This window comes from Humulus lupulus, chromosome 6 (genome assembly GCF_963169125.1).
Source record: "Humulus lupulus chromosome 6, drHumLupu1.1, whole genome shotgun sequence".
NCBI lineage: Eukaryota > Viridiplantae > Streptophyta > Magnoliopsida > Rosales > Cannabaceae > Humulus > Humulus lupulus.
In genome coordinates this window covers 123779500-123923678 of record NC_084798.1, presented here as the reverse complement: position 1 = coordinate 123923678, position 144179 = coordinate 123779500, and the positions used below count along the sequence as shown (strand labels likewise).

At 40.4% G+C, this 144179-nt stretch overlaps 3 protein-coding genes across 9 annotated transcripts; 2 read left to right on the top strand and 1 right to left on the bottom strand.

Moving 5' to 3' along the window:
- Nucleotides 1-27099: 27099 nt before the first annotated feature.
- LOC133782506 (pentatricopeptide repeat-containing protein At4g04790, mitochondrial-like) lies at nucleotides 27100-77479 on the bottom strand. 3 transcript variants are annotated; one of them, XR_009870559.1, is made up of 17 exons: nucleotides 77024-77479; nucleotides 76709-76795; nucleotides 75558-76193; nucleotides 73991-74170; nucleotides 68796-68860; nucleotides 67735-67842; nucleotides 67430-67543; nucleotides 66755-66850; nucleotides 66576-66674; nucleotides 57449-57568; nucleotides 56703-56807; nucleotides 56111-56275; nucleotides 55832-55959; nucleotides 55646-55727; nucleotides 54137-54239; nucleotides 27626-27843; nucleotides 27174-27479 (listed from the first exon to the last, which is right to left on the bottom strand). XR_009870559.1 is itself a non-coding variant. In XM_062221828.1 (16 exons), the coding sequence occupies exons 1-16, from the start codon at nucleotides 77334-77336 to the stop codon at nucleotides 27329-27331; spliced, it is 2667 nt and encodes an 888-aa protein (XP_062077812.1). In that variant the 5' UTR covers nucleotides 77337-77476; the 3' UTR covers nucleotides 27100-27328. The 3 variants fall into 3 exon arrangements, 2 of the variants coding, with proteins under 2 accessions (XP_062077812.1, XP_062077813.1); XM_062221828.1 differs by lacking the exon at nucleotides 54137-54239 and having other exon boundaries at nucleotides 27100-27479; nucleotides 77024-77476; XM_062221829.1 differs by lacking the exons at nucleotides 27174-27479; nucleotides 27626-27843; nucleotides 54137-54239 and adding an exon at nucleotides 50318-50518.
- Nucleotides 77480-80751: 3272 nt separating this feature from the next.
- On the top strand, nucleotides 80752-86128 carry LOC133782504 (putative F-box/kelch-repeat protein At1g12870). 5 transcript variants are annotated; one of them, XM_062221827.1, is made up of 4 exons: nucleotides 80752-81466; nucleotides 82911-83023; nucleotides 84246-85413; nucleotides 85790-86128. In XM_062221827.1, exons 3-4 carry the CDS (start codon nucleotides 84306-84308, stop codon nucleotides 85816-85818), a joined length of 1137 nt encoding a protein of 378 aa, XP_062077811.1. In that variant the 5' UTR covers nucleotides 80752-81466; nucleotides 82911-83023; nucleotides 84246-84305; the 3' UTR covers nucleotides 85819-86128. The 5 variants fall into 5 exon arrangements, with proteins under 5 accessions (XP_062077811.1, XP_062077808.1, XP_062077810.1 ...); XM_062221824.1 differs by having other exon boundaries at nucleotides 80752-81000; nucleotides 81268-85413; XM_062221826.1 differs by lacking the exon at nucleotides 82911-83023.
- Nucleotides 86129-90828: 4700 nt separating this feature from the next.
- Nucleotides 90829-91996, top strand: LOC133784187 (uncharacterized). The gene is made up of 2 exons (XM_062223647.1): nucleotides 90829-91298; nucleotides 91399-91996. The coding sequence occupies exons 1-2, from the start codon at nucleotides 90834-90836 to the stop codon at nucleotides 91468-91470; spliced, it is 537 nt and encodes a 178-aa protein (XP_062079631.1). The 5' UTR covers nucleotides 90829-90833; the 3' UTR covers nucleotides 91471-91996.
- Nucleotides 91997-144179: the final 52183 nt, after the last annotated feature.

Here is a 144179-nt window from a genome sequence, read left to right as displayed (position 1 = left end):
TAAAAAAATAATATATGTATATAAAAAGATTTCAAAATGGGGTAGAAATGATATTTTGAAATCAGTAATATGGGGAAATGTTGAACTGGGACTCTAATTACCCCGCCGCGGCGCACAGGAACTAAGGAAATTAGAGTTGCGGCACGCAGGCGGCGAGAAAAATAAGGCCAATTTGATGTAACTGCGCGCCGCGGCTCGCAAATATATGGGCTGCGGTGCCCATATTTAAATTTTAAACGTTGTTGTTTAAATTTTCAAGGCTTGCGGTTTAAATTTTAAGGTAAGTGGTTTAAATTTTAAGCCTTGTGGTTTAAATTTAAAGCTTAGTGGTTTAAATTTCAAACCTAGGGATTTAAAGATACTTGATTTATAATTTAAGCCTAAATGGATAAAAATTTATAAATTGTGGTTTGAATTTGATGTCATTTAAGCCTTGTGGTTCAAATTTATAAAGGGAATATACTCATTTGGTACCCTGTGTTTTTGCAAAGTATCATTTTGGTACCCTCTGTTTTCAATAATGCTCATATGGTACCCTGAATTTTAAAATCGTACATATTTGGTACCATAAACTCAGATTTGATAGATAAAATTTTGTCAATATGATCAAACTGTCATCAGTTATATGTAATTATGTAATTAAATTTAAATTTGTAACTTACATAATTGACAACAGTTTGATTAAATTGACAAAATTTTATCTATCAAATCTGAATTTAGGGTACCAAATATGTACGATTTTAAAATACAGGGTACCATATGAGCATTATTGAAAACAGAGGGTATCAAAATGATACTTTGCAAAAACACAGGGTACCAAATGAGTATATTCCCATTTATAAATAGTGGTTTAAATTTTAAGACATTTGGTTTAAAATTATAAAGATTTTGTATTAGATTCACACATTACATTATAAAGATTGAAAGAGAGTATGTTTATGATTTAAGCCTAAAGAATTAAAACTTAAACCTTGTGGATTAAATTTTGATGGTATTTAAGTTTAGTGGTTCATATTTTAAGTCATTTACGGCTTGCAGTTTAAATTTTAAGGCAAGTGGTTTTAAATTTTAAGCCTCGTGGTTTAAATTTAAAGCTTAGTGGTTTAAATTTCAAACCTAGGGGTTTAAAGATACTTGATTTATTATTTAAGCTTAAATGGATAAAAATTTATAAATTGTGGTTTAAATTTGATGCCATTTAAGTCTTGTGGTTCAAATTTATAAATTGTGGTTTAAATTTTAAGCCATTTGGTTTAAAATTATAAATATTTTGTATTAGATTCACACATTACATTATATAGATTAAAAGAGAGTATGTTTATGATTTAAGCCTAAATGATTAAAACTTAAACCTTGTGGATTAAATTTTGATGCCATTTAAGTTTAGTAGTTCATATTTTAAGCCATTTAAGGCTTGCAGTTTAAATTTTAAGGCAAGTGATTTAAATTTTATGCCTTGTGATTTAAATTTAAAACTTAGTAGTTAAAATTTCAAACCTAGGGGTTTAAAGATACTTGATTTATAATTTAAGCTTAAATGGATAAAAATTTATAAATTATGGTTTAAATTTGATGTCATTTAAGCCTTGTGGTTTAAATTTGTAAATAGTGGTTTAAATTTTAAGCCAGTTGGTTTAAAATTATAAAGATTTTGTATTAGATTAACACATTACATTATATAGATTAAAAGAGAGAATGTTTATGATTTAAGCCTAAATGATTAAAATTTAAACCTTGTGGATTAAATTTTGATGTCATTTAAGTTTAGTGGTTCATATTTTAAGCCATTTAAGGTTTGTGGTTTAAATTTTAAGGCAAGTGGTTTAAATTTTAAGCCTTGTGGTTTAAATTTCAAACGTAGGGGTTTAAAGATATTTGATTTGTAATTTAAGCTTAAATGGATACAAATTTATAATTGTGGTTTAAATTTGATACCATTTAAGCATTGTGGTTCAAATTTATTATAATTTAAGCTTAAATGGATAAAAATTTATAAATTGTGGTTTAAATTTGATGGCATTTAAGCCTTGTGGTTCAAATTTATAAATTGTGGTTTAAATTTTAAGTCATTTGGTTTAAAATTATAAAGATTTTGGATTAGATTCACACATTACTTTTTATAGATTAAAAGAGAGTATGTTTATTATTAAAGCCTAAAGGAATAAAACTTAAACCTTATGGATTAAATTTTGATGTCATTTAAGTTTAATGGTTCATATTTTAAGCCTTATGGATTAAATTTAAAACATTGTGGTTTAAAGAGACTTAGATTATAATTAAAGCTTTTTGGATAAAAATTTAAAGCTTAATGGTTTAAATATTAAACCTTGGGGTCTAAAGAGTCTTGGATTAAACTTTAAGCTTAAGAGATAAAAATTTATTATATTATATAGATTAAAATTATTGTGGTTTAAATAGACTTGGTTTAAATTTAAAGCTTAATGATTTATATTTCAAACCTTGTTGTTTAAAGACACTTGATTCAAAAAATAGATTTAAAATTTTTAATTGACAAGATTTCTTTAATAAATAGAATTTGTCTTTGAAAAAAAAAACCAAAAGCCTCGCCCTACACTTAACATTTCACTTGTGCTTGTTCTCCTGTTAATTAATATAAACAAAGCATGAGAAAAAAAAAACACAAAAAAAAAAAAACACAAAAAAAAAACCTATGCTCCTGTAAAATAAAGCATACGATGGTGGAGAGTTAACTAGTTCATCAATGAACTAGTATGGGGGCTGCGGTGGATGTTGAGGAATTGGTGGCTGGGAAGCAAACGGTGGGAAAAATGGTGGCTTAAATTATAAATTTAAACTATAAAGCATAACGTTTAAAATCTAAACCAAAACTCTTTAAAATTTAAATCACGGCCATTTAAATTATAAATTTAAACTATAAAACATAACATTTAAAATCGAAACCAAAACTCTTTAAAATTAAACCACAAGGCTTAAAATCTAAAACTTGTCTCTTTAAACTATAAAACATAACATTTAAAATTTAAATCACAACTCTTCAAAAAATAAACCACAAGACTTAAAATTTAAACCACTAGGTTTAAAATTTAAACTATGTCTCCTTAAACTATAAATCATAATGATTAAAATATAAACCATAACTCTTTAAAATTTTAACCACAAGACTTAAAATTTAAATCACTAGGTTAAAAATCTAAACCACGTCTATTTAAACTATAAAGCATAATGTTTTAAATATAAACCAAAACTCTTCAAAATTTAAACCACAAAGTTTAAAAATTTAAACTATTAGACTTAAAATCTAAACCACGTCTCTTTAAACTATAAAACATAACATTTTATATCTAAATCAAAACTCTTTAAAATTTAAATCACAAAGCTTAAAATCTAAACCATGTCTCTTTAAACTATAAAGCATTACATTTGAAATCACTATCAAAATTGTGAAATTAAATAAATCTTTTTATAAATCTTTTAAAAGACATGAACTAGAAATCAATCAATATATAAACCACAACTTCTATTCACATAAAATTCATCTTCTTTTATATTCTTATTCCTCTGTTTTCTCATCTTTGATCAAAAAACAAGATTAGAGTCATCATCCACCTTGGCTAAGAGATGTTATTGTGCACAAACTAAACCAAAATTATTTCTCAACAGAGTGAGCAAACAGCTAGAAATTAGGATAAGAGAGAGACTGAGAAATAGAGATTAAACAAGATAATTCTTAAAATCTATCAGCCTTAATAATCACAATGTTGATTAAGGTCTAGAAAATGAGGAATGGATGAAGAGGACTAAACTAAAGACCTTGTCTTGGAAAGCTTCGGCTGTGGTTTCCATTGCTGCATCTGGTCAGAATCCCCAAGCTCATGGCCATGGCAGCAAGGATGAGGTAACAATCCTCCATTTCGCGAATGTGATAGGCTTAGGTTCGACTCGATCAAATCCTAGATGCTCTGTCGACCATAGAGCAATGAAGAGAATTGGGAGAAATTAGATCATGAGAGAGAGGAAGAAATAATGATGGGCTGAATGTGTGTTTTATAAAGGAAGAAGAGAAAAAATGTTACAACTAGAGGTGATTAGTGCCAAAAAAAAAACATATTTATTTTAATAGTCAAAATAAATTAAGTTTTAATTAATATTTTCATGAAATTAATATGATTTAATTTATAAATAAAAATATCTAATTTTAATTTAGTTTATTTTATTTTGTAGGAATTAATTGGTATTTTTGGCACTTAGAAACAAAGAAAAAGAAAGAAAGAAGAAAAAAGCAAATAAAATTGAAGAAACAAAAAAAATGTGGTATTTTTGGAGTCAAAAGGCCCAATTCGGAGGCCCAAGCCCAGCAGCAATAGCCCTTCCCTCCTTGCCAGCCGCCAGGTGTCATCGTCACAGCCCACCACACGTCGCCTAGATGCCCAACTGTTGCCTCCAGCGTGCGCCACTTGTCCGCATGCGCCACCTGTCAGTTGCCCAGCAGCTTGCCTCCTTCAGCCTTTCACGCCAATGCATCTTCCATGGCCCAAGCAACTCCAACGTGACCACCAGCCTAATAAACGCCGAGCTTCCCTAAATGCAACAACTCCCCAACTGGCCCAATACAAAGGCCCAACCGTCCACACCTTATCCCTTCGGCCCAAAGAGCCCTGCTTCCCAACAGCTCAGCAACCTGCCTACGTGTCATGTTTTTATTGGTTGGGAGTGGGTCAAAACCCATATCTGCCACCAGTCACCTTCAACCCATATTTTGTGGGTATTGGGCCTTGCAAAATTGTCATTTTGAGCTTTAAAGCTCATCTTTTTTTGGTGCTTTAGGAAAATGGCATTTTGACCATACACCAAAATAGCTAGGTTAATATTAATAATAAGATTTGATTTTTCAAAATCATATTTTATTATTAATATTTCAAATTTATTTTGTAAATCCCATTTTGTTGTTTAATTTCTTTTTAGTCATTTTCTCCCCCCATATATAGGGACTCCTTCTTCACACTTAGTATGTAATTTTTAGAAAAAAAGAAACTATAACAAAATTTCTACTCACTTTCTTCTCATATTTTCTTCTTAGAATTTTGTGAGAATCATGAGCATAATGGCCTAATCTTCCTAGGAAGGTTAGGGATGATTCCATATGCTAGTGATGTTATTTTGCTAATTTGATTTACTATGTTCTTAATGTAAAATTTTTGAGTTATTTATGTTCTTTCATCTCCATCTTTATTTTGTTATATTTATTTACTTATGCTAATAGTATATAGGATTAGTCATGCTCTTTTGATGTACTTCTAATTAGTAAAAGTAATATTGATACCTAATTTTATGTCTAATCTTCTATTGCATTATTGTCTTTGGGTATTTTGTCACTTTTAGATTTTTCATAAGATTAACATTGTGCTTTTAAAAGTAAAGAACTTTATAACTCAAATGGACTTTTGTTAGAAAAGAATATGGACTTTAATGTTAGATTTTCTAGGTAAATATTGGGATGTGAACTATTTACTTGTGTATTTTTGTAAATCAAGTAATCAAGTAACTAAGCAAGCATATGGATGATTCTTGAAACCTTTCCATTTCTCAAACTCTTGATTACATCTTACCTTTATTTTACCTATCTCATTTTATCATTTCATCAAAAAGACAACATCAAAATCTCAAACATCTTTTCATTTCCATCTTTTGATTTATTTATTGTTACTAATTTTTGTGTTATTTTCTACTAATATTTTGAGTTTAGGTTACCTCCTTGTAGATCGACCGCCCGATTATACTACAACCACCGCTTAGTGGTTGTCACGATTTAGGCGTTAAACAAATTTTGGCGTCGTTGCCGGAGAGGTAGTTTCCAAAGGTTTAGTGAAATTTCTACCAAAAATGTTAGTAACCTTATTTGTATTTTTGTTGGTGTAAATATTGTGGTAGTATAGTTTTTATTTTTATTTTTTTATTTACTAATTTTTAGTTAAATTGATTATTACTATTAAAAAAAATCATAAAAAAAACAAAAAAAAAATAGTTATTTATATATATATATTTTCTTTTTCTTTCTTCCTTTCCTTTTTTTGGTAAGACAAAAATAAAAATAAAGCTTCACATATAGAAGTATACATATAAAAAAAAAACGTCAAAAAAAAAACATATATATTTATTTATTATATATATTTATTTCTCAATTTTTTTCTCTACTATTCGGATACCAAAACAAAAAAAAACATTATATATATAAACTTATATAATTTTTTTTCTCTCTTTTTAACTATAGTTTTATTAATCTTTCTTTTTTTTTTTCTTTTTTTAGTTAAATAAATATTTGTAGAAAAAAAAAGATTAAGCTTGTTATTTTATCTTCACTTTAATTTTCTTTTCTTTGTTTTATTTTTGTGTTTTTTTTTTAATTTTGTTGCTTAGTTTAGGTTTTTCTTTTCCTTTGCCTTAGTTTTCCTTCGAATTTAGGTTTTTCAAAACAAAAAACAAAACAAAATTGCATAAAATTGTTCATAAAATTTCAATCATAAAACGCTTAGTATTGGGAACAATTGTGTAATATTACAAATGGTAGAAACCGATATTGTTCTATCTAGAAAGATTGGTTGTTAAATAAGGTTTGTGATAGCATTACCCTCCACACTTACCTGGGAACCTCGGGGAGTTCTGTCTAGGCAATTGTGGGTCTAAAGCGGTACCTTGGCAACCTTCCCAATCGGCCTGGGAACATTTCGAGCATCTACCTTTGCACTATTACATTGTTGAACTTATTACTATAAGAAAACCAAGCTTGTTCTGTCAAAATAAGCAACTTCACTCTGCTTAAAGGTTGTTTGGTCGAAAAGGTTGACTTGTGATCACCATACTTATTCAGTAACCTCGGGGAGTTCTAGTAAGGCGTTGGAGATCACCCGAAAACCTCCAAATCTACCTGGGAACAAGTTTAACAAAAAAAAAAAAAAAAGACATAAAATAAATCTAATTCTGATTCCCGAGAGTGGATGAATCCTCACGAAACTTCTAGTGACACTTCTTCCAATTCATCTGTCACTCTGACCGGAACTCCTTCCACCAATCCTGCTTCTCCACAAACTTTCACTGATAATAACCCATTCGCAATGGCTCGCAATGATGAAATCCAACCAAGAACTCTCAATGACTACCTCCATCCTACTCGCACTTCCACGCCTTCATGCATTATCTTCCCTCCTAATATGCCTGCATTAGACTTTAAACCTGTCATGATTAAACTCTTGCCCACATTTCATGGAATGGAAAACGAAAGCCCATACGTGCATATCAGATAATTCGAGGAGGTGGTAGCCACGTTCTATAATCGAGCCGAAAATGCCGATGTTGTGCGACTGAAGTTCTTCCCCTTCTCCTTGAAGGAAAAAGCCAAAAGCTGGTTATACTCTTTGAGACCTAGGTCTATTGGAACATGGGAGGAGATGACCAAATCCTTCTTTTTGAAACACTTCCCTAGCCATAAGACCAACAGTCTAAAACGACACATTTCCACATTCTTCCAAAAGGACAATGAAACGTTCTATCAAGTCTAGGAAAGATTCAAAGATCTGTTAAATCAGTGCCTGCACCATGGCTATGAGAACTGGCGTTTGGTCAGTTACTTCTATGAAGGCCTCACGAGTCATGAGCGCCAGTTTGTAGAAATGCTATGCAATGGTGAATTCCTCGAAAAAGAGCCAGACGATGCTCTTGAATATCTCGAAGAAATTGCGAAAAAGTCTCACACTTGGACTGGTCCAAGTGCTACTGACAGCACCAACCGACACAAACCATCTGGGATCTATCAACTTCGAGAAGAGGATAGTGTTAAGGCCCAACTCGAAGCTTTGAAAAAGCAGTTTGAGGTCTTTATGATGAAAAATGGCCAAAAGTCGCACATGATCGCTCAAGTGGAACCGCAAGAACCTTGCTTTGTTTGTGGAGGGATGGAGCACTTAGCTAAGGACTGCTTAGCTTTGAATGAAATGAGGGGGGGGGGGGTTTATGAGGAGCAATGTAATGCCTTAGGGGCATATAACAAGCCATTCTTCCATACGTACAACCCTGGTTGGAGAAACCACCCAAATTTCACTTGGAGAGATTCCAACCAAGCTCAATCGTCTGGAGGCCAATGGAGAAATGAGCAACAAGTTCAACCATCAAAGGCGTATTCTTCACCTCAATACAATGCTCATCCACAACGAAATTCTCTCGAGAATACTCTTCATGCATTCATGGAGGAACAATCCAAACTGAATCACCAAATGATGGAAGAAATCAAGGAAATGAAATGTCAATTCTCAAAATTGACTGAATCCTTGGCCATTCCGGAAAAAGGCAAACTTTCTTCCCAACCGAAATTCAATGTGCAAGGCCAACACATGGCCTAATCTTCAAATTATAATGATCAAAATGTCAAGGAAGTGAATGCCATCACGATGAAAAGCGATAAAACTTTGCAAGACCCACCCATAAAATCCAATACTCCCAGCACTCCAAAAGTCATTTCCGAAAATCCACCACTCAATGCCACTCCAGAAGTACCATTTCCCTAGGCTTTGAAACCTGTTGGGAAACTTCCTGATAACCGAGCTGAACTCCTTGAGCACTTGACACAAGTGAAGATTAATCTTCCTTTGCTTCACGTCATTAAACAAGTGCCCGCTTATGCCAAAATCATCAAGGATCTATGCACTGCAAAAAGGAAGCATCATGTCAAGAAGACTGCTTTCTTGACTGAGCAAGTGAGTGCGGTGATTGAACAAAAGGCACCGCCAAAATACAAAGATCCCGGTTATCCCACCATTTCTTGCCAAATTGGGATCCATGAAGTCAGTCAAGCCTTACTTGATCTTGGCGCGAGTGTCAATCTCATGCCCTACTCTGTATACTCACAACTCGGTCTTGGAGAAATGAAGCCAACATATGTTGTACTACAGCTTGCTGATCGTTCCACCAAAAAACCTAGGGGTATTGTTGAGGATGTATTGGTTCAAATTGAAAAATTCTATTACCCCGTGGATTTTCTTATTCTTGATACCCAATCTGTGGTGAACATGGAGTCTAAAATTCCTATTATCCTCGGAAGACCATTCCTTGCTACTGCAAATGCTTTGATCAATTGTCGGAATGGTCTAATGAAGATATCGTTTGGAAACATGACTCTTGAAGTCAATATCTTTCACATCGGGAAACAACCCCGAGAAGATGATGAATGCTATCAAACATTCATGATTGACACTATAATTCCCGAGGAGGTTCAATTGCGCAACAACTTTGATAATCTTGATGAACTCCTCTTTCTGTCTGACAATGAAAGTCCAAGTTCTATTGAGTATACTCCTGCAAAATCGGATCGCATAGACTCACGCCATAGAAGGACTCAGTTTTGGCAACCTCGCTTTGAAGAGCTACCTCGTGAGAGGGCATAGCCGAAAACTTCAGCCGAAGAGGTTCCAATTGTTTAATTGACCCAACTTCCCGAGGGTCTGAAATATGCCTTCTTGGGAGACGGTGAAACCTTTCCAGTTATCATCTTGTCCAACCTTCAAAATTCTCAAGAATTGCAGTTACTCGACCTACTGCGAATGCATAAATCTGCGATAGGTTGGACCATTGCTGATATCAAAGGTATTAGCCATTTAATTTGCTCCCATTGAATCAATCTGGAGGATGAAGCCATCCCTCGAAGAGACCCTCAGCGACGACTGAACCCCACGATGAAAGAAGTTGTAAAAAATGAAGATTTGAAATTGCTAGATGCTGGTATTATTTACCCGTTAGCAGATAGCAAATGGGTCAGTCCTACTTAAGTTGTGCCCAAGAAATCTGGTGTCACCGTTATCCAAAACAAAAAAGGGATCCTTGTCCCCACAAAAACGGTGACGGGGTGGCGCATGTGTATTGATTATAGAAAATTAAATGCCGCCTCCTGCAAAGATCATTTTCCACTCCCATTCATCGATCAAATTCTTGAACGTGTAGCTGGTCATCCTTTCTATTGCTTTCTTGATGGCTATTCTGGCTTTTATCAAATTGAGATTGCATTAGAGGATCAAGATAAGAGCACTTTCACTTGCCCCTTTGGCACCTTTCCTTTCCGGCGTATGCCATTTTGGCTTGTGTAATGCACCAGCTACTTTCCAAAGACGCATGATGAGCATCTTTAGAGACATGATCGAAAAATCAATGGAAGTATTCATGGATGACCTAACCATTTTTGGAAACTCCTTTGAGACATGTCTTCTTTATCTTGAAGCTGTTTTAAAATGATGCATCGAGAAAGGACTTGTCCTCAATTGGGAGAAATGCCACTTCATGGTATCTTTTGGCATAGTCTTAGGCCACATTGTTTCTGAAAAAGGAATTGAGGTTGATCAATCCAAAGTCGACCTTATCTCCAACCTACCGACTCCTAAGACTGTCAAAGACGTTAGGTCATTTCTTGGTCATGCTGGTTTCTATAGGAGGTTCATACAAAAAAATTCAATGATTGCCCGTCCGCTAAGCAACCTCCTAGCCAAAGATGCCACTTTTGAATGGACACCTAAGTGTGAGGAATCATTCTGAATGCTTGTCAATTCACTTACTTTCGCTCCCATCATTCAGTCACCCGATTGGAGTCTTCCTTTTGAGATCATGTGTGACGCCAGCAACTTTGTTGTGGGAGTTGTGCTAGGGAAACGAAGGGAGGGGAAACCCTTTGTTGTCTATTATGCATGCTGAACTCTCAATAGTGCTCAAATGAACTATTCCACTACTGAAAAAGAGTTGCTTGCCATTGTCTTTGCTCTTAACAAATTCCGCTCTTATTTGATTGGATCACCTATTACGATCTTCACAGATCACTCCGCCCTTAAGTATCCCCTTTCCAAAAAGGATGCTAAGGCACGATTAATACGGTGGATCCTTCTCCTGCAAGAATTTGATATAACGATCAAAGACAAGAAAGGTGTTGAAAATGTCATCGCGGACCACTTGTCCCGACTTGAATTCAGTGATCCCACTGATGGTCCACCTATTCACGATGATTTCCCCGATGAACAATTGCTTTCTGTTGCTAAGTTACCGTGGTATGCTCACATTGTAAACTACTTAGTAACAGGTGAACTCCCATCTGAATGGAGTTCACAGGACAAACGCAAATTTCTGGTCGAGGTGCGCAATTTCTTTTGGGATGACCCATACTTATTCAAGTATTTCCCCGACCAAATCATGCGAAGATGCATCCATGACGATGAGGTGTCTAGTGTGCTTAATTTTTTCCACAATGATGCTTATGGTGGTCATTTCTCTGTGAAGAAAACCGCTGCAAAAATCTTACAATGCAGTCTTTACTGGCCCACTCTGTTCAAAGACACCAATGATTTCTGTCATTCTTGTGTAAGGTGCCAAAAGTTAGGATCCTTATCCCGTTGACACATGATGCCCTTGAACCCAATTCTTGTTATTGAAATATTTGATTGTTGGGGGATAGACTTTATGGGACCATTTCCACCTTCTTTTGGCTACCTTTACATTCTTCTCGCTGTGGATTATGTTTCCAAATGGGTCAAGGCTGTACCATGTCGAACCAATGATAACGCTACAGTTGTCAAATTCTTGAAAGAAAATGTGTTATCAAGGTTTGGTACCCCTCACACTATCATCAGTGATCAATGCACTCATTTTTGTAACCGATCCTTTGAGGCTCTTATGCGCAAGTATGGTGTACTTCATAAAGTTGCAAATGCCTATCATCCACAGAACAATGGTCAAGCTGAGTTAGCCAATAGGGAGATAAAACACATTCTGGAAAAGACAGTAAATCCCGACCGCAAAGATTGGTCTACACGCCTTCTAGACGCTCTTTGGGCATACTGCACTGCTTTCAAGTCCCCTCTTGGGATGTCTCCTTATCGACTTGTCTTTGGAAAAGCCTGCCATTTACCTGTCGAGCTCGAGCATAAAGTGTAACGCCCTGGTTACTCCAGAACAGTTACGGTGAATGGTGGATCAAAAATTTGACTCGCTACCCGAGTCCTTTGGTCAAAAACGTGCTCTAAGTGTAATTAACAGGTTAAGGTATAAAACCAATAAAAAGGAAATGGAGATTTTCATTACAAACTGCTCTGCAGAGCTAAACAAAACGTTTACAAGTTGTTCTCAATACAAAATGGTCACTACTGTTTCAAATTTACTATCCCGCCGACCTAAGCGGCAAAAATAGGGTAAACCCCCTAGTTCCTCTGAGAACTCCTTGGCCGTGGTGGTCAAGCGGCCGCATATGTACACATCACCACCTAAGCTCTCCACTCAAGGCTAGGTGAGCTTTTCTTTTCCTTTACCTGCACCACATAGCACCCATGAGCCAAAGCCCAGCAAGAAAACATAATACTATTCAATAACATTATCAAATGATTATCATTATAATCACACTGAGCATAAAGCTTTCAAACAATTGAGTGAACATCACATGAGGTCCTGATAAACCATACTGAGTGACTGACAAGCAAGTCACTGAAACAAATGGAAGAGTGGCTGCTAGATAAGCCACTAGCCTTCAACAGGTTCTAGTAAACCATACTGAGTGACTGACAAGCATGTCACTGTTTCAAGTGGGAGAGTGGCTGCTAGGTAAGCCACTAGCCTCCAAGCGCTTATTTCATTCATCGACCCTCGGGGTCGGCCTGGCATTAATGCTCTTTGAGTCATTCAATGCTGATAGTCGATTAGATCTAATCTTGTTGGCTTGGGTTAACACGCTAAGGCCGTCCTGATTAATGAGTCAGCTCAATGTGACCAGTTCCCAGTACCACTGCCGAACCTGACTAATAAGTCACAGCTTCACAATTGATACTAACACCTTTGCCAAATCTGACTAATGAGTCAGTACCATGCACAAGTGAGCAGCATATGATAAACATTCTATATTCAGTCCATGTCCATATTTACACAACCAGCATGCCTCATGAAAACCCATGCATGTCACACTTGGGGTGCAGTTTTCTTACCTCTGGTTCGAGCTAGAATGAATAAAAGAACAACCCTGAGAACGATCAATCTTTTGGTCCTTTAGCGGTTACCTGGTCATAACCAATTATGGGATTCCATCAATAAAATGAATAATAAAATGTTCCCAAACCATAACCTAACCTCCGGGACATCAAACACTACTCAACCGGGTAGTAGGTTCAACCCCGAGGCCTTAGGTTTGAATCCCCATGCAAGAAACTCCATTTTGGCAAAAAATTTCCTAAGGGCCGCGACCCTCCTCAGCTGCGCCGCAGCGCGCCCTCAAACAGAGAGGGTCTCCCATGCCAGACGCCAAGGGCCGCGGCGCTCAGCCCAGACCAGCAACATGACAGCACGCGAGCTAAATTTTCCCCTGTATTTTTCCTCTCAAACCAGCCCTTCAAACTAACCCAAAACCTCCTCCAAACACACAATTAAACCCCTAGACATCACCCATAACTTCCCCTCATCAAAACCCAACCTAAACATCAATTAAAACCTCCTCAAATCCACACTTCCATCAAGAAACCAAAAGCTGAAAACTTAAAACGAAAACAGGGTATAACCAGAAACTCAATGGATAAAACTCACCTAAAACCTGGAATTAAATCCTCTCCAATAGTTGAACCAAGCCTAAAACCTCAGCCCCTTGATCTCCTAGCTTGATTCCACCCTTTGAGCTCAAAAACACCAAAGAAGAAAGTGGAGGAAATGAACGTATGGGAAGGAAGAAGAATGCCCTGTTTGTGTTCTATTTCTACAGCTATCTAAAACCATATATATCCAAACCCAAATGACTAAAATACCCCTAAGTCTTTTAAAGCTTCTAAAACCATTCTAAGGGTAAAATTGACACTTTCCACTTATCCCGTTAATTATAATTAACGCTTCCCAATTCCCGCTAATCTCAATATTCTCAAACACCAATAATTCACATCCCGTTACCCTTTAATGCCCGGTAACACTCTAATCATTAAATACACCCCGAGACTCACCCCGAGCCCCGAACTTAAGCCTGTTATGACCAAACCGATAATTAACATACCATGATCGTCTCATGCCGAATGGCTCGAACAAACCCACATCATAATGTGGTCTCAAAATATATCACCAACATTCATCCAAATAAACAACTTACCCTCAACGGGCCAAATTACCATCACACCCCTGTAATTAAAAATATGGACTCGCATGCATGCATTTCACATCATATTATAATATATTCAACATATACATGCATTTTATCAATTAATAACACAATTAAGCAAGTATGGCCCTCCCGGCCTACTATTCACGCCGTTAAACACATCGGAGAATTCAGGGCATTACAACTATCCCCTCCTTACCGAAATTTCGTCCTCGAAATTACCTGAACAGCTCGGGATACTGACTCTGCATATTTGACTCCAGCTCCCAGGTCGCCTCCTCGACCTTGCTGTTCCTCCACAATACCTTAATCAAAGGTATTGTCTTATTCCTGAGGACCTTGTCCTTTCTGTCAAGTATCTGAACTAGCTGCTCTTCAAAGGAGAGATCCGGCTCACGCTCCAGATCTTCATAACTCAGAATATGGCCCACATCAGATACATGCCTCCCAAGAGCTGATACATGGAATACATTATGCATGGCAGACAACGCCGGAAGCAAAGCCAATCTGTAAGCCACCTGACCAATCCTCTCCAGGATCTCAAATGGACCGACAAACCTAGGACTCAGATTGCCTTTCTTCCCAAACCTTCTCACCCCTTTCCATGGTGAGACTCTGAGGAAAACATAGTCTCCTACCTGGAACTCCACGTTCCTGCGCTTGGGATCTGCATAGCTCTTCTGTCTACTCTGAGAAGCAAGCATTCTAGCTCTAATATTCTCAATAGCCTCACTGGTCCTCTGAACTGCATCAGGACCTAAGTATCTCCTTTCTCCTATCTCATCCCAATGGATGGGAGATCTGCACTTCCTAACATACAACATCTCATAAGGTGCTACTCCAATGGTAGATTGGTAACTGTTATTGTAGGAGAATTCTATCAAAGGCAGATACTTACTCCAAGTCCCACCGAAATCCAGCACACATGCTCTCAGCATGTCTTTCAATATCTGGATCGTCCTCTCAGATTGCCCATCTGTCTGAGGATGATAGGTTGTACTGAACTTCAACTTTGTCCCCATGGCTTTCTGCAAACTCCCCCAGAACTTGGAAGTAAAAGTGGGGTCCCGATCTGACACGATCGACCTAGGTGCACCATGGAGCCGCACGATCTCTCTAACATAGAGATCTGCGTACTGATCAACTGTATATGTAGTCCTCACTGGCAGAAAGTGAGCTGACTTGGTGTAGCGATCCACTATCACCCAAATAGAATCATGCTGACCAGTAGTCCTGGGTAAGCCCACCACAAAATCCATCGTGATGTCTTCCCACTTCCACTCTGGAATATCCAGAGGCTGCAATGACCCTGCCGGCCTCTGATGCTCAGCCTTGACCTGTTGACATGTCAAGCACTTAGCCACATACTCTACTACATCTCTCTTCATCCCCAGCCACCAATATAACGATCTCACATCCTGGTACATCTTCGTAGTGCCTGGATGCAAAGAGTAAGGTGTAGTATGAGATTCATCCAGAATCTCTCGCCTCAATGCAGTGTCTAACGGAACACATATCCGCCCCTTGTATCTCAACAAGCCTACCTCAGACACTATATAATCTCTGGATGCTCCAGCCAGAACATCCTCTCTAATCTTGATCAGCTGTGGATCACTCAATTGACCCTCTTTGATTCTCTCCAACAATGTAGACTGTAGCGTAATGTTATCCAACTGGCCCACCAGCAACTCTATACCAGCTCTGGTCATATCATCTGCTAACTCTCTGGCTATCAGTCTCATACCATGAATCTACCCCGAACCCTTCCGACTCAAAGCATCAGCTACCACGTTGGCTTTCCCCGGATGATACAGAATCTCACAATCATAGTCTTTTACTAACTCCAGCCAACGCCTTTGCCTCATGTTCAGGTCTTTCTGGGTGAAGAAGTACTTCAGGCTCTTGTGGTCTGTATAGATCTCACACTTCTCTCCATAGAGATAATGCCTCCATATCTTCAGAGCAAAAACCACCGCTGCCAACTCTAAGTCATGAGTAGGATACATCTTCTCGTACTCCTTCAGTTGCCGAGAAGCATAGGCAATAACCTTCTCTGATTAAAACACAGCCCAAACCCTAATGAGAAGCATCACAGTAAATCACAAAATTCTCCTGATCTGTCGGAAGACTCAGAATCGGAGCTGTAATCAATCTCTGCTTTAGTTCCTGGAAGCTGTTCTCACACTTATCTGACCACACAAATTTCTAGCTCTTGCGTGTTAGCTCAGTCAAAGCACTAGCAATCTTCGAGAACCCTTCCACGAACCGCCTGTAATAACCTGCCAATCCAAGGAAACTTCTAACGTTAGAAGCATTCTTTGGCTTGGCCAATCTCTGACCGCTTCGATCTTTGCTGGATCTACCTTAATCCCCTCCTTACTGACAATGTGTCCAAGAAAGGATACCTGAGACAACCAGAATTCACACTTCTTAAACTTTGCAAACAATATATGTTCTCTCAATCTTTGCAGAACCAATCTCAGATGCTGCTCATGCTCTGACTCAGTCTGAGAGTATACCAGAATATCATCGATGAAGACGATCACAAACTGGTCTAAGTAATCCTTGAACACTCTGTTCATCATATCCATGAAAGCAGCAGGGGCATTAGTCAATCCAAATGACATAACTAGAAACTCATAATGCCCATACCTGGTACGAAAGGCAGTCTTCGGTATGTCTCCCTCCTTGACCCTCAACTAATGATAACCAGAACGAAGGTCGATCTTAGAGAATACCTTCATACCTTGCAGCTGATCGAACAGATCATCTATCCTTGGAAAAGGATATCGGTTCTTAATTGTCAACTTATTCAGTTCCCTGTAATCTATACACATTCTCAGAGAACCATCTTTTTTCTTCACAAACAGAACTGGCGCACCCCAAGGTGAGAAACTAGGTCTAATGAAACCCATATCCAGCAGCTCTTGCAACTGCACTTTTAATTCCTTCAATTCAGCTGGGGCCATTATGTATGGTCCTCTAGACACTGGCTCCGTCCCTGGTGCCAGTTCTATAACGAACTCAATCTCTCTATGTGGTGGCAATCCTGGAAAATCTTCTGGAAACACATCCAGAAACTCACATACAAGTCTAGTATCCTCTGGTCTCACTGGCATGACCTGAGTGGTGTCAACCACACTGGCTAAGAATCTAATGCAACCTCTCTGCAATAGATCCCTGGCCCTCAACATAGAAATCATAGGAACGTGAGGTCCATGCACAGTACCAACAAACACAAAAGGATCCTCACCTTTAGGCTCAAAGGTGACCATCTTCCTTCTGCAGTCAATAGTTGCCCCATACTTTGCCAACCAATCCATACCCAGTATCATATCAAAGTCAGTCATAACTAACTCTATCAAGTCCACTGACAACTCTCTGCCCTGTACTGTCACTGGCAAAGATCTGACCCATCTTCTGGATACCACTAACTCCCCAGTGGGTAACAAAGTACCAAACCCCACAGCATAGAAATCACAAGGTCTACACAACCTATCAATAATGCTACTGGAAACAAAGGAATGTGTAGCACCAGAATCAATTAACACATGATAAGGGGTTCCTGCACTAAGAAGCTGACCTGTAACAACTGAGGGGGAAGCCTCAGCTTCTGCTTGAGTCAACGTGAACACTCGAGCTGGGGCCGAGCCGTCCACCTTTCTGGGTTCCTCTTTCCCTATCTGAAGGCAATCTTTCTTAAGGTGACCCACTACTCCACACAAATAGAAGGCCTTTGCCCTACACTCTCCCAAATGGCGCCTCTTGCACCTAGGGCATTCAGGACGAGTCTTCCAGGCTTCACTACCCCCAGGACGACCCATTGTAATACCGCGGGGCCTCCTGTCAGGACCTGGAACTGGGAAGGTATTAGGAACCTTCCTCTTCTGATCACTGGGGCCAACACCCCTACCAGAAACAACAAATGGAGAAACTATCCTCTTGAAATCCTTTCTGGCTGCATTGTCACGCCAGATCTTGGTCTCTGCACTCTCAGCTGTGAGTGCCTTCTCCACCACCTATGCATAAGTAGTGACTCCTGCCACAGTGGTGATGCGAACGTCACGGGCTAACCTGGGCTGTAGCTCCTAGAGGAATCTCTCTCTCCTAGTCCCATCAGTGGGCACCAATTCCTTGGCAAACTTTGCCAAATGGTCAAACTTTAAGGCATACTCAGTAACTGATAAGCTTCCCTGAAATAGCCTCATAAATTCATCGGCCTTCGCCGCTCTAATAGCATCATTATAGTACTTCTCATTAAACAAGGTCTGAAACTCCTCCCAGCTTAGGAGATTAACATTCTTGGTCTGGCCAACCACCTCCCACCAAATCCGGGCATCATCCCGAAACATATAGGCAGCACAGGCCACCCTCTCACTACCAACTACCCTCATAAAGTCAAGAATAGTGGTAATCATGCTCATCCATTGTTCAGCTTTGATAGGATCTGCACTGCCTTCAAACACAGGAGGTTGTTGCTTCCTGAACCGCTCATAAAGAGGTTCCAATCTGTTTCCAGCCTCAAGCAGCTGCCCAGTAACTGGCACTGACACAGAAGGTGCCTCTGCAACACTGGCCACCACAGGCACTTGTTGCTGTCTCAGGAGACGAAGCTCCTCTCCCTGTTTCAACACTATTGCCTGCAAATCATTAAACAACTGCTGCCAGTTTGCAGGTGCTGGCTGTGGAATCTGGGATTGGTCATTCTCTTGACCCTGGCTGTTGTCATTATTCTGACCCTGACCACTCTGGCCAGCTGTAGTGTCTGTCTGTTCTGGGTTCATTCTGTCACTGATACCTTACTGAAACAATAATAACCAATACGGCCAGTCAGGTAGTAATAACTAAACCTCTTGCCGCCTCACGGTCCAAGAACAAGCAGACAATTATCATATTCCATAGTCATTCGATATTCACAAACAGATACATGTTTATGGCACTCAGCACTCAGCATGTATCACATAACAGTTCATAATATTTCAGAGGCACAAGGCCAACACAGTGACTCATGCATACACGTAAAGCATTTGCACCACATTTAGGCAGTTATGCACATAATTACATAAAGAGTTACCAAACCATGAGTCGAGCTTGACTTCAGTGATGTGCGTACATGCCCAGCCAGTCTACAGGAACCTTAACCTTGGCATGGCTCTGATACCAAGTTGTAACGCCCTGGTTACTCCAAAACAGTTACGGTGAACGGTGGACCAGAAATTTGACTCGCTACCCGAGTCCTTTGGTCAAAAACATGCTCTAAGTGTAATTAACAGGTTAAGGTATAAAACCAATAAAAAGGAAATGGAGATTTTCATTACAAATTGCTCTACAGAGCTAAACAAAACGTTTACAAGTTGTTCTCAGTACAAAATGGTCACTACTGTTTCAAATTTACTATCCCGCCGACCTAAGCGGCAAAAATAGGGTAAACCCCCTAGTTCCTCTGAGAACTCCTTAGCCGTGGTGGTCAAGCGGCCGCATATGTACACATCACCACCTAAGCTCTCCACTCAAGGCTAGGTGATCTTTTCTTTTCCTTTACCTGCACCACATAGCACCCATGAGCCAAAGCCCAGCAAGAAAACATAATACTATTCAATAACATTATCAAATGATTATCATTATAATCACACTGAGTATAAAGCTTTCAAACAATTGAGTGAACATCACATGAGGTCCTGATAAACCATACTGAGTGACTGACAAGCAAGTCACTGAAACAAATGGAAGAGTGGCTGCAAGATAAGCCACTAGCCTTCAACAGGTTCTGGTAAACCATACTGAGTGACTGACAAGCATGTCACTGTTTCAAGTGGGAGAGTGGCTGCTAGGTAAGCCACTAGCCTCCAAGTGCTTATTTCATTCATCGACCCTCGGGGTCGGCCTGGCATTAATGCTCTTTGAGTCATTCATTGCTAATAGTCGATTAGATCTAATCTTGTTGGCTTGCGTTAACATGCTAAGGCCGTCCTAACTAACGAGTCAGCTCAATGTGACCAGTGCCCAGTACCACTGCCGAACCTGACTAAGAAGTCACAACTTCACAGTTGATACTAGCACCTTTGCCAAATCTGACTAATGAGTCAGTACCATGCACAAGTGAGCAGCATATGCTAAACATTCTATATTCAGTCCATGTCCATATTTACACAACCAGCATGCCTCATGAAAACCCATGCATGTCACACTTGGGGTGCAGTTTTCTTACCTCTGGTTCGAGCTAGAATGAATAAAAGAACAACCCTGAGAACGATCAATCTTTTGGTCCTTTAGCGGTTACCTGGTCATAACCAATTATGGGATTCCATCAATAAAATGAATAATAAAATGTTCCCAAACCAAAACCTAACCTCCGGGACATCAAACACTACTCAACCGGGTAGTAGGTTCAACCCCGAGGCCTTAGGTTTGAATCCCCATGCTAGAAACTCCATTTTGGCAAAAAAATGCCCTAAGGGCCGCGACCCTCCTCAGCTGCGTCGTGGCGCGCCCTCAAACAGAGAGGGTCTCCCCTGCCAGATGCCAAGGGTCGCGGCGCTCCACAGCCGCGGCGCGGCGCTCAGCCCAGACCAGCAATATGACAGCACGCGAGCTAAATTTTCCCCTGTATTTTTCCTCTCAAACCAGCCCTTCAAACCAACCCAAAACCTCCTCCAAACACACAATTAAACCCCTAGACATCACCCATAACTTCCCCTCATCAAAACCCAACCTAAACATCAACTAAAACCTCCTCAAATCCACACTTCCATCAAGAAACAAAAAGCTGAAAACTTAAAACAAAAACAGGGTATAACCAGAAACTCAATGGATAAAACTCACCTCAAACCTGGAATTAAATCCTCTCCAATAGCTGAACCAAGCCTAAAACCTCAGCCCCTTGATCTCCTAGCTTGATTCCACCCTTTGAGCTCAAAAACACCAAAGAAGAAAGTGGAGGAAATGAACGTACGGGAAGGAAGAAGAATGCCCTGTTTGTATTCTGTTTCTACAGCTATCTAAAACCATATATATCCAAACCCAAATGACTAAAATACCCCTAAGTCTTTTAAAGCTTCTAAAACCATTCTAAGGGTAAAATTAGTACTTTCCACTTATCCCGTTAATTATAATTAACTCTTCCCAATTCCCGCTAATCTCAATATTCTCAAACACCAATAATTCACATCCTGTTACCCTTTAATGCCCAGTAACACTCTAATCATTAAATACACCCCGAGACTCACCCCGAGCCCCGAACTTAAGCCTGTTATGACCAAACCGATAATTAACATACCATGATCGTCTCATGCCGAATGGCTCGAACAAACCCACATCATAATGTGGTCTCAAAATATATCACCAACATGCATCCAAATAAACAACTTACCCTCAACGGGCCAAATTACCATCACACCCCTGTAATTAAAAATATGGACTCGCATGCATGCATTTCACATCATATTATAATATAATCAACATATACATGCATTTTATCAATTAATAACATAATTAAGCAAGTATGGCCCTCCCGGCCTACTATTCACGCCGTTAAACACATCGGAGAATTTGGGGCATTACATAAAGCTTATTGGGATATCAAAGCCCTAAACTTTGATCTGAATGTCGCAGGTATCAATCGCAAACTCCAGTTATCCGAAATTGAGGAGTTGAGAAACGATGCATATGACAATTCCAGGATTTATAAAGAAAAATTGAAAATCGCTCACGACAAACAAATCCTGCGAAAACACTTTGAGCCAAATCAAAAAGTGCATTTGTACGATTCTCGCTTTCACTTGCATCCCGGTAAACTGCGATCACGATGGACTGGTCAATTTGTAGTAAAGCAAGCATTTCCCAATGGTTCTGTTGAGGTCGAGGACCCAATCGATGGGAGAATTTTTCAAGTCAATGGCCAAAGACTGAAGCATTACATTGAGAGTGTGAATCGTGTTGAAGAGGTCCTTCTTAAGGACCCAATATATACACTCTGAAGTTCTAAATGGTTTGTTGTTGTTCTTTTTATTTTTATTTTTCATTATCTTTATTTTTTTCTGTCTTTCTTTTATTTTTGTATGCTTTCGTTTTTGTATTTTGTTTGTTTTGGGGTATTGTTACCAGGCTATTTTCGCTCTCACCTCATGGACATGGTCATCATCCAGGTGTTCTCTTTCCTTACCTTTTTCATTGGTTATTCATTTTGACATTGAGGACACTGTCTGATTTTTGGTTGGGGTGGTGAGCATGCATTGGCTTTCATTTGGAAATCTTATTGTTGTGTCATTAGCATTCATTTGGAAAACATTATTGTCTTGTTGAATTTTTAAGTCAAATTTTCTCAAAATTATCCAAGCATGAGTATAACTTGTTGGTTTGAGTCAGTTCTTACTATGTTTAGCTATTAAGAAGTGATTTTCAGAGTTCTTTTGTGCACTCTCCAAACATGTGATAAATTGGTTGTTAACACAAATAGTTGAGCGAAATTTCAAGTTTAAAGTTTTTCATTTCTTGGTGAGTTGTGAGAGTTGAGAAAACAACTTTTTGAACTTTTATTGATCATTTGAGTTGGTAAAGTCACATCTTTGGAATTTAAAACATGACATTTACTAGAGGGATGTTTTTCATTTAAGATAAGTCTTTGTAATAAATTTGTGTTCTATTTATTGTATTGTATTTGTAATTTCCTTTTTATTTTTGTGTTGTCTCTTGTAAAAAAAAATTAATGAAAAAAAGGAATTTAAAAAAAAAAGAAGAAGAAAACAAAAGAAAAAGGAAAAAAATAATAGATAAATGAAAAAAAAAAAAAAAAGAGAACAAGAGCAACACTTCCTTCTATCATTTTGTAGTTGTTGAAAATATATATATATATTTCTATTACTATTATTTTGTGTAATTGTATTGAAAAAAAAACAATTTTATTATTATTATAGTTCATTTTCTTATTTATGATTTCTAGTTAGTTGTCATTCTGTACTTTGAGTTTTCTCATGTAAATCCCAAAGATTGTTTGTCATTTGGATTCCAATAAGTTGATTTTCCTATCTTGTGATCAATACTTGTTCAAATTGCTTGTCCTAAAAAGTTTATCTTTTCTACTGTTACATTTCCAACTTCAAGAGTGCAATCCTTCCCATACAAATACTTTCAATGCCCGTGAGGAACTTGGAGTTGAGTCCTTTATACTTTTGAGATTTTTCAATACTATTTGTGTTATGACTTGTGATAAAAAGAATATGGTTTGGTGTACACACACACAACTCTGAAATCGCAACTATAGTAGCTTAGATAGTAATTTCTGACTTCTTGCTGATACTTTGAAAATGCTTAGATGATTTTGCTTGGGTTGACTTCATTATTCAACTTGACAATTTTCTTTTTCGCTTGAATTGCTAGGGGACTAGCAATAAGCTAGTTGGAGGTTGTGATTAGTGCCAAAAAATACACATTTATTGATTTTAATAGTCAAAATAAATTAAGTTTTAATTAATATTTTTATAGAATTAATATGATTTAATTTATAAATGAAAATATATAATTTTAATTTAGTTTATTTTATTTTGTAGGATTTAATTGGTATTTTTGGCACTTAGAAACAAAGAAAAAGAAATAAAGAAGAAAGAAGCAAATAAAATTGAAGAAACAAAGAAAATGTGGTATTTTTGGAGTTAAAAGGCCCAATTCGGAGGCCCAAGCCCAGCAGCAACAACCCTTCCCTCCTTGCCAGCCGCTAGGTGTCATCGTCTCTGCCCGCCACGCATCGCCTAGATGCCCAGCTGTTGCCTCCAGCGTGTGCCACCTGTCAGTTGCCCAACAACTTGCCTCCTTCAGCCCTTCACGCCAATGCATCTCCCATGGTCCAAGCAACTCCAACGTGACCACCAGCCTAATAAACGCTGAGCTTCCCCAAACGCAGCAACTCCCCAGCTAGCCCAATACAAAGGCCCAACCGTCCACTCCTTATCCCTTCGGCTCAAAGAGCCCAGCTGCCCAACTGCTCAGATGCCTGCCTACATGTCACGTTTTTATTAGTTGGGAGTGGGTCAAAACCCATATCTGCCACCAGCCACCTTCAACCCATATTTTGTGGGTATTGGGCCTTGCAAAATTGTCATTTTGAGCTTTAAAACTCATCTTTTTTTGGTGCTTTAGGAAAATGGCATTTTGACCATACACCAAAATAGCCAGTTTAATATTAATAATAAGATTTGATTTTTCAAAATCATATTTTATTATTAATATTTCAGATTTATTTTGTAAACCCCATTTTGTTGTTTAATTTCTTTTTAGTCCTTGTCTCCCCCTATAAATAGGGACTCATTCTTCACACTTAGTATGTAATTTTTAGAAAAAAAGAAACTATAGCAAAATTTCTACTCACTTTCTTCTCATATTTTCTTCTTAGAATTTTGTGAGAATCATAAGCATAATGGCCTAATCTTCCTAGGAAGATTAGGGATGATTCCATATGCTAGTGATGTTATTTTGTTACTTTGATTTACTATGTTCTTAATGTAAATTTTTTGAGTTATTTATGTTCTTTCATCTCCATCTTTATTTTGTTATCTTTATTTACTTATGCTAATAGTATATAGGATTAGTCATGCTCTTTTGATGTACTTCTAATTAGTAAAAGTAATATTGATACATAATTTTATGTCTAATCTTCTATTGCATTATTGCCTTTGGGTATTTTGTCATTTTTAGATTTTTCATAAGATTAACATTGTGCTTTTAAAAGTAAAGAACTTTGTAACTCAAATAGACTTTTGTTAGAAAAGAATGTGGACTTTAATGTTAGATTTTCCAGGTAAATGTTGGGATGTGAACTATTTACTTGTGTCTATTTGTAAATCAAGTAACCAAGTAACTAAGCAAGCATATGGATGATTCTTGAAACCTTTCTGTTATCCCCATTTCCTGCGTGGACCCGGGACATTCGTCCAAGCCCATGGTCAGGGGTTGTTCAACATGTGGGCCCGGCTCAGGGCCTCTTGGTACAGGAATGTCTAGGAGGGGTACGGGCCCGGGTGCACTTCTGGGCCCATTAGTGGGTCCGGTATGGTCATCCGGGAGACGTGCAGACAGTTCGAACCCCCCACGACATACGCGTCCTGGTCCCGGACCCTGGTACGGTCCGGGCCCGTGGTAAATGAAGATGGACAAAGGTAAACGTCCCCGGACATTGGTAACGGTCTGGGCCTGTGGTAAATGAAGAGGGACAAAGGTAAACGAACCCGGATCACATCATCCCTGGTTGGAGGGACCAAGCATCCAGGACCCTAAAGCCGCCCCACTCCGCGTGGGCGTTGTCCCCACTTTTCACCTACGGAAAAGGCCACCTCGGGATTGCATGGCGTTGTTTCAGATCTGCGTTGCCAAGAACTCTGAATGGTCTTGTCCCCTGAATCTGCCTCGTAACTCGAAGTGTCTAGACCAAAAGTACCGTTTTGTCGGGCGAAATATAGCTCTTGGGCCAACTTATTGGGCCTTAACTGGTATGGAATTCATGTATGTTTTATCTTTTATATTGGGCTTCCACTAGAAAGGCCAAGAGGATCCATATCTCTGATGGGCCCGGGTCATACCCGGCCCAGACCCAGTGTTCCCATAAGCCTATAAATACAGGCTATAGAACATTGGAGAAGGGATCTCTCTTCGACTAGTATACAGTTACTCTGTCAAAATATAGAGAGAAACTCCATTGTAAAAGGCTTTCCAAGCTCTAATACTATTGACTCGTGGACTAAGGCTCATTAACGCCCAAACCACGTAAAAATCCCGTGTTAACCTTCTACTTTTCTTATCGTTACTCTTAAATAATATTCATTAATATAGTTACCGAAAATCTCGGTAAACACTTTCCATTTCTCAAACTTTTGATTACATCTTACATTTATTTCACCTATCTCATTTTATCATTTCATAAAAAAGACAACATCAAAATCTCAAACATCTTTTCATTTCCATCTTTTTATTTATTTATTGTTACTAATTTTTGTGTTATTTTCTACTAATCTTTTGAGTTTAGGTTACCTCCTTGTGGATCAACCGCCCGATTATACTACAACCACCGCTTAGTGGTTGTCACGATTTGGGCGTTAAACAAGAGGGTTACAATAGGTATGTCAATTGAAATTTTGGGTATTAAAGTAAGAGTTTAAAATAGTGGATAAAAATGAGAGGGGTTGTCTAAAAATGGGTAATACATGTAATTTTTACATTATAAAGTCCTAGTGACTAATGAAAATCATGTGAATTTTTTTTTACTTATGTGACAAATTTTCAAAACAAGATGTAGGTCATGTTTGGATAATTTTTAAAATGTAATTTTGTTGTGAAACTAAAGAGGATATTGAAAAAATTAACCTAACAATTTAAAATTGTCCCCAGTTTGGGATAAAATACTCCCTAACTCTATGTATTTTTATGGTAAAAAAGAAATTTGTTACTTTGCATTTCACTTATTTTTTTTCTAATTTGTTGTTGACAAATGATCAACTAATTAATTTTTCTATATTTTTTAATCCAATCTAAGAACATCTTCAATGAATGTTGTATATTTTGTGCAAGATTTACATGCAAATTAACTCAAAAAGTTAATAAGTCATTTAATTTTTTATTGAAAATATATATAAAAATTATTAAAAGTTACAAAGTTTTTAATTAATATAAAAAGCATTAATAAGTGACAGGTCAACTTAAAAAAAAGCAACATATATGCTTATATTATATTCCGTGTTAAATTTGACACTTTTCACAACACTTAGAATTATATTATTTTTAAGATGTGCTAAAATATAAAATTAAAACACTGTTTTAATCCCACAGTAAATGCGGCCAATAATGACGCAAAATACCATTATGAGTAAGGAAAAGTTCTAATAATGAATATTATATTAATGAATATTGTTGTTTGCACTATCAAAAACTAGAAAAAGTATAAGGCGATAGACATGGCATGGAATGTTTGGTTGTGAAGACTGCCATTTAGTAGATTCAACTTGCTAATTTGCTATTTGGTAATAAAAATCTTCTAATTTTTTACTTTTGGCTTAAGCTCCGAGTCAACTTAAGGTGATTTACCTAGTTATTATTTGAACAATACAAGCTACTGATCACATTTACTACATTTAAACGTACTACAACACCACTGAAAGTTAAATCGAAGGATTGATGAGTTAGGACAAAAAAAATACCAACAAAAAAAGTTTGCTATTGTTCCCTCTATTTCCTAGATGTTTTTAATGACGATTTTGAGAAAGTTGTTTGACATGCTTTGATAATTTGTCGAACATGGGGATCGTCCTTGGGAATTTGAGTAAGCAAGATCTTTGCAGCCTTATGGTCCCTGGCAATCAACAAAACTTGATACATCCTGCAAGTATTTCAATATCGAAATCCATCAACATAGAGGTAAAGAAATAATTCCTCATGTACGGAAATAAGTCTGAAGACATGAAATTCGTTAAAAGAAAAATCAATACAAAACTATAAAATGCGAGAATTTAATTTATTATTTACCTAACAAAAGTTAAAATGTTACGAGGAAGACCAGCAGCATCGTATTCTCTCCAAATCAATCGGGCATTATCCAAATCTTTGGCATTAGCACAAGCTTGGAGAAGAAAATCGAGACATTTTCGTGGAGGGACATGCCCAAGATCTTCTTTGACAGCGCGGAGCAAATCCATGCCCATCTGTAAGTGTGTAGACTCCAAATCTCCAATTAGGCAAAACACCTGCATATTTGTAATATACTGTAGTTTTTAGGATTAATTCTTCTAATATGATTTTATTGAATAATAGAAAGGCCAATATATAGGTAGAATACAATGTACAAAATAGCTAAAAATAGAAGAAATAAATTTTACAACCTAAGCTTAGCTTAGCTGTACAACACACTATAGGTATTTACACATTCTATCACTATTTCTACGCTCCCCTTAAACTGAGTTGTATATGTTATACAAACCCAGCTTGAAATTAAATTCTTCAAAACTTGTTCTTGGTAGGGCCTTTGTTAGGATGTCGACAATCTGTTTCTTTGTAGGAATGTAGTTGAGCTCAATGACCTTTGAATTTACCTTCTTAAAAATGAAGTGTCGGTCTATTTCAACATGTTTAGTTCTGTCATGGTGAACCGAATTCTTAGCAATGTTGATTGCAGCTTGACTATCACTATACATTCATCAGCCTTTTGATTCACATTCCTTCACATATACCTAATGCCAAAGCATGATATTCTGACTCTGCACTACTCCTTGAGACCACAAATTGCTTTTTGCTACGCCAAGTGACTAAATTACCCCATACATAAGTGCAATAACCATTGGTTGATCGTCTGTCGTTCAGCTCTCCAGTCCAACTAGAATCTGTGTAGACTTCTAAGTCTCCATTGTTGTGTTTTCTGAAGTGCAAACCGAGACCTGGTGTCATTTTCAAATATCTTAGAATACGACGAACTGCTTCCAAGTGCTCCTCGAAAGGATTGTGCATATGTTGGCTTACCACGCTAACAGAGAAAGCGATATCAGGTCTAGTATGAGAGAAATAGATTAGTTTTCCCACTAATCTTTGATAACTCCCCCTCTCTATTGAAGTTGAATCCTCACTTCGAATTGCTTTCAAGTTAGGATCTATTGGAGTGTCAACAAGCTTACTCCTAATCATTCCAATTTCTTTTAGAAGATCTAGGATATACTTTCATTGAGATATAACAATTCCATCTTTGGATCGGGCTACTTCTATTCCAATAAAGTATTTGAGGGGTCCTAAATCTTTGATTTCAAACTCTGAGGCAAGAAGTCTTTTGACATCTTAAATGTCGCATGAATCGTCTCTAGTTAGGATTATGTCTTCCACATAGACAATGAGAATTTCTAGCTTCCCTGTTGAAGAGAACTTAACAAACAAGGTATGATCAACCTGACTTTGAGTATATCCATGTTTAATAACTGACTTTACAAATCTATCAAACCATGCTCGAGGTGACTGCTTCAAGCCATAAAAGATTTGAGAAGTTTGCACACTACTCGACCACTGAAGTATTTTTTCATTCTTGGTGGAATTTCCATATAGACTTCTTCTTCGAGTTCCCCATTCAAGAAATAATTTTTTTACATCCAACTGATATAAGGACCAATCACAATTTACAACAAGTGATAACAAAACTCTTACTGTATTAAGCTTGGCAACAGGAGCAAAGGTCTTCTGATAGTCAATACCATATGATTGAGTGAACCCTTTCACAACCAACCGAGCCTTGAATCTGTTGATACTCCCATCTGAATTATACTTGGCGGTAAAAAACCACTTACAACCAACTGTCTGCTTTCCTTGAGGTAACTTAGTGAGAACCCAAGTACCATTTTTCTCAAGAGCAATGATTTCTTCAAAGACTGCAATCTTCCATTTAGGATGTTTCAAGGCCTCATAAATGTTTGTAGGAATCAGAATAAGATCAAGGGAAGCGACAAAGGCTCGGTACATAGGTGTTAGTTTCCCATAAACAACATATTTCTCTATTGTGTGTTAGTACAAGTTCTAACACTCTTCCGAAGAGCAATAGGCAGGTCAATGTCATCAATACTAGGAGATACTAACTCATGAGTCATAGAATCCTTATCTTCATGATTTTCAAGGTCGGGAGAGCTTGGATGAGTGTTTGAACAGTCATTGTCTTGCATGTTGACCTCTATATTCCTAACTTTTCTCCTGCTATAAACACAAAGTTCTTTGTTACCTATAATAATTAGATATAGGAATATGCTCTGTTCTCTCTCTTCTCTTGAGTGATTACTGGGCATCTGTAGGATGGATTCCCATGGCCCTTGCGGTCATGGGAGAGCAAGTATGAGAGTTCCTCATAACCCCACTGGTTATGGGAAGGAAAAACTCCTTTTCCCTTATGGAATTGGACGTAATAGGGCTTCTATTTTTGGCAATTCTCGTAACGATTCCAAATGTTATTGGAGTTTCAAAACAGAACATAAGGTTTTCATGGTAACTCTGACCAAAGATGGAGGGGCGGTTCGATTGTGTGAAAGAACGAGGTTGTCAGGTTTCGAGATCAGGCTGACTTTAGAAGGTGCAAGGTGGTTGAATGGAGAGATTAGGCACTAGTTGTCTATGAAGGACGATAATAGGAATGGCTTCAAGAGATAGTTTAGGAACAACAATCAGATTATGATCATTGAATGTTTTAAGAACATCAGAGGTGTATTCCTCAAGGTTTCCACGATTAAGAACAATAGTGTCAGATGTGTCATTATACCTGACGAGGGATGGGAATCAAGTTGGATGGAGCTGAACAAATGCCTAATTAGAAGCACTAGAGGACAGAAAGGGGCTTTGCAGAAGAGAACATATCTAGATGACAAGGTTTCCAAGAAGTCCTAGGCCTCTGTGGTAACCAGAAAGGAAGGTTAGTGGGGACGTTGGTAATGGTAAAATTCATAAAGTTATTCATGTAAGAAGGGCCATGCTGTGTGTTTTGTTTCGAAATGATAGCCAGTCCTCTTGGAGGTTTATTCTGGGAGGCATACAGAGGAAATTAGGTATAAGGATCGAACTATCCCATTTGTCTGATGATAGAGGTAGTCTCTAGTGCCCCAATGAAGCCATACAACAAGATTTAATATCCAGAGGGGAGATGATTATTTCAGGTGATTTAAAGATTTCTGTCATTTCTTGGAGTTGGAGCAAACAATCGAAAGAAAAGAAAGTAAGTTGTAATCACAATTGGATCGGGGTTGATGGCATTCCCTTGAACATTTGGAACATTCACGTATTTAAGGTTATATGGGCTCTTTGCGGTGGGTTGATGGCTGAGGACAAAGAGACGCTAGAGATGACAGATGTGTCTTCTGCTCGGATGAGATTGGTTGGGGATTCCAAAGGCTTTATCTTGGCATCAACCATTCTGCCTTATGATGGAAGTTCCTTAAGATTATACAAACTGGCAGAATCGATTAACCAGGTAAGCAATGGTGGTGGAGGTGTTTGGGTAAGGAAGGAGGTTAAAACCTGCTCCATTCCAGTAGAGAAGGAATGAGGTGTGTCGCAGAAAATAGTTAAAGAAGATGAAGGTGGCGAAAAATCGACTGCACGTACAGTTCGGATATTAACGCTTGTTGTGCCGGCGATGACTAGGGGAGTCAATTCGGAAGGAGGAGAAACGAAATCAATGTTAAAGACTTTCCCTAATTTTCAGGAAACGATTTGCAATTCCCTGATATCTAGGAAGTAGGAGTCGAATGATAAGAAGAAGATTTTGTTAAAAAAGAATGCATTAAATTCAGTTGAGTTGCCAAGAATTTATAGAAGAATAAAAAGTGATTTGGCAGGGAGCAATACAAATTTATGCAATACAAAATCTTTGCATGGAGTGGAGAATAATGTGAAGGACACGTGTGGGCTTTCTTTTAATTATAGAGGTGGAGTCACATGGGATAGGCATGTGTGCCTTGTAAGATGGGCTGGACTGGTGGGCTTTGGAGGATGGCCTGATAGGTTTTTTAATTTGACAAAACAAGAGGCTTTACTAAATAAGCCTGTCTTGTTGAAGTTTGTGGACCCAATAGAAAAAGTGAACCATTTTTTGTCAGTTAAGCCATCGAGGATTAGTCCTAAATGCCAAAATTCTTTTTCCAAGGCAGTTGTATATTATTGGGTCGATTTCCCCATTCTTGAGAAGAAGAATTCTTCTTCCGTCCTTATCAAGGAAATTGTGGAAGAGCAGTCTGTCACAAAGTTCTCTGAACAACATTTATTAGTCTATGAACGAAAGAAAAATATCCCAGTGATAAGTTTTCAAGGCAAGGATTCTGACAAGGGGGAAAAAGAGTTAAAACTTGATTTTGAAGATATGGAGAGAAATCAAGGGATGGAATATGATGATGGTCAGGAGGTTGGAGGGCCCTTTTTTGATGAGGCTAGTTTAGATGGTAGTGTTTCTGATATTGACGGAGAAGACTTGAATGAGGATGGCCTTCATCATTATGAGGAAACAAGTGTACACATAAGGAATTTGTGGGAGGACAAAGAAGTTGTGTCTTCGGAAAATGTTATCTCTTCGGAAAATTTGGGAACTCTGTGGTAAGGAGGGTACAGTAGGAGAGGAAGTAGTTGAATATTTTAAGGCAGTCGGGGAGAGTTTTCAGCATGAGAAAGAGGGAAGTACGCAAGATGAGGCTAGGGATACATTAGGCGAGACTTTAGTAGCGATGGGAGTGGAGTTGGTCACGCACAAACGAGATAACTTTGAAACTTCCAAGCAGGTTTTGGCTTCTGATAGAAAGAGGAGAGAGTTGAAGAAATTGGCTTTCAACATAAGCCATGATAAAGGGTTTTAGAAAAAATGAGGTGACGGTTCCTATAAATGAAGATTCTTCCCTGGAATGTTCGAGGTAGCGGTGCAGTAGAGAAGAGGAAAGCAATAAAAGGGACCGTATGCAAAATTAATCCAGATATTATTGTCCTTCAAGAGGTGAAAAGAAGTAAAGTGGATAGGCGTTTTGTTGGAAGTATTTGGAAGTCTAGGATCAAAGCGTGGATTTTATTGCCCTCTATTGGAAGATCAGGTGGAATTTTAGTAGTGTGGGATACTAGAAGCATCAAGGTTATTGATACTTTAGTGGGTGCTTTTTCAGTGTCTATACTTATTCATGCAGAAGGTAATCAACCTTGGTGGTTCTCAGGGATTTATGGTCCGGCTAGTTATGGTAGTTGAGATAGTTCAGGGACGAGATTGCAAGATTAAGTTCTATTTGTGGGGATACTTGGTGTGTGGAGGGAGATTTCAATGTAGTTCGTCGGGTGGATGAGAAAGCTAACAATACTTCTAATACGACGAGTATGAAGATCTTCGATGAGTTAATTAGGGAGCTCAAGTTGCTTGATCCTAGAATTAATAATGGAAGATTCACATGGTCTGACTTGAGAAATCGTCCCATTTGTTGCTGTTTGGATAGATTCCTCTTTGCTAATAACTGGGCGGTGTTATATCCTTTTGTTAGACAGGAAGTGTGAGTACGGGTGGTTTCAGATCATAGTTTGGCGGTTCTGGATTCCAATCCTCCTATTTGGGGTCCGAGCCCTTTCAGATTCAACAAACTTTGGCTGGAGCATAGGGAGTTTCGTTCGAACTTAGACAATGGTGGCATAGTGCTTCGGTGAGAGGTGGATATGGAAACAAGTTTATGTCAAAACTAAGAGATGTTCGGAGGAGGATTCAAGTGTGGAGTAAAGGGGTTTATGGCCCTAGAAAGTTGGAGAAGCAGGCTCTTGAAAGACGTTTGTCAGAATTAGATAGGATGGAGGAAAATGGTACTTGGGATGCTAATCTCATCGCTGAAAGAGGAAGAGATAAGAGGGAGTAGTATAATTTGGTTTTAGAGGAGGAGAAAGGGAGCTGGTTGAAGCTTAAGTGTCAGTGGGCCAAAGACGGGGCTCCAATTCTAGACTTTTTCATAATGTTCTAAGTGCTCGAAAGGCTAAGAATTTTATTTTCCCGGATTGAGAAAGCGGATGGGGTCGTGCTAAATGGGGAGGGTGAGATTGTCGATGAGATTGTTAGATTTTATTCAACCTTGTATTCTTCGGTTGACTGACGTTAGACAGGAATCCAGGGTATTGAGTGGATAAGGGTACCTCTTTTCCTAGGATCTTTCATTGAAAGGCCCTTTGAGGAGAAGGAGATTAAACAGGCTGTCTTTGATTGTTCTGATGACAAAGCACCGGGGCCTGATGGGTTTTCGATGGCTGTGTTTCATTCTAATTGGGAGGTTATAAAGGATGATTTGATGGAGGTTTTTGAGGGGTTTCATGCGGATGGAATCATCCCGAGATTATCCAACCAGACTTTCATCTGCCTTATTCCTAAGAAGCTCAATAGTTGTTGGGTAAATGATTTTAGGCCAATAAGTCTTATCACAAGTGTGTATAATGTCATTTCGAAAGCCTTGGCTAACAGATCGAGAGGGGTGCTTTCAGAGACTATTTCTGAAACTCAAGGAGCTTTTGTAGAAGGTAGACAGATATTAGATACTGTTCTTGTTGCCAATGAAACGTTGGAAGAGTACCGTAGCAAAGGGAAGAGTGGTTGGGTGTTTAAAATAGATTTTGAGAATGCCTATGATTGTGTGGAATGGGACTTTCTTGATTTTGTTATGGAATTCAAAGGTTTTGACTCTCTTTGGAGGAGGTGGTTGAAGGGATGCCTCACTTCTGTGTCGTTTTCGGTATTCGTGAATGGTAGGCCGAGGGGTAATTTTGGAGCCTCTCGTGGGCTTCGGCAAGGTGATCCTTTATCCCCTTTCTTGTTTACTCTTGTGGTGGATGTACTTGGTAGTTTGGTGGACAAAGCCAAGGCTTCATCTTTATTTCGAGGTTTTTCAGTGGGGAACGATAAGGTAGTAGTGAGCCATCTTCAATTTGCTGATGACACTGTTTTTTTTGTTAATGATGAGGAATCTCTCCAAGTCCTCCTTGACATTCTTAAGGCTTTTTCAATCATCTTTCGGTTGAAGGTTGTTAGCTGTATACATTAGTTGTTTATATTAGCTGTAAATTAGCTATAAATTAGGACTAATTAGTTTCCTACTCTCTTATGGTTTCCTAAAATAGCTTCCCTAGTTTGTATATAAATATATGTTTATTTCTCATTGAAATACAAGTGAATACAATTCTTTTCACCTCTTGTCATGTTAAACCATAATTATATATATTTCATTTACTTTATTTTAATATTTCCTTTTTATTGTTTTGGACAGCTGTCATTCCCTTTCTTTTAGGGTTCTCTCTGTACTGGGTATAAATACCCTGTTTTGTTATCTGCTCTAATTAAGGAAATATACAAGAACATTCCCAATTTCTGCGCTCATCGTATCAGAGCTGATCAGCTCCAATGGCATTTGAATTAAGTTCGGGGTCCACACCGTCGGAAACACCAAAGAACCCCCACGATCAAATGGATCAAAATCGTAGCAACCCAAATATCCTAACACCAACCCGTTCGACCTCAATCTCACCATCACCACTTCAAAATCCAACCAACTCCGGTTTCCCCTCCGATCACCAAACGATTGCTGTCAAACTCGATGATACAAATTATCTGGTTTGGCGGATGCAGCTGCAAAATATCGTCATGGCCAATGGACTCGAAGGAAATCTCAATGGTACCATTGTATGTCCACCTCAATTCACAGATGCATCTGCTTCTCAAATAAATCCTGATTTCACAGCTTGGCATCGTTATAATCGTCTGATAATGAGCTGGTTATATGCTTCTATCTCAGATAATATGCTGGGTAAAATTGTGAGTTTTCATACTGCCTTTGAAATTTGGTATTCTTTGGAACAAACGTACATCGCAGCTTCCTTTGCCCTCAGACCTGAATATCGTACTTCTCTGCAAAGCTTAAAAAAGGATGGTTTGCCTGCCTTTGCTTATTTACAAAAGTTCAAATCCCTTTGTAATGTTTTAGCTTCTGTTGGGGACCCTGTATCACACCAAGACCATCTTACCTATCTATTAAATGGGTTGGGACCTGAATATAATGCCTTTGTTACACCCATTTTAGCCAGACCTGAAAAGCCCTCAATAGAGGAAGTTCACTCTCTTCTCTTAAGCTATGATGCACGTTTAGAACGTCAAAATGCAGCAGCCACTATTAGCTCCCTTCAAGCCAATTTCACAAATCTACCAACCAACAAACACAGACCACCAAACACTAGCCCAACGCCTGGTTTCACTTCATCCCGTCCAAACTCAAATCGACCTACCTTTCCTCCTCGTGCTCCTGTACCAGGGGCTAATTTCTATACTCCTCCATCTCGACCTCCTTATCGCCCAAAATGCCAAATCTGTTTCAAACTTGGGCACACTGCTTCAGCTTGTTATCACCGTACTAACCTTCAGTTTCAACCAACTCCACCTCCTCAAAAATCCTATACTGCCTATTTCTCTCAACAATCTCCTTCACCTTTTCCCCGACCCTCTCCACCACCACCAGCTCCAACTCATGCTCCTGATTCACATTGGTATCTCGATTCTGGGGCTTCTCATTATTTTCCTCCTGACATGAATCTCCTAGAGTCAGCTCAACCATTCACTGGCACTGATCAAATCATTGTTGGCAATGGTAAACAAGCCTCCATCTCTCATGTTGGTAATGCCCTCTTACCTAGTTCTAATACTTCTCTTAAACTTTGTCAAATTTTCCATTCGCCTTCCCTTTCCAAGAATCTTCTCAGTGTCTCTAAATTGTGTCTTGATAATAATGCTTTTGTTGAGTTTCATCCTTCTCATTTTCTTGTTAAATGACAGGACAATCATCAAATCCTCCTCACAGGTCTTCTTGATGATGGAATCTATCGGGTCTCCTCATCTCCTTCCATGTCTCGTCCCCATTTCTCTTCTGCTCAGCTTTTGTTCGCTTCCAAAAATGATCTTACCTTATGGCATTCTCGCCTCGGTCACCCGGCACCAGATGTTAATCGAGTTCTTTCTAGTTGTAATATTTCCATTTCCAAGAATGATAGTGTGCAATTTTGTACTTCATGTCAACTTGCTAAGTCTCATAGACTAGCTTTTCCCAACTATTGCCCCTTTTGAATTAATACACACTGATCTTTGGGGTCCTTCCCCCTTTACTTCTCTTACTGGTGTTCGTTATTTCATTTTATTCATTGATGATTATAGTCACTTTACATGGTTTTACTTGCTCAAAACTAAAGATGAGGCCTTCAAAGCTTTCTTGACTTTTCAATCCATTATTAAAACACAGTTTTCAAGTAATATTAAATGAGTCAGATCTGATAATATTAAACAAGTCAGGTAATATCAAGGAGGTCGACTTCAATTCGTGCGATTGTAACTGGAGGATGTCGGACACCTGCAACCGTGAAGAGATCTACAACAGTGACTTGTGACTGCAATTGAAGGAAGCCGGCGTCGGGAAGAGATCGACAACTGAGATTTGCCGAGGAGGCTGCTTGGAACGGATTCTGGGACTGAAAAACTGCCTAGGATATCGCCTGGAACGCCAGAAAAAATGGAGGGTTTACGGTGAACTACTAGATCCGAGCAAAGAAGAAATTAATAATTCAAAGCCAAGGCTTTGATACCATAAAGAATTTTGGTATGGAAAAAATAATTTTAATTATTTTTGTGTATGTTTTCATACAAAAGGTATATTTATAAGGTTTATACAACTCATACCCTTAATTACATAATAAAATACAATACACATTAAGTACAAATCCTATACATAAGGAAACTAAGAAATTACAGCTATAATCAAATCATAGGATTTAATTTCTTATTATATGTCAACAATTTGTATCCCTTTCGAGTATTGGAATATTTGTTGAAGAGACATTTGTGAGACTTTGGATCAAGCTTTGTTCTTTTGTGATCATAAATATAGACAAAAGTTGTACAAGCGAAGACTTTGAGTGGAAGATTTGAGGAAAATGTTGAGTATGAGGGAATGCTGCTAGTACTCGGCTAGACATACGATTTATGAGATAGGTGGTTCTGAGTACGGTTTCCCCCCAAAACTGTTTAAGAATATGATTTTGATACACACCAGCAGTGTATCGAATCAAACCAGAAAAAATACACAGAGAAATATTGAGTGAAATAGAGAGATTTTATTGAAATTAGGAAATTGCCCAGGATATTCGAGAGACCTGGTTTCTCTCAAAGAGCTACTGCTCAATTACAATTCAAAGCTGGTAGAGTTTCCTGCACAGAAAATTAGAAACAGAACCCAGAAAGAATGCAAATGGCCAGAAAAATGAATAACTGTCTGTATTGAATAGCTAGGATGTTCGAGAGCCTAGTTCTCTCCCTTTGATTACACACTCAATCAGTCCATAACTAAGTACCCTGTACCCTCCCATATACACATATACCTTCCCTAGCCAAGTACCCTGTACCCTCCCATACACTAGCATCTCTCATATAACAAACTATGCCAGCTCAGTACCCTCACTGTTACTGCCCTTGCCTCTACGCGCGTACACAAAGGTTAACGGTGGCCTATCAATACCGCCCCCTCGAAGTCGCACCTTGTCCTCAAGGTGAAAGCTAGGAAACTGGTCTTGGATTACTCGAAAATCCTCCCAAGTGGCCTCAAATGCAGGAATGTTTGCCCACTTAATGAGCGCCTGGGGTGGTGCTTTGTGGGTGCCTGGCCGAAAATCCAGCACCTCCTCGGGTTCCAGAATCCATTCTAAATCAGCGGTCAGACCTGGTGGAAGCTTGGTGGCTTGTTGATTAGGTCCCAAAGCAGCTTTCAGCAGCGAAACATGGAAGACTGGGTGAATTGATGCATCTGGTGGAAGCTGTAAACGATAAGCGGCACTCCCGATCTTTTCTGTAACAGGAAAAGGGCCAAAAAATCTTGGGGCCAGCTTCTCATTAAGTCGTTTGGCAACAGTTCTTTGCCCATAGGGCCGCAATTAAATGTAAACGAGGTCTCCTACCTCAAATTGGACATCCCTTCTCTTTCTATTTGCCTATGCCTTCATTTTTTGTTGAGCCCGCAATAAATTCTGTTTCAACAACCCCAGAATTTCGTCTCTCAATTGCAGATTTTGATCCACCGCCGATACCCGCGTGCTGGCTGGTTCATATCGGACTAGAGGTGGCGGGTCGCGACCATAAACAGCCTTGAAAGGGGTCATTCCAGCAGCTGAATGATAGGCTGTGTTATACCAATATTCTGACCACGACAACCACTTCGACCACTGGCTCGGTTTAGAGCTTACGAAACATCTGAGGTATGTTTCGAGACATCTATTCACCACTTCTGTTTGGCAATCTGTTTGTGGATGATATGCTGTGCTCCTCTTCAACAATGTCCCTTGTAGGCGGAAAAGTTCCTTCCAAAAAATGCTGATGAAGATTTTGTCCCTGTCAGACACAATTGAACGAGGAATTCCATGAAGTTTGATAATGTCTCTGACAAAAACAGCAGCCACCGTTACTGCCGTGAAAGGGTGCCGAAGTGCTATGAAATGCCCATATTTGCTTAGGCGATCCACCACTACCAATATTGAATCAAAACCATTCGACATGGGTAGTCCCTCGATAAAATCCAGCGATATATCTTCCCATATTTGGTCTGGAACAGGCAGTGGTTGAAGTAACCTAGCAGGGGATTGGGCCACATATTTATTTTTTTGACAAATACTGCATTCAGCCACAAATTTTTGAACCGCAGACCGCATCCCAGCCCAGTAAAAATCAGCTGCCAGCCGCTGGAACGTTTTAAAAACACCAGAATGTCCCCCTATATTGCCGCTGTGATACTCTTGCAGTAAAAGAGGAATAAATGGTGATGACACGGGCAGTACCATGCGTCCTTTAAACTTGAAACAGTCCCCAACCAGCGAGTAACCACCGCAATCCTTCCCTTGCTTCAAATCCTGCATTATCTTGCAAAGAGTTGGGTCTGAAACTACGTGTGCCTTTAAATCAGGTATGGATACAATGCTGGGTATCGAAATGGCAGCGAAAGTTATCTCACTGTGCTGCCTAGATAATGCATCAGCCGCACGATTTTCTGACCCCGGCCTGTACTGTATTTCGAAATCATAACCCAGCAATTTAGTTAACCACTTTTGATGTTCAGTTGCCACTAATCTTTGTTCCAACAAATACCTTAGGCTTTTTTGATCTGTTCTCACAATAAACTTCCTTCCCAACAAGTACGGTCTCCATTTTTGTATTGCTAGCACTATTGCCATTAATTCTCGCTCATAAACAGATTTTGTACTAGCCCGAACTGAGAGTACCTGGCTGAAAAAAGCTATGGGTCGCTGGTTTTGCATCAAAACCGCACCCAATCCTGTCCCAGACGCATCTGTCTCTACAATGAAAGGGGCTGTAAAATCTGGAAGTGCTAACACAGGGGCTGTACACATAGCTGCTTTGAGGGTCTTGAATGCTTCCTCGGCTTCCATATTCCATCCAAAAGCGTCCTTTTTCAGCTGGTCAGTTAACGGTTTTGCAATCTGCCCATACCCACGTATAAACTTTCTGTAATAGCCCGTCAGTCCCAAAAATCCTCTTAACGCCTTCAATGATGTAGGAACCTGCCAGCTTTGCATTGCCTCAATTTTCTTAGGGTCCGCTGCCACGCCCTCAGCTGATATGATGTGCCCTAAATATTCCACACTTGGTTGAGCAAATAAACACTTTTTCTTGTTTGCATATAAACAATGCACCCTTAGTTGTTCCAGCACTATCTCAAGGTGACCTAAATGTTCCTCAAGTGACCTGCTATATACAAGTATATCATCAAAAAATACTAATACAAATTTTCGCAAAAAAGTACGAAACACCTCATTCATTAGGCCTTGAAATGTGGCTGGGGCGTTGCTAAGGCCGAAAGGCATAACTAGGAACTCATAGTGTCCCTCGTGAGTGCGAAAAGCAGTCTTCTCCACATCCTTTGCTGCCACTCTTATTTGATGATATCCCGACTTCAAGTCTAACTTGGAAAAGACTGTGGCTCCATGTAACTCATCTAAGAGCTCGTCTATCACAGGAATAGGGAACTTATCAGCCACCGTTTCCCTATTCAAAGCACGGTAATCGACGCAGAACCTCCAGCTGCCGTCTTTTTTCTTCACAAGTAGCACGGGACTAGAAAACGGACTGGTGCTTGGTTGAATAATTCCTGCTTGCATCATTTCCATAACCAGCCGCTCTATTTCATTTTTTTGCGCTTGAGCGTACCTATAAGGTCTCACCGAAATAGGCCCCACCCCTTCCTTCAACAAAATCGAATGTTCCCTTGCTCGTGGAGGTGGAAGTCCGGATGGCATAGAAAAAACCAGCTCAAAACAACTGAGTAATTGGGCCACTGGCAGTGGCGTTTGTGGCTGTTCGTCGATTACCTCCGCTGCCAAATTACCCAGCTGAACCCAAAACCCAATGCCATCGTGCTCTACTGTCTGAATCATCGCTTTCAAAGAGATGGGAGATTTACACAAACTCGGATCCCCTTGCAATGTTACCCAAACTCCAGCCATTTCAAAGCGCATCACCATCGTCTTCCAATTCACCTCCATATTACCCAAGGTTTCTAACCATTTTATGCCCAATATGACATCCGCCCCACCTAAATCCAGCGGTAAAAAATCAGCGACAACGCGCACAGCGTCCAAATCCAAAGCTACTTGAGAACATATTCCCTCCGTTCGAACTTTGCCACCGGTACCCAGTAAAATGCCATAACAGGTGGTGGGTGTAATCGGAATACCAGCTGCCGTTACCACGTCCATCGATAAGAAGTTGTGGGTAGCCCCACTGTCGATAAGGACCGTCACTGCCTGCTGCCCAATGTGTCCCGCCAATTTCATGGTATGGGCTGATGTTATTCCCACCAAAGAATTTAATGAAAGGGTGGCTAAAGTTTCCTCAGAAACTAAGATTTCTTCAGAATCAGGTGTTGGGGGAGGAGAGTCGGATGGTGAACTGGCTTCCTCTTCATCCATAATCAACATCACTTGAAGAAGCTTCTGGTCGCATTCGTGCCCGCGGTGATATTTTTTGTCGCATCTGAAACATATTCCCCGTGCCTTTTTTTCTTGGTATTCAGCTTCTGTCAACCGGCGGACTGGTGGGTTTCTTGCAGTTTTTACAGAAGCTTGAGTCGCGCCAAACGAAGATGATGAAGGTTGTTGAACGGTAGTGGGTGCTGGTTTTGGGAATGCGTAGTGCATGGGTGGCCGAGAGGGAACAATCGGACTTAGATTGGGCCTGGGTGTTGAAGCTCTCGGTGTTTGGCCCGTTGTGAACAGTTGGTGGCCCTCCTCCACTCTCTGGGCCGTGTCCATGATCTGGGCCAGCCCAACTGGTTGCAAAATATGCAGAGCCCCCTTAATTTCTTCCTTCAGACCTTTGACGAAGCTGCCTTCGAGGATATGCTCCGGCACGTCGGGAACTCGTGAGGCCAAAGCTTCCCAATGGAGGCGATAATCACGAACTGTGGACGCTGGGTAACTGACATGAACTCCTCCGACACCATTCCGATGGGAACTGCGCGGAACCGAAGCAATAATTGATGCTTCAAACTTGCCCATGAACGATTGGGTCTCCGCTGGTTTTCCCACTGAAACCAGGTTAGGGCATCACCTTCCAGCCCAACAATGGCAGCTTCTAGCATCTGAGGTTCCGCTAACCTCGTTAACAAAACATATCTCTCCGCTCTGCAGATCCAGCCTTCTGGATTATCCCCCGAAAAAAGTGGAAGCTCCATTCGTGGAGGTCTGTAGTCGGTTCCGAAAATCTGGGTCGGAAGCAATGTGTCCGGAACGGCTGTGGACGGTGGAGCTCCCGGGTGTGCGATCGGTGAAACAGTCGACGAAGGTGAGCTCGGATGCTTGGTCGATGTAACGTCGCCCTCTACTGCTTGTCGACCACGATCGATGCTTGCTGCGGTCGAATGCGAAGTCATCTTCTCCGACTGAGGTAACCACTGTGCCAATTTCAGAAGTATGAAATCCATTTTCTTCTCGATCTCCGGTAATTGCTGAACCTCTGATTTCAGCAAGTCAATCTCCTTCGGAAGCTGCTGGAATTCAGATCGGACCTCCTCCAAACTCCGGGTAAATTCCGATTGAACGGCCTCCAAGCGATCCTCCACCAGCTCAAGTTGTGAATCCTTCTTCGGACCCATGGTCTCGGTGGCTCTGATACCACTTTGGTAGAGTTTCCTGCACAGAAAATTAGAAACAGAACCCAGAAAGAATGCAAATGGCCAGAAAAATGAATAACTGTCTGTATTGAATAGCTAGGATGTTCGAGAGCCTAGTTCTCTCCCTTTGATTACACACTCAATCAGTCCATAACTAACTAAGTACCCTGTACCCTCCCATATACACATATACCTTCCCTAGCCAAGTACCCTGTACCCTCCCATACACTAGCATCTCTCATATAACAAACTATGCCAGCTCAGTACCCTCATAGTTACTGCCCTTGACTCTACACGCGTACACAAAGGTTAACGGTGGCCTATCAAAAGCCTACTCAAACCTAACATTCTCCTCTCTATTTAATTCCCTAAACTTTCCAAATAAAACTGATACTCAACAGAAACAAATTATTCAAAATAAAACTAAAGGCAGAATTAAATAATAAACTTCCATAATTAACTCATCTCATTCAATCCTAGGTCTTCTAGCATAGGGGTACTGAATTAGTGGCTTATCATTACTCGCTGCCCAAACTTTCACCTTGAGGACAAGGTGGAACTGGGAAAACTACTGCTTTAGAGTGTTGTAGTTTTCCCAAGTAGCTTCAAACAATGGCAGGTCCTTCCATTGTATTAAGACCTCCATTTCACCCCTGCCATCTAATTTAGTATTACGCACCCCTAAAACAACCGCTGGCTCAACAATCATCTCCAAGTCAGGGCAGAGCTGAGGTGGCAGCAATGGAGAAGAACGAGTTACCCTGTGAGCACGACGCAACTGAGAAACATGGAACACAAGATGCACCGAGGAAGTTGCTGGTAGTGCAAGCTTATAGGTGACGGCCCCGATTTGTGCAAGGACTTCGAACGGTCCATAAAAACGAGGGGATAGTTTCTCATTTCGTCGGGCAGTCAGAGACTTCTGCAGATAAGGTTTGAGCTTCACAAACACCTCACCAACTACAAACTGTTCATCCCGCCTTTTTTTATCCGCTGAATCCTTCATTTTTTGTTGAGCTCGGAGCAAGTGCATTTTGAGGTCATCTAATTGCGCATCTCGCTCTTCTAACATCTCCTCCACCGAAGAGACCGGAGTAGCACCCCTTTGGTAACGTAGAAGCGCAGGAGGGTCACACCCATACAATATCTTGAATGGAGTATGCTTGGAAGATGTGTGAAAAGAGGTATTATACCAATACTCCGCCCAAGCTAGCCATCGCATCCAAGCTCGTGGCTAATCCGATACATAGCAACGTAAGTAAGTCTCCAAACAACGATTCACAACCTCGTTTTTCCCATCAGTTTGGGAATGATATGCGGTGCTATGTCGGAGTTCTGTACCTTGCAATTTAAATAGCTCTTGCCAAAAAAGGCTCATGAAAACCTTGTCCCTATTTGAAATTATGGAGTTGGGAATACCGTGGAGTTGGACCACCTCTTTTAAAAACACTTCAGCAACAATACGAGTAGTAAAGGGATGTTTCAGCGGTATGAAATGAGCATATTTACTCTATCTATTCACCATATTAGTATCCATTCCAAGCGAACGGGGCAGCCCTTCTACAAAATCCATGGTCAATTCTTCCCAAACTAGTGAAGGTAATGCGATAGGTTGCAGCAAACCCGCAAGAGACATGTTCAAAGTGGCATACTTCACATTCCTGAACCCAATCAGCTACCACTTTCCTCATTCCCACCCAATAAAAGTCAGAAGCAACCCGTTTAAAAGTTTTAGTCTCACCTGAATGTCCACCTAAATGAGAGTTGTGGTACTCACAAAATAGTGGGAATTAATATGCTATCTTTGGACAACATCAAACGCCCCTTGTACAATAATTTTCCATGCTCCAAAGAAAAACCACCAGCTCTCGGCCTCCCTTGCTGCAGGTCAACGATTATTCTTGTTAGGAACGGGTCTTGCTGCACTTCTTGTTGCATCGCGTCCCAGTCAATGCCTTGAGAAACAAGCAGATTTGTAAATTCAGCGGGCTGTGTAACTCGTGATAGCGCATCGGCAACTCTGTTCCATGACCCTGGCTTGTACTGAATCTCAAAATTGTACCCCATGAGCTTGGCCATCCACCGTTGGTATTCCGGAGCAACAATACGATGCTCAAGTAGGAACATTAAACTTTGTTGATCTGTTCGCACCACAAACTACCTTCCCAGCAAGTATGGCCGCCTTTTTTGGATGGCGAACACAATAGCTATCAACTCCTCGTAAATAGGCTTCAACCTTGCTAGTTGTCCTAGCACATGGCTGTAATAAGCCACGGGTCGCTGGTTTTGCATTAAAACAACCCCTACTCCATATCCCGACGCATCAGTTTCCACTACAAATGGTTGGTCAAAGTCGGGTAATGCCAAAACGGGCACCGTGGTCATTGCTCGCTTGAGAGCTTCAAATGCAGTAGTTGCGGCCTCGTTCCACCCAAACTTATCCTTCTTCAATTGCTCTGTTAAAGGCCAAGTTATCTCCCTATACCCCTTATGTAACGACCCAAATTCGCTAATAAAGTTTAAGGGCCTTGATTAGTGTACCGGGAGGGCATAAAAGATATTAGAGTGAATATTGTTGACTTAAATGTGTGAATATGTGATTAATGATAACTATATGATAATTAATGATATTATGTGATAATATGAATATTTATGTGATATATGTGAGAACCACATTATTATGTGGCCAGGTTCATAGAGCACAACTCGAAACGAACCTAGGGTCAGATAGCGGGGAAAGTCACAACGGGACACAAGATATGACTTTGGACAAGTCAGGGGTATTTTAGGTATCGGGTAGCAATTTGGGCTATCGGGTCATGGAAATAAATATATGGAGATATATTTGAGGTTAGGATGTCTAGACGGTTCCGGCACCCCGAGCCTTGGGATTAGCTTAACAAGTAAGACAAAGGTTAGGAAGCCTCTAGGGAAAAAAAATAAACCGACCTAAATTCCACTCAGCTGGTTACTCTCACTCTCACTCTTAAGAAAAACAAAGGGAACTAACTAGAAGCACTCAAGGGAATTGGGGATTGGAGCTGAAGAATTGCTGGAAGTTTAGAGGGATTCAAGAGTAATCTTGAGGCTTAGCTCAGTGAATTAACCAAGACTGAATCAAGACTAAGGTAAGGGTTTAATCCATCTGTTTTTTTTTAAATTCAACCTTAAGCTTCAGCTGGATTATTGAAGGTATTGCTCAATTGATGATTAGGGTGGAATTGAGCTGGGGAAATCCTTGGAATCAGCTGAGTTTTGGCTAAGGGAAGAGTTCAATCAAGAAGGTAAGCTTTGTTTTATTAATTGATGATCTGAGTCTGAGTTTTGACTGGCTATAACGGGGTGTTTGTGTTCTTAGAGTCTCAAGGATTGGAGGTGAATCTTCTATGGTTTATTGAGCTGAATTTCTGTTGAAATTGTGTAGCATGAGTTGGGGATATGTTGGGTGTTGAAGTAGGAAGCTTAGGGGTGGTTTTGGTTGAGGTTTTGGGCTTTAAAATAATGGGTTTTCTGGGCACGAAGGGAAGGGCCGCAGCTCTGTTCTAGAGCGCTGCGACCCTAGGATGAAAGAGGGCCAAGGAGGCTCGGCCAAGGGAGGGCGCCGCGGCGCCCAAAGCAAGGGCTGCGGCGCGTGTTTTGATTGGGATGGCATGGGTTCTGTTTTGAGGCTAGGGTCGCGGCTAAGCTTCAAGGGCCGCAGCCCTTGGTTGCACACATGAGCTTTTGAGGGTCTTAGGCACGGGAAAGTGGTCTAGTATGCCCGGGATTGATTTCACCACCGTGCTTGGTGGAATTCGAATTCCCAGGAGTTAGTTTTGTAACCGGAAACCTATATTCGAGTATTAATGGAACCCTATACTTTGGTTGTGACTAGGTGATAAAGACTTAAGCTCGGGAGCAGATCGTGCTTGAGGGGCGTTGCTCGTAATTCAATAACCGTACAAACTAAAGATAAGAAAACTACACTCGGTTGAATATTTGAACAGGACTAAGGGCTACCTAATATAAATGATTGAAAGAATGGTATTATGCCATGTAAATTGTAACCAACGACCTAAGCGAGCCACGGTTGACTTGTGCAATTGGCACGGCTCGGACACTAGTATCCGAGGACAGCTTATTATGCACTGAGCTCGGTTTAAGCGGGCCGGAGTCAGTAGGATAAACAGAGGGTGCGGCCTAAAGTGTCGGCCCTAGCATTTGTGTAAATTGAATACTGTATCTGGCTATAGATAAGATTGTTGAATAATCTAGGTGTGATTGAAGTTACTTGTACCTTGAAGTATGCTTATATGCTATGGATTTGATAACTGAACATGCTTTCTAGAACATCTGTTTGAGATTGCTATATATGTTGTGTATGTTGTTTTCTTGCTGGGCCTTGGCTCACGGGTGCTGCGTGGTGCAGGTAAAGGCAAAGTCAAGGTCGATCAGCCTTGACTGGAGAGCTCTGCAGGGTGAATGTATTCAGTTACCCTAAAAGGGTGGATACCGAATAAATACAAGATATTTACATAATTCTACACTCCCGCTCAAGCTGGGTTATGTATATCAAACATTTCTAGCTTGCACACTAATTCATCAAAAGTAGTTCTCGGAAGGGCTTTGGTAAGAACATCAGCTATTTGGAATCTGGATGAAGTATAGATAGTTTGAATTATGGCACTCTCAATCTTCTCAGTGATGAAGTGACGATCTATCTCAATATGTTTTGTCCTGTCATGATGACCAAGATTTTTGGCGATACTAATGGCAGCTTGATTATCACAAAGCATTTTTATAGACTTTTCAGCAAAGATTCTTAGCTCACCCAGTAATCTTTTTAGCCAAATCCCTTCACAAACACCTAGAGCAAGAACTCTAAATTCTGCTTCAGCTGAACTTCTAGAAACTACTGATTGTTTCTTACTTCTCCAAGTTACTAGATTACCCCAAACATAAAGATACTGCTATTGTCTGTTACATCTCCTGCCCAATCTGCATCAATGTAAACTTTGATCTCTCTGCTATCACTTTTCTTGAATAGAAGTCTTTTTCCAGGATTCATCTTGAGGTATTTTAAGATTTTAGCAACTGCTTCCATGTGTTCCTCGGTAGGATTGTTCATGTATTGACTGACAACACTAACCGAGAAACCAATGTCAGGTCTAGTATGAGATAGATAGATCAGACGTCCAACTAACCTTTGATATCTCCCCCTGTCCACTGGTAAGTTCTTTCCTGAACCCACTTTCTTGTTGGAGTCCATTGGAGTTGAGGCTGGTTTGCATCCAAGCATTCCTGTTTCCTTCAGTAAGTCAAGAACATACTTACGTTGAGAAATAAAGATGCCATATCATGATCGAGCAATTTCCATGCCAAGAAAATATCTAAGATTCCCAAGATCCTTAATCTCAAATTCCTTAGATAAGAAATCTTTCAATCTCTCCATCTCCTCCTTGTAGTCACCCGCTAGTATTATGTCATCCACATAAACAATTAGGCTAGCTATCCTTTTATCTGATGAAAATCTGACAAACAATGTGTGATCTACTTGACATTGAGTGTACCCATTTTGAATGATTGACTTAATAAATCTGCCAAACCATGCTCGTGGAGATTGTTTAAGACCATACAAAGATTTCTTGAGTTTGCAAACTTTGTCCTAATTAGCAGAGTTCTCGTAGCCCGGAGGAATGTCCATATAAACTTCTTCTTCAAGGTCACCATTTAGGAAAGCATTTTTCACATCAAGTTGGTGTAGAGGCCAATCTTTATTTGCAGCAAGGGATAACAGTACACGTACGGTGTTAAGCCTCGCAACAGGAGCAAACGTTTCTTGATAATCGATTCCATAGGACTGAGTGAAGCCTTTAGCAACAAGGCAAGCTTTAAACCTCTCAATGCTTCCATCTGCTTTGTGTTTAACAGTAAAGACCCACTTGCAACCCACAGATCTCTTCCCAGGTGGTAGATTTGTGATTGTCCAAGTACTATTTTTAGCCAAAGCATTAATCTCATTTTCTACAGCCTCTTTCCATCAAGAATCAGTCAGTGCCTCTTGAATGGTGTGGGGAATCTGTTTGTTATTGTTGACCCTGATTTTGGCCAACTGACACGGAGTCAAATATGCTTGATATGGACAAATACGTTGAAATGAATGTGATGACAAAAATAATAAAACACACAGGAATTTATAGTGGTTCGGCCCCAAAGTCAGGTAATGACCTACGTCCACTTGAGCTGTTATTGATATAGGATTCAAAGGAGTGATCAAAGAACTAGGGTTCAATGAGTTTCACAAACCTCTGAAGAACAAAAGAATTTATCGAAGGTGATAGCTCTAATACACTTGTAAAACTCTAATCTCAGATAATCAGAAAGCAAAAGTCCTCTTCCTTGAGCTATCTTTCTCTATTTATAGGCTCAAGGAAGATTACATTAATTTGTTACAGATATTCTTTTCTAAATAATCGGATACTTAGGAAATCATGGGAGATAATTTCGGGTATGGTTATAGCTGCGTAAGATTTTCTCCAAGTATAGCGAGTATACGACCAAGCTGGTCGTATATAACCATTGAGCGTTGCGCCATAGATATCTTTCTGGTCGATGGTCGAGCAAGAATTCTGCCAGATGTCAGCCACGTGTATTAAACGTTTGCCATGTCATCCATGTCTGTTTTTTGGATAACAGTTATCAATAACAGAATTTGTTATAGGATACAAAATTTCCAATAAGGTGTTTTGTACATTCTTTGAGTTATAGGGGAATAACATTTATAACCCTTTTGATGGGAGGAATAACCAATAAAAATGCACTTGAGAGATTTAGGGTCTAACTTAATACAATTTGGAGAATGAAGATGAACAAAGGCGGTGCAGCTGAAGACCTTAGGATCGAGAAGACTAATGAATCTTGTATGAGGGAATGATTGCAAGACTTTTTGACATGGGGTTTGAAAGTTGAGAACCCGAGATGGCATTCGGTTGATAAGATAATTAGCTGTAAGAACAGCTTCACCCCAGAAATATTTGGGAAACTGAGTAGAAAACATGAGAGAACAAGCAACTTCTAATAGATGTCTATTTTTTCGTTCAGCTACCCCTTTTCGTTCAACACAAGAGCTTAAGTGTAAAATACCTTGTTGTGTGAGGAAAGGACCAAGGATGGAATTGAAGAAATCCTTAGCATTGTCGGTCTTGAGGATTTGAATTTCAGTGTGAAATTGAGTTTGAATCATGGAATGAAATTGTTTAAAAATTTCACTTACTTCTGATTTTGTTTTCATGAGAAACACCCAAGTTAATCTAGTGTGATCATCAATAAAAGATACAAACTATTTTTGTCCGGTTATATTGTTTACACGTGAAGGACCCCACACATCACTATGAATCAATGAAAAAGGTTGGGAAGATTTGTATGATATTCTAGAATGTGTTTCGAGTGTGTTTCGCAAATTGACAGATTCACAACAAAAAGAATTCAGATTTCTATTAATAAATAAAGAGGGAAACATCTTTGACAAATACAAAAAATTTGGATGACCAAGACGATAGTGCCACAACATAATATCACTATCTTCATTTGAAATAGACTAATTATTTAATGAAAACAAACTGAATTTATGAGTTGTCCTAACGGATGGAGTGTCATCTTGTAGGATATAGAGCCCAGAACACATCTTAGCACTGCCAATCATCTTCCCCAAATCCAATTCCTGAAAAACACACAGATTTGAGTAAAACATAGTCACACAATTTAGGTCATGAGTAAATTTACTAATAGACAGTAAATTACAATCCAGATTAGGCACATAGTGAACAGAAATGAGAGTTAGGTTCTGATTTATCTTGACTGAACCCGAACCCTCAACCTTTGAGGATGTGTCGTCTGCAATTTTTACTGTATGGTGCTCTAGCCTTGTGTGAAATTCAGAAAAAATATTTGCATCTCCTGTCATATGATCTGATGCTCCGGAATCAAGAATCCAAGGGTTAGTAGTTCTTTTATTGACAATAAGAGCTACTGAATGGTTACCTTTCATGGCTAACAACCCTGTACCATGTGTAGTATTCGGTTGTTCAGTGATGTGTGACTAACTTAGGAGTTTCTGAAGTGCTTTAGCGAAAGGAAATGAATCAGATCCATCTCCTTTTCCTTCAGTAGTAGTATTTGAAGTGGCAGCAACATTTCCATGACTCTCCTTGTCTTTCCACGACTTTGGCTTCCAATCGGCAAACTTTCCATGAATTTTCCAGCGTGTTTCTCTGAAATGTCCAGGCCTACGGCAGTGATCACACCATGGACGTCCTTTTGTTGTCGGTTATCTTGATTGGCACCTTGGAATAGTCCTCGGGTAGCAAGGGCAGAGGAGTTTTGAGTGGATTGAAGACTTAAAGAGCCCATCATAACCTTCTTTCTACTTTCTTCATGTCGAACCTATGAGAATGCTTCTTTGACTTGAGGAAGAGGCTTGGTACTCATGTATCTACTCCTCACTGCATCAAGATCCTTATTGAGGCCATGAAGAAATTCGAATGTTCTCCTTTTTTCCACAATGCTTCGGTATAGAGTAGTGTCTTCAGCACACTTCCAGGAATAAGATTCGAACAGGTCCAATTGCTGCCAATACCAGGTAAGAGTGTTGAAGTAGTGCGTGACAGAGGTATCTTGGCAGAGATCAATAAGGGCAGTTTCAATCTCAAATAATTCTAATGTATTATCGGCGCTTGAATAAGAGTTTTTAACAGCATCCCAAAGCTCCTTGGCTGTTGTATACAAACGAAAATTCTCACCTATATCATTATTCATGGAACTAATCAGCCATGATTTAATCATGTGATTATCTGCTTTCCATGTTTTATATTTTGGATCATCTATTTTTGGAGTATCAATCTCTCCTGTGAGGTATTCTTCCTTCCCTTTTCCACCTATGTACATCATCACCGACTGTGACCATTGAAGGTAATTACGACCATTGAATTTGTGGCTGGTGACCAGAGAAACAGCCTCGGTACCGTGAGATGAAGAACCATTTGACATATTCAAATTAGAGAGGATGGAGGATGAGAGGATGCATCTGAAGTGAGGCTTTCCTTCTCAGCAGTCATGGTTAATTGATGCGTGAAGAACAGGAAGAGAAGAACTGATATGAGAGAAAAAAAAAACAGGAAAGAAAAATAGAGAAACGATTTAGGGTATGAATTGCTCTGATACCATGTGACTTTCTGAATAATAGTTATATTATTTATGAAAGAATATTGCCTATAAATAGGCAGATTACAACTAAAGAATTCAAGACAAAGCTGTACAATTAACCTAGGTCAACTAATCACCTAAAAACTAGGAATATACAATAAAGATGGAAATAAAAAAATTCGGTTACCCTAAAAGGGTGGATACCGAATAAATACAAGATATTTACATAATTCTAACATAGCCCCTTCAAACGTTTTTGCTGGAGTTCAGCCTCAGTTAAACGTCGATAGCCTCCTTCTTCCCTGGAAGTAATTGCACGAGAGGTAAAAATCCTTTGCTGGGAATAATTGGGCAGCCCAGGTCCCATATTACGTGAGAACTTAGGTTTCTGAGCTAAATTTTTTGTTTCAATCTTTTGGGCCAACTCCATGGCTTGCTCAAGCCCAATGGGCCCTTGGATCATTACCTCATGCCCTATGTCTGTTTGCAGCCCATTAATGAAAGTCGACTCCAACACTTGTTCTGAAATCCCTTTCAAGGACGACGATAAAAGCTCAAATCTTTTACGATAGTCATGCACGTTTCCATTTTGTTTAAGGGCCAAAAATTCACGATACATAAAGCCTGCTGGAAGTAGTCGAAACCTCCTGATCATTTGCTTCTTCAAATCCATTCAGTGAACGGTCTCCGATGATGCTCCCATTGAAACCAGACCAGCGCCTCTCTTTCAAGACTCATCACTACAGTCTCCAAACTTTCAGCATCAGTCAATCGGTGTATGGAGAAATATCTTTCAGCCTTGAGAATCCATCTGTCTAGGTTGTCTTCGTCGAAGGTAGAGAGTTCAATCCGTCTTGGTCTAATATCCCATCTTGGAGCAGGAGTATTTGCACGATACCCATCCCCATAATCAGTACTCCTTTCTCAATTGGCCCTCTCGAATTCATCAGACGCCCCCCATCGTTGTTGACAGCCACCTTCCCTGGCGTTATCAACTAGACCCGTCCTTCCAACACTGGTGTCGATCGGTGTTCAACCTGGTTCTTCAACACTTGATCCAGGCGAGTCATGATCTCTGCCATTCCTTGTTCTAAAATAGGTATTTTCTGCATCCTTTCTCTCACCAGTTCAACCTGAACTGTGGACACAGCCTCCATCCTTGTCTCTAAACGATTAACCATAGGTCCTAGGTCGTTGCTCTGATACCAATTGATACACACCAGCAGTGTATCGAATCAAACCAGAAAAAAATACACAGGGAAATATTGAGGGAAATAGAGAGATTTTATTGAAAATAGGAAATTGCCCAGGATATTCGAGAGACCTGGTTTCTCTCCAAGAGCTACTGCTCAATTACAATTCAAAGCCTACTCAAACCTAACACTATCCCCTCTATTTAATTCCCTAAACTTTCCAAATAAAGTTGATACTCAAAACAGAAATTACTCAAAATAAAACTAAAGGCAGAAATAAATAATAAACTTCCATAATTAACTCATCTCATTCAATCCTAGGTCTTCTAGCATAGGTGTACCGAATTGGTGGCTTATCAGATTTGAAAACATGATGGATCTAGAAACTTCAAGAAGATGTTTGTTTTTTCTAAAAACCACCCCATTTTGCTTTGGAGTATCAACACATGAACTAATATGAACAATCCCTTGCTCTAACAAGTATGGACCAAGAATGGAGTAAAAATATTCCTTCCCATTGTATGTTTTCTGAATTTGGATTTTTTGTTTGAATTGATTTTGAATCATAGAATGAAAATTTTTAAAGATAGAAACAATTTTTTATTTTTCTTTCATAAGAAAAGTCCATGTTGTCATAGTGTGATCATCAATAAATGATACAAACCATCTAGATCTATTGATAATTGTTACCCGTGAGGGTCCCCAAATATCGGTGTGTATCACTGAAAAATGTTTGTAAGAAAAACTGGAATAAGAGTTTCAATTGTGTTTAGCAAGTCGACAGGCTTCACAATGAAATAATTTTGGTCGTTTGTGGATAAATAACTAAGGAAATAGTTTTTCAAGATAACCAAAATTTGGATGTTCAAGGCGAAAATGTCACAACATAAGAAGATTGTCATTCGAAACAGACACAAAATGAGATACAGATGTTAAATGGTTACCACAACTTGATTTGTGAATTTGTTTACTTTTAGGAGAATCCTTGAGAATATAGAGTCTATCATGCATTTCAACACTGACAATAACCTTCGTCGATCCCACAACCTGAAATTCACACATATTTGGATAGAATTTAGTCACACAATTCAAGTATCTTATGAGTTTACTTATTGAGAGAAGATTGCAACTTAATTTAGGGACAAATAGAACAGATGAAAGGAGGTCATTTGATAATTTTACAAAACCAATATCACTTTTGATAGGGATCCATCAACAATTCTGACTGTGGGGCAATGAGCACAAGGTTTGAAGGTGTTGAAGACCGGTAAATCACCTGTCATGTGGTCGGAAGCCGCTGAATCCACTATCCAAAGACCTTTGTTGGAGGATGTAGTGAATGTGTGCGACGAAGAACCTTGATGACACATTATACTGACATTTTCTTTGATTGAATGTGATCTTGGCTGCTGCATAAACTGTCGAAGAGGTTTCGGAGGTGCTTTGAGAAGTGGCCGACTTTGTTCCTTTGAGACGGCTGACCTTGTGATGGTTGGTAGAGAACTCCCATGAATTTGAGATTTATGAGATTGATTGGCTGAGATTGAGCAGCCATTAAATTTTGAGATTGAAGTTTCATGATGAATGGGCATAGAATGGTGTATAAATGGGCAGAAGAAAAAAAATTGATGTACTAAAGATAGATGGGAAAACTTAGTACAAAATTGCAACTGTTTGATGAAATGGTGAGAGAACCTTAGATGAAGAGTCACAACTGAAGCAGGAAGTGCCGAGGAGGAAGACGCCAGAGAAAGCTGGCCAGAGATGCTGTCATGTGCCTACACGCACGCAGCGCGTGTGAGAAATCGCCGAGAAAGGGGCAGCATGTGTGGCTCACGCGCATCTCTTCTGGACCCCAAACTTTGGGGTTTTGCCGATTGGTGGTGGAGCAAGTTTTCTGGGCAGGAGGTGAGAGTAGAAGACTCTAAAATGGTTTTCTAAGATTGAGTCTCAAAGAACTAAACCCTAATAAGGGCAGAAAAAGAAATTAGAAAGATTTCCCAATTTTGGACTACAAATGCTCTAATACCATTTAGTTTTTGGGATTAATTCTTCTATTCTAATATGAATTTATTGAAGAATAGAAAGGTCAATATATAGGCAGAATACAATGTACAAGATAGCTAAAAATAGAAAGAAATAAATTTTACAACCTAAGCTTAGCTGTACAACACACCCTAGGATTTTACACATGCTATCACTATTTCTACATATATCATGACATTGTTTTACCAAATGCTTTTTACAGATATAATAGCTATTCAGGAAAAGAAACTAAAACTATGCATGATATATGCAATTTCATAAATCAATGAAGAAATGATAAATAGTTCAAGTATACTGACATAATTTGAGAAACATATGGTAGACACATTCACTAGTACCATAGTAAAACTGTGAATGATCTTTAAGAATCATGTTAAACCACAATAAGAGCGGGCAATAAAGCAAACCTCGTCAAGAAAAGCTTCTAGAGGCATATCATCGTCATAACAGACTTTATGCTTAAGTTGCTTAAGCAAATCAACAGCAGTACTGGAAAAAGAAACCATGCATTAGCTCCTGCCATTATATGTGTGTATATATATATATATATATGTACATATATATTGCAAACACAAATTTTGGAATCAATGGACCTTAAATTCTTGTATCGAACACAATATAAAATGACTCGGCAGCAACCATCAAACCAATAATCAGGATCATGTAATTCCTCTAGTAACTGAATTAATGTACTTGACCCTCCATCAGATTCATAATGCTCCTAACAAATGGAAGAGAAGACATTAAATGATTGATAGGTTGACAAAAATTGAGCCAGTCTTAAGATACTAATACCTTGAAAAATCTGTCTGCCATCATATGCTATATAAAAACTACAGCAGACAATATATAGAAATTATTCGAAAACTCACAATAAGACTTATAACAGCTTTGGAATCTAAATTGCATCCAGCTTGTTTCATCTCTTCGTACATATTGAGGGCATCGGAGAATTGCCCATGTGATGCAAGGGCTTGGACAAGCACGCTCTTAACTTCTGTCAAGTGATTTGTTGAAACCCATTTTTCTGAGGCTATCTACAAATAAGGTAACTCTAATATCACAACATACAGTAACAGTTATGAGGTGCAGGAAATAATTGGAAACCAAAGGAATGCAGGACTTATATTGTATAATTATCGTCATGTAAAGTTTATATCACAAAACTTAACTAAAGGAAGATGCCAATAAAGGTGAAAGGTACAGGAGGAATCATAACACCAACTTCATATTAGAAGAAACACAATGCAACCAAATTGATGTACTTTAGTCATTAACATGATATTATATGATAGAGTATAGCCAAATAAGTTCTTTAACCAAGTAGATATTATTATACTTTCAAAGAAAACAAAACAATGTTACAATCATTGTTCAATGATACCCAATATTTAAAGAAATATATTGTTACTTCAAATAAAATACCAAATTGGCAATCAATACAAGAAAATTGCTTCGGAATACCTGTTTTGCCTTTTCAAATTGTCCACAAGTTGCATATGCATTTATGAGCGCCATGTAAATATCTCTCGTAACTTGGATTCCAGAATGCTTCAGTTGTTCACAGTACTATAAGCAAATATCTAGATTAGTACCTCTTATGATCAAACTCAAATCAAAGGGTGGCTTAAATTTCCAAAAAAAATTAACACAGAATAACTTCCGTAACAATTGATATGAAGGCACAAATGCTCTTAGAAAGTAAATTCAAAATCATTCCGTAGTACACAATAACATAGGCTGAACAATAAACCACAAGTCAAAAGACATGATTCAAAGGTTCTCTCCGTCTCCCTCTCAACAATCAGTTCGAATGGGAAACAACATTATCATTATTTTTCTCGAAATATCTATTCCAGCCTAGTAGGATAAAATCTTTTTTTAATAAAATTTTGTTCACAGTGATGATTAAATTTTCAGAGACAACTAATAGGGCTTTGTAACAATTGAAACTTCCAAACAGTTTAATCTTTTATTTATTAGGCAATTTAATGTTATTTACTCCAGATTGAACCATGGACACACTTATGTTTGAAAGAATGGTAAAGTTTTGCTTTTTTTTGTGACAAAATAAGGTCGCCAAAATGGGGTGAAAAGAACCATTAAAAGCTAGATCATGCATCATTTTCATTAAAGAACAAGTTCCAAAATATATCATCCAATACATCATGACTATTTCAATTTGCCCAACAAAAGAAAAAAATTTCTACCTTGTTAATATCTTCTTCAGAAACACAATTGCTTATTAAATAGCTCAAAGTTTTGGAATCTGGTTTGATTTTTGATTCTTCCATTTGCTTGAGAACCATCAACGCCCCATTAAAGTTTTTCTGCAGAGTAAGAGAAAGAAAAGTATCAAATGATATGCCCTGTAACTAACTTCTCTCACCACACTCGGCTACATAACCATCCTCAACTAAATTTTATTCCCAATACCTATCAATGTTCCAAAATGCCTTCTATGACAAATGTAATGTCCCAAATTTAGCTAATAAAGCTTAGTACTTGGATTAGCGTGCCAGAAAGGCCTAATTGGATTTACATGTGAATTTAATTGAATATATGAGTGATTATGTGAAACATATGAGTGGTATGATAATATGACTATTTATGCATACTTATGTGCATTAAATGTGATTGTGTGCTCGTTTTGGTGAAAGGTATTTTTGTAATTTTGACCCGTTGAGGGTATAATTGTAAATTATTTATGTTTTGTGAATGAGACCGCATTATTATGTGGATATATTTGAGATGCGTGGCACGAGGCAATCCTTGTCAGCAATTTGGTGAAAAAGTAACAACGGAGAGTTATACCCGGCTCGGGGTGAGCCTAGGAGTATTTTAGTAATTTGGTGAGTTATCAGGGATATTAGAGTAAGAATTATTATTAGGAGAAATATTAGTGTTTGGAAGATTAGTGTGCTTAATTAGGAATCTTAAGTGGAATTTGAGGTTTAACTGGCAAATGACGATATTGTCCTTGGAGGCATTATAGAACCAAAGTAAAGACTAGGGGTATTTTCGTCTTTTCCCTAGCCTTGGATTTCCTTAATCCCCTAGAAGCCTTTAGAAAATTAGAACAAAACTCAACACTCAGTCTCTCTCCCTCTCTCTCTCGTTTTCTCTCTCACTCTCACGGTTGGGGCCATGGAAAGTTGAAGGAAAAGCAGTGATTCCTTGAGTTTTGGGGCAAGGTTTGCTAGGGAATAGAAGCTTAGTTGGGATTGGGAGCTTCTAAGCTTGAGGGAGCAGCTAGGAAACGATTTGATCAGAGGCAATTTAAAGTTTTAAGTTCTGATTTTTTTTAAAGCTTTGGAGTTCTAGTAGTTCTTTATGAATTCTTAGTTCTTATGAAGTGTTGATTGAGTTTTGAGGTTGTTTGTATATTTCTGGGTTGTTGGGACCATTGGCATGGTCAATTGTGAGTAAAATCGAGTGTTGGGATGATTTTGGGAGGTTGGGCGATTCTTAAAATCGCATGTTTTCTAGGTTTGCGAGGTTGCGCCTATGAACTTAAGGGCCTTGGGGTTCCTCTCAACTGCCTTAGCGTCGCGGTGCGTGTTTAGGGAAATCAGAGTTAGGGCTCTCTGATTTGTAGAGCATCGCGGCCCTTAGTGAGAGGCATCGCGGCTCAAATGGGGAAAATTGGCCAAGATTGGTTTCGGGTGGTGGGAACTCGAACCTAAGGGCTCGGGAAGGATCCTACTACCCTGTTTAGTAGAACACGAGGTTTCGGGGGTTAGGACTTGGTTCAGAAATCTTTATTTACTCGATATTGATGGATATCCTCTATTATTGTTGTGACTAGGTTAAGCCGTTAGGCTCGGAAGTAAGGATCGCGCTCGGGGTCGCCATACGCTATCTGCTCGGGACTTGAGGTAAAAAGATTGGTATATGCACATAGAGCTATTGGTTGGTATGCTTATTAGCCTTGAATTACCTGTGAATGTATGGTATGACTGATAATCGGCTATCGCATTGAGCGTGGAGCAGATCGGCAAAGCGCGCGAAATGCTGGTAGTGAAGGCAAGTTCAAATTAGGGTTGTGGCCCCTACTTGCCCAGCATGAACCGTGAGCTGAGTGCCTGCCTACGCACCTAGCTCAGTTGAGCCGCTCGGCCGAGCAATTTTTCCCGGGCCACTTAATTGATAATATGACTAAGATGAGTATTCTTTTGTAAACTGTTGAATGTGTTTACATGTTATATGATTGGAATGATTGCATCTGTTATTTGTGAAACATGTGCTTACTGGTTTGAATATTTGTATTATTGTTATATTCTGCGTGGTTGGCTCATGAGTGCTCTATGGTGCAGGTAAGGGCAAGAGTAAACTGGACCAGTCATGAGTTGGAGAGCTTTAGGGGTGGTATATACATATGCAGCCTGCTCAACCGCCACGGCCGGGATTGCTTGGGAGGAACTAGGGTTGAACCCTGTTTTGCCGCTTAGGACGGCTAGTTTGTATTTTATTCGTCTTTTATGAGTCTGTAAACACTTTTTGGGATCCCGCGTATAAACTAAACACTTTTAATGAAAAATGATTACTTCGTTGACCAAAATTTGTAATACCTATCATTTGTTTAGTTTTAATTACAAATTTAAGTCCAAATGACCCGCTTAGCAGGCTAAGCACCATTTCAAACACTAAGTGTAACGGTCTTGACTAACCAGGGCGTTACAACAAACATCAATCTCAGGGAAAACTAAACCATTGTAGTTTAGATTTGAAAACTATAAGAAGAAGGGGAGGAAAGATAGTGGACAGAAGGGGGGAGAGCAGCTATAAAATAGGTGAAAATGAATTGTGCTTTTCATTTATATATTTTATTTACAGCCTAAAGCTGAGATTATATAAATGTTTTTGTATCAATCCTTCTTTAATGCAAAACATATACAATAAAAGAAATTCCTATAAAATAAGAAACTAAACAATAACATGAAACCAAATCAATAGGATTTGATTTCTTGGCTGTCAATAATCCCCCTCAAGTTGGACGGTAGATATTGATGAGTCCAAGCTTGTTTACTAGGAAATCAAATACTCACTCAAATAACCCATTTGTGTGAATGTCAGCCAGCTATTGATCTATATGAACATATCTAATGATGACAATTCCTCCATCAATCTTTTTTAATAAAGTGACGATCTACTTCCACGTGTTTAATTCTGTCATGATGTATAAGGTTATGTGCAATACTAATAGTAGGTTGATTATCATAGTAAAGTTGAATGGAGGCTTCATATTCAATCTTCAATTCCCCTAACAAGTGTTTGATCCATATTGCTTCGCACACTCCATGAGCCATGGCTCCATACCATGCTTCTGCGCTATTTCTTGGAACCACTGTTTGCTTTTTACTTCGCCATGTTATCACATTACCCCATACGATTGCACAATAGCTAGATGTATACTTTTTATTATCAATTAACCCAGCCCAATCTGCATCGGCATCTACGAATACTTCAACCTTACTCAAGGTTGTCTTTCTGAAGAAAAGACATTTTCTTGGTGTTTGCTTTAGATACCTCAGAATTCTATATACTGCATTGAAATGTCATTGACATGGATCATGCATATATTAACTAATCAGACTTACCGCAAATGAAATATCGGGTCTAGTATGTGAGAGGCAGATAAGCTTTCCTACTAGTTGTTGGTACCTCCCTTTGTCAACCGGACTTCCTTCAAACATATTCCTCTTGTCTTCGAACTCGAGTGGAGTTTTACTAGGTTTACTGCCGAGCATTCCCGTCTCATTTAAGAGATCAAGAGTGTATTTTCTTTGGAATACATAAATCCCTCTTTTGCTTCTAGCAAATTCCATTCCCAAAAAATACTTGAGTGCACCGAGATCCTTTACTTCGAACTCTTTTGCCAACATTTCTTTGAACAGAATCATCTCTTCATTACGGTTGCAGTGACAATGATATCATCAACATACACAATTAGTATTGACATTTTCCTTCTTTCTGAGTGTTTGATGAAGAGAGTATGGTCAATCTTGCCTTACATGTATGTGAGTCCCTTGACTACTTTCAGGAATCGATTGAACCACGCTCGAGGAGATTGCTTTAGACTGTAGAGTGAGTTGTTTAGCTTGCAAACTTATGTTGTATTGGGAGATTCATCAAAACCCCGAGGCTAACTCATGTACACTTCTTCCAGCTCACCATTTAACAATGCATTTTTTACATCAAGTTGATGCAATTCCCAATCCATGTTGACTGCTAGCGAGAGCAACACTCTGATAGTATTAAGTTTGGCAACCGGAGCGAAGGTTTCAATGTAGCCAATTTCGTAGGTCTGAGTAAAACCCTTGACAACTAACCGTGCTTTGTACCTCTCAATAGATCCATTTGCATTATATTTGACCGTAAACACCTATTTGCACCCTATTACTTTCTTGTCTGGTGGTAACTCCACTAATCACCAAGTTCCATTCTACTCAAGTGCTTTATCTCTTTGAGAACTGTTGTCTTCCACTTGAGGAGTACCAAATGCTTCATTGATGTTCCTGGGAATCACAACATCTGATAGACTAGAGGTAAAAGCTTTAAATGGAGACGATAATTTTGCATAGGAGATAAATTTTGAAATAGGGTGTTAAGTGCAAGATCTAGTTTCATTTCTTAATGCAATAGGAATATCTAAATCTGACCGAGTGTTTGAGGGAAGAGTATCTGGATCATTTGAGAGAGGTGGTTCTATCATCGGATTGTGCTCTTGACTGTGATGAGGATTCATCCTATCTTCTGTTATACACCCGAATTTCAATCTGCATATTTTGATCTTGAGAAATAGGAGAAGATGGACACTTTTCTAGTTCAGAAATGATTTCTAGCTCTGGAGGAAATGACGTGTCTAGGGGTAATTATAAACCCCACGACCACTGAGCTTCTTGCTCGTGATAGATGTGCTCCCCTAAAGCGAGGTGGGAGTGAAGTATTGAGAATTTTCGAAAAAGGTTACATCACTGGAGATGTAGAATTTCTTGGTGAGGGGGCAGTAACAACAATAGCCTTTATGTGTAGGAGAATATCCTAGGAAAACTGTTTTTATGGCTCTAGGATAAAGTTTACTTCGGCATTGGGAATGCACGTGGACAAAGGCAGTGCAGCCAAAGACTTTGATTGGCAGAGCATTTGTAGAAATGTGAGGATAGAGACTCAATAATAGAATATGGTGTCTTGAATTGAAGGGGCCAACTGGGATGATGATTAATTAAATAAGTATCAGTAAGTATAACATCGCTCCAAAGATATTTTGGAACATGCATATTGAACATAAGACCATCTCCAATGCAAGATGTAAATTTTGTGTCAAATTTAGCACAAAAAATGAGTTAATACTATATTTGATCCAATATTTGCAAATGTGCTCAAATGCACAAGATGCAAATTAATACAAAAAAAGTTAATAATTCATTTAATATTAATTGAGAACATACAAAATTTAATTTTTTTATTATCCAAATTATGTACTCCAAGAAATTTGTCATTAAAAAAAATATATGGTTAATCATCAATTGTCAACTACTCAATTATAATAATCAGTGACAATATTGTAAATAAAAAAGTAGCATTTAGTGATGTACCAAATTTGACTTATGCTATATTTTGTACCAAATTTGGCATACTTTTTGGTACACCATTGGAGTTCTACTTTATAGTAAGATGTGCTAAATATAACATTGCTCCAGCTTTTTGGTACTCTATTGGAGATGCTCTAATGGCACGAGCTACTTCTAAGAGATGACGATTTTTCCTTTCGGCGACTCCATTCTGTTGCGGAGTATCCACACACGAGCTCTGATGAACAATCCCATTTTGTAGAAGATAGGGACCGAGAGTTGTATTGAAGTATTCAGTACCATTATCGGTACGAAGTGTCCGAATAGATGTCTGGTACTGTGTTTGGTTCATTTTGTGAAAATTTTGGAAGACCTGACAGATTTCAAATTTGTGCCTAAGGAGATAAACCCAAGTAATTCATGTATGGTCATCAATGAATGTAAAAAACCAATGCTTATTGGAATGGGCAGTGACCTTTGACGGCTCCCATACGTCACTATGAACAAGAGAGAAAGGGTTGGAGGGTGTATATAGTTTGTGAGTAAACGAAACACGAGTATGTTCAGCAAGTTGGCAAATATTACATTGAAAATCAGCAACCTTTTTTATTGATAAACAAGGAAACAAATGTTTTAAATATAAAAAACTTGGATGTACAAGTTGACAATGCCACAACATAATTGTTCGAGAAGATGAATAAAAAACATAATTAAAAATAGAACTTGAAGTCAAACAATGCAAAGAAGGCTGCTTTTTCATGGTGTTGAAAGAAAGTCTATCATGAATCCTAGTATTGCCAATTATCCTCCCCGATGAAAGATCCGAAAATTGATAAGAATCATATACAAATTTGGCAAGACAACGATTATCAGAGGTTAATTTGTGAACAGAGATTAAGTTGCATTGTAATGAAGGAACATAGATTACCGATTTAAGAAATAAATCAGCAGACAATTTTATGGTGCCAATTCCTGCAATAGGTGAGTGAGTACCATTTGCAATCAATAAGAATCAAACAAATGAGATAAACCTGTCATGTGATCAGCTGCGCCTGAATTGATGATCCATGGTGTTTGGAAAGCGAAAGAGAAATTACCAGAGTGTGCAACTGAGGCACTATGAGACTCAGGACCAGACTTGCGTTTCATGGAGGACTGACTAAGGAGTGTGTATAAATGTTCGAGTTGTTCCTTGCTTAATGAAGGGGCAGCAGTACCGCTTTGATTAGTGTTACTCTCAGTCTGAGTTTGGTAGGTCTTTTTGTCATTTTGGCGACGAGGAGTCCAGTTCGGTGGTTTTCCATGAATTTCCCAACAAGTGGAGCGAGTGTGACCATGACGTTGACAGTGATCACACCAAGGTCAGTCACCCTTATGATTAGGTCGAGGGTCATGATTGGATTAGACAAATGGTGGTGGTCCGGACTTTGAGACAAATGCTAAGCTCTCCATGGGCAGCAATTCTGGAATGGTGAGCATGACGCGACGACGTGCTTCTTCAAGTCTGACCTTAGAGTAAGCTTCTTCAGTGTCAGGAAATGGAGAACGACTAACCAGACGCCTTCTGACTTCATCAAGATTACTGTTTAACCCAGTAAGAAACTCAAAACTCTTTCTTTTTCCAACTACTGTCGCTGGATCGTAGTGCAATAAGCACATAGTGGTGTGGTATCCAGATATAAATCGAGTTCCTGCAACAAGTCTTGTAAGTCCGAAAAATATTGGGTAACAGTTTGATTACCTCTCTTGGTTTCTTTGAGCTTGGTAAGAATTTTAAAAATTTGAGAAGCGTAACCAGGATCATAATACATTTTTCGGGCATCATTCCACACCTCCTCAACAATCTTAAAGAATAAATATCTGCGGCTAATTTTTGAGTCTATTGAATTAATTAGCCACACAAGAATAATAGAATTTTCTGCTTGGCATACCTTGTACATAGAATCAATGGAAGGAGGTGCAGGAAGATCACCAGCAATGTACCAAAGTTTCCCACAGCCACATATGACAAATTTGACTGATTGGGCCCACTGCTAATAATTTTTTCCATCAAGTTTATGGACTGTGATGTGAAGAGAGCCACTGTCAGAGCTATAAAGGGAGCCCATAGAATCACTGGGCTGAGTGTGGGCGGAATGGGGAATTTTATCAATGGTTTGTGTTTGGGCCAAGTGAGGCCCAATTATTTGAGAGGACACATCTTCACTAGTGGACAACTTCACTCGTATGATTGGCTTCCTACGATTTTGGCGACTGTGACCGACTGGGATGAATGGGCTTCTGCGATTTGTGCGAGGAGACCTAACTGGAGTGTGATTTTGACAGTCAGGGGTTCTGCAACTCGGACTGGAGCTTGTCGAGACCTCAGATTGGAGCTTGCCGACAAGTGATGCGACTGGAGGTTGCCGAGACCAGTGAGGGAAAACAAAAGAAAAAAAAAATTACAGATGTCGGAGTGGACAAGGAGGACCGAAGATGGAGCCTTAGGGCTCTGATACCATATTGCAATTTGAGGGAGAAAGGTCAGTAGGACTAGGATTGATGTTTAAAACCAATTGATGTTAAGTGGAGTAACTATTTCCTTTAAAAGGATATTATTGTCCCTATATATTTTTATATTACAATTTGAGGGGGAAAATACCACTAAGACTAGGATTGAGGTTCCATCTTAAAATCAATTGGTGTTGAGTAGAGTCCTCATATATTTTCCATGTGAGACTTTTTTCACTTCTAATACGCCCCCTCACATTTGGCACTGAAAGTGTGAATATTACGAACGACCTTAGATAAAACAAGACCGAACGTGAATATTTAATAGAATACCACAAGGCTGACTCAAGAAATTTGTGGGAATATAGGATATCACAAGGCTGGTCGGGAAATTTGTGGATATACACACCGTCTGAAATAGGTCATAGATTCCAACATACATTAGAAATGTCCCAAACCGAGGTCAAGAGTGGAGTGCAGAGAAAGTCGAACCTGCTTGACACCATATAAAATTGGTGAAAATGAATTGTGCTTTTCATTCCTGTATTTTATTTACAACCTAAAGCTGAGATTCTGTAAGGGTTTTCGTATCAATCCCTCTTTAATACAAAATATATACAATAAATGAAATTTCTATAAAATAGGAAACTAAACAATAACAAGAAACTAAATCAATAGGATTAGATTTCTTGGCTGTCAACAGTAGCTATCCTCACCACTAGTAGAATTTAGGGTTCAATTTTTCAATCTTCTATTTATAAGAAGTGTGACCACTTTGGGCTTTAGTTGGATAGCAAGCATGTTAATCTGAAAACAGAAATCACATAATATAATATGTACATATCACTCTTTTTTCTTAAATATGTTGCTAGAAGGAATAAAAATAAAACAATTAACGGGTGAATTAGTTAATTGATGTTGGTTGGTTGACCTGAAGTTCTTTTGTAATCTGTTTCCTTAGTCGGCAAGTGTGTTATGTTGTTTTATTCTGCAGGTTACTTCTATCCTATAGGAGTGTATAAAAACTAGCCTAGGCCTTTCAATATTTTTCATCTGAAAAAAAAGAGAGCAAACCTCTTGTGGAGATGCCAGGTCTCAATGAACTTGGAACCATTCGTAAATCTTCTTTAATATCGATAAAAGAACACAGGTTATTCAATTGAGTTTCTGGGTTAGTTTCTACCACAAGCATATTGCATGTTCTCACTATTAAAAACAAATACAAGCTTGCACACACAGACAGCAAAAGGATATGATGAATCAGAAATAATACCTCGCGGAAATATCCTGCCATTATAATATTATACATGTTGGCAGTGGGCACCATTTTCATTTTCTCCAAATCACCAAGCAGGTTGTATGCACCAGCAATCTACAAAACCAAATTACCTCAAAACCCAACAATGTAGATTAAAAAATTACAAAGCAACAGAAACTGAGGCAAGTGTTTACATCTTTCATTCTCACGCACAAATTTATCATCATCCTGAAAGTTTCAGCATTTGGTTGTAAGTTGTGACGACAAATCAGAGAATACACTCGGTTAACCTGGAGAAGAATGCGGAAAGAGGAGCACAAGATAAAGTCAATACTATATTAGAGCAATACAATTAATGCAAATCCATGATTATAAAGATAGAAGTTGCACTGAGAACTTCATGAATGAAATCCAGAGAGAAAGAGCAAACAAGCATGAATAAGGAGAAATTGGCAATATGATAAAATCAACATATGGAAATCTTCAGTTCCAAAATATCCAATCATTGTCATTATTTTTTCTTGCTCTACATTTTGTCTTTCTGGTTCCCTTTCTAGAGAAGATATATGTAAGGGTGGGAAAGAGTGGACATTGGGTTCAAAGGTATTTGATCAAAGTTTCAACCAGGGCTTCACCAACTGTACCTTTCAGGTACATGTGCCTTTCACACGAAGTTTTCCAAGTAACTATTACAAATTACAATCATAAATTTTTCTCTTCAGATACAATGGTTATGAAGACTGATTTTTCTGTTCTTCCAATCGAAAATTTTCAGCTTCACCATTAACAGAAACAAAGGACCAAGTACTCAATTTTGAAAATAAAAAGAGTATACATTGTACACATGAAATAATAAACAAGAAGCTTACCAGATTGAAATTGTGACTTAGTGCACAAGCAAGCAAAAGGTTGTTTATTGCCTCTGCGGAGACAGTCAAACCTCCATCACACATTTCATCAACTAAACCAAGAGCAGCATGCACCTATGTTAAAAACTTTAACACATAAGTAATCTCATATCAATCTCTAAACTAGAAAAAAGTTTAAGAAACATAATCCTTAATTGAGAAAGCAAAGAGATTACTGTTTTCAACAAATGTGACAAAAAAATAAGGAGTTATGTTTTAGAAGAATTATCTTGAATATTTTAGTAAAGCCAACAGATTAATCGTACCTTGCGTATATCACAACAGTATTTGACAAGCTTTTCATAAGATGCACTGGAAGGTGTCACTTCTAACTTAGAGTGCAAGTTTTTGAACGTTAAGATGACATCTTCAACCTTCAAGGTTCAATAAAAAGTAATTAAACTAAAATAACATGGTCTCATATCACAGTTATTACAATACCACTTCATAAGTAGATGTGTTGGCAGCCAGATTAATAGGAAGAACTAATCGTCATCATGATTTACCAGGGTACTTTTTAGATATCATGAATATCACTCAAGATTAATTAGTGAAGTATACTTCAGCATCTTTCTAAATGTTCAGCATACGGCATACTTCTGCGTATATCATACATTGCACCACAAATCTTGTTTGCTTAATTGTTCAGCATCCTGACTTGAGTAATGGGTTAATGTTATGATTTGTGGGCCTTTTAGGGTTCCAAGTACTGGTCCTACTGCATAAGGAAACTTCAAAAGTCACAATAAAAGCCCAGACAAAGATTTGGAATGTAGAAGCAAGTATGGTTATATGTTGGTCACTGTGGCTGAGGAGGAACAGAAGAGCAAGTAGGGGGAGCCTTCTCATGGGATAGAGTTAAAGTTTGGGTTGCTTTGGCTATGAATGTAAAAGAGCTTCAAGATGCGATGTTTTCAGATCTTGTCAGGGATGGAATTTTCTGCTGTATTGAAGAGGCCAATTTTGTTCTCACCTTATATTTCTATATTAAAATTTGCATGAATAGTAACAGTATGCTTCGTATACATAAATAAAAGCCTGAAGGTAGAGTTACAAGTCTCTTCTATGTTCCAACCTATTTTTTAGAATACTTGTCTTCCAAAAATAGAGAGAAACTTTCACTATTCTACCTAACTAAGCCTGTTTGTCTTTCAAAACCCCAAGATATCACCATCTAACACATGAGAAGTTCAAAATATTTGATATATATGAAGAGATTGGATATTTTTGTACAGAAGCAAACTGCATGAAAAGCATAAGTGCCTCTTACACAAGTGGCCTCAAGGAAATTAGTAATTAACAGCAGTATTCATAAGAAGTTCCTCACCGCTAAATTTGGATTGCCAATGGCATAACTATAGAGCAAATGTGTAAAATTTTCTGCTCCAAAATCTGCAATTTAATAAACATGATTACATCTATAAATAGTAAAGAACCCAAGACCTAAGAAACCAATCCGAGCCTCAAATCTATGAAAAAACGAAGTCATTGTTCATATATGTACGTTTAACTACAATTCCAAAGTTTCAATATTTTTTCTTTTCTATTAGAAGTGATAAATGGGGGTCAAAGAAAACAGCAAAATTTTTTTTTGAAAAAGAGATAGAGGTCAGAAAGGTTGACCTCCTCCCAATAAAATTGAGAGCTCTCACTTATGGCGGAGGAAAACCGTGGTTACAACAGTAAGAATAAAATCAAATAAAAAAACTCACAACAAGCCCCACCCCTAAAAATTAAATCCAAAAATTACCCCAATCTCTAATAAGATCAGAGAAAGCAACTCCCTCAAAACATTTGTGTCTATACACCCAAGTGGTCACCCAAAATTTTATCTTATCCCAAATAGACTCCGCCGAATTGGAAATATCTTCGAAAAGTCTGTTATTTCGCTCTAGCCATAAATCCCAGAAGGTTGCCAACACGGTAGTTTGCCAAAGACGCGAAACCCGTTTGCCGCCCCCTAAACTAGTAAAAAACAATTGAGAACAGTTAGAGGGCATACACCAAAGGATACCAAACTCCGCTAAGACTTTTCCCCACACATCTCTTGAAAAAAGACACTCCAAAAATAAATGGCTAGTGGATTCCCCTGCCTGCTTACAACAAACGCACCACCCTGGGGACAAGCAATGGTAAGGTCTTCTTCTTTGCAAATTGTCGTGGACATTTAATTTATCGTTGAAAACCAACCAACCAAACTGAGCGTAACTGAGCGTAACTTAACCTCCAAAAGGCAGACCTACAAGAGAATACTTCATTGACTTCAGGTGTCCAAGCCCTTCGATCTTTTAAAATTGCTGGCAAAGCCACCCTCTCTAACAAAAGTAATAACTCAGTAAGACTGGTGACCTCCCTATCAAACAAATTCCTTCGAAAACGCAAATCCCATCCCTGTGTTTCCAAGCCCCTCTCTCCACCAAGAACCACCACATCCTTAATCAAACAGTTGTTGGGCGAAGATATCAAAAATAAATCTGGAAATTGATTTTTTAAAGGAGCCCCGTTAATCCAAATATCTTCCCAGAAGCGAATAGGATCCCCTTTCCCCACCTTGAAACTAACCAGCTGAAGATAATCCTCATAGAGAGAAGAAATATTTTTCCATGGCCCCCGAACAGACAGCCTCCCTCCTCTACCAGTGTCCCAAAACCCCCCATCCCCCCGTATCTACTTGGCACCACTCTATGCCACAAAGTATTCTTTTCCAACGGAAAACGCCACAGCCACTTCATGAGCAAAGCCTTATTTCTTTCCTCCAAATTGCCAATACCAAGGCCACCGTGGTCCCTAAATTTACAAACTTCTTTCCAAGAGACCAAATGATCCGACTTAGTTTGATCCGCACCTTCCCAAAAAAAGTCTCGCATTAGTTTTTCCAAAACCTCCACCACCCCTTTAGGAATACGGAACAACGACAAATAATACACCGGAATTGAAGAAATTATCGATTGGATAAGTGTCAATCTACCTCCCCTAGAAAGGAAAGCACACTTCCACCCATCCAACCGCTTTGCACAGCTAGAAACCACAGGCTCCCAAAAACCTTTGTTGCGAGGGGAAGCCCCAAGAGGAAGACCCAAATACTTCATAGGCCACTGACCCACCTCACACCCAATCTCCTTTGCCCAAAGATCCACTAATTCCTCCTCGAAATTTATCCCCAACAACTGGCATTTATGCAAATTAATTGAAAGTCCAGAAATCTCGCTAAAGGCTTTTAGAATATCCAACAATGCTGACAGAGACTCATTATCTTCCACAAAGAAGATCGTATCGTCCGCGAACTGAAGATGGCTAACTTCCACTAAATCCTTTCCTACTTTGAAACCTCGTAACGCGGAAACACTCTTGGCCTTATCCACCATCCTTCCCAAAACATCCACAACCAAGATAAACAAGAAAGGTGAGAGGGAGTTCCCTTAGCGAAGACCTCTAGATCCCTTAAATTTTCCTCTCGGTCTCCCATTTAAGAACACAGAGAAGGAAGCAGAAGACAAACATCCTCGCATCCACTTCCTCCAGACTACACCAAAACCTTTCTTGTCCAAAACGTAACCCAGGAAATCCCAATCTACACAATCGTAAGCTTTAGCAAAATCAATCTTAAAAACCCACCCCTTCTTTCCTCTACTCCGATACTCCTCCACTGCTTCATTAGCTACCAGTACTGTATCCAAAATCTGCCTACCCTCTACAAAAGCTCCTTGAGTTTCTGCTATCATATCAGAAAGAACTCCTCTGAGACGTCCAGCCAGCACCTTTGAAATTATTTTATAGAGACTAGTCACCAAACTGATTGGCCTAAAATCTCGGACCCGACAACTATCCAGCTTCTTCGGGATAAGACAAATGTATGTTTCATTGGTCTTCCCATGAATAATCCCGTCCTTAAAGAAACCATCGAACACTGCTTGGAGATCATTCTTAACCGCATCCCAATTGTCCTGATAGAATGCCATAGAGAAACCATCCGGACCCGGAGCCTTAGACCCATCGGAATCGAAAACTGAACGACGAATTTCGTCTTCTGAGAAAGGCCGCTCAAGGAGAGAGGACAAAAAAGAGGGAATAGGGTCCCAAGAAATACCTTCCACACCACTCCACCTCCTATGAACCGAAGAGTACAATGAGGAGTAAAAATCTACAATTTCCTTTTCAATATCCACAACTTTGTCAAGGATAGTCCCATCCTCAAGTTCAATTCTGGAGATGAAATTCCTAGCTTTCCGAGCGCTAAGGATGCTATGAAAGAGCTTAGAATTAGAATCTCCTTGTTTAGCCCATTGACATTTCGACTTAAACCAAACTCCTCTTTTCTCTTCAAAGACAACTTGCTGCCACTCTTCCTTAGTCTTCCTCCGCTCCAAAAGTAGGACATCATTCCACAGTCCACTTTCCTCTAATCTATCCAAATCGAACATCCTTTTTTCCAAGGAAAGTTTTATCAAAGATCTTGACCTGAAAACCTCCCTACTCCACCTCTTAACTTTTTCTTTAACCGACGAAAGTTTTTCCATGAAACCATATCCCGGCCACCCCACCAACGGAGACGAGTTCCACCACTTCTGACAAAGAGCCTTGAAATCCTTATGCTCTAGCCAGGAATTATCAAATCTGAACGGGCTGGGCCCCACGAGGGAGGATTGGAATCCAATACAATAGGACAATGATCGGAGACAATACGGACCAACACCTCCTGACGAATGAAAGGATAAAACTCAGACCATAAAGGCGAAAATAAAAATCTGTCGAGCCTACTACAAACAGGCTGCTGTCTGAAGTTAGTCCAAGTGAAGCGACCATTATGGAGCTTAGGAACCACCAATTTCATCTCTCTGATTAACGCATCAAAATTCTTCATACTTCTCGTATTGGTCACGCTATTTAGTTTCTCATCTCCCCTCCTTACTACATTAAAATCTCACCCAAAACACCAATGAGTACCACAAATGACATGTAAACCTGCCAACTCATCCCAAAAACTATCCCGATTACCATAAGCTACAGGCCCGTAAACACCGGAAAACCACCAAGGGTTCTTACCCTCAGCTTCAATAAGAATGGAAACAGTGAACTCCCCTACCAAAGAATCCGAGACCGAGACACTACGAGTATCCCAAACCACCAAAGTCCCACCGGATCTTCCTATTGCCGGCTGAAATATCCAAGCTTTAAATCTGGATCTCCAAATACTCCCTATGAAACACCTATCTATATTAACCTTTTTCACCTCTTGAAGCACAACAAGATCTGGATTGACCTTACAAATGGTTTCTTTAATCGCCCTCCGCTTCTCCTTATTGCCACTACCCCTTACATTCCAAGATAGGATCTTCATGAAAATTTTCGACACCCAACGTTCCTCTTCTTATCATAATTAATATTGAACTCTAGTTTCTTAAGTTCGCGTGCACTCTTTTTAGGCAAAGAAGAAGGGCTCCCGTTTCCTTTCTCCCCTTCATTACTATTAAGTAATGAAATTCCAAATGTTTCCATCACCATAGCCAACCTTGAGAAGTCATGAGGACTATTCACCTGTTCCATAGAAACTTTCTCTGAACCCACGATCTCTTCCTCGACACCTGGAACCTGTTTAACCTCAACACCTTCCTTTTTATCTTCTTCGGCCCACAACCTTCTAGCTTGACTATAATATCTTCCATATCCTCCCTGTCTACATCAGAGTCCAAGTCTAAATCCTCCTCCTCTGAACTACAATTTTCCGAAAGGCCATCTTCCACTGGAAAAATGAGCTCATCCTCTCCCAAAAATTGTTCTGTAGCCATCGTAGTCTTGAGCTGTTCTTCTAAAAGAGAATTACACTCTGGAACTAAACCTTTTGGCTTCCGACGATACACTTTCAGGCTTTTAGGTACTGACCCTTTGCTCGTTTCTTCCTTTTCTGATTGAAGAAGAGAAGCCTCTCCTCGTCTTGAAACTTTTCCTGAATGGTCTGTCCAAAGAATGATACTGCCTTTGCTGAAAGCCTCACAAAGCTTTGGGCTTCTAATCCTTCGAGAATTTGTAGACCCATTTGTCTTTAAAGCCTTCAAGGATCGGCAGCCCACATCAAATTCCTTCAAGTTTGGATTGAAGAGAGCCCTAACATGGGATAAATCAATCTTAAAAGAAACAGCCCTATTTCCAAATGTCAAGGCCCAGCCCAACCCTCCAAAAGAAAAGACAAAATGATAATTCAGCAATGTGCATGTGGCCTTTTTAAAATTACACGTGCATATACATCATGCGCTCAGATCTGATGAGACAAAATACAAAGCTTGGTGGAGCTAGAAAGTGAGTTAATTATTAAGAAGTTGTTAAAACCCCTTTAGGAATTAATAATTATAGTATTAGGGAAGAAAAAACTTCAGATGCCCACAAATATGAAACCATAGAACATAAGTTCAAGGTGAGCCCAAAATAACTTCAGCAACTACTTATGTTTCCATCTAAGAAGGAAGAAGTTCTAAAGGGATGAATTGATACAAAGGTTGACAGGAAAATTCAAGATATTGATCATACCATGAGTTTTAAATACAAGAAAGAACTTCTCCGCAAGCACCTCCAGTTGTAGCTTTCCTAATGATTTAAAGATAATGTCTACACAGTCCACTGAAGAGAATTTTGTAATGTCTATAATTTTTAATAGCTGCAAAAGCTCCGCATCCCGCCCTCCTTCATATAATGCTAACAAGTAATTTTCTGCAGCACACGTTAAAACCAGTAAGGTATCCAACAAAGGAAACATGCAATAGCAAGAACCTTATTGCACCAAAGAATCTAAAAGTACCGAAGAACACATATCAGTATTGGGACAATTTTTTTTGAAACAAAACCTCCTTGTATTAATTAAAAAGGATATACAAGGGCGTGGACCAATAAAATGTTACATACAAAAACAAACAACAGCAAACATTAAAAAATAAAATTCCACTCTCTTAATAAACTAGAGAATGGAATTCCTTTAAAACACTTTACATTATGAAGCCAAAGGGCAACCTAAGCCCTAAATCAAATATTTAAAGAAAAAATCCATGCTGGAGTAAATATTTTAATCAGCTAAACGGTACACAACAGACTTTAGAACACAGCACTGTAATTTTCCAACAATGTCATCTACAGAAGTATAACTCAATCCAGGATCAGTAAAGGAATATCATCAAAAGGATCTATCAAGAACTTTATTATATATCAATCAGTAAAGGAAATTTGTAGTAATACTTTGTCTGAAAATTAAATAAATAAACAAATATATCAATATCTTTGTAGGAAAATCAATTATAATCTTTATTATTCTGGTATAGCTGTATAATAGCTATTGTGATTATTGTTCCATATTCTTAGGGAAGTAGTTAAGAGGTTTATTCTCTGTCTTTATTGTTTGATTTATTGCCCTTTATAGGGATCTTTGTACATGTTATATATGTAATGTTTAAAATACCGCTTTTACGCCTCAAGGCGTTTTGTTTTTGTGAGTGCGGCGAATGCCTCAAGGCGCATTGAGGTGAAAGCCCCAAATATTTAATTAAAAAAATATTTTTAGAGCACCTAAAGATATAAAGTAAGATGAATGTGTCTTATAAAACTCAAACATGGAATAAGAAATGTCATAAAATTCAAACATACCATAAAATGAATCATTAACTCAAACATAAATATCTCATAAATTATCTTTATTTCTAAAATAAAGTTAACTTTTGTTTCTAGAACTAGAATCCTAGATTCTACTATCCTAGAACAAACTTTTGATCAGTTTTTTTGGGCCTATTTAGATCAGTAGTGTTTTAATTTGATTTTGAGCATTTTTGGGCATAAAAAAGCCCTTCATGAAAATACACCCCCTGAGGCGTACGCCTCTCTCAATTTCCGCCTCAGCCGCCCCAACTCAGTGCGGCGAGCCTCAAGGCGTGCCTCAAAACTGCCTTTTTAAACATTAGTTGTGTATTAGAAATAATATACAGAAAATATATTTCCCTAAATCTGTCGTCTATCTTAAATCTAACTGCATAGAATGGTAAGTCTTGACATAGAAGTAAAGTCAACCTTGAACCCAAAAAAAATAGCTAGCCTAGAAAGCAGAAACACAAACCTTGTAAATTAGCCTTAGCTTCACCTTCCTTGCTCACAATGTAATGACACATCTCTTGAATTTTTTCTTCATTATTAACTTTGATCCATAGCAACATCTCATAATAACCTAACTTAGAAGACAAACTAGAATTTGCGTCTGTGATAACTTCACAAAAGAAATTAAATTCTTCAACCATAGCCATGTCAATCAAATAGGCAAGAAAGGGGCCATAAGTTTCCTCTTCTAGTGGAAAACCGTTTTCCTTCATTGATTTAAAAAAACGAAAAGCCCTGTGGATCTGTTCTAGAGCAACCTCTTCGTCAGTGGTGCTCCTAGCCTTCTCTATGCAGACCTTTATCAATGCACCATATTCTTTTACACCAGTTTCTCGTCCCAACTTACCAAAAACCTCAACAGCAATGTCTGATCCTACTTTCTCAGCACACATTTTTACTAATGTATTAAGACGGCCAACCTGGGTGCTTTTAAAAACCCACTTTTGTTTCCTTTCACGTACTACTTCTTTACGATGCACTGATATGCTGCCATTTGAAATAGACGGAAACCATGGTATTTCTAATTCTTTCTCCAGGGACATTTCACCAACAATTTCTTCTTGATCAGGTGAACTTTCCAAAGCATCAGTTGTGCAACCTGGAGGAAAATGCTAGAGAAGTCAACAAAGCTTGTTGAGCAGAGCTTTCTAAAAGTATTAAAGCCTCTTATTTCCAAGAAATACTATGATTCTGGAGAAGCTGGAGTAAATTACAAAAAAACAAAAAACAAAAAATACTCCTTCAATACTTTCTTATCTCTTGAACAAGAGATGTCAAACATGTACATCACTAAAAATACTAAATTCCTTAATATTTCTTCACTCCCGAATCAAAGAAAGTAGCATTTACATTATAAGCTAATCATTCAACGCCTGTGTGGCACATGACATTGAACTGGGCTAATAGGTAGGACTGATTGGTTTGTATAGAAATGTTGAAGTCTTATACTGTGCTTGGTGCTGAACAGATCTAAGGTGAGGTATGAATATAAGTTGTGAAAATTTGAAAATCTTCTTCTTTTTTAATACACACTTTTATTACACATTTACAATACTTCTCGTAGCAACCAATATAAATATAAAATTCCAAATTTTAAATGGGAAAAAAACATACCATTTAGTATAGAAGATATCTTGTTTGAGAGCACATTCCTCGTTGTTAGACCCAGAATCGTAGTAGTATCCAAAATTGTTGGTTCGCCTTCATTCAAATAGACAAAACATTAACAATGTTAAACATCATCTAACAATCCTTAATTTACACTTACATGACGCTTAGAATACATAAAGGTCAAAAACAAAACACAACAATAAACATAATCCATATTATGTAAACTCCACTTTATGGGCAGTTCTTAACTTCAGAGAAGTGAAACCCCAAAAGAAAAAATAAACAGAATTAAATTCTTGTTAAGTTACACCACCATACCATTATCCGAGCCGGGTACCACTTTCGGAGTTGAAAGAAGAAAAACAGGTTGAGATTCTTGAGGAGAAGGGTCTTCTTCTGAAGGGGAATTAAACTCGGAAAGTAGCTTAACGCTCTGCTCGGAGGCGACTGTGGAAATGACGGAGTCGGGAGTAGGGGAGTGGGCTGAGAAGACGAAGTGTTTGAGAGCTGGGTCGTCGACGAGGAGGGAGGTAGTAGTAGAAGTAGGTTGTTTAGGTGGTTTAGCTTTAGCTTTGGTTCTAGCGGCAGTCCGGAATAGAGAGCTGAGGTTCTTGGTCTTAGAGGCTGGCATTTGAGCACCTTGATTGCTATTTCTATTACTACTCTCAGTTATGATTCATATCATTCTCTTGGCAACGTCCATTCCTTTCATTACAATACACCTTAACCCCAACACAGCACAGTCAGTCAGTCAGTCAGTCACATTCTCCCCCTTTTTTTAAGGCGTGTTTGGAAGTAGTCTCATAGTCTAGCCAAAACTTGTGTAGTAATTATTTATTTATTTATGATATTTGGCAAAATATTTAATAATTAGTAGTAAAATAGTATCTTTATATATATATATATAGGAGAGCTTCAAGGAAAAGGATATTACGTGGCATTCTAAAATCTCTTCAAATCACTTTTTTTATTTTCTCATTTAATCTAATTTTTTTATTCAATTTTTATTTTCTAAAATATCTTAACAATTAAAAATATCAATATATATACATATTAATTTGATTAAAAATTTATTTAGTTAAATATCTTAACTACTTATTTATTGAAAAATACTAAAAAAATTAATTAAAAATTACGTAATAATTTTTTATTATCTATATATCTATTTTTCTTATTATATTATAATTGTGTTTTTTTTATTCCAAAGTGAATAGTTTTACAAAATATTTATATCTATATTTATATATAAATGAGAAGGTGGCATCTTATATTTTTTACTATCTATTTTTACTATTTTGTGAGAATTTTATATTGTGTCCAAAAAAATATATACATACATATATACGTACATCAACCCTTCAATAAATGTAACAGAAATAACCAAATTAATACACATACTTATAAATACATTGATTCTAATATAGTCATACATAACAATAGTTATCCAATAATAATAGCATGAAAGACATATCAATGAGAATGGTCACATATGGTTTAACTAAACAGTTATCACAATTAGATTTTATTATATTATTATATCATTTTATAATTAACATTTTACAATCTAAAGTATCTAATTTTTTATTTTCTTTAATATTTTATTTATTTTTTTAGTTTTAACCCATAAAAGTATGCCGTTACAAAATATGTTGTTTTTGCAGGCAATTTTTTTCCTTAGAAAGAGAACTACCTTGATATTGATAAGAACATATAATACCTGAATATTAATGAGAATTAAAATTTATTATTGGGTGTTGAATCTCTTGATGTTGTCATTTTTATTTAAAATTCTAATTATTATTATTTTCACTAAAGAAAGTAAACTCTGAGTATATCGATTTATAGTGTATATATGAATTTTAAAGAACTCACGTACCAAATTTTTAATTTTTCTTTTCGCTATGTAATTCAGTAAATATTAAATCTATATATTTATATCTATATCTATATATATAAATGAGAGTTTCGAGAAGATTATGTGAGACTCTAAAATTTATTCAAAGCACTCTCTCTATTAACTCATTTAATCTAATTTTTATTCATTTTCTATTTTTAAAAATATCTTAACAATTACAAATATTAATATATATATACATATTAATTTAATTAAAAATTTAATTTGCTTAAATATCTTAACTACTTAATCATTGAAAAATACTAAAAAAAATTAATTAAAAATTACATAATAGTTTTCGGTTCTCTATATATCTATTTTTCTGATTATATTATAATTATATTTTTTATTCAAAAGTGAATAGTTTTACAAAATATTATAATTATTATCATCAATCATCAATATTTATAATTGTATTTTTCTCTTATTTGATATTTTACTAAGCTTATGAAAATAAGATATTACTAATGGCATTATTTGGATTTGTGATTTGTTTTCACTATAATAAATAAATATTTTATAGATTGTAATTTTAGTGGACATTCCCGCAGCAACAAAAGATGCGGAGGTTGATGTGAAACACGAAAAATTCTTTTTAGAAATAAGGAACACATTATGAATGAAAAATAATATTACTAAAAATAAAATAATGCACAACAACAAAAATAATAAATGTTTATTTAAATTATTTATGTTTTTTTTAATTTAAATGTAATAGTTTTACAAAAATATATATTAACAACATGTATAATTTAATTTGAATTTGATTTATTTCAACGATGTATATTTTGAATTTAAATTTGATTAGATATTTCATTACAACAACTATTTAATTAAATTATAAATATAAGTAAACAATATTTTTTTCTCATTTTTTATATTACTTTTTTAATTTATAGCTATTAATTTATTAATGAATTTTTTTATCTATTTTGTCTGTTCTCTTTTTTTTCATTTTTATTTTAATAAAAATTATAATAGATAAAAATATCTACATATAATAATAATAATATATTTTAATTTTTTGACAAAATACAGGATCCAAATGTTAACTTTTAACAATAAAATATTTAAACGGGTAATCAATCAAATTATACGTGGTTCAAATAATCTATCTTTACATTCCTATTTTTTAATTTTTGACAAAACACAAGGTCCACAAGTTAATTTAAAAAAAAAATTAATGGTCAAAATTGGTAAACAACTAAAATACAAGGTTCAAAATGGTGTGAACCCTTATAGAAAACATAAATTATATATATTTATATAATTTACTTTTTATAAATAATTTTTAACCTTTTGAATAAATATATGATTCACAGGTTAATTTTTAAAAATAAACAATCAAAATGAGTAATTGGCCAAAATATAGTGTTCAAATAATAGATTTATCTATTTCTATTTTAATATTTTGACAAAACTTGAGGTCTACAAGTTAATTTGTAAAAATAAAAGTTCTAATGGGTGATCGACTAAAATACAAGGTTCAAAATAGTGTGAACTCTTACAGAAAACAAAAATTATATAAATATATAATTTAATTTTCATAAGAAGTTTGAATATTTTAAATAAATACATGGTCCAAAGGTTCATTTTAAAAAATATAGGGTCAAAACGGGTAATGAGCAAAAATACAGTGTTCAAATAATCAATCTATCAATTCTAATTTTTATTATTTTGACAAAACATGAGATCTAAAAGTTAATTTTTAAAAATAAAGACTTCAAACAGGTAATTGGCCAAAATAAATCTTACACAAAATATAAATTTTCTTATACATAATTTAGACTTTTTATAAAAAGAACTACACAAAACGTATAATAATAATAAATAAAAGTAAATGTACAACAAGCTTTTTGAACTTTGTTTTCAGTACTTTAAAATTTGTCAGAATTTTTCAAAAATCTACAGGAGGTTCGCTATATAATAACAGTGAACATCATCATGAAATAAAAAATTATGGTCAAGATGTCTTCACGTGTATATATAAAGAACATGTTGTACAAATATGACCAAAATAAATCACCACCCTACAGTTTCCAAAAAATATTTAAAAATATATATTTTAATAATTAGAAAAGACTGCGTATAGGGGTCATATTTTCTAGTTATATAATAAAATTAATAGAATACATAGGAAAGCGCAAATGAAGCAAGCAAATTGAGAGTGCAGTCTAGCAAAACTTTCATTAGAGCTTCTTTACAAACATATGGTGGGCACTAACCAAAACTGAAAGTAATAAAATGTTCAAACATGCTCTAACCCACCGTTAGGGATTGGGATCAAATAAAGGAGATCGGACCTTTTGTTTTTCAGAAGTCCATGAAAGATTTGGATTAACAATTTCCATAGGGAGCGAATAAGGGGAAAAAATTGCTTCTGTTCGTTCGTAAATAAGAGGTGGTTTTATGTATTATTATTATTATTATTTGTTATCTTACATTATTTTTTATAGAAAGGTGGTTTTATTTGTATACAATTTATTTCTCAAGATGAGTCACTCTCTTTGGCTGAATGTTTTAAGAAGAGAACCAACAAACTACTCCAGTCCAGTTGAAGTTGTAATTTTTATGGAAAAGAAACAGTTATGCATGTAAAGTAAAGTTTCTGTAATTGAAAATTTAACTCCTCCGTGCTTTTTCATTGCATTTTATTTTCTATATGAAGCATCTAATGTCTTCAAGCACCAACTGTTGTATGCCATTAAACCCTGGAAATCATCAACGCTCCAAACCCTTGAAATGCTTCAATCCCAACACTCTGCTTTATCCCTTCGGATGCCATCTGGGTCTTGGAAAGCCTCCTCCTCTGCTCTCTGTTTTAGCATGGCAATTTCACTAACCTTATGGAAAAGTGTCAGATTCAGGTAAAATTTTCAAAACTTGGTTATTTCTGTCTTTTGTTTTCAGGTATTTATTATTATCATTAACAATTAATTTGCATGTCTGCTTCATATTCTTTAGCTTCCAATCCTTGATATGTATGGTTAGAAATGGTATGACTGAGATGATTTTATAGCAATTCAACATTAAAACACTACAAATTTTTCAGAAAGGTATTTTTTCAATCTAATTGTTGTGCATAAGGCTCTTGCAGTGATAGTTTTGATGTTTTTGGGTACATTCTGCTATTTGTTGAAAACAAACTTTCAAGACAATTGGGGTTTGTGATTTTCTTGAATATGGATTTTTACATAACATTTTGTTCCTATATCAAAATGCTTGTGATTATTCCTAGCTCAACCACAAAATTATTGAGATTTGAACTGTACTATAGCATCATAATTGGTATCAATTTTTCTTATGCTAAAGAATGTCATAAGGTGTTGTAAGTGATAATTTTAGTTTAAGTTTTACCCTTTTTGCTTCTTGATGTTTCGATTAATTTATTTTTTATGTTTTGGTTGACAAAATAAATTTGTCAGTGTGTTTGTCTATGCATCCATGCCTTGTTATGTCACCTAATGATCTCTCATATAGATTTTATTTATGTCACCTAGTGATCCCTCATATGCATCACAGATCTCATTTGTAGTTTAACAGGAGTATTATTATTGATATGAAATATATAAACTACAATAGATGATAAGGTATTGGCTTAGGATGTATAATTCACCAATAAGTAAAGAAGTAAACTTCACTATTACAAGTGAATTGCACTAATTTGCACAATCCACCTACATTAGAAAGGATATAAAGTGTAACATTAAATGTGAATTGCACTATTATTCATAATTAAGCTAGAAAAGTAATTTGTTTTAAATTGTGGAGATTGTCTAAATGAAGAGGTGAAAAAATCAGCATTTTGTTCAATGAATAACTACTTTAGTCATTATCTAAATAGAAAGCGTTGTTGGATTGTTTTACGGTTTTCTTTAGTGGTGAACTAAATTGGAATCGAGCTTTCATATTATTCACTTCATTAGGTGCTATATTGCCTTTTGGCAGTAGTAGTTTTGATGTCAATGTCAAACATCACATGTTAAATAGAAAATAACCAGTTTATCTCATGGTATGTTTACTGCAATGACTCCAGGTTAGTTCTAGAGAAAATATATTAAAGTTTGTGTGCCATTTTAGACATACGTTACATTTCCAGACATGGTAAGATACTTATTACCCTGCCAAAATTTACAATAAGCAATATGATTTGCCTTTACAGATGTGAGATAGGGAAAAATAATGTGATACTGATTGTTTTACAAGTAGAAGTTCAATAAATTTGAAAATTAGCATTTTCTTTATTGGGATTCTCGCCCACCAACCCCATTTCACCAACTTGATAAATTGGACGAAGGCTTTGTTTGTCAGGTTGTCTATATGTTGCAGTCAATGAACATTATATGTTTCGACGTTATCCTTGTTCATTCGAGATCTATTTTTTAATCTCTTTCCAAAGGGCTATCAGGAAGGTTTTTTGCTTGGTGAGTTCCTTCTCAATCTTTTTTAAGAAATTTTTTTCCATCTATTTCTTGTAGTCATTGTTTGGTACATCTAGAGATTACACATTTTGCATATTTGTTACTTGACAATAGGAAGTATTTGGGTACATAAAAATTGCAAGAGACTGGGCACATCAATGAGAATGGAACATTGATGCAAATTAGAAAAATGTAAATCCTTAGATCTGTTCTTGTGATTGAAACTTCTTACAAATTTTGGATTTAGTTATTCGTAGAATTGGGATGTTTGGTTGTGGTAATTCTCCTTGGTCCATAAGGGTTTTTATTTTACAGGCTCATCCACGAACACATCTAATCTTAAAATGTTGAAATAGTTTTGTAGTTTAATGTAGGCAAATCTAGACTTTAATTATTTTGTGATTGACAAAGAGATGACATAATGAAGATGATATGCTCAATTGGACTAGCAGAATATTGGCATCAATGATATGTTACTTGTAATTTTAGAATATAAAGAAAGGTATCATACTTGGGAAAATTAGAGATGTATATTCCTATTTGGATTGTATTTTGGCTTTGTAATTAATTGTTTCTAGATTTTTTATTTTATTTTATATCAATGTATTAGGTCGGATGTAGACAATTGCTTGGTAATTGTGTGCCAACTTAGTTGCAATGCCTCTCTTTTAGCTTGATGTTTCATTTATCATATTTCTATCAAAAAAATTTAAAAAAAAAGCTCGGTAAAATTATTGTATGTGTTGACAGTTAGGAAATTAAAGATCTTAAAGTTTGATCTTTGAGTTCCATAGGAATAGGAATCGGTTCCTATTCTTCAGACGTTTCTCATTTTGTAATTAATAGTTTAAGTCTTGTATAGCCTATATATATATATATATATATATATATATCCTCTTGGTTGTAAATCTTTAAACAGAAGAAGAAAATATACAACAAGAAAGGTGTTTTTCCCTCACCATTTTCACAGTATGTTATATCATATCACAAAGTTGAACTTGCGCTAAGAACTTGTGCTAAGAGTACAGGTGGATTGGTAAAAGAACTAAAAAATATTGCTTTAAGCTCTTAAGTTGTTTTGAAGGTAAGCCTTTTTTTCTAATTTTTTTATGATGTGCCTATTTCTAAATTCTTTGCAGAAGAGCCAATGGAAGTTATTTAAAGAAGCTTGATGTTTTAATACTGATTTTTAAAGTAATAATTTTGATATCTCTTTTTATTCCAGATAAAATATCATTTAAGATTCTTTCCAAGTGTTGTGTAGAAGCTCTACTTGAAAAGTTGGATGAAAAAAATGGGTAGAAATCTTCTTAATTATAGAAAGAGGACGAGTAAATGGGATGCTGTAGAATCCTCTGTAGATGTTGTACAAGACATCCTCTCAAGGCTTCCTGTCAAGTGCCTCATACCATTCAAGACTATTTCTAAACTTTGGTACAAAGTGATTGGCAATTCAAATTTTATGAAACTACATTTACAACACTCCAAAGAAAATCCCATTTTTATACTTTACCCATATATGGGTGCGGTAACAGATGTTTACTTGGTCAGTGCCAGTGGTTCAGTAATTGAAGAAATCGCTCTTCCAGGCTGTGAAAACATTTATTTTCTCAGTATGATTTGCTGTCACAATGGTTTGGTGTGCTTCGCCAATTGCCCCAGGGTTCTAGACTCTAACATGACAGAAATGTGTGTAACAGTTTTGGAAATCCGTGTATGCAATCCCTCTACTCGTGATGTCCATTTACTTCCTCAAGGTAGCCCGTCAGTATCAGTACCAGTTGTTGGAGTTGCCTTTGGACTCAGTGAGTACAAAGTTTTTCGTATCTTCCATGTTGATTCTGAATCTCGAGATGACGACATTAAGTGTGAGGTATACTCATCAAGTACTCGAACTTGGAGGGACATAGGTTCTGTTCCAAAATACCCCATGCGTTCTCATAATGTATATGTTGATGGAACAGTTTATTGGTTTATTGCTTCGGACGATGATTACGAAATCCCTGGGTCAATTTTTTCAATTGATACTGAGGAACACTTCAGAGTAATTGAACTCCCAGAGGAAGTTACAGCACATGCCTTCCTTACGGATTTGGATGGAAGCTTGTGTTTAGTAGCTATTTATGATGATGATTTCATCATGGATATATGGCTTCTCTGGTCTCGTGATGGGGCTGATTACTGGGAGAAGAAGTGCAGTGATTACATTCCTTACTCAACTAATGAAGATACTGACACTGTAGCAGGGAGAAAGAATGAAATTTTTCTAATAACGACTGAGCATTATTATATCTATGATATAGAACGCAGGGTTTGGACAGACCTTGATTTTGAGGATGATTTTGATAGGAATTGTCCTGCTGTCTTTTCTTTTACTGAAAGCCTCATCCCAAGTAAGTATTTTGCTGATTTTTTACTCTAGTTTTCTTCATAGGCTGAATCCTTCTAGTGATATTATACCAAGGAGATATTTCTAGTTTGAAACTATTTACTTGATTTAAATGCAAATTTCAGCGTAATTTCTCCACCGGTTGAAGTCTACTAGTGATACTAACACCTTTTTTTAAAACCTTCTAATCTTAAAAGTACTTCAATATTGATGACGTATGCAAAACATATATTAATCTAGTTCTAAACATGTAATACTTTGGATTTAAATGCAAATTTTCCTGTATGTTGGTGTACGCATTAGTCCTTGTTTTGTGTTTTCATCAAAAAAGAAGTTCTGAATTTTCATATTGATAGTATTCCTTTGGATTTCTTGAACAGGTACTGGGCTTCCGGCTAATAATAATTGATTTTTGTTCATCCAAGTTTGCCAACTATCAAGAAGCACCAACATGAGAAAAGCTCTTTATCTCATTGTTTGAAGTCAAACTTGCTTTCCGGGTTTTTTCCTTGTTAGTTTATCTTAATATTTTCCTTTCTATATTTTAGAACTTGTCAACTGGTGGTTGTTTGCTATGGTTTTATGGGATTTTGAAAACTTCGTGCTTTTTTATTTATCATTTACAACTTTTGGATCCTTGGGGATTACACATGAACTGACTGTTAGTCATTCACTATGGTGTTTGGTTATCTGAATGTCAAGTCTTTTGTTGTGGTGTTTGGTTACTATTCCTTATATAGGCAGTAGCTCTGTAATTTCAAATGCAAGTTCATCTCTACAACTATGGCTAGAAATATTTTAGTGTACTCTGATTGGAGAAGGATACAAGTTCAATCCTCTATGTTTTCTTATCATATTAATGCTATGTTTGGAGCTTAGACTTTAGTAGGGAAAAGGAAAAAAAAGTGAAGGGATTTGTTTTTCTTGTCTTTGGAGTTCAATAAAAAGTGTGGGAGGGAAAATTTTATAGAAGAAAATGTGTAGGAAAAATTATAAGCAAATTGCGATATTTTATTTTCTTTATTTTTTTAGTGAGAAAAGTTGAGAAAACTAAGAACTTTGGCTCTATCTATAGTGTGCAATTGCACGTTTGTTTTGTTTTATTTAGAAAATTTATTAATTATTTTTATTAAGTTCTTACGATTGTCATATAAATTTTAAATAAATAAACAATATTATATATAAAATAATGACTTAAACATATTAAAAGAAAAATTAAACCAAAATATTCTTTATGATTTTTTTTAAAAAATAATAATAATGCGATAACATTTTATATCACAAACTACCCTATTTAAGGTACAAAATATTCATGATTTTATTCAAATCACACCCTAATGATTGAAGAAAAAACTTGATAGAAAATTGTTGTTCGTGTTTTCATCACTGGACATGTGACAGTTATTAGAAGAGTAATTAAGCTCCTTGAGCGCTAGTGAGGTTCCGTGCAGCTAGCGTAGAGCTCCTCGTAGTGTAAAACCCCTCCGAGTGTCGTGGTCCGACCAGACGTGGATGTCTCCAAGTGAGGCCACGCCTTGAGGTCTATCCTCGAGGCGCAGATGTCTCCAAGCGAGGCCACGCCCCGAGGAACGTTCAGGTGGTCCTCTCGCATTCTTCATGCACCAATCCCTCGGGTCTAGGATCCTTGCCCTCGAACCTGGGTAGCAGCTAGGTGTCAATTGCTGCAGCTGTGGCCCACCAGACGTTCGTCTGACAACTTTTGGTGAGCCTCGAGTAGTGGTGTCGAGTTTGTACACTCGACAATTGGCATTTCTCACAATGCCGCCTGATATGGGCGAACGTGCAGTCGTATCCTGACACTGTCAGATACCTGTTCTCGTAAAGTTGGTGGGCAACTTTCTGCAAATGGGCCCTGTGCAATCTGTATGGGCCCATGGTCTTTATTAATGCATCCATATGCAATTAATTAGCATTTTACTCCTAACTAATGGGGAATGTTGTATTAATTTCGCATTTAGGACATTAATGACTCAGGCCCCTATAAATAGGGTTGGGGTATCTCTTTGTAAATGGTTATTGTTGACGCGGTTCTTCGCCAACATGTAATTAATAGAATAAGAGAATGAGATTAGTGCTAAGTAATGAACCGTAATAGATGAATGATCTTAAAATAAAATGGTGATACGAATACTTTTTTAGGTGGTTCCAAGGTTAAAATCCTTCTACTCCACCAGCCAATATTATTGCTAGTTTTCTGGTATTCTTTACAGGGTATTTCTTTACACAATAGAATCCAACCCTTTGCAACTCCCAGGGTCTCCATATTTATAGGAGAGGGCACCTGGGGGTTGGCAAGGGGGGTCATCCCGTGACCTTCTTACCCATCATGTCACTTATGTGACATTCATGATTAATTCCTAAAACCTGACAAATGAAGTGTGGTCTAATCAATAGGTAAGGGAGATAATGGGCCGCACGGCCCAACCCATTTGTGGGTGCTTGAACACGCACGTTTATGCTGCGTGTCCGAGAATTCAGGGATATATCAGACACGTGATGTCTGATATATGCACGTTTACATTGCGTGGTTGACTTTATAAAGGGTCACAGCTTCCAACTCAAGCACGTGCCTCGAGCTGGATGTCTTCTTAGCCCGTGGTGTCTATACTTCTGGCCCGACTCCTTAGTAACCTTAGTAAGCCTTTGGTTACATCGAGCTAAAGAGGTGGGACCTGGTAACAGCAACTCCGGGTACGTGGCATCCACGTGGCTGATATAATTATGCCATACCTCAGCTCGCTAATAGCCCGTGGAGAATTAGGGCGTACATTTGCCCCCCAAGCCCCTGCTCGTGGCACACGACGCCACCTGGGGCCACAGTGGGGGCTTTTAGGCTTCCTTGTGGACTCTTCACATCCCGCCCATTATGCAGGCGTCGAATACGTGGAGCATCGTGGTTGGTGACGGCACGTCTTCTGAGAACTGCATTAAATTGCCTAGCCTATACTTGGCCGTCGTTTCGCCTTTCGAGTAGATAGCCTCGTATCCTACATCAAGGCAATCCAAAGATCCTCCTCACTTGGCCTCTTACGTATATAAAAGGGGTGGCCACCTTACGCATGGGCCACCCGTTCATTTGAAAATTTTCTTATTTTCTCATCTTCTTCTTCCTTCTCAGTCTCAAAAAACCCTCTCTTTCTTTCGGTTACTGTTCCCAGCGTTCCAGAAGTTCAGGCGCGAGAGCTCCTTTGAGGCTTTGGCACCAGCTATTTCGACAAGACTCCAACCCAGACGACCCTTTCAGCCTCCTCACAGCAAAACATTCTGTAAGTTCTCCGCTTATGAATGCTTTAAATTTCCTCTTCACTGTTGCTTAGGTAAATTGTTTCTGTAGCCGTATGCAATATTCTGCTGGTTTTTGTGGGTATGATAGGTGTAGGTTTTTATTCTAGGGCATCGATCGTAGAAAAAACCATTTAGGAGCATGACTCATAGGGTACGCTTTCTGGAGAAATTTTCTGGGTAGGATTTTTGGTATGCCTGTTTGAAATAACCAGCCTTTTGGGTGCAAAACCGGGTAGCTTAGGAGACACGCTTCACAGGCGGTTTTGCACTGTTTTCCTACTGAAACTTTCCTTCCAAGGAAAACTTTTATCATGACCGTCCTGACACACGGATTCCGAGTTATCGGGGATCCGTTGGGAGTACAGGCGCGTGTTCATAGAACCGCGTGGTCTCACTCTCCACGGGCTGAGATTACCTCAGCCCGTGTAAATGAAACACTTTGCACCAGATTCTTTCCTATGCTTAGGTCGCCTTTTCTAAATTTTCTTCTTATGTTCGTTAGGCGACCAGATGGGACCAAAGAAGAACGCCCCTAAGAAGACTGCTGGCAGCTCGTCTTCTCAGCAAGCCAAGGGAAAAGAGGTGGTCATGGACTCTCCAATCCCCATTTTCGGTCTAGCCGTGGAGCAGGAGCTCGAGGTGGGGCCCGACGCTTTCTTCGAGGCCGAGAGGATCGTCTCGAAGATCACCAACTAGAGGAAAGTGAATAAGATATTCCTTTCCCACAATATTGAGATTAGGAGGGGCGTCCTAAATGCTCGACCTCCCCTAGAAGGCGAGCGGAGTTGCGCGCCACTTGATGAGGAATACACGGCCTGGAGTGATGAGCACTTCAAGGCTGAGGCCTTCCTTCCACTGGACCAGTACTTCGTGGATTTTCTCAACTACGTGAAGCTGGCTCCTTTCCAGCTCCCCCCTAACTCCTACCGTTTGTTAGCGAGGTTGAGATATTTATTCTTGAAGCAGGAATGGGAGGTCCCCACGCTTGCGGACATCCTTTACTTTTTCTGCCTCAAGGCTAGCCCGGAGCAGAGGGGGCGAGGCGACGGGTTCTACTATCTGACCCGTTTTCCAAACACGGCTGTGGTCATCGAGCTGCCCAGCCACCCCAACAACTTTAAAGACCAGTTCTTCATGTCGAAGGGGTTTCGCAATTGCGAATATCACTATTTCAACCGCCCTCGTAAGTACCTTTTGCTCTTAGCTCGTAAGTTGATTATTGATTATCTTCCTTTATTAGTTCCTGACTTAGAGACAATCATGCAGCCATTTTCATGAGGACGGCCAAGTTCGTGACCCTCGGGGGTCAATACGAGACATTGGCGGGGCTGCCCCCCAGCGAAAAGGACTATCACCAGCTTGTGTCAGACGAGACGATGCTGGCGTGCAAGCTAATCTCCTAGGCCAGACTTTGGCCTTGAGGAGACCGCGGGGCCTCCCTCCAGCTCGTGAGATAGCGCCCATCCCCGAGGAGGAGGCCGCGGGAGAAGAAGAGGACGAGGAGGATGAGGTGCCCCTCGTGAGGCGGAAGCGGGCGCTGGAGGTCGCCCAAGAAACAGATGAGGAGAGGGCCCGGTCCGGAGCAGCAGCCGGTCCCTCCGCGCAAGGTAATCCTTATATGTTTAGGGACTTAGATAAGGCCACTGCAGACCTTCGGTTAGCTAGGTTCTATCCTAACCAGCCCGTTCATCGCCATCGAAGTGTATGCGTCGACCAGCTCGTGCTGGATTACAAAAGTAGCCGCCCTAGGGGCATTGTAGTCGTAGATAACACCATAGCTTTTAGGTCGGTCTTTTTTGAGGAGTATGGGACCAATCCTCGGTCGTGGCCCTCCCTTCGGGAGGGTATAGTAGCTCCGAGTCTTGGGCAATATGTAGAAGAGTCTAGTCCCGAGCCAGATTCGGACCCAGAGCCTCTTCCAGCCCACGAAGTCATTATCCTAGATTCCCCCGCTGCAGCTCCGGGGCCGGTGGTCGTGACCATAGATTCCTCCTCTAGCTCGGAGGGTAGGATCCCTTTCAATATATACTTGAGATCTGTTTTCCCTTTTATTTTTGTTGTCTTGCATAACTATTTTTACTTGTATATTAATACTTTGCCTTTGCTTTATCAGAGGAGATGTCTCAGCCCGGGGGCAACGATCTGCCAGCTATGTTCCCTGGAGGGAACCCTTCCTCTGGGGCCTCCGGGTCCATGGTGAAAAAGCTCCGGTTGGCGAAGAAGGCCATCAGGAGTACCTCTAAGTCCCCTGCAAAGGGGAAAAACCAGGCTTCGACAACCCAGGAGAAAGTGCCTCCGCCCCCTCCTGCAATGAAGATGCCTCCTCCTCCCCCGCGAGTTCCCGACTCTGCTCGGGAAATGGAGGTGCCCCCCGAGACCTTGTCAACCACAACCCCTGAGGTGTGCGTCCCGGTGAACCCCCGGGCTTTGGAGAAGATCCCCGACATCTTTCGGGGGACGGTCTACGAGACGGCGAGCTACACCGTGGACCATTACTACAATGCCGCCGAGAGGGACCTACGGGCGATTGAGACAAGGAGCCCGGAGAACGTGATGGAGTCTTCACTGGGGATGGCTCTCACGGTAAGTTGGCCTTGCCATTTGTATCCCTTGCTCATTATGCATCACATGTTTGTTTGTTTTTTCTCTAAGGCAGTTGCCTTATCATCTTTTTGTCTTGCAGGGTGTCTTGGCTCTCCATCGGAGCATATCCCGATCTAGGGCTCGGCTCGAGGATATGAGGGGCGAGCACTAGAAAACTTTGGCTGCCATTAAGACTGCCCAAAAGCATGAACAGGATGCCAAGGATGCCCTGGCGACTGCGCAGGCCGAGCTGGACGCATCTCGACCTAAGTTGTAGGAGGCCGAGGCCACCAAGGCTGCTCTAGCCACCGCGAGGACTGAGCTCGAGGAGGCCAGGGCCGCTCGGGTCGCACTGGACGCCACGAAGGCCGAGGCCGAGGAGGCCAAGGCTGCCCTGGTGACGGAGAGGGCAGCCACTAGCTCCTCCATGGAGGCTTTGCTGTACCATTGTTGGGTCTATAACCCAGATGGTGACTTCTCCTTTATGGGGGCGGACGCATGGGACAGCTCCTTGGAGAAGTTCAAAGCTCGCCTTCAGCAAGAGGCGCCCTTCGAGACCGGGGAGACCTCCGCAGCCACCGAGCAGGAAGGCGAGGTGGTGACCTCATCGGAGTAGCCTGGCGGGGCCTAGGACTTCTTTTCTTTCTACCCTTCGAACAACATATTTTTTTTTGTGACTTTGTATGAGGTTTTCTAACCTCGAGACAATTGGCTTTATCAACTTTTTGCTTTTAATTGACTTACATCCTTTTGCCTTTATGCGTTTTGGTAATAGTCTTAGTTTTTTGTTGATGCTGTGATTGAAATTTTATGCTTTTCTAGGAAATAACATGTTAATCAATTTTGAACCAACTTCTAAGATAAGTCCTGGTTGCATCCTGGACATTACTTTAAAAACTTAGTCTGCGTTAATTTTCGATTAATATCTCGTGCTTTTTAAGAAAAACGACGATCAATCAATTTGAATTAACTTCTAAGTTTTAGGACCTGGTTACATCCAGGACGTTAATTTGAAAACTTAGTTCGCGTTAATTCTTGATTAATATCTTGTGCTTTTTAAGAAAAACACCGATCAATCAATTTGAATTAACTTCTAAGTTTTAGGACCTGGTTACATCCAGGGCGTTAATTTGAAAACTTAGTTCGCGTTAATTCTTGATTAATATCTTGTGCTTTTTAAGAAAAACACCGATCAATCAATTTGAATTAACTTCTAAGTTTTAGGACCTGGTTACATCCAGGACGTTAATTTGAAAACTTAGTTCGCGTTAATCCTTTACCAATATCTTGTGCTTTTTAAGAAAAACATCAATCAATCGATTTGAATCAACTTCCAAGTCTTTCGGGGGACCTGGTTATATCCAAGATACGACTTAGTTCGCGTTAATCCTTTATCAATATATCGTGCTTTTTAAGAAAAACATCAATCAATCGATTTGAATCAACTTCCAAGTCTTTAGGGCGACCTGGTTGTGTCCAGGTACCATATGCCCCCCAAGTAATTAGGAAAAGGTCTTTCGTGGTTACTTGAGATTACATTCGCAAATATATACAATAATGAAAAAAGATTTAATTCTCATTGCTTAATAAACAAAAAATGGCCTTTCTGAGTAAGCCTTACAAGGGTATTATTGATAATATTTCTTCAAATGGATGGCGTTCCAAGTTCGTGGGACTGCTTCTCCATTAAGCCGAGCTAACTTGTAGGTTCCTTCCTTTACGACCTCGGTTATTTGGTATGGCCCTTCCCAGTTCGGTCCCAATACTCTATCTTTGGGATCCTTACTGGCTAAAAAGACACTCCTGAGGACCAGGTCGCCAATGCTAAAGGCGCGTTTTCTGACCTTTGAGTTGAAATAACGAGTGATCTTTTGCTGGTAATGCGCGAGATGGAGCTGCGAATCTTCTCGTCTTTCATCAATTAGGTCGAGGGACGCGCAAAGCAGTTCGTGATTGCGGTCTTGGTCATACGCCTGGACTCTATGCGAAGATACCTTTATCTCGACAAGAAGGACTGCCTCACTCCCAAAAGCTAGGGAGAAAGGAGTATGACCCGTAGGAGTTCGATGCGAGGTCCGGTATGCCCACAGTACCTGGGGGAGCTGTTCTGGCCAGACCCCCTTGGCTTTGTCCAGTCTCTTCTTAAGGCTCGCCTTTAGCATCTTATTGACGGCCTCGACCTGCCCATTTGCTTGGGGATAGGCCACGAAGGAGAAACTTTTCACAATGTCGTACCTTTCACAGATTTCGGTGAAGAGGTCGCTGTCGAACTGAGTCCCATTGTCGGATACGATTTTCTTTGGCAGCCCGAACCGGCAGATAATGCTTTTGACCACAAAGTCGAGGACTCTCTTGGAAGTGATTGTTGCCAAGGGTTCTGCCTCAGCCCACTTGGTGAAGTAGTCGATGGCCACCACCGCGTAACGGACCCCGCCCTTTCCAGTAGGGAGGGCGCCAACCAGGTCGATTCCCCAGACTGCGAATGGCCACGGGGACGAGATCATCTTCAGCTCGATTGGGGGAGCTCGGGCAACTGTGGCGAATCGCTGGCACTTGTCACATTTTTTGACGTACGAGATCGAGTCTTTCGACAGAGTGGGCCAGTAATATCCTTGCCTTAAGATCTTCAGGGCCAAGCTTTGCCCCCCCAGTGTGGTCCTCGCAAAACCCTCATGCACTTCTTACAAAATGGTCTTTGCTTCGCCTGGCAGAACACATCGTAGGAGGGGTAGAGAGTGCCCACGTCGGTATAGCATTCCATCTACCATTGTATACCTTGGAGCCTGGTAAAGTATCCGCCGTGTGTCAGTACGCCCTTCGGGTAACTTTCCTTCGGTGAGATACTCGAGGATGGGGGTCATCCAGGTCGGTCTGGCGTCGATCATCTCGACCTCCGCCCTGACTTCTTCTATGCTTGGTTTCTCCAAGAACTCCACCGGTACTAATCCCAAAGCCTTCGTCTCCCCGGAGGTAGCGATCTTGGCGAGGGCGTCTGCGTTGGCGTTCTGCTCCTGAGGTATCTGCTCGATTGAGCCCCGTTCAAATGCGGACATCTCGACTTTTACCTTGGCCAGGTAAGCAGCCATCTTGGTTCCCCGTGCTTGATACTCACCTAGCACCTGGTTTACCACGAGCTGGGAATCGCTGAAGCACTGAACGGAGCTGGCCTTCAGCTCTTGGGCCACCCTTAGCCTGGCCAGCAAAGCTTCGTATTCGGCCTCGTTGTTGGATGCCTTGAATCCGAATCTCAGCGCCGAGTGGAATCTATGTCCTTCTGGGGATATCAAAATGATTCCAGCCTCGGAGCCGTTCTCATTAGATGAGCCATCTACGAAGATCTTCCATGACGCCTGGGCCGAGGTGACCTGGGGTGAATCTTCCACAGGATCTTCTCGGAATCCTGTGCATTCTGCCACAAAATTAGCTAGGGCCTGGCTTTTTATTGCAGTTCGCAGAGTGTATAAAATCTCGAACTGGCTGAGCTCAATAGCCCATTTCAACAGACGTCCCGATGCTTTAGGTTTTTGCAGAACCTGCCTTAAAGGTTGATCGGTTATGACGTGTATTGAGTGGGATTGGAAATACGGCCTGAGCTTTCGGGAGGCCGTGATAAGACAGAATGCCATCTTCTCCATTAACGGGTATCAGGACTCAGCCCCGAGAAGTCTCTTGCTGATGTAATAGACTGGTTTTTGAACCCGGTCTTCTTCTCGGACCAATACAGTGCTAGCTGCATCTTCTGTGACAGCTAGGTAAAGGAAAAGAGGCTCTCCTGTCGTTAGTTTGGACAATACGGGCGGCTCAGCTAGATGTGCTTTCAGGTCGAGGAAGGCACGTTCGTACTCCTCTGTCCACTCGAACTTCTTATTCCCCCGGAGCAGGTTGTAGAATGGCAGGCATTTGTCGGTGGATTGAGAAATAAATCGATTAAGGGCTGCCACCCTTCCTGTCAGGCCTTGAACGTCCTTTCGCGGCTGAGGCGAGGGGCAGCTCGAGCAGCGACCTGATCTTATCGGGGTTCGCCTTGATTCCTCTAGTGTTGACAATGAAACCCATGAATTTTCCAGATGCGACCCCGAAAGTGCACTTCTACGGGTTAAGCCTCATGCCGTATTCTCTTAGTATCTTGAAGCATCCTCCAGGTCAGAAACATGGTTATCAGCAGTTTTCGACTTGACCAGCATGTCGTCAACATACACTTCCATGTTCTTCCCGATCTGGTTGGCAAACATCCTGTTCACCAATCTCTGGTATGTAGCACCGGCGTTCTTCAGTCCGAACGACATGACCTTGTAACAATAGACGTTAGTTGGGGTCATGAAGCTAGTGTGCTCTTGGTCCGCCGGATTCATGGCGATCTGATTATAGCCCAAGTACGCATCCATAAAGGACATGAGTTCGTGGCCCGCCGTGGCGTCTACCAATTGGTCGATCCTTGGCAAGGGAAAATAGTCTTTGGGGCAAGCTTTGTTCAGATCAGAGAAGTCGATGCAGATCCGCCATTTCCCGTTGGGCTTCGGGACCAGCACAGGATTGGCGACCCAGACCGGGAACTTAGCTTCGCGGATAAAGCCGCACTTTTTGAGCCAGGCTACTTCCTCTTCTAGGGCTTCAGCTCGGGTTGTTCCCAGGCGCCTCTGTTTCTGGGACTTCGCAGGCACGCTCTTATCCAAATGGAGGGTGTGCATGATGACGCTTGGACTGATTCTCACCATGTCCTCATGTGACCATGCGAACACATCCAGGTTCTCCTGCAGGAACTTGATCAGCTCCGCCTTCCTCTTGCCACATAGGTTTTTCCCGAGCTTAACCATCCGTGAGGGATTCCGTGGATCGATATTTACCTCCTCGAGCTCTTCGATAGCTTGGAGCTTGGACTTATCCTCGCCTACCCTGGGGTCAATATCATCACTCAGGACGATATTTTCGCCTTCGGCGTTTTGAAGTTTTTCAATCTCAGGATTAGGCAAAGGTTCCTGAGATTCCTCTTCTCCACCTCAGATGGTCATCGTTAACTGCCCGGGTTTTAATTTTCCCTTCATGGAAATGCTGTAGCATTCCCTGGCAGCAAGTTGATCGCCACGGACCGTGCATATCCTCGTGGAAGAAGGGAATTTTAGCGCGAGGTGGTGGATGGAGGTAATGGCTTCAAAAGCTATAAGTGTAGGTCGACCCAAAATGGCATTGTACGCGGCGGGACAGTCGATGACCACGAACTCGAGGAGTTTTGAGACTGTCTGAGGTCCCTCTCCTAAGGTGATCACCAGTTCGATCGTCCCTATAGCCGCCGATCCTTCTCCAGAGAAACCATAAAGCATCATTGAGGTTGCTTTCAGCTCGGCGACAGACAAACCCATCTTTTCCAATGTGGACCAGAATAGAAGGTTTACTAAGCTCCCATTATCGACCAGCACTCTCCTAACCTTCTGATTAGCGAGCTACACTGCTACGACCAGAGGATCGTTATGAGGGAACTGAACGTGGCTGGCATCTTCTTCAGTAAAAATGATTGGTTGCCTCTCCAATCGTTGCTTCTTTGGCAGATGCTGCTCAGGGACGAACTCCACTCCATTATGAGCCTTAAGTTCGTTGACGTACCTCTTTTGGGCACCTCTGCTCGTGCCAGTCAAATGAGGACCTCCAGAGATTGTGGAGATCTTTCCTCCTATCACTGGAGGAGGGATTTCCTGATCTATCCGAGACCCGGGCTGACTGACCGGGACTTCCGGAGCTGGACGACTTGCGGGAACTCTATTCCCTGCATACTGAGCCAAAGGTCCGGCTCTGATGAGAGTTTCGATCTCATCCTTCAGGTGTCTACAGTCATCGGTATTGTGGCCAACGTCGTTGTGGAACCGACAAAGCTTGGAAGGGTCTCACTTTCCCTTCTGGTGCTTTAACGGCTCCGGCTTCTTCCAGGGAAGGTGAGCAGAGTTTGCTAGGAAGATGTTCTCCCTAGAGTGGGTGAGCTCCGTATAAGTCACGTAGACCAGCATAAATTTTTCTACGGACTTATTCTTCTTTGGGCCGTGCTGGTTGCCCTCGCTACTCCCATTTCTCTTGCCTCCACCAAACTGGTTATTCCGTGTAACGTTCTGGGTCGCTGTCATGACCTCCGTTCCCACTCCAGCAGGCTGCTCAAGGACTTGGCTGGTTCCTGCAGCTGAGGCTTGTGCCTCCTCCAAGTTGATCCACCCCTGGGCCTTATTTAGGAATTCTTTTACGGAGCTGACTCCCTTCCTTTGTATCTCATTCCAAAGTCCCCCTCCGACGAGGATTCCAGTTCTCAAAGCCATGAGCTTGGAGCTGTCGTCTGCGTCTCTGGCCCGAGCAGCGACGTTCGCGAATCTGCTCAGGTAAGCCTTCAGAGGTTCGTCAGGTTGTTGCCTCACGTTTGCCAGGGTGTCGGCCTTGACGCGGGCAGCCTGGGAAGCTCGGAATGCTCTCTTGAAGTCCGTAGAGAAAGTTTTCCACGAGCTGATCGACTGTTTCTTGCTCTGTTTGAACCACTGTCTGGCCGGCCCAGTCAATGTGGAGGAAAATATTAAACACCTCAGCTCGGGGCCAATGTTGTGGGCCATCATTAGGGTATTGAACATACCCAGGTGATTTGACGGATCTCCGTCTCCGTTGAATTTGGACAGGTGCGGCATACGGAAACTGGGCGGGTATGCAGTTGCTGCTATGTTGGGGGCGAAGAGCTCAAGTTCGTCCCTTGAATCATATTCCTCTTTTTCTTTTTCTGACAGGAGCTTCCTCATTAGCTCCTCCATCTGAGCCAGGCGCTCAAGGGTTTTGTCCTGATTTTCCTGGTTGTTCCGGGGCTGTTCAACAGCTCCGGATCCATTGTACACGTTTGGCGGGTTATTGTCCCTCCTATCTTGAGATAGGTTATATGGGAAATTCCCGCTGTCGCGTACCTCGGACAGGTCTTCCCTTGGGCGAGCACGGCTGCCGTTTCCTACTGGGTCTCCCCTTTGAGAGTTAAGATGATCTCGGAGGTCGCCCCTTGGGGTGGCTTGAGGACTTTGCGCCGAGCTCAAGCGTTGGCGCAGGTCTCCGCCAGAAAGGTCACTTGGACGGCTTCCGGTCCAATAGCTCCCATTTGAGAAGCTCGGAGCCCGCCTCTGGGGAGGAGGATTCGGGACTTCTCTGGGCGCCCTGCTACGATGGGAAGGTCCTACGGAAGGTGGATTTCTCCTACTGCTCCCATAAGCTGGAATATCTCGGACTGGCTGAGGAGGAGACGGATATCTTATCGGTGAAGGAGGATGTCTGACCGGGGATGCAATCCTGGTTCCGTCAGGGCGGATTAGGTTAGGTTGGGGCCGCTTGGCTCTGCCAACCTCCGGGTCCTGCGCTCGGTAGTCTGAGCGAGGTGTAGGACGGCTGGCCAGGGCTGGCTATCGCTGTGAGCCCTCCCCGGATCTCCTTCGAGAATTCCCTCGAGCCCTCCTGGGCGCACTCGTGGGTGGAAGTGAGCTGGGAGTTGAAGTTCGGACCGATCGGCTGTATTGTTGCTCCACCCTAGGTAGTTCTTCAAAGGTGGTCTCTCGGTGGTGCGATGAGGAAGTAGAGTTTGATGTTGGGAGTCTGACCGATCGGCTAGGCCTGGACCGATTACCCCGGCGGGACTTATGAGTCTCGCCTTGCCCCTTTCCGACGTTAGCGTCGGTTGTAAGAGGGGGTAGTCGGGCCAACACCTCCTTAATCTGCTGGTTAGCTTTCGCCAGTTGACTCCTCAGCTGAGCATTCTCCATTTCTACCGCCGTGTAAAAATCTGGGTTCATATTAGGAGGCCGGGGTGGCGAACTTCTAGTGTCATCTTGGCCTATTGGCTGTTTGCCCGGCCGCTGTTGAACCTCAGGGTTCTGATCATCGGAGATGGCGGCATGATGGGGCTCCTACCCATCATGTTGGTCCGCCTCGTTACCGTGTCTTGAGCGAGTGACCACCATGGTTGGGTATTTGCGATAGCACCAATCTAACAAGCTCTCAATGAAAGCACCAAACTGTTGACGCGGTTCTTCGCCAACAGGTAATTAATAGAATAAGAGAATGGGATTAGTGCTAAGTAATGAACCGTAACAGATGAATGATCTTAAAATAAAATGGTGATACGAATACTTTTTTAGGTGGTTCCAAGGTTAAAATCCTTCTGCTCCACCAGCCAATATTATTGCTAGTTTTCTGGTATTCTTTACACAATAGAATCCAACCCTTTGCAACTCCCAGGGTCTCCATATTTATAGGAGAGGGCACCTGGGGGTTGGCAAGGGGGGTCATCCCGTGACCTTCTTACCCATCATGTCACTTATGTGACATTCATGATTAATTCCTAAAACCTGACAAATGAAGTGTGGTCTAATCAATAGGTAAGGGGGATAATGGGCCGCACGGCCCAACCCATTCGTGGGTGCCTGAACACGCATGTTTATGCTGCGTGTCTGAGAATTCAGGGATATATCAGACACGTGATGTCTAATATATGCACGTTTACATTGCGTGGTTGACTTTATAAAGGGTCACAGCTTCCAACTCAAGCACGTGCCTAGAGCTGGATGTCTTCTTAGGCCGTGGTGTCTATACTTCTGGCCCGACTCCTTAGTAACCTTAGTAAGCCTTTGGTTACCTCGAGCTAAAGAGGTGGGACCTGGTAACAGTAGCTCCGGGTACGTGGCACCACGTGGCTGATATAATTATGCCATACCTCAGCTCGCTAATAGCCCGTGGAGAATTAGGGCGTGCAGTTCTGAACTTTGGCTAGTTGAGCATTGTTAACTAAGAGCAATATATACGCTGCCTAAGGCTCCATTGAATCTTGCTAAAATAAGCTTTAAACTCACTAATACCAAAGATGCGTGGACTAGGGCTCTTTTATAGCCTGAACCATATGTCTAAGTTCTTAGATTAGGTTGATAGCGAAAAAGGCAGTCAACATTTTGGTGCTTTCATTGAGAGCCTGAAGAAAGTTTGAAGAAAACGACCATGGTGACCACTAGACGGAATGCACCAGATGATGTAGCTCCTCCCATCGGAGCTGAGGGAGGTGAAACCAGTCGTCCACCTCCACAAGACCTCCAGAGATGGTCCAAGAGGATTACGACAAAAATAACGGTTACGACGGCGTATACGACGGTGGCGATGACAAATATTATGAGGATGATTATCCTCAGCTTATGGACACGGAGGACCCACCAGAAGTGGTAGTGCTTTGCGACCAGATGACTACCCAACAACAAAAAATCGATGCCCAGGAATGAAATATTGTCGCCCTGCAGAAGATGATTAATGCCATGAGAGCCACTCTAGTGGCCCAAAGGCTGCGAGTGGACCCACATGGTGAAACACTGTCTGGGCAGCCAGTTGGTGTGCCACCTGTGCACCCAACTGGAGTGCTTCCCGAGTACCTAGCTGATGTAGTGCAAGATCCACCAGCTGGTGTGCCACCTACGCACCTAGCTGGAGTTGGAGCCCCACCTACGCCACAAGAGCTGGCAAGGGCAAAGTTGATGACAACCCTGCTCCGGGCAAAAGAAGGCTCATAGGGCCCCCGAACACAACAAGACACCAAGGCCAGCAAACAAGAATAAAGGGCAAGGTGCCCGAGGACATTGCCAGGCCACCAGCGCCCGTGGAGCCGAAAGTGTTCTGCCTAGGCGCACCGAGACGGATTGCGTGAGGCCTAGAGGTGGGGTCCCCCCAGCACCTCGCTAGCCTTGCAGTACCCCTGGCCCCAGGGACCAACCGGAGGAATGTCTCTGCTAACCGAGAGAAACACTTCAACATCTCGGTTAATAATGAAAACATCGATTCTGATGGGGAGACTGAGGTAGGATATCTCGAGGACAGTGGTTGCCACCTAGGTAAACCAGACCTACGAGACGACTTAAATGCTTGTAGGGGTATAACAGCCCCTTAGGGAAATCTCGAAGGGAGAGATCAGCCAGATTTCTTGGAAAATCTTAATGCTCGGAAGAGAGAATACCCGACACAGAGTGCCATTTAAGATTGCAACTCTCTCTTCTCGGAATTGGAGAGCTTAAAAAAGATTATGCTCAGGATTGCCCGAAGACAAGGCCATGACTATGACTCGGAGGACGAGGATGGTGAGTCGTGTTCTCCCCACATAGTGGAAGCCCTGTTACCATGAGGCTTCAAGATGTCATCCATCATGTCTTATTATGGCAGCAAGGATCCCACCGACCATCTGTCGAAGTTCAACCGATTGATGTCAGTGCATCGTATCTCCGAGGACGCGAAGTGCCATATGTTCCCGTTGACCTTGATGGGACCGGGGGATGAGTGGTTCAAGAAGCACAAACTGGGGTCCATTCATTCCTAGCACTAGCCATCGTCCTCATTCTGAAGACAATTTATAGATGCTCGGAATATGAACTTTGAGGTCAACGCCTTGTCCAACATAAAGCGAGGACTCCTCGAAACCCTCAAGGCCTACATCAAGCACTTCAAGGAGGAAGCTGCTAGGACCAAGAGGGTCGACGACGGCCAATGGTTGATGGCCTTGCAGGTAGGCATCCGTGCAAGGTATCCTTTGTGGGATGACCTCCAGCGGAGGGGATGCTGCAGGCTCGATGACTTCATTCGTCGAGCACAAGAATATATAAACTAGGAGGATGCCCAGATTGGAGCATTTGACGTAACCATCACTTTCTCTGCTTTATTGACTTCAGGCCTCGTGGCTCCAGTACCCACCTTACACTCCTGTCCAATAAAGTGTGGTGAACACCTTGCAGTTCAGCCCAGTTGTCCAGTCAGTTGGCTTGAGTGTCGTGCCTCCTACTGACTTTAGTGCCGCTCCAATGGGATATGGGGCCATGCCCACTGGGTACAGTGCTTTCCAGCCTGCATTCAGTGCTGGAACTGCGGCTCCAACCCAATTAGCAGCACCCAGCAAGACGCCTTACGGAAGTAAGTGCGGGGACAAAGGCAAGGGCAGAAAGCCAAAGGAATTGAGGCCGCTTCAGCAGGACAAGGAGCGACCCTTGAGGAGATGTCTCGCAATACTCTAAGTACACGGACCTGGTTGATTGTCAGGAGAACATCTTCTTGGCCACAGAACAACATGTCCACTACCAGAAATCACAGCCCATTCGGAGGGACAGGGAGAGGAGGGATCCCAACAAATTTTGTCGGTTCCATAATGATGCGGGGCACCACACTAACGAGTGCCAACAACTTAAGGATGAGATTGAGAACCTCATCAAGCTAGGGTATTTGCACCAGTATGCTCGAGGCAGAACATGCCCGGTTCAAGCCCCGACCACAGGAGTGCCTCCTCAGCAGACAGCTCCCCAGGCTCCAGGCGTAGTACCCACAACCCCACAATAACATGTAGTCCATGGGCCTCCCCTAGTAGTTGGGAGAGTGGGAACTATCTTTGGAGGACCCCACTTTGGGGGAACCTCCTAGGGTTTGCAGAATAGGTATGTATGGGCCGTGAATCACAACGACAAGATACTGACATTAACTCAACTGCCAGCGCGGATGCCTAGGATGACTGACCAAGTCATCACATTCTCCGAGGACAATCCTTGGAGGGTGCATTTTCCCCACCACCTGTGCACTTTGACTCTGTATGGGTTCTCAGGGGAAGGTCTCATTCCGATGAGGCAAATCAAGTTGTCTGTGACACTTGAAGAAGTGCCTCGTCAGGCCTTTAAGTACTGGACTTTCGTTGTCGTGGACTGATCCTCGGCGTATAATGCCATCTTAGGGCGTCTAACTCTAGTAGAATATGGGGTGGTCACTTTAATTCGCCACTATGCATAAAGTTCCCCACGGAGGTGGGAATTGGCACTCCGTGGAGACCAGAAGGAGGCCAGGTAGTGCTACAACGTGTCCCTCAAGCAACTAGTAGTGGTGATTGAGGCAGCAGCCTCGAGTAACCCCCTCCTGAGGAGATGGAGGTATAGGCTGCTTAAGCAGAAGAGCCCAATGAGTTGGACCCCAGAGTCCAAGAAGAGAGGGTTGTTGAACCCATGGAGGATTCCGAGGAGGTGATCCTTGATGCATCCCTCCCCGATAGGAAAACCAAGGTCGGAAAGAACCTCAAGGTGGGGGTCCGAGAAGCACTGGTGAGCTTTCTCCGGGACATCTAATATTCCTTTGCCTAGTCTCACTCTAACATGACATGTATTGACCCCAAATATAATATGCCACGCCTTGAACATCGACCCCAACATTTCTCCAATTCAATAGAAGCGGAGGACGATCGAACCAACCCGGACACTGGCTTTGAAGGCTAAGGTGGACAAGCTTCTCGTGAATGGGTTCATCCGAGAAGCTCAGTACCCGAAATGGTTATCTAATCAAGTCCTGGTGCTCAAGCCAAATGGCACTTGGAGGGTCTGTATAGATTTCTCCGACCAACAAGGCCTGCCCAAAGGATTGACTTCCTTTGCTAAAGATAGATCAGATGGTCGACGCCACATCCGGGTATGAGCTCTTGTCCTTTATGGACGCATACTCAGGGTACAACTAGATTTCCATGCATGTCCCCGACCAAGAGCACACCAGATTCCGAACTAATAAAGGAGTGTACTGCTACAAAGTGATGCCCTTCGGGCTCAAGAATGTTGGTGCTACTTATCAAAGGCTGGTAAATCGTATGTTCAAGAACTAGTTGAGTCATAATATGGAGGTTTATGTGGATGACATGCTGGTCAAATCCAAGATGGCCCCCGACCACATGAAAGACCTGGCGGAAGTGTTTTCGGTATGAAATTGAATCCCTAAAAGTGCACTTTTGGGGCCCAGAGAATAGAGGCGAACCCTGAGAAGATCAAAGCTGTGGTCCATATGCCATCCCCCCGTAAGCATAAAGATGTGTAGAGCCTCACCGGGAGGATAACAACCCTAAATCGCTTTGTCTCCAAGGAAACTGATAAGTGCATATTGTTCTTCAACATACTCCGAGGACGTCAGAGGTTCGAATGGACACAGGAGTGTGAACAGGCGTTCCAACAATTAAAGACGTACATGGCTAACCCACTGATCCTCTCAAAGCTCGTGGATGGGGAGTCCCTCCTCCTCTATATGGCTGTTTTAGAGAGTGCCATTAGTGCTGCCTTGGTGCACGAGGAAGGCCACGTCTAGCACCCCGTGTACTATACAAGTATGAGACTCCTCGGGGCAGAGTCTAGATACTGCTTATGGAGAAGTTAACCTTTTGCCTAATGCTGGCCTCTCGGAAGCTAAGGCCCTACTTCCAGGCGCATCCCATCAACGTCCTTACTAAACATCCCTTGCGGCAAGTCCTTCAAAAGCCTGAGTCATCCAGGAGACTTCTTAAATGGGCAGTCGAACTAAGTCAGTTCGACATTACCTATCACCCGAGACTTCCATCAAGGGGCAGACACTGGCAGATTTCATCGTCGAGTGCATGGGAAACCATGAGAGACTTGTTGGGAATAGTACCCTTAAAGCAATTGTAGTTGACAAATATTTAATTGAATTAAATTATTATATATATAGACTATGTCTGATATTATATGATAATGTTTACCGAGATTTTTGGAAACTATATTAATAAAAAGTAAGCGAGATTAATGATATGGAATTTAGAAGATATAAACAAGATTTTTACGTGGTTGGGGAGTTAATGAGCCTTAGTCCACGAGACAGTTGTATTAGAGCTTGGAAAGCCTTTTACAATGGAGTTTCTCTCTATGTTTTTGCAGAGTAACTATATACAAGCCAAAAAGAGATATTTTCTCCAGTGCTCTATCACCTGTATTTATAGGCTCACAGGAGCACTGGGCTTGGGCCGGGCTGACCCGGGCCCAACAAGGATATAAATACCCTTGGCTTCTCTGTCGGAATCCTAATACAAAGGATAAAAATACAAAAGACTAAGAATGATCAAAGCCCACCGGGGCAGCCCAAGGCCTATATTTCGCCCGACAAAATGGGTCTTTTGGTCTGGGCATTCCGAGTTACGAGGCAGATTCAGGGGACAAAATCAGTCAGTGTAGTGGCAGCGCAGGTCTGAACCAGCGGCGTGCAATCCCGAGGTGGCCTTTTCCGCAGGTGAAAAGTGGGGACAACCCCCACGCGTCATGGGGCGGCTTCAGGGTCACGGATGCTTTTTCCTGCCAACCTTAAGGACGTGGCCCGGGTTCGTTTACCTCTGTCCCTCTTCGTTTACCGTAGGCCCGGACCGTTTACCAGGCTTCGGGACCGTTTGCGTACACTTCGACCGTAACCCCAAATAGCTATACATCTCCCGGATGATCGTCCTGGATCATCTTTCCTGGACACCGTCCGGGTCTGGACCCACACTTGGACCGTCGTTCCCGGTCATTCCCTGCCAAGCAGGCCTGGGCTGGGCCCAAACCCAATTGCCAAGATAGTGGGCCTGGACCACCGTCCCGGGCCCAAGGCAGGAAATGGGGATAACATTTACCCCCCAAGCCTTCGCCTAGGTCTGCGAGGTGGAGGCTTGCCTTGCTCCCGGATACTCCACGGTTAACTTCCCAGTTCCTGCTTAGAAACGTGGGTCCGTGGCAAGGGGCAGTGATGCTGGGCGCACGCGGAGCCCGGACCATTTACCAATGTCCGGGTCCGTTTACTGAAGTCCTGTTTCATGGTGAGGGATACACGTGTTGCCAAGAGACTGCTGCAACGATGGCACTTGACCTCGAAAGGTCACCTAACCACCTCAAGGGTCACTAGGCCTAGACTAGTGCGTCAGCACGGATTCCGAAGCGTCCCATCCGCATGGGGGTCCTTCATTAATGCTTCTGCGCTGAGGTGGACCGTAGGATGGGGCGACCTTTGAAATTCCCCTCTCCTGGGACGTTGGATTGAAATGGTGAGGATCCAGCACTCTAGTGCTCATTAATGCCCCTGCGCGATCTTGGACCGTTCGATGAGGGATTTTCTATCCGTTGGATCAGAGACCAGGATTTGGGTCTCTATAAATACTCCTCAGACATTCATTTGAAGCTTTTACACTCTCGAGCCATTCTAAGAACTGAGGATCAGTTTATGTTCGATCTCGCCGACAACATCTTTCACCGCCTGCTCACTCTGTGTCGTCACCTTTTGCCAACAGTTCCAGTGTCTGCACCTCCGCCTGAGTGCACGTCCTGGGCCTGTCCTATCGACAAGTTGCTGAACCGCCTTCACCAGTTCAAGAACGAGATTCTGCCATCCTTACCGTTGGACAACCACCATCTTTCACGGGCAGCTATTCACAGTAAGTCTTTATGTCCTTCTTCTTGGTAAATACATGAACGTAGACTGTCTTTTTGTTCATATGCTTAGGCTGCTAGAACTTGCTTACGCTTAGGAATAGTGCTAGGAAGGCCGCCTGGTCTGGGTTGCTTCCTGGACAGACGGTGGAGCCTATTTAGTAGCCCATTTTTCGTTCTCAATCTGGGTCTCGTGGTTCTCTGGTGAACCCGGACCTGATCCGGAGTGGACTCCAAGCAGTCCGTAGGAGGCCCTCCGTACCTTAACTGACTTTCTTGGGTTTTGGTATTGACTGCTTGGTTTCTTTTCTTTGCTCCCAGATCATCAGCCATGACGTCGGGTGTCACCCTTCATTCGGAGGAGGAAGTCAACAGGGCCCCCTTTGCCCTCCTCGGGTCCCAAACCCCCAAAAGCAACAGATGGGAGATGGATACGGTGCCGAATCTATTCCAGAACTACCGGATGATGTACATCCTGGAGAAGCGCCTGGGCATAGAGTCCACTCCCGGACTCTTCCACAACTGCCTGGCCAGGATAGAGGAGTGGGTGCATACTTCCGTGGAAGGGTTTGGGGCCTGAAGTGCTGGCCACATCAGTGCGGGTGCCACACTCCCGCTTCACGACTACTTCGTGCAGTTTTTAACATACGTGGGAATCGCACCCTTCCAGGTTCTGCCTCAAGCCTACCGACTGCTTGCGGGATGGCGTGTCTTCTGCGTCGCGAAGGAGATCGTGGAGCCGCCCCCGCGGAAATCTTGTACTTCTACAAGATGGAACCGCAGGTCAATGTCAAGGACAAAACCTTGGACGGCTTTTATAGGCTGAAGCCGCGGGGTAGCTACCCCGCTCCCACAAGCTCCTAGAAGCATCCCCGGACATTCGGCATTACTGGTTCATGACGTCCGGGTTCCTCATGGAGAAGAACCCCACGCTGTTGCTGGACTTCCAGCGAGTGGTAAGTGCTTCCCTGACCCTTAGCTAGCCAGTGTTTCTTTTTCTCTTTTTCTTTTTGTTTCTCATCGTGTTACTTCGGGTGGCAGGACCTTTTGCCCAGACTCCTCTCACCCAGTTCATCTTGGACCGGAGGAGGTTTTACTCTGGGCTGAGCGCAGAAGACCTGGACGTAGGAGGCTACGTCAATACGGACAACCTCCGACTGGTCGGGATGCTCGCGGCCCACCAGACTATCGTCGTCCCGAGCCTTCGAGGAATTCAATGCGAGAAGAATGCTATCATAAGGGAGCAGCTGGCCCTGGAGCACATCGGGGAGGTGGAGGCTACAGCATGAGCGGACGCAGCCAAGCGGAAGAAGGACTTGGCTGGAAGCCCTCTTCGAGGAGGCCCTGCCGAACACGGGTACCCCCGGGGCTAGCGTATTAGGGCGAGGTAACTCACCTTTGATCTTACCTTATGCTCCCCAAGTTGGGGACTTAGCTAGGGATAGGCTAGCACTTCGAGGCCCCGCGTTCGGGGCTGACGGGGAGATGAGACCTTCGTCTCCCGTTCCCGTAGTCTCGGAAGTTCTCATGTTTTTTCCGGGTCCTTCAGTACAGGAATTTCTTGAACCTGGATGACATGGGGGACCGAGTCTACTTTTTCGCGTTAGATGAGTTGAGTCACGCCTGGGGCTTAGATGAGGGTTCGTCCCGGGTCACTCTTATTTTTGACGTCTATTTTCCTGTTTAATCGCACTAACTCTTTTTCGTTTGCGTTTATTGCAGGAGACTCCGACATGTCTACCCCTGTAGAAGAGATGAGGCAACTCCTTGAAGCCCGGGCCGCTAGGGCGGCCAAGGTCGCGGCAAAAAAGGCTGCTAAGAAAGAGTCAGAGGCGCCGGGCCCGGACCCCTCCCGCAACAAGGAGACGCTAGGGGTGGATCCGCGACCCGATGAGGGTGCAATTGCTGCGGTCCCTGTCACGGCCGTGGACTCGGCCTCCGTCCCCGGCCTTGCCCAACCCCTGGTAATTGATCTGGAGCCGGAACCCGCGGTAAGCCAGAGTTCAGGGAAGAGGACCTTGGACTTGGGCGCGGCGGAGGCCGAGACCAGGAACAAGAGGCCCTCGACGAGGCGGGCTGGCTTAGCCGGTGAGTCGCACGGGGAAAACCGCCTCGCCGCGAAGGAGATTCCCACATTACCGGCCCTCCCCATACATCCGGCACTACCCGAGGAGGGGGAAGCCGTCTTGCGGGACGAGCAGTCCCGGCTCATTTCCCGGACCTGGGAGAGTGGCCGGGAAAGGAGAGAAGAGACGTACAAGGCCCTGACGATTCATCATCAGGTTGAGTTCGCTGAGCGCCCGGCGGCTTTCAGCGTCCCCCAGCCAATCATGGATCGACTAGCCGTCGAGATGGGCTTTCTCCCTAAGCTGGGGCAGGACACGGCTCCTTTTGCGGCAGAATTGTTGGACTAGGTGGGGAACACCATGTCCAACCTCCAACTCAAACGGTATGCCACCATCGCCAACCCGGACATGCTGTTCATCTCCCAAGCCCTCCGCCATCAGGCCACCGCTGTAAGTTTGCTTCGTGTTTTTTTCTTCCCCCCTTTTTATTTATTTGTAAGGATTCTTCTAACTCTGCTTTGTCCAGGACGCTCTGCTGTCCCATCAGAATGCTGACCTGGTGGCCGAGGCGGCCATAAAGATGGAGACACTCCAGTTGGAGCTGGAGGCGGCCGTGAATCAAAGGGAGGCCGCAAAAGAGGCCCTGGCCAGGGAGACGGCCCAGGCTCGGGAGACCTTGAACAAAGCGGTTGCTCAGGCCGACGCAGACCGCGCAGAGTTCGACCGAGTCAAGGTCGGGCTTGAAGAGGTCTTGTCCCAGAAAGAAACCGAGGCTAGCGAGAAGGCAACCCTTCTGGAGGCGGCTGCGGCTCAGTCCGTCTGGGACGGGGAGAAGATCCAAAGCTTGGAGGCCCGGGTCCGTGAGCTGGATGACTCTCTTCATGAGGAGATGATGGCGCATGAGGAGGCCCGTCACAGAAAGGAGCGGGTGGACGACTTGCTGCACGTTACCTTTGAGGAGGCCATCTACATGGCGCAAGGATAAAAGCATGAATCTCCTGATCTTTCCCGACCCGGACTCGAAGAGGGCCGAATTCGAGGCCAAGGAGAAGGAAGACGCGGAGCTTTTGGAGGATGAAGCCTAGGCCTGGATCTTCACCTCGCCTATTTTTTCTTTCTTTTTTATAATTTTGTAATAACTTTTTCGAACGCGTACGCGTTCAAGACAATTTGTATTGCCTTGTCCGGTTTATGTTATATCTGTTATCCCTTAGAATTTTTTTTTTAATTTTTATCACCGCGCATGACTGATTCTGATGGTTGGGTCTCGGTTCCAACGCCCTGGACTAGACTAATTCTGAGTTTAGCTTGTCAAATTGTCTCAGTCTTACCTGCTTAATGTTTAACTTTGAAAACCTGATGGCTTGGGCCAACGAGGTTCAGATAGTTTATCGCGAAACCTAATTCCCTTACTCTACCAGTCGCGGACCACGGCCTTGCCCTGAGGCATACCGGATGCATTATACCCCCGGATGTCATTCGTCCGGGGCGGGACCAGCCTGAGGCTTGGTCCTCTTAATTTATACCCCAGACATCGTTCGTCAGGGGCGGGACCAGCCTGAGGTTTGGTCCTCTTAATTTATACCCCCGGACATCGTTCGTCCGGGGCGGGACCAGCCTGAGGCTTGGTCCTCTTAATTTATACCTCAGACATCGTTTGTCCGGGGTGGGACCAGCCTAAGGCTTGGTCCTCTTTATTTATACACCCAGACATCGTTCGTCCGGGGTGGGACCAGCCTGAGGCTTGGTCCTCTTTTAATTTATACCCTTGGACATCGTTCGTCCGGGGTGGGACCAGCCTGAGGCTTGGTCCCACGGGGTTTGTATCCTCTGGACCTTGTCGGTCCGGGCCGGGACTAGCCTAAGGCTTACGCCCCGCCTGGTATTTGCTCATACCCGGGATACCCCCCACAAGTGAGCGGAGACTGGTCTGGGGTCACTTGAGTAAAATTTTCATTGATTGATAACATTTCTTTATGGCGTTTTGCACACGCCATTTTTATTATTCAAGGGAGCGCCCTGAGGCGTACATTATTTACAACGAAAATACAAAATTGGAACACGTTCTCCTGACTACTGATAGTATTTACAGAGATGTTTCGTGTTCCAGGCTCTTGGGACTTATGAGCCATCGAGCAGCTTTAAGCGGTACGTCCTGGGGCACACTTCATGTTGGATCTCGTACGACCCTTCCCAATTCGAAACCAGAACCCGTACTCCCGGATCTTGAGTAGCAGGGAAAACTCTTCGCAGGACTAAGTCGCCAGTTCTGAACCTTTGGCTTTTTACTTTTGAGTTGAAATGCCGTACGATCTTGCCTTGGTACATCTTCAGCTACACTTGCGACTCCTCCCGGATCTCCTCGATGAGATCTAGTGATTCCTAGAGTAAAGCGTGGTTCTAGGCAGGATCATACGTGTCCCTTCGGTGAGACGGGATGGCCGTTTTGATGGGGATGACGGCTTCGCATCCATAGACCATGGAGTAAGGAGTGTGCTTGGTGGATGTCCTCTCGGTGGTCCGGTAAGCCCACAACACACGGGGCAGCTCTTCGGGCCATTTGCTCTTGCAGGCCTAGAGTTTTTTCTTTAGCATCCCTTTCAAGATTTTGTTGACGGCTTCCGCCTTCCCGTTTGCTTGGGGCCTGGTGACCGCGGAGAAGCTTTTGATGATGCCATGTCTCTCGCAAAAATCTGTGAAGTGGACGTTGTCGAACTGCTTCCCATTATCGGATACAATTTTGTACGGGAGGTCGTATCGACACACTATATTGTTGATGACGAAATCCAGGGCCTTCTTCGAAGTGATCGTGTTCATGGGCTCCGCCTCAACCCACTTGGTATAGTAGTCGACGGCCACGATGGCGTATTTCACTCCTCCTTTCACGGTCAGGAGCGATCCTACCAGATCGATCCCCCACACCACGAAAGGCCAGGGGCTCGTCATTAAGGTTACCTCTGTCGGCGGGGACCATGGGACCTTCGTGTATCTTTGGCACTGTTCGCATTTGCGGACATAGTCGATACAGTCTTTCTTCATGGTCAGCCAGAAATATCCTTGGTGTAGGATCTTTTTGGATAGACTAGGTCCAGCTGTATGATCTCCGTAGAAGCCTTCGTGCACTTCGTGCATGATGGCACTTAGTTCTGTCCCGGACATGCACCTGAGGTAAGGCATGGACAACCCCCAGCGATAGAGCTTTCCGTCCATCATGACATATCTGTGGACCTGGTACTGAAGCTTCCTTGCCGCGGCCCTGTCTGCTGGCACCTCGTCGGTTGTCAGATAGCGGATAAGAGGTCCCATCCAAGCTGGGGATGGGGAGATGGTTAACGGGGACTAGTCCGGCCAGCTCTGCTTCGGCGTCGGTGGCCAGCTTTGCTAGTGTGTCCGCGAACACATTTTGCTCTCTGGGGATTTGGCGGATGGAGTGCTTTTTGAACGCTTGCAGCATCTCTCTCGTTTGAGTCACATAAGCTGCCATTCTCTCTCCTTTGGTTTGATATTCCCCCGAGACTTGCCTGACGACCAGCTGGGAATCGCTGTAGATCTCCAAGTTTGTGGCCCCTACCTCCCGGGACAGGCGCAACCCAACCAGCATGGCTTCATGCTCAGCTTCGTTGTTCGATGCCTTGAACTGGAAACACAGGGCGTTTTGCAACTGGTGTCCCTGGGGTGATACCAAGATGATCCCGGCCCCAGCCCCATTCTCATTCGAGGCCCCGTCCACGAACAACTTCCATACGGGGACCGCGGGATCGTCCCCTTGGGATATCCCGGAACATTCCACGATGAAGTCGGCTAGGGCTTGCCCCTTGATGGAGACCCTAGGAATGTAGGCTATATCGAACTGACTTAGTTCCATGGCCCACTTTAGGAGTCTTCCCGACGACTCAGGCTTGTGTAACACTTGCCGCAAGGGGTGGTTGGTCAAGACTTTTATGGCGTGGGCCTGGAAGTAAGGCCGGAGTTTTCGGAACGCCATCAACAGGCAAAAAGTCATCTTTTCGATTAGCGGATATTGAGACTCAGTGCCCAATAATCGTTTACTCACGTAGTATACCGAGAGCTGGGTCCGTTCCTCCTCCCGTACCAATGCGGCGCTGATCGCGTCCTCGGTCACTACCAGATAGAGGTACAGAGGCTCCCCGTTCACCGGCTTTTCCAGGATCGGTGCTTGGGCCAGGTGCTCTTTCAGCTTTCGAAAAGCTTCTTCCCATTCGACTGACCATTCGAACCGTTGGCTTCCTCGAAGGACATTGAAGAACGGGATGCACTTGTCCGTGGCTTTGGAGACGAAACGGCTTAGGGCGGCTATTCGCCCGGTCAGACTTTGCATGTCCTTATGCTTCCGGGGAGAGGGCATATCAACCAGTGCCTTGATCTTATCCAGATTGGCTTCTATTCCCCGGAAGCTCACTATGAAGCCCAGGAACTTCCCGGAGGCCACGCCGAAAGTGCATTTCTTGGGATTCAGGTTCATCCCATACTTCCGAATGACTGCGAAAGCTTCAGTCAGGTCGTCCGAATGCTTCCCGGATGTCTTGGACTTGACCAGCATATCGTCGATATAGACTTCCATGTTTCACCCCAGCTGGGCCCGGAACATTCGATTGACGAGCCTTTGATAGGTTGCCACGATGTTTTTCAGCCCGAAGGGCATGACGATGTGGTAGTATATCCCCTTGTCGGTTTGGAAACTAGCGTGTTCCTGATCTGCCACATGCATGGAAATCTGATTATAGTTGGAGTAAGCGTCCATGAAGCTTAAGATCTAGTACCCGGATGTCGCATCCACCATTTGGTCGATCCGGGGAAGTGGGAAACAATCCTTTGGACAAGCCTTGTTGAGATCCGTGAAATCGATGCACGTTCTCCACGTCTCGTTCGGTTTCGGCACCAGAACGGGGTTGGCCAGCCACACAGGGTATACAGCCTCGCGTATGAAGTTGATTGATGACAGCTTCTCTACCTCCAGCTTGAGGGCCTCGGCCCTCTCCGTTCCCAAGGGCCTTCGTTTTTGACGGACCGGGGTCGCGTTCGGGTCGATATTCAACGCATGGCAGATGATGTTGCGGTCGATCCCTGTCATATCTGAGTGAGACCATGCCAGAATATCCTAGTTCTCCTTAACTTGGGCGATTATGGCGGCCCGGACCTTTGCTGGCAGATTTTTCCCGACTTGGATGACCCTGGTTGGATCGGTGTCACTAATGCACACCTCCTCAATCTCGTCCATGGGCTCCAAGATGCGGTCGTCTCCTATCCTCGGGTCCAGTTGATCTTCTTCCCGGATCACTCTCTCAGCAGGGGGGAGGAACCGGGTCGATGAAGTCCTCGAAGGGTTCGTCCCGGACCATGTATATTGGTCGGGTGGACATGTGGTAGCACTTCCGGGCGCTCTTCTGATCTTCCCGGATAGTCCCCACCCCTCTGTTGTCGCAAGGGAACTTCATGCAAAGATGAGGGATGGAGGTGATAGCCCCGAACTCGACTAATGCGGGCCGGCCGAAAATGACATTGTAAGCAGTGGGGCAATCCACCACTACGAAGGTGCAGAACTTGAACGAGTGCTGCAACTCACTCCCCAATGTCACGGGCAACTGGATCTTTCCCATGGGGAGTAACGCGTCTCTGTTGAAGCCGTAGATCTGGGTTGGGCACGATGCCAGATCCGCTTCAATCAAGCCAATCGCGGTGAAGGCAGGCTTGAACAAGATGTTGATGGAGCTTTCGTCGTCTACCAGCACCCGGGACACCAGCTTGTTGGCGATTTGCGCGTCTATGACCAACGGGTCATGGTGCGGGAAATGGACGTTGTGGGCGTCGTCCTCCGTGAAGGTGATAGGGAGGTTCATCAATTTCGGGCGCTGAGCCGGGGCCTAGACCAAAGCGCACACCTCTTGATCGTGGTCGAGCTCGCTTAGGTAGCGCTTTTGATCATTCCTGGATGGCCCTCCCAGGTGAGGTCCGCCCGAGATGGTGGCCACATGTCCGTCCACGCGAGGGGGTGCCGTCCCGGATGGATAAGGCATTCCAGGGCCAGGTGTTTGCGCGACGGGGGCCCCTTGAGGGGTTTGCGCCGCTGGAGCCTATGCATACCCTCCCTGAGGCGGATATGCTCTAGGCGCACCCTGGACCGCAGTTTGTCCGGGACCTGCTGACAGGCCCGGGACTCCCACGGGCATCCTGACCCACTGGTGGAGATGCCCCAGCTTGATCAAATTCTCGATCTCATCCTTGAGCTGTCGACACTCTTCGGTCGTGTGGCCCACGTCCTTATGGTAGGCGCACTGTTTGTTGGTATCCCTCGGATTTCTCCCCCCTTTGAACATGGGGCTAGGTTTCCGGTAGTGAACCGTCCTTTCTGTGGCTAGGAAGATGTTCTCCCTGGTGTCCACTAGATTGGTGTATTTTGAATATTGGGGCTTGTAGCCCCTTTTTCCTTTCTTAGCCGGCTCAGACTGATTCTGGCCTTTGCCAGATCTCTTCCCACGGGAGGGGTTTACGCTTGCCTCCGTTACTCCCGCCTGCGACTGCTGGGCCCCGACGGGGGCAACGTTGTGACCCGCTGGCGTGGCTCCATACCGGAAAAGTGGGCGGACTGGACTGGGGCATACCCTGAAGAGGCAGAACCATACACCGTTGGGGTGTAGGTAACCACAGGCGTAACAACCGATCCCGGGGCAATCGGGGGCGTGACGTAGGACTGTGTCGGGAACTGCACCCCGTACCCCGGGAACGCCTGGGCACCAGGCTGTGGCGCTGGAGGCCATCCAAAAGCCTAGATCCGAGCCTCCTCCCAGTTGATAAATCCTTGGGCCCTCCTTATTAATTCTTCCAAGGTAGCCGCCTTGCTACGCTGCATGTCATCCCAAAGAGGGGCCCCAGCCCGGATCCCAGATTGCAATGCCACCAGGCGCTACCCATCGTCCACCTTAGTCTTGGAGGCTTCTTCAGTGAAACGCTGGATGTAGGCCCTCAGTGTCTCTGCGGGGAGCTGTTTAATATTGGAGAGGACGCTGATTTGCATATCCATCCTCATGGCAGCCACGAACTGCTTGCGAAATGTCGACTGCAGCCCTGACCAGGATTGGATGGATCCCAGCTTAAGTCTCTTCCACCACTCCTCGGTGAGACTACCTAGAGTGATTGAAAAACAGAGGCACTTGCCGTCATCACTAACGTGGGCCACTGTCATAAGCCGGTTGTACCGAGACTGATGATCCCTGGGGTCGGTGTTTTCGGTATAGGCAGTGAGGCTCGACATCTTGAACCCCTTGGGGAGCACATCATCCAGGATGTGCCTCGCACATGGCTCTTTGTCCTCCTCGTCGGAGTCGGTATCCGCTCCTTCTTGCTTGCGGACCAGACGATCCGTGACCTTTTTCAAAGCGGCCAGCTGCTCCATGAGCTGCCTGGCCGTGCCATCCTCCACGGGGATTCTTTCGTTCCTCCTGTCATTGATGTTGTTCCTAAGGTCGCCACCTCGGGGGAGGATCTTTTCCTTACGGGCCCGCTCTTTTCGAGCGTTTAGCCCGTTGCGTAGGTCTATCCGGGACGTGTTGTCCCCTGAACTAAGGGCGTGACTCTCTTCGCTATGTGGGCATTCCTGGCGATTTTTGTTCACCGAGGCACTGGGGTGTAAAGACCTTTCCCGCCCGTCTCACCCTGGGGCATGCCGGGGCCAAGCATCCCACGGCCGCGTCCCCTGCGGATTGGTCGGGTGGCCCTGTCCTGGGACGGGGCGCACCTTCTCTTTCCTAGGGAGCGGCTGGGAACGGGCCCCGGCTTTCGCAACTGGGGTGTTTTTCTCTAGGGTCTTTCCCCCGGCCTTCTTTTTCTCCCGGTCCGGGTTTCCTGGGACTGGCTCAAGAAATTGTTCCGGTGGAGGGGCCAGCCTCACGTCTTTAGGGGCTCTGGCTCTGGCTTGCAGAGCGGGCTATTGCGCTCCCGGAAGCGGGCCAGCTAGGATATTGGTCGCCGGACCCTGCGCGGCTATGAATGCCTGTAGGGCTTGGAGGGACTCTTGCATCCGCCGAGATGCCTCTGCCTGCTCAGCAACCCTGGCCTCCTGGTCCAGGACTTGCTGCCTCAGTCTAGTCACCTCCAGGTCCTACTGGTTGGAATCTCCTCCTGAGCCCTCGGGATCCGCAGCTTTGTCATGGTATTCCCCCTCGTTCTCCTCCTCTCCATAATATTCCTCCTCGTTCTCCTCTTTGTACTCTGTTCCACCCTCATAGTCTTGTGACTTGTCAAGGTGAGACGTCTGAGGAGGAGCGTTCTCAGGCGGATTTTGAGGAAGAGGTTGGGAAGGTAGCAGCTCTCCATTGCCTTGTTCTGGGTTAGTAGGGTCGAAAGTGGTGTGTCTTGTATTCACCATTGTAGTAGAGGTTCAATGTTAGCACTAGCTTTCTCAGGCTCTCAATGAAAGCACCAAAATGTTTACCAAGATTTTCAGAAACTATATTAATAAAAAGTAAGCGAGATTACTGATATGGAATTTAGAAGATATAAACAAGATTTTTACGTGGTTGGGGCGTTAATGAGCCTTAGTCCACGAGACAGTTGTATTAGAGCTTGGAAAGCCTTTTACAATGGAGTTTCTCTCTATGTTTTTGCAGAGTAACTATATACAAGCCAAAAAGAGATCTTTTCTCCAGTGCTCTGTCACCTGTATTTATAGGCTCACAGGAGCACTGGGCTTGAGCCAGGTTGACCCGGGCCCAACAAGGATATAAATACCCTTGGCTTCTCTGTCGGAAGCCCAATACAAAGGATAAAAATACAAAAAGACTAAGAATGATCAAAGCCGACTGGGGCAGCCCAAGGCCTATATTTCGCACGACAAAATGGGGCTTTTGGTCAGTGTAGTGGCAGCGCAGGTCTGAACCAGCGGCGTGCAATCCCGAGGTGGCCTTTTCCGCAGGTGAAAAGTGGGGACAACCCCCACGCGTCATGGGGCAGCTTCAGGGTCACGAATGCTTTTTCCTGCCAACCTTGAGGACGTGGCCCGGGTTCGTTTACCTCTGTCCCTCTTCGTTTACCGTAGGCCCGGACCGTTTACCAGGCTCCGAGACCGTTTGCGTACACTTCGACCGTAACCCCAAATAGCTATACGTCTCCCGGATGATCATCCTGGATCATCTTTCCTGGACACCGTCCGGGTCTGGACCCACACTTGGGCTGTCGTTCTTGGTCATTCCCTACCAAGCGGGCCTGGGCTGGGCGCAAACCCAATTTCCCAGATTGTGGGTCTGGACCACCGTCTCGGGCCCAAGGCAGGAAATGGGGATAATAGATAATATTAAGTGAATATCTGAAAATTCCAAAGTTTATTTATGTGGTCTTAATCTCATATTGGTATGAAGGGATTGGGATTAAGATAATAAACTTAAAACAGTTCGTAGTAAAATAAGGTTATGGAATCTTTAAATTAATTACTGCTAGTACGGTCCACTAGTATTATGAATACATGTGACCTAGATCTGGGTTACTAGTGTAGTAGGACACTTTAGTGGAGGTACTTTGCATGCTGAGAGTATGTAGAACTAGACCAGATGTGATTTGTTAATTGTAAAACCAAGTAGCTTATTTAATTAATTATTTGTTTGTTGTTTAGTTATGATATGTTTTGTAGATTGTGGTATAATTAAAATAATACTTTTAGTTATGGTATTATTTTAATTAATGTTAGAAAGTGAGATGATTGCATAGTTTTGATGATTGTTAAAAATAATAGTATTTTTAATTATTTAGTTTCTTTTATTTAAATTTGGAGTTAATTTTGAATAATTTATGGGAAATATTTTAGCAATATGGTTATAGATTTTTTTGAGATAAGTTCTAAATTAGTTGTGAGATATATTATCTAAAAATAATAATTAATATTATTTTTGAATTTGAGTTTCCTTATAGTTGGTTGAATAATTATTTAAGTAAACAATAAAATAAGATAATTTCCTAGATTTTTTTAGAGTAGTAACGATCATGGAGGTTTCCTTCAAGTCAATATTAGATAATTTATGAATTTTTTTTATTAAAGTCTTGGTATAGAGTTTATCAGATTACGTGGAGTTTATCATAATACGTGAGATATAACATAGTTATCATTTAGTTATATGATAGACTAAATAAGATGAGTAGATACTAATGATTTCAGCTAAAGTATTAGAGTAGTTTAAATTTAAATATTATGGATATGTTATTGATTAAATGTTAAATTTAAAATAGATACTAGGTATAATACAACAAGAGTTTCGGCTAGCCTAGGCTATTGAATTTGAATTTTGAATGACTTGATTAATTGGGAGATATACATTTAATGATGATATATTTTGAGATGAGATGTTTTAGGGAGAAATTCTAGGGATATTTGTTTGGTTTTTGAAATTTAAATAGGGTTGTTAGATCATGTAAGTCTATAAATAATAACATTAAGGAGAATTTTTGAGTTAAGAAATTAAGAAGAAGAGAATAGACAGACGTAGTGGTCGAAAGTTGTAGATCTCTTCATATTTTGGAGGTTCGGGTATTGTTTGGTTAATGATTCAAGTTGTTAATGACTAAGAAGGTGGTCTTCGTTATTTCGATCATATTCTTGGGGTAAGATTTCAGTTCTGGTTCAATAAGTTGGATTCTCTTAAAGGATAGAATTCTAACACATGTTATGGTAAAACTAGGTTCTACACTTTGCAATCTCTCTCGCTGTTCTTAATTTCTAAGGTAATGAAGTTAGATAGAACTAGTCTTTGTATTATGATCCTTGTGATCTAATCTTGTTTGTTGAGTTTTGGGCAGATATCATAGTATTTGACCATGTAGGTCCACAGTATTTGACCGTGTAGGTTCACCGTTTTGACCAAGTATGGTCTTAGGGGTATTTAATTCACAGCAGAATCAGGATCTCTTGCTCCCTTAACTTATCTATTGTAACGCCCTAAACTCCAGGGACCGTTACGGTGTGCATTTTTAAACAGTGCCAAACTCGCTAATCAAGTCATTTGGCCATAATTGTGTAACGAAGTATGATTATCAGTTTTGGGTTAAAATTTTTGGTTAAGATATAACGTTTCACTAAAACATTTACTACATACATTGGGATCCCAAAAATATAATTTAAAGGTTAATTACAAGAAAATTATTAACAACCAGCCGATCTAAGCGGCAAAATAGGGTTTAGCCCTAGTTCCCCTTTCAACCCTCAGTCGTGGCGGTCGAGCAGCCGCATATGTACACATCATCACCTAAGCTCTCCAACTCAAGGATGGTCCAACTTTCTTTTGCCTTTACCTGCACCACATAGCACCCGTGAGCCGAAGCCCAGCAAGAAAACTCGATATGCTCATGAACAGTAATAACATGTTACCAAATCATAACAGGCATGCCTAGCAATAATAGCCCTATTCATGCATGCAAATAAATCCAAATAATAATGGTTGTGGGCCATGCCCTCCTGTATGGATGACTATCAAGTCAACCCTAAACAGATGAGTGATTTTAACACTTTGAGGTTCTGTTAACCATGATGAGGCTTATAGCCCTAATCAGATGAGTGACAGATGAGTAAATCACTAACATGGGTTTCGCACCCTCAGATGAATGACTGATGAGCAAGTCACTAACTTAAATCAGATGAGTGACTAATGAAGGAGTCACTACGTGAGCTCAGCACCCATAGCCATGTGACGATGCAGTCACCTGGACCTTCTGGCCCTGGCTCTAAGTGACTAGCCATAGGCTAGACAAGCGCTTTTAGTTTTCATCAAACTTGAGGTCGGTCCGGCATTAATGCTCATGATGAGTCATTCAATGCAGATGTCGATTAGATCTAATCTTTTCGGCTCTACGTTCATGATGCTTATGTCGCTCCTGACTCATAGGTCAATAACATACGACCAGTGCTCAGTACTGCTGTCGAACTTGACTAGTAAGTCACAGCTTCACAGTCAGTTCTGACACCATTGCCGATTCTGACTAATAAGTCAGTGCCACGCACAAGTAAGCAATGCAACAAATATCCAAATGTAGGGCATTCAACATACTTACTTAACAACTGCTAGCATACTTGTGATCATGCACAAATGCAGAGACTCAAGCTCTGATCAAACTCATATTCAACATTCACGGCATGCCCTAATCACATGTTTCTCATGCATCACATACTGGGTGCAGTTTTCTTACCTCTGGTTCGAGCGAGAAATAACAATTGAATGACCCTTGATAACGATCGATCCTTTAATCCCTTAACGGTCACTTAGTCATAACCAATTACAATCTCCATTAATGAAAATCATCAATAAAAGGGTCTCGACCTAAACCTCACTCCTAGGACCCCGAATTGTACCCAAACGGTGAGTAGATTCGATCATGAGCCTTAGGAATTGAACCTCGAGCCAAAAACCCTCAAAAGTGCCTAAAATATGCATCAGGAAAAATAGGGTAGCGCTGCCCCCCTAGCGTCCCAGCTCTACAGGCAGGGAAGTTTTTCCTTGGCTAGCGCTGTAGCGCCACCCTTTGGGCATTGTAGCGCTAGGGCCAGGCAGAACTACCCTGGTTCTTCCCTCCTTCGACTCCTATATTTCCAACCTGAAAAACAAGATCCCAAACTCCATCAAAACCCCCAAATGAACCCAAATACTATATACACAAGCCCTAGGCATCATAACCCAATTAACCCTAGCCAAAAACTCCCATCAATTCCCATTATCCAACTCAAAATCCAGTTGAAACTCAAATAGAAAAATAGAGAAAGAAACATAATTTTAATGGCTAGAAACTCACCTCAATCTCAGTAACACACCCTCTTCAATGGTGGAACACAACTCTAAGCCTTCAAGGTCCACTTCCTTAGCTTGGTTCCTTAAATTAAGCTCAAAAATCCAAAGGAAAAAGGAAGAGAAATGGTGTATGGGTGAGAAGGAAATGGTGCTATGTTTTGGTTAACTTCCACAACCTTCTAATGGCTAAATATAACTGTTATCCCCGTTTCCTGCCATGGGCCCAGGACCACGATCCAGGCCCACTAGCTGGCCAATTGAGGTTGGGCCCAATCCGGGCCCATTGGCAAAGAGTATGATGGATATCGACGACCCAATTCTGGGTTAGGCCCGGAAGGCGTCCGGGGGAGTATTGTCCGGGACGGTCATCCAGGAGACGGTACGACTGGCTGGCGGTAACAGTTGGGATCGATGCGAACGGTCCCAAAGCTTGGTAAACGATCCGGGCTCCTAGTGGATGATCTGGGCTTGCGGTAAACGGAGAGGGACATAGGTAAACGAACCCGGGTCGGGTCCCCAAGGGTGGCAAGATAAAGCGTCTTTGACCCTGACTTCGCCCCATGAAGCATGGGAATTGTCCCCACGTTTCTCCTGCAGAAAAGGCCACCTCGGGATTGTACACCGCTGGTTCAGACCTGTGCTGCCACTGCTCTGACCGATCTTGTCCCCTAAATCAGCCTCGTAAATCGAGATGCCCAGACCAAAAGCTCCAATTTGTCGGATGATAGATACGGTTTGGGCTGGCCCAATGGGCTCAAGTTAATGTTTTTCTTTTATGTTTTAATTCTTTTGTATTGGGCTTCCGACAGAGAAGCTAGCAATATTTATACCTTTATTGGGTCCGAGTCAGCCCGGCCCACGCCCAGTGCACCTGTGAACCTATAAATACATGTAACAGAGCACTGGAGAAGGGACTATTTTTTAGCGTTTATACAGTTACTCTGCTAAAACTAAGAGAAAACTCCATTGTTATAGATTCTCTAAGCTCTAATGCAACTGTCTCGTGGACTAAGGCTCATTAACGCCCCAACCACGTAAAAATCTTGCATACCACTTCTAAACCCTTTCTCTTTAATCTCTCTTATCTTTTATTATTATAGTTTCTGAAAAACTCGGTAAACAATAACCTTAGGGTGAAAAGACTAAAATGCCCCCAAGCCTAATTAAAACCCTTAACAGCCACCAAGGGAAAAATCGTCCTTTCTCACCTATCTCGTTAATCATAATTAACACCCTCCAATTCCCATTACTTCCAATATTCTAAAATGCTAATAAATCATATCCCATTATCCTTTAATTCCCGGTAATATTCTAATCCTCAAATTACCCCGAGACTCACCCCGAGCCCCGAAATTAACCCCGTTATGACCAGAACGATAACTTGCATTCTGAGATCGTCTCATGTCGAATGGCTCAAAAAAATCCACATATGATGTGGTATTATTCATAATTCACCAACATGCATGTAAATACACAATTACACCCTCAACCGGCCAAATTACCAAAATTCCCTTATAATTAAAAAAATAGACCCATATGCATGCATTTATCATCATATTATAATATAATCACATAAACATGCATATAATAATTTAATGGCATAATAAATCAATTATGCCCCCCCGACCTCCTAATCAAGGTCCTAAACCTTATTAGGGATTTTGGGGCATTACATCTATATGTTGCCTATTGTGCTAGAAATATGTGATAACATTGTTGATTTATTGCTTGAAACTTAGTATGCTATAAGGATTGTGTTGTGATTTTTTTTTATGAAAATAGAATTTTTGTTCGTGTATGCGTGTAACACTTCCTTACTGGGCTTTAGTTGCTCATTCCTTTCTTTATCTTTTGTGCAGATAAAAAATGAAATTTTTAAACAGATGCAATAAGCTGAGACTCAATCCAGAAGTGTGTGTATCCTATGAGGACCATATATTCGATGGGGAGATCTCACAACTTTATTTATTTATTTCAATAAAGATTGTTGCTATGCTTATTTTAAGACTATTTTGTTTTTTACTAGGATCCCATTTTGTCGAAAATTCTCTTACAATAAACAAATTTAGAAATTTCTATTGTTTATTTATTTATATTCATTTTAAATATTTTTTAGAAAGTCAGGGTGTTACAAGTGGTATCAGAGCCACGATTATATTGGTTCCGAATATCTCACAAGATACACACAACGGCTGGAAAGGGACTCAACTTATTGCTATGTAAGTATAATTGTTATTTGAGTTTTTTCTTTAAGTTTATTGACCTTGGGTAGTATGTTTGCAGAGTTAAAATTCCTCCTATGACAAAATCCTTGAAGGAAACTATTCTTAGGGAGATACGATCTTTAAAAAGAGTTAGAGTACTAGATGATGATAATGAGATGGTGAAACTATTTTGGTACTAATATTGGCCCATGAAAAATATATTGCCCTTACGAATGCGATCCAGATGCCCTCAGCAGTACTTAAGTTAAAAACAATATGGGGGGAGATCAATTATGAAGGAATATTAGAACAAGAAAAGTATCGAACTCTTATAGTTCGCTTTGCAAACACATTCCGTATAATTGTCAAGCAAAGAACCATCACATTCGGAGTCGATGGAATAAAAGAAGAAGAACAACCTATGGAGCATAGGCTTACTGATGAGTCTAGGATTAATGTAATTAGCACTATACCAACCACCATGTTGGATGACTATTTTGGAAATGTACATGAAAATTATCTGGCGATTTTAGAGGATATCTTGGAAGAAGGGTCTGATGTAGAGGACTAGGGTAAATTGTTAGTATCTTTTGGTTTATTTTGTTGGATGGGATTTCAGTATAACTCCTTAGAACTTTAGTATTCTTTTTACGAAGTTTTAGTGGAACTTTTTATTTATTTATTCGAATTGGTGTTTGTTTTATTTTGGTTTATTTATTATTTTATCTATGCATTATTTAATTGTCTAATTGTAGGTTGTAGTTAAGTTTTTATTATTTTGTGTAATTGTGTTTGTCTATCTCTTTTAGAAGAGATTAATGGAGATCTTAGCTTTCCTCATCACGCATCCGAGAAGATCTGACCGTATTAATGGAAGAGTTACTGCCGAAAGAGGAAAGGGCCGTGGTAGGGGTGTACCTGCCGCTCCAAGAAGGGAAGCCACCCCTGAGGTTTCCAGATGCACATGCGCCAGGTAGAAATGATTTGGAAAGAGAAAATGCAGAACTAAGAGAGTAGTTAAGGAGGCGAGAAGAAGAACTACATCAATATCAATAAGCAAACCCACGGGCACTAGTAGAGTTGCAACAGGTGGCAAATGGGGGGCTACCGCTCGCGAATTTTGTGCAATTGCAAGGAAAACCGTTTTGAACCGGTCTATGAGAGATTTCGAAAGCAACACCCACCCAACTTTGACGGGAGCATTGACCCACTTGAAGCTGAAGAGTGGTTGAGGTCGGTGGAATCTATTCTTGATCACATGAGGTTGGGCAATGAAGACAGGGTGTCCTGTGGCTCTCACTTTCTGAAGAAAGATGCTTGAATATGGTGGGACATAGTTAAAGAAGCTCGAGACGTGGCGGTCATGATCTGGAATGAGTTTGTGCAAGTTTTCAAGAAAAAATATTATAGTGCGGCAATACTGGCTGCACGAGTAGACGAATTCATAACATTAACTCATGGAAACTCCACTGTGACCAAGTACGCACAAAAATTCGATAGACTGGCAAAATTTGCAAAAGATTTAGTGCCCACCAGAGTGATAAGAATTCATAGGTTTGTTAGAGGATTAAAACCTATGATTGTTTGTGATGTAAAGATGAGGAGTGTCGGGGTAACTACATATGCTAAAACTCTTGAAAGGGCTTTGGAGGCAGAGCTTTTGGAGGACCGTATTTGGAAGGAGGGTGCCACAAAAATAGATGCTAACAAAGGAAATAATGTCCAAGGTGATAACAAGTGGAAATTCCAGAATGGCCAAGGAAGTTTGAAGGATAAGAAAGCCAAAGGAGGGTCCAACAACAATAACAATTCGCAAGGTCGGTACAGAGAGATACCTAATTGCCCTAAATGTAGCCGTAAACATTGGGGCGGGGGGGGGGGGGGGAGTGTAAAGCACACTTGAAAGTCTGTTACAAGTGCGGACAAGAGGGTCGTATGAAGAAGGAGTGCCCACAATAGAAGACAGATCAAAAGGAAGGACAAAAGAAAGATGATAAGTTAGTGTCAGCTCTGGTGTTTGCTTTAACTCATGGAGAAGCAAAGGCCAGCAATACGGTGGTGACATGTCAAATCTTTATTATTAATAAACTTTGTAAAATCCTTTTTTATTCTGGAGCTACACATTCTTTTGTTTCTTTAGAAATGCTTGATAGACTAGGTAGGTTTAGTGAGAATCTTAGAAAGAAGTTTGCCACGACCTTACGATCTGGGGAAGTAATGATATCGTCTAGATGGTTGCAAGTCGTCCTGATTATGATCGAGAATAGAGAGTTACTTGGGGATTTGATCGAATTAAAGATAAAGGATTATGATGTTATTATGGGCATGGATTGGCTAGTGAAACATGGAGCCACAATAGATTGTCGGTGAAAGATGGTTATGTTCCAACCAGAAGGAGGAGAGTCGTTCTTCTTTATGGGTGAAACAACGGGATTCCGGATGCCCCTTATCTCGGCACTCAAGGCGCAAATGATGATACGTAAGGGGTGTCATGCGTACTTAGCCAGCATTGTAGACATGGCGAGAGAAACTCAACTAAGGCCAAAAAATGTACACGTAGTGTGTGAGTTCCTAGAAGTGTTTCTAGAAGACTTACCTGGAGTGCCACCAGATAGAGACATAGAGTTCGTTATTGAGCTAGTGATTAGTGCCCAAAAATACACATTTATTGATTTTAATAGTCAAAATAAATTGAGTTTTAATTAATATTTTCATCAAATTAATATGATTAAATTTATAAATGAAAATATTTAATTTTAATTTAGTTTGTTTTATTTTGTAGGATTTAATTGATATTTTTGGAACTTGGAAACAAAGAAGAAAGAAATAAATAAAATTGAAGAAATGAGGAAAAGTTGTCATTTTTGCAACTTAAACATTGAAAAAATTGGCCCAATTCAGCCCAGGACCGCTGCCTTCTTTCTCCACCTTCAACGCCATGTGGTGCCTTGTCCTCGCGCCACGCGTCCCCAGCAGCATCTTGCCTCCTTCAACGTAGCTTCAACCCAACATAATCCTTCAGCCATCTTTAATTTCCTTCCCAGTGTCAAGCCTCCAACACAGGCCCATCTCCAGCCTGCCAGGCCCAATGCTGGAGCTTCAGAGATCCAAGCCCAATGTAGGAGCTTCAAAGACCCAGGCCCAGCATGCCACATGCCCTTTTCCTTCAACCCAGCCGCCCACATGGCACGTTTTCATTGACTGGGAATGGGTCAAAACCCACATCTGCCACCAGTCATCTTCAACCCATATTTTGTGGGTATTGGGCCTTGCAAAATTGTCATTTTGAGCTTTAAAGCTCATCTTTTTTTGGTGACATTTTGACCATGCACCAAAATAGCTAGGTTAATATTTATAATAAGATTTGATTTTTCAAAATCATATATTATTATTAATATTTCAGATTTATTTTGTAAACCCCATTTTGTTGTTTAATTTCTTTTTTGTCATTTTCTTCCTCTATAAATAGGGACTTTTTCTTCACATTTTATATGTAATTTTTAGGTAGCAAAACTCTACCAAATTTTAGTCTCATTCCTCATATTTTCTTTGTAGAATTTCATGAGAATGTCTACCATAATAGGCTAACCTTCTTAGGAAGGTTAGGATGATCCTATATGCACTATGAATTTGTTTGGTATTTTTGATTCACCATGTGCTTAAAGTTTATATATTTTAGTGATTTATTTTCTTTCATCTCTACTTCTTCATCTTGTTATCTATATTTATGTTTGCTAATAGTATATAGATTTTGTCATGCACTTTCTATGTATTATCAAATTAGTAAAAATAATATAGATAATATCTTTATCATTTTCTCCATCTCATTCATATATATTTACTTTTGCTAAATCTATATAGAATTAGTCATGCTCTTTCTATATATTTTATAAATAGTAAAAGTAATATTTGTGTTAGGTTTTATGTCCAATCTTTTATTGCATTGTTGCCAATGATATAATGTCATTTTTAGATTTCTCATAAGATTTATCTCATCCTTTCATGGTAAAGAATACTAATCACTTGAATACCTTTTTGTGAAACATATTTGTGCCTCAATGCTAAATCTTCCAAATGAATAGTTGGGATGTGAACTACTCATTTGTGTAATTTTTGTGAATTAAAGATTCAAATAAATAAGTATGCATATTGGTAACTCTTGATTCTTCCTATTTGTTACCTATTGTTACATCATACTTTATTCTATCTTTATTTTTAATCTTTAAATCTCAAAAACAACAAAAATATCACTTGTTCTATTATCCTCATATTATTTATCTCTAAATTTTATTTATTGATTAACTTTATTTCTTTGCCTCCTTGTGGAATCGACCGCCCGATCTATACTACGACTATCGCTAAGTGGAAGTCACGTTTGGGCGTTAAACAAATTTTGGCGTCATTGCCGGGAAGGTAATAGTGAAAAAAAAAGTTTTTCAATAAATTTTGCAAAGAGGTAAGTAATTCTATCCATTTCTTTTTGTGTATATTTCTCTAGGATTTTTTTTAGATTTATCTTATTTACTCTTAAAAAAAAAAGAAAAAAAAATCACTATCATATATTTTTTTTATTGTTAATTTTTAGTTAGTTTTTTTTTTCATTGTTGTGCCAAAAGAAAAAATTCGTTATCTTTTCTTTTTCTTAGTTTATTTTTTTTCTTATTTTTCTTAGTTTATTTTGTTGTTATTTTGTTAGTTTTCTTTTTCTCTTTTTATTTATTATTGTTGTAAGAAAAAAATTAAAATAAAAAAAATAGAAAGCTTGTTGTGTGTGTATTTAGTTTTTATTTTATTTTTTTCTCTTGTTAATTTATTTTTGGTAACTTATTTCATCTTTTTTTTTCTTTTTGTATCTCTCTTTCCTTTTATTGTAGTAAAAAAAACAAAAACAAAAAAAATTGGTTGCTTATGTTTTGTTAGTTTAGTTTTAACTTATTCCTTATGTTTTTTTTTATTTTAATTATTTGTGTTTAGGATTTGTTACATTTTTTTTTCTATCTTACTCTTGTGCTATTTTTTTTATGTGTTTGTAGGATTACTTTAGTTTTTTTTTTGTTACTTAGATAGTTTTTCCTCATCTTTAAAAAAATATGTTATTTTCTTAGAATTTTTTTTTCAGCCCTTTTTTATGTATTAGTGTTTTTCTTTTCTTATTCTTTTTTTTTTAGGTTTAGTGAGCATCTTATTTTTCATTTTATTATTAGTTTTTTTTTTAATTTTTAGGTTTTAAATCTTTAAAAAAAAATCATAAAATACAAAAAATATATATATAATAATAAAAATTGTTTTGTCAACATAAGCAATTTTTGCTTAAAGGCCAATTTGAGTAAAGTTCCATCCATGCTTACTTAGTAACCTCGGGGAGTTCTAGTAAGTGTTGGTTGTAAGATGACTGTTTTTGTGAATTGTGACCCCTCTACAATTATCTAGCAACCTCGGGGAGTTCTAGATAAAGTGTGGGTCTTAAGTGGGACCGTTCTAAAAACCTCAAATCGACATGGAAACAAGTAAAACAACAAAATAAAATAAAAAAAATAATAAAAATAAAAAAATTCACAAAAGCAAAGAAAAATGAATGAAGAAGAAAAGAAACGTTTCGAGATGTATTTTCCAATATATTATTCTTCATTCGGAAATAATCGTAATTCTAGTGCTACTGAGAGTACTAGCCGTTTTAGGAGTGCATGCAAACTTAGTGTCAGAGAATACCGTGAACTTGAGGTCTTAGAAACTAAGTTTGAAAGAGAAAGTTACGAGGTTCCCGAGGTAGATTATGATAAACGTTATTGTGACTTTGCAAGAGTCGACCACAGGAATCATAATTTTAGTTGGACCAACCCCGTAGATTTTAGTTGGAAGCCTGAGTAAAACTACCATGCACTGCCTCACATGAATTTTGAGCAAAATTTTCCTAACTTCTCACATGAACCTCCCTACAATGCCTGCACTAATACGAATTCTTTAGAGGACACTTTACACACATTTATAGAGGAGCAAAGAGAATTCAATAAACAATTTGAGGAAGATTTTAGGGAAACTAGTACTCAAATTTCAGAATTGACCAACGCTATTATTTTACATAATTCAAGTCAATTCTCGTCCCTACTTGAGGCCATAACACAATCCCTTACTCCCAGTTCTAAACCCGATGAGGATGATGCTATTACCATTTGGAGTGAACCTCTTTCCCATATTGAAATCCTTCCAACCACTCCAACGAAAAATGAAAGCTATCATATTGATGTGATAGACTTAATCGTTGAGGAAATCATACACATATTTGCAATGAAACATTCACCCAATTTCCTCCACGATTTTGATACCAAACATTTTCTTTATCCTGAAAATGTTACTAATGCTTCTATTTTTGAGACGCAGGATAAAAGAAAATTCATTTTTGATACAGGATAGTACACAAATATGTAGTTGGTAGACTTACCTGAGAGCGATGTTTTTGTCTACCAAAGACTGATCATGTTTTATCTTTCTTTTTAGTGTGCTTTCTTTTAATTTGTGTCTTTATGTTGCGAATTTTACTTTTTGGGGTTTTGTTATTCTTTTGTTGTTGGTTATCATATTCTTTTTCTCTCGCACAATGAGCTTAACGTTAGACATTGAGGACAATGTCTCATTTAAAGTTGGGGGTAGTATGCATATTCATTCGTTGAAATATATTTTAATTACCATTTTAAAATTTTGAGTTAAATTTTTGCAAAATTCATGACAACAAAATCTTGGTGAGATAGTTTTTGCTATTTTTACTATTAGGAAGTAATTTTTTTAGAGTAATTTCATGCACAACCAAACATTGAAAAATAAATTCACACATTCAATTGAGAAAAATCCTAAAGTTTAAAGCTTTTAATTTTTGTGAGTTGTGAGAATGAGAAAACAACTTTGAAAACTTCTATTGATCATTTGAGTAGGTAAAATTAATTTTTGGGATTTAAAACATGACAATTACTAGAGGGATATATTTTTGTTTTGAAGAGCCTTTGTTGTATTTTAATTTTCCTTTTAATTTCTTGTATTTTTATGTTGTCTCTTGTCAAAATAAAAAGGAAAAAAAATTAGAAAAAAAGAAGAATTATATTAAAAAAAATTGAATGAAAAAAAATGAAGAAAAAAAAGGAGAACAAGAGCAACATTTTTCATCTTCATCTTTTGTAGTTTTGTTGAAAAAAAATTAATTAAAATTCAACATTACTACATTTGTTTTCAATTTATGTCATCAAAAACAAAAACAAAAGAAAAAAAGTTTGTGCATTTTATTTTTTGTTTTGTTCTTTATTTTAGTTCTTAATATCATTTTGTAAAATCCCGAAGGTTCTTATGTCATTTAGATTCCAATTAATTGATTAGCCTATCTTTTGATCAATATTCGTTAACATTGTTTGTCCTAAAACGATAACATCCATTTTTGAGTGTTAATTGATTAATTTCCAACTCCAAGAGTATCAACCATCTTCCATAAAAATACTTTCAATACCCTTGTGAGGATTTGGAGTTGAGACTTTATTCTTTGGTGATTTTTCAATATTGTTTGTGTTAATTTTGGAAAGAACGATATGGTTTGGTGCACACACACAAAACTCTTGAATTACAACTTTGATAGTTTTAAATAGCATTTTCTAAATTCTCACTAAACATTTTGTTAAATGATTTTGCATAATTTAGTTCACTAATTCATCTTGGTAATAATTTTTATCTGCTTGAATTGCTAGGGACTAGCAATAAGCTAGTTGGGGGTTGTGATTAGTGCCCAAAAATACACATTTATTGATTTTAATAGTCAAAATAAATTAAGTTTTAATTAATATTTTCAACTAGCACCAGACACAACTCCAATTTCAAAAGCTCTTTACCAGATGGTGCCAACATAACTAAAGGAATTAAACACACAATTGCAAGAACTGCTGGATAAGGGATTCATCCGACCAAGCTATTCCCATTGGGGTGCACCAGTCTTGTTCGTGAAAAAGAAAGATGGGACAATGCGTATGTGCATTGACTATTGAGAGCTCAATAAGGTTACTATTAAGAATAAATATCCTTTACCAAGAATTGACGATCTTTTTGACCAGCTACAAGGCGCAAAAGTATTTTATAAGATCGATCTACGATCGGGATACCATCAATTGAAGGTACGTAAGGAGGATATTCCTAAGACGACATTTAGGACACGGTATGGGCACTATGAATTCTTAGTAATGTCGTTTAGACTGACCAATGCTCCAGCTGCCTTTATGGACCTAATGAATAGAGTGTTTAAAGACTATTTAGACAAGTTAGTAGTGGTTTTTATTGATGGCATTCTAATCTACTCAAAGTCTGTAGCAGAGCACGAAGAGCATCTCAGATTGACACTAACAAGACCTAAGGAGCACCAGTTGTACGCAAAGTTTAAAAAATGTGAATTTTGGTTGGAGAGTGTTGTTTTTCTTGGTCACATAGTATCAAAGGATGGTGTAGCGGTGGATCCCACTAAAGTTGAAGCTGTGAAGGATTGGCCAAGACCTAGGACTGCGACCGAAGTAAGAAGTTTCTTAGGATTGGTGGGATATTATCAAAGATTTGTTGAAGGGTTCTCAAAGATAGCTACACCCTTAACAAACTTGATGTGGAAGCAACAAAGATTCTTTTGGATAGATAAGTGTGAGGACAATTTCTAAACATTAAAGAACAAATTAATATATGCGCCAATTTTATGTGTACCCACAAACAAGAACAAGTTTGTGGTATATTGTGATGCATCTAAACAAGGGTTGGGATGCGTACTGATGCAAAATGACAAAGTGGTGGCTTATGCCTCAAGAAAATTGAAAGAATACGAGCAAAGGTACCTTACTCATGACATGGAGTTAGCAGCAGTGGTTTTTGCATTGAAGATATGGAGGCACTATCTGTACGGAGAGAAATGCGAGATATACACCGATCATAAAAGTCTTAAGTATTTCTTCAAGCAGAAGGAGTTGAATATGAGGCAGAGGAGGTGTTTGGAATTAGTCAAGGATTATGATTATGAGATATTGTATCACCCTAGTAAGGCAAACGTGGTAGCAGATGCTTTAAGCAGACAAGGCCATGAGAGCTTGTTAGCATTGGAAACAATTGAAGTACCACTCCAACAGGAAATAGTAAAGGTTGTGATAGAACAAATAACATGGGGGATAGCAAATCTTACAATACGATCGAATTTATTGGAGCAAGTGAAAGAAAAGTAGAAGGAGGATGAAGCCTCACTTAAGCAGGAGGCACTTTTTCAAGAAAAAGCAGATGGTGACTTCTCTGTGTCTGAGGGAGGATTGCTACGGTATAAATCTTGAGTGTGTGTGCCAAATAATAAAGGTTTAAAGAAGATCATAATGGAAGAAGCGCATACTACGCCATATTTCTTGCACCCGGGGTCTACTAAGATGTACAATGATTTGAAAACATTGTATTGGTGGCCATGAATGAAGAAGGATATAGCAGAATATGTAGCAAGGTGTTTTATGTGCCAGCAAGTAAAGGCGGAGCATCAGAGACCTCCTAGACTATTGCAACAATTAGAAATACCAGAGTGGAAGTGGGAAGACATAGCGATGGATTTTGTGGTAGGACTACCTAGACCAACAAAGCAACAAGATTCTATTTGGATGGTGGTTGACAGACTCACAAAGTCATCTCACTTTTTACCGGTACGAACCACTTATACTGCGGACCAGTATGCAGAGTTATACGTAAGTGAAATCATACGGTTGCATGGGGTGCCCAAGTCCATAGTGTCAGATAGAGGCTCTATTTTTACATCTAAATTTTGGGAAAGCAAGCAATGGGTACAAAATTAAAATTTAGCACAGCGTTTCATCCTCAGGCAGACAGACAATCAAAACGCATGATACAAATATTAGAAGATATGTTAAAAGCATGTGTTTTGGATTTTGGAGGATCTTGGAGTCGTTATCTACCGCTAATAGAATTTTCTTACAATAATAGTTATCAGTCCACCATCAGAATGGCTCTTTATGAGATGTTATATGGACGAAAGTGTAGATCACCCTTGCATTGGGATGAGGTAGGAGAAAGAAGAATATTGGGACTAGAAGCGGTTAATAAAGCAAGTGAGGTGATAGAAAATATTAGAAAACGGATGTTAACTACCCAAAGTAGACAGAAGAGTTATGCAGACAATAAACGACGAAATGTTGAGTTTGCTGTGGGTGATCAATTATTTCTAAGGGTTTCGCCTATGAAAGGTGTTATGCGTTTTGGAAAGAAAGGAAAGTTAAGTCCCCGGTATATAGGTCCATTTGAGATATTGGACAAAGTGGGGAAAGCAACCTATCATTTGACATTACCACCAGCTCTAGCCAAAACGCATAGCGTGTTCCATATTTCTACGTTGAGGAAATACGTGTCAGATCCAACCCATGTGCTTAATTATGAACCGTTGGGATTGAAGTAGGACCTGAGTTACGATGAGTAACCAATGCAAATCATAGAAAGAGGAATCAAGGAGTTGAGATCCAAGAGAATTCCACTAGTTAAGGTCTTGTAGAGAAATTGCTCGGTTAAAGAAGCTACGTGGGAGTTGGAAGAGGACATGAAGGGGCAATATCCAGAATTGTTTGGTGAGTAAAATTTCAAGGACAAAATTTCTTTAAGGAGGAAAGATTGTAAAACCAAGTAGCTTATTTAATTAATTATTTGTTTGTTGTTTAGTTATGATATGTTTTTGTAGATTGTGGCATAATTAAAATAATACTTTTAGTTGTGGTATTATTTTAATTAATGTTAGAAAGTGAGATGATTGCATAGTTTTGATGATTGTTAAAAATAATAATATTTTTAATTATTTAGTTTCTTTTATTTAAATTTGGATTTAATTTTGAATAATTTATGGGAAATATTTTAGCAATATGGTTATAGATTTTTTGAGATAAGTTCTAAATTAGTTGTGAGATATATTATCTAAAAATAATAATTAATATTATTTTTGAATTTGAGTTTCCTTATAGTTGGTTGAATGATTATTTAAATAAACAATAAAATAAGATAATTTCCTAGATTTTTTTAGAGTAGTAACGATTATGGAGGTTTCCTTCAAGTCGATATTAGATAATTTATAAAAAAAAATTGTTTTATTAAAGTCTTGGTATAGAGTTTATCAGATTATGTGGAGTTTATCATAATACGTGAGATATAGCATAGTTATCATTTAGTTATATGATAGACTAAATAAGATGAGTAGATACAAATGATTTCAGCTTAGAGTAGTTTGAATTTAAATATTATGGATATGTTATTGATTAAATGTTAAATTTAAAATAGATACTAGCTACAATATAGCAAGAGTTTTGGCTAGCCTAGGCTATTGAATTTGAATTTTGAATGACTTGATTAATTGGGAGATATACATTTAATGATGATATATTTTGGGAGTTAAAAGATGATAACGAGATGAGATGTTTTAGGGAGAAATTCTAGGGATATGTGCTTGGTTTTTGAAATTTAAATAGGGTTGTTAGATCATGTAAGTCTATAAATAAGAACATTGAGGAGAAGTTTTGAGTTAAGAAATTAAGAAGAAGAGAATAGACAGACGTAGTGGTTGAAAGTTGTAGATCTCTTCATATTTTTGAGGTTCAGGTATTGTTTGGTTAAGGATTCAAGTTGTTAACGGCTAAGAAGGTGGTCTTCATTGTTTCGATCATATTCTTGGGGTAAGATTTCAGTTCTGGTTCAATAAGTTGGATTCTCTTGAAGGATGGGATTCTAACACATGTTATGGTAAAACTAGGTTCTACGCTTTGTAATCTCTCACTCCGTTCTTAATTTATGAGGTAAGGAAGTTAGTGAGAACTAGTCTTTGTATTATGATCATTGTGAATCTAATCTTGCTTGTTGAGTTTTGGGCAGAGATCATAGTATTTGACCATGTAGGTCCATAGTATTTGACCGTGTAGGTTCACAGTTTTGACCAAGTATGGTCTTAGGGGTATTTAATTACCAACAGAATCAGGATCTCTTGCTCCCTTAACTTATCTATATGTTGCCTATTGTGCTAGAAATATGTGGTATAATTATTGATTTATTGCTTGAAACATAGTATGCTATAAGGATTGTGTTGTGTTTTTTTTTTATGAAAATAGAAATTTTGTTCGTGTATGTGTGAAGAACTTCCTTACTGGGCTTTAGTTTCTCATTTCTTTCTTTATCTTTTGTGCAGATAAAAAGTGAAATTTTTAAACAGATACAATAAGCTGAGACTCGATCCAGAAGTGTGTGTATCCTGTGAGGACCATATAATTGATGGGGAGATCTCAGACACGTCAACTTTATTTATTTATTTCAATAAATATTGTTGCTATGCTATACAATTTGAGAAGAATTTTATTCTTTGGTTCAAGTATACAATTATATGATAATTGAGGTTGAATAATTAATTTTGAATTAATTATTATTTTTCAATAATATATATATATTAATTTAAATATGTAAATTTTGAATTTTATATTGTTGATACCGTTTTTTGTCAACTTGAGAACATAAGAGCATGGATTCAAGAATAGAGATATAATCAAATAAATAACACCATATTTTAAAGTGGTTCGACCCCAAAAAGATAACCTACGTCCACTTAGTCACCTTTATTAATACTTAAGCTTGAAGAACCATAGTTTCCGGCAAACCTGCGTCGCCGGTTGTTCTATTGCCCTCCTTCGCATTACATTACATAAGGAATGTTTATACAAGAATGGTGATTCAGCATTATGAATCCCCCCCCCCCCCCCCCCCCCCCCCCCCATCTCCTCTTATTTATAGTAAGGAGTTTAGGGTTAAAGTTAGATCATGTGCCTAAGTTATTGGGCTTGGCCCGCAAACAATACATTACAACAGAAATACAGTTATATTTTGATAAATGACAACTCTGTACTCCTTTGCTAACTCTGTTAGCGTGGATGTTGTGTGTTGAATGAACACGATCCTCCTGTTAGCGTGTAAAGGTTTGCCTTGAGCGAATAAAGGTTGAGGAATGCGGCTACGTGACCAAATCTCTTATGTTAGCGCTTGGTAGTCTGCTTTGTACTGCGTGAGAACATGAACTACTTTGTACCTTATGAGAATAGGAACTACTTTGCACCTTGTGAGAACAAGAAGCACTTTGTGCCATGTGAGAACAGGAACTACTTTGCACTTCATGAGAACAGGAAGGTAAAGTGTTCTTTTCATCATCCCTTCATAATTGCTATTTTTTAAATGTCATAAATATCAAAATATGAGTATAACATTTTCCCCCCAAGTCAGTTTTCGTGCTTTGCATAATTCTAACTTAGTTGTGCGAACAATGTTTATCCATGGTCACATTTTTGTTCAAATGACTTGATCAGCAAGTCTTGCACTACATTAAAATACACAGTGTAACGATCTTGGTTATCCATGGCATTACATAGAGGCACTCGGGGTGGAATTTTCTATAGTTGTTCAGAAAATAAAGTGTTTACTTCTATGAATGCCACTTTTTCTGGAAAATGACTATGTCTAAAACTTCAAACCGTCTAGTAAAGTAGTTTTAGAAGAGATGGTTAAAGAATTGACTCCAACCAATGTTTCATCGTCATCAACTCGAGTTGATGATGAAATTCCCACTCTTCATGTACAACCGACGCAAGTTAATTTAAATGAAGAAAGTACCATTGTTCCTGAGCAAACAGTCACAAAGCCTCATCATAGTGCAATGGTTTCTAGGAACCCAGTTCGCTATGGTTTGGATGGTGAAACCAATATGGTTGTTGGTGACACTAGTGATGATGATCCGTTGTCTTTCAAATAGGCAATGGCTAGACTTGAAAAGGAACTATGGCTCAAAGCCATGGAACAGGAAATGGAGTCCATGTAGTCAAATTCTGTTTGGGATCTTGTGGAAGCACCTAGTGACTTTAGGGCCATTGGCTGCAAGTGGATCTACAAGGAGAAACGAGGTGTTGATGGAAATATCGTAACTTATAAAGCTCGATTAGTGGCAAAGGGTTATACCCAAAGAGAAGGCTTGGATTATGAGGAAACTTTTAGTCCGGTGTCCATGCTTAAGTCCACTCCCATCAATCTATCCATAGTAGCCGCTCTCGACTATGAGATCTGGCAAATGGACATCAAGACAACTTTTCTTAATGAGAAGCTTGATGAAATAATTTATATGGATCAACTAGAAGGATTTAAAGTAGCTGGACAAGAAGAAAAAGTTTGCAAGTTGAATAGGTCCATTTATGGACTTAAGCAAGCTTCTCGTTCCTGGAACATTAAGTTTGATGAGATAATCAAAACCTATGGCTTTGAACAAAATATTGATGAGCCTTATGTTTACCAACTGAAGGCAAATCAAATAGTGGTATTTCTGGTTCTTTTTTTTTTTTATCAAGAAAAAAGATTTTTTTATTGATCACAGCACAAAGCCAACAAGCTACAGCCAACACAATCCTACTGGTTGAAACCAGCACACAAAAACACCACTAAAAAAAATCACAGCTTTACAACCTCATCAGAGAAAAACGCACACAGTCTACTCTTAATGGCATTTTTTATCAACTCAACTACAGCCATTATACTAAGAGAGTAATTATGAACAACACAAATGTTTCTGTTATGCCACACATAGTAGACCGTAGCAGAGAACACAGCTGCAACTTTTGAAGCTCTAACCCCCTTACTCATACCTCCAATCCATCTACACCAGTCTGAGTAAATAAAAGGCCAATAACAGCCAAACCAGTCATGAATCTTTTGAACAACCTGCTGAGAGAAATAACATCCAAATAGCAGATGACTATGACTCTCCAACTCTTGATCACAGACCGGGCAAAGGGAAGATTCCAGCTGCATCACTCTTTGTAAGTGGTCCCTAGTTAGCAACTTTGAATTGACTGCAAGCCAAGTGATGAACCTATGCTTAGGAACACTCACCCTGTTCCAAACAAATTGCTTGTAACTAACAGGGACAAGCTGAAACAGACCAGAATACAACTGATTAACTTTGAACCTTCCATTACGACCAGCCTTTTCAATCTCCTCTTGAGAGAACATCTCACGTAATTGACAGATTTTGCGCCAATACCAACTAGCATCAGCCTTAAGTTGATAATGCCAAAAGTTTTGGCCCTTTAAATACACTGCATGAACCCACTTAACCCACAAAGCTTCCTGCTGATGGCTAATAGCCCAAATATACTCACCAAGCAAAGCTTTATTCCACTTAGATCTTTCTCCAAACCCCAAACCACCAAAAGCTTTAGGCAAACAAACAGTAGACCAGGATGTTAGATGAAATTTGCTCCTAGTTCCATCATTACCCCAAAGGAACCACATGCAAAGCTTATCCACTTCTTTGATTACACTTTGAGGCAGCAAAAAAATATTCATCCAGTAATTTCTCAGCCCCAAAAGAACAGAAGTGATGAGCTGAACTCTCCCTGCATAGGATAGATGTCTACTTGACCAAGTGTGAAGTCTGAGCTTTATCTTTTTAAGAATTTCACCGCAGTCAGCCGCTTTCCATTTAGTGGGTCTCATTGGAACTCCAAGGTATTTCAGGGGGAAGGAACCCTCTTCTAATTCTAACAGCTGATGTAGTTGGCGCTTGTCTTGAGCAGAAATACCACTGAAAAAGACTTGAGACTTGCTTAAGTTAGCCTTCATTCCAGTACTATGGCAGAAATCTTCAAAGACTTGCTGAATAATCTGAACCGAACCTCTATTAGCTTTGCAAAAAATCACTAAATCATCAGCAAAGCATAAGTTGATGATTTTGAGATTTTTACATAGAGGGTGAAACCAAAATTCTTGCTGCATTGCACCAAATTGAAGCAGACGGGTGAGATATTCCATAACTAAGACAAATAGTAATGGGGAAATAGGGTTGCCTTGTCGAAGCCCCTTAACTCCTTGAAATCCACCCTGCAAACGACCATTCATCAAAACAGTATAGGACGTACCTCTGAGGCAAACCATCACCCAATGAATGAATCTAGAAGGAAACCTCAATCTTATTAATAACCTCTCTAAAAAATCCCAGTCAATAGTATCATAGGCTTTACTCAGATCTATCTTCAAAGTACATCTCGGGGAAGTATTCTTTCTGTTATAACTCTTAATCAAATCTTGAAAAATAAGGATGTTATGAGCAAGAGATCTCCCTCTAATAAAAGCACCTTGATTGGAACTAATAATAGAGGGTAACACTTCCGAGAGCCTACTGCAAAGCATTTTGGAAATGCATTTATACAGAGTATTACAGCAAGCTATAGGCCTATAATCAACTGCCCTATTGGGGGAATCAATTTTAGGAACTAGAGCCAAAACTGTTTTGTTCAACTCAGCTGGAATCCTCCCTGTTTGAAAAAATTCTAAGACAGCCGAAGAAATGTCATCTCCAATATACTTCCACATAGCCTTGTAAAACTCTGAATTGTAACCATCTAAGCCTGGACTTTTAGTACCCGGAATACTAAACAGAGCTTTTTTTACATCAGCTTTAGTAAATTTCCTGATTAAGTTCAGCTGCAAATCAATGACTAAACAAGGGCCCATATCAATGCATTCAGTATTAATCTGCCCAGATCCTGAACTTTGACTTCCCATATACTGCCTAAAATGATCCAGAAAATGCTTCACTACTGCCCCGTAATCAGTAATTACCTCCCCATAATCATTCAAAAAAGACACTATTCTATTTTCCTCTCTTCTCTTTTTAATACACGCATGAAAATAAGAATTATTTTCATCCCCCTTCTGAATCCAAGTGACTTTACTCCGCTGAATTAAGTAGTTCTGGTACCGAGTATAATGCTCTTTATAACTGACCGCTGCTAATCTCTCTGCCTCCTGTGCAGAAGCATCCAAAGGATGTTCCTGAGCTTCTGTTAATGCAACCTGATAAGCACCCTTAGCCTGATGATACCCCTGTTCAATGTCCCCTATTTCCCTCCTACTGAACGCTTTCAAAGTATGTTTCAGCCTGAGCAATTTCCTTGTCACTCCCAATAATCCTTTTGCTATCAAAGGCTTGCACCAGTTATCAATAACAGTTTCTTTAAACCTGTTGTGAGTAATCCAGCAATTAAAGAATCTAAAAGGCTTAATTCCAAGATGTCCCACCGTAAGTGCCTTAATGAGAATGAAACAATGATCCGAAAGCACATCCCACTGAATTTCAGCAACAGTATTCGGAATAAAGTCAGCCCAATCTTCATTGTTAAACCCATGATCTATTTTAGAATAAACTCTATCAGCTCCCTCTTGCCTATTCGACCAGGTAAACTTGGAACCTATGCTTTTGATTGGAGCTAGCTGAGTAAAGGCTAGCCAAGCTGATGAGTCCATTATCTCATTAGCATTAACCCTCTTGCCCCTAGTCTGTCATCATAGTTAAACAGAGCATTAAAATCACCCACTACCAGCCAAGGCTTACTAGTAACTTGAATTGAAGACAAATCCCTCCACAAGTCCAACCTCTCAACTACTGTGTTAAATCCATACACAAAAGAGACTACAAATTCCAGCTGAAGGCCAGTAAAAGAAACCAAACAATGAAGAAATTGCTTGTGTTCCATTAACACCTGAACCTTAACAAAAGTCTTCCTCCATAACACCAGAATTCTGCCCTCAACAACTGGGCTATTATAGTGATCCCAGCCCTCAAACACTTGAGACATCATATCCTTAGTTTTTTCCATCTTCAACTTATTCTCTAACAGAGCACCAATACCAACTTTATTTATCCTTAAGAGACTTAGAATTGCTTGCTGTTTGTCTATCTTATTCAACCCCCTAACATTCCAACTAAGCAAATTTGAGCAATCCATCTGCTTTGGGGTTAATTAAACCCTCAGAAGTCTCCCCTGTTTCCTGTTCTTGAAGTACCTTGAATACATTCAGCTTACTTCCTATATGCGTGCTCACTGACTTACCTTTGCTCTTAGAATTCCCAACCTTCTTTGGGACCTCCCAGTTTTCTTTATTGGCCTGAGATCGTGTCTCCTGTTGAATCTGTAATCTACTCGAAGGATCACCAGTAACTTTGTTTAACTCAGTTGTGACCGGCTGAGATAACTCTGCTTTATGGCCCTCAGTTTCTGCAATATTCCCTTCTGAATTATCACCAGCTTCGATTGCTTTAACATCAGCCCTTATAACCTCCTTAATAGCCTTATCCTTAGTCACCCAACTTTTGTTATCAGATTTCTTGCATTCAGCTGAATTATGCCCATATCCCTTACAATTCTGGCATTTTATAGGGAGCCATTCATATTCCACAAATTGTTCTTGAATTTGGCCCAGCTCATTGATAAATTGAATGACAAAAGGAGGATCATCAGTTATCTCCATTTCTACAAGCACTCTTGCAAATCTGATCATAGATCTATCATTGGTAAATTTATCCACCATAATTGGCTTCCCAAGGCACTGAGACATTTTTTCCCCCAGTATTGCAGACCTAAGTTAGGAAGTCGAATCCACAGGGGAACAGATCGCACTAACCTGATGGTGTCCAAATCTTGGGTCCAAGGCCTCACAATGACTGGTTTCCGATCAAACTGCACAATGCCATTCTGCAATACAAAATCTCTAGTAGCCTCATCATTGAACTTGACAATAGTGAGACCCATATGCATCCTCACTACCCGTTCAATACCCAGGTGACCCCAAATTCTTTTCACAAACCCTTCAAAAACTGAAAAAGGAGGGTTGGCTCCCAACACCATGCATATCACAGCTGAACTCCAATTCTGAGCTTGTTCAGCAACCTCCTCCAAATCTATTTGAGCTACTTTCTTTCCATTTTTCAGCAAAGGCTCCTCATAATGCAGCTTAGTCGACTCATTGACGTTCAATTTACCTCTGAGGTTCGCCCAATGTGATTGAGCAGAAGATTGGAAATCCTCATTTCCCTCAACCGGAACTGTGTCTCTTATCTTCTCTTCATCCCCCTGATGCGTCAATCCCTCTTCGCAATGAAGACCCAATGAACTTGACCTCTGCGTTTCCTCCGTCAAACTTTCAGGTAAAACGTCCTCTGTCTGTAGAACAGGGTGAACCTTCAACGATGATTCCGTTGATGGCAAGGATTTAGTGGCCTCCTCAGATCTTGTTCTTGATACAGGCTTTCGAGCAACCTTCTTCTTCTTCATCATGGAGAGAAGAGAGGAACCTTCGCACACCTTCTAAATTTCTTATTTCTGGTTCTTTATATAGATGATATCTTACTCATTGGAAACAATGTAAAGAAATTATCAGATGTGAAGAATTGGCTGAGCAGTCAATTCTAGATGAAAGATTTGGGTGATCCAGATCATTAGGGATAGAATGAACAAACTCTTAGCTCTATCTCAAGTAGCTTACATTGATAAAAGTGCTTGAACATTTCTCAATGACAAATTCCATGAAAGGACGTCTACCGTCCCGACATGGAATTCATCATTCAGAGAAGCAGTCTCCTCAGACTCCTGAAGACGCAGATGCAATGAGAAAAGTTCCTTATTCATCTGCAATTGGAAATCTGATGTATGCTATGTTGTGTACTAGACCAGATATCTGCTATGCACAAGTATCAGCCAAACCAAGGACCGAAACATTGGATAGTAGTTAAGCATATCCTGAAGTATTTAAGGCGAACTAGGGATTATATGTTAGTCTACAAGGGTGGTGTTATGAGCCCTGTAGGCTACATCGATTCAGATTTTCAAATTGATGTCCATTACAGGAAGTCTACTTCTGGAATGGTATTTACTTTCGGGGGTGGAGCTGTGATATGGAGAAGCATAAATCAGTCTGCAATCTCAGATTCCACCATGGAGGCTGAATACATAGTCGCGTCAAAAGCAACTAAGAAAATAGTCTGGCTAAAGATGTTCTATTCAGATCTTGGTGTTATTCTAGAAATGGATAAACCGCTTGTGTTGTTTTGTGACAACACAGGAGCGATAGCCAACTCGAAAGAACCTCGAAGTCACAAGAGGGGTAAGCAAATAGAAAGGAAGTACCATATAATTTGAGAATATGTGGCCATGGGAGATGTGAGGGTTATGAAGATTGCATTTGAAGACAATCTTGCGAATCCATTTACGAAGACACTGCCAGAAGTTACATTTGATAAGCATATTAAGGAAATGGGATTAGTAGAATTAAGGCATTAGTTTCAATTAGTGCAAGTGGGAGTTTGTTGGGGTTTTATGCCCTAATTAAAACCCAATTTCTTTGTAATCTCATTTTATTATCAATAAAAGAATAGAAATCATATTTTGACATGGTCAATTACTTTGCTCACATGTTTTATTATCATGATTATTTGTTTAATATAAACTTCTATCAAATCCCGAGCATATAGCTAATCATATTTATAGTGACGTAATCACAGTGGAATATAAATATGATTATATGTTCAAAATAAGTTAGTCCTAAGATTAGTCAGTGCACAGGATTTACACTGACTTGCCAATCTACAATATGATCTACTTACATATCGCAGTGTCATGTTCTTTCGAGAACATTTAGCAAAGTAGATAAGAACAGATGTATTTGTTACATCAGACTGGACTGATATTGACAGTAGATAGGATAAGTAAACATATCATTATTA

Coding starts and splice junctions, on each gene's coding strand:
- LOC133782504 (XM_062221824.1), top strand. CDS start 84,306: ATGAAAAAAATGGGTAGAAATCTTCTTAATTATAGAAAGAGGACGAGT. Junction 85,414..85,789: donor TACTGAAAGCCTCATCCCAA/GTAAGTATTTTG, acceptor TTTCTTGAACAG/GTACTGGGCTTCCGGCTAAT.
- LOC133782506 (XM_062221828.1), bottom strand. CDS start 77,336: ATGCCAGCCTCTAAGACCAAGAACCTCAGCTCTCTATTCCGGACTGCC. Junction 67,843..68,795: donor TTGGCAATCCAAATTTAGCG/GTGAGGAACTTC, acceptor TGAACCTTGAAG/GTTGAAGATGTCATCTTAAC. Junction 56,276..56,702: donor AATTTGAAAAGGCAAAACAG/GTATTCCGAAGC, acceptor CCTTATTTGTAG/ATAGCCTCAGAAAAATGGGT.
- LOC133784187 (XM_062223647.1), top strand. CDS start 90,834: ATGTCTCAGCCCGGGGGCAACGATCTGCCAGCTATGTTCCCTGGAGGG. Junction 91,299..91,398: donor CACTGGGGATGGCTCTCACG/GTAAGTTGGCCT, acceptor TTTGTCTTGCAG/GGTGTCTTGGCTCTCCATCG.